The sequence below is a fragment of the Apodemus sylvaticus genome, chromosome 11 (assembly GCF_947179515.1).
Source record: "Apodemus sylvaticus chromosome 11, mApoSyl1.1, whole genome shotgun sequence".
NCBI classification, from domain to species: Eukaryota; Metazoa; Chordata; class Mammalia; order Rodentia; family Muridae; genus Apodemus; species Apodemus sylvaticus.
Genome location: NC_067482.1, coordinates 1,424,265 through 1,538,764, shown reverse-complemented (window position 1 = coordinate 1,538,764; position 114,500 = coordinate 1,424,265). Strand labels below are relative to the sequence as shown.

The window sequence follows — 114,500 nt, the reverse complement described above, 5'->3', positions numbered from 1 at the left end:
TTCTCACCAGAGACTATGAATGCTAGAAAATCCTGGGCAGATATTATACAGACCTTAAGAGAACACAAGTGCTAGTCCAGGCTACTATACCCAAGCAAAACTCTCAATTACCATAGATGGAGAAACCAAAATATTCCATGACAAAACCAAGTTTACACAATATTTTTCCACAAATCCAGTCCTACAAAGGATAATAGATGGAAAACTCCAACACAAGGAGGGAAACTACACCCTAGAAAAAGCAAGAAAGTAATTTTTCAGCAAACCTAAAAGAAGATAGTCACTCAAACATAAAAAATAACATCAAAAATAACAGGAAGCAACAATCACTATTCCTTAATATCTCTTAACATCAATGGACTCAATTCCCCAATAAAAAAGACATAGTCTAACAGACTGGGTACATAAACAGGACCCAGCATTTTGCTGCGTACAGGAAACGCACTTCAGTGTCAAAGACATACATTACCTCAAGAGTAAAGGGATGGAAAACAATTTACCAAGCAATTGGTCCCAGGAAACAAGCTGGAGTAACCATTATAATATTAGATAAAATCAACTTTCAACCAAAAGTTATTGAAAAAGATAATGAAAGATACTTCATACTCATCTCTCAATTCTGAATATCTAGGCTCCAAATGCAAGGGTACCCATATTCATAAAAGAAACGTTCCTAAAGCTCAAAGCACACATTGTACCTCACACAATAATAGTGGGAGACTTCAACACCCCACTCTCATCAATGGGCAGATCATGGAAATACAAACTAAACAGAGACACATTGAAACTAAGAGAAGTTAAGGACTTATTTAACTGTATTTAACAGATATCTATAGAACATTTCATCCTAAAAGAATATACCTTCTTCTCAGAACCTCATGGTACCTTCTCCAAAATTGACCATATAATCAGTCACAAAACAGGACTCAACAGATACAAGATGATTGAAATAATCCCATGCATCCTATCAGATTACCATGGAGCAAGGCTGGTCTTCAATAGCAACAAAAACAACAAAGAGCCCACATATATATGGAAGCTGAACAACATCCCACTCAAAACTTGGTCAAGGAAGAAATAAAGAAAGAAATTAAGGACTTTAGAACTTAATGAAAATGAAGGCACAACATACCCAGTTTTATGGGACACAATGAAAACAGTGCTAAAAGGAAACCTCATAGCTCTGAGTGCCTCCAAAGAGAAACTGGAGAGAGCATATATTAGGAGCTTAACAGCACACCTGAAAGCTCTGGACCAGAAAGAAGCTAATACACCCAAGAAGAGTAGACAGCAGGAAGTCATCAAACTCAGGGATGAAATCAACCAAGTAGAAACAAATAGAATTATACAAAAAAGCAACAAAACCAGGAGCTGGTTCTTTGAGAAAAATCAACAAGATAGATAAACCCTTAACCAGACTAACCAGAGGGCACAGAGACAGTATCCAAATTTACAAAATCAGAAATGAAAAGGGAAATATAATAGAAACTGAGGAAATTAAAAAAAAAATCATCAGATCCTACTACAAAAGCCTATACTCAACAACACTGGAAAATCAGTTACACTGCATATTCTCTCTTGGAGATGGACCGTTTTCTGTCTAATCAGGAACTTGTCACAATTTCCTTTCAGAGAGGATTTCATAAGAGATTTTTTTCCTTCTTTCATGTTTAATTAAATTTCTGTCATGTTTAATGTTCCAAACAGATTTTAAAAACTGGATGAGTGCATATTACTTTTAGCTTCAGAAGATATCAGCATATTTAAGAGGCATTTAACTATTATAAATTATTTTGATGACTTAAAATAATGTCAATACTCAATTGTATATTTTAAAAACAATTTTATAATTCAAAATAAACAAGTTACAATTCACTCAGCACAGGAAGCTCAAGGAGAAGGAGGACTTAAATGAGGGTGCTTTGGTTCCTCTGAGAAAGGGAACAAAATACTCACAGGAGCAATAAAGGAGACAAAGTGTGGAGCAGAGACTGAAGTAAAGGCCACCCAAAGACTACCCTACCTGGGGATTCATCTTATAAACAGTCACCAAACCCCGACACTAATATGGACAACAAGAAGTGTATAGCAAAAGGAGCATGCCATGGTTGTCTCCGGAGGGGCCCTGCCAGAGCCTTACAAATACAGAGACAGATACCTTGGTTAGGTAAAGGCTCAATAGATGCCCCAACAAAGGGAAATCGAGGGGGGGAGATGGGAGTGAGTCGGGTGGAGGGGCATATAGGTGGAGGCAGGGGGTGGAAGGAGGGGTTGAGGGTTCTTTGGGGAGGGGGGAAATTTGGAAAGGTTTTACCATTAGAAATGTAAATGAAGATATATTCAATAAATAATATTAAAAATAAATTTTATTAGTTTAATAAAAAGAAAACAAGCAACTGAGAAATCATAATAAGATAAATTAAAAGCAAACAAATTGGAATATGACAAAACAACCAAACAAGAAAAAGAGGCAAAGAAAAAGCACAAGAAATGAATATAGATGCAGAGACACATGTTTGCTCACTCAGGAATTCATAAAAAACAAAATAGGAAGTCATAATAAATATTTGAAAGATCACAAGATAGTAGAAAGAACCCCAACAACACTATGCAACAACAAAGAACTCCCAAAGATGTAGTTGAGTTCCTTTCGGTTCACCATCTACTTGTGGTAATGCAGCCTACTCTTAAGAATGGTTTGTTTACCCAGTGACACACCCTTGGGGAAAACACTAAAACTAATTTTTCATTTGTGAATGGCTATCGATTGGAGATAACTTCTTATCTCTCTCTTTTTTTTAAATTACTTTTATTTTTTTTTACAGTCTAGTGTTGCCCCCTTCCTAGTCTGCCTTCCCACAGTTCCTCTTTCCATTCCTCCTCCCAGCTGTCTTCAATAGGATGTCCCCATCCCCCCCCCACCTGCTAGGCCTCCCCACTCCCTGGAGCCTCAAGTCTTTTGAGGTTTAGGCTCCTCCCACTGAGGCCAGAACAAGCACTCCTCTGCTGTGTATGCAGTGGGGTGGGGAAAGGGGAGCACCCGGACCAGCTAGTGTATGCTGCCTGGTTGGTGGCCCCATGTCTGAGACATCTCAGGGGTCCGGGTTTGTTGAGAATGCTGGTCTTTCTATGGGGTCGCCATCCTCCTCAGCTTCTTCCAGCCTTTCCCTAATTCAACAACAGGGGGCCCTGACTTCAGTCCATTGGTTGGGTGTAAGTATCTGTGTTTGTCTAGATCAGCTGCTTGTTGGACCTCTCAAAAGGCAGCCGTGCTAGGCTCCTGTCTGAAAGCACACCATAGCATTAATAATAGTGTCAGGCCTTGGAGCCTCCCCTCAAGATGGATCCCAAGTTGGGTGGGTCACTATACTACCTTTCCCTCAGTCTCCAACCCCTAAGGTCGCATATTTCCATTCATTCTGCTGGCCCTCAGGGCCTCGCCCCTGTCTCCTGAACCCCACCCCTAATACCTGATCATGTTCCCCTTCTCCCTTTCCCCTTCCCTCTCCTACCCAAGTACTTCCCTCCCTCTGCCTCCCATGATTGTTTTCTTCTCTTGAGTGGGATTGAGGCATCCTTACTTGGGCTCTTCTGCTTGTTAACCTTCTTTATGTCTATGGATTGTATGCTGGGTATTCTGTACTTTTTTGACTAATATTCACTTATTAGTAAGTACATACTGATGTGTTTATAAAAAGATAGAGAGAAAATGTTCTATAGAGGAGTAGTTAGGTATGGGGGAAGGGAGTGTCTCAGTGGATCTACGAAAAGGCATCCCTTACCCCTGAGGGACGAGCCACATGATTATATAGTATAGAGGGTATGGGGAGGGGAACCAAGAGGGCAGTAGAGGCAGAGGGGGAAGGGAATGGAGAAGGGAGGGGGGAAGAGCCCAAGAGGGCAAGAGAAAAAGAGAAAGCAAGAGAACAAAAGAACAAGAGAGGGAGGAGGGGGCAAGAAGTCCCTTTTATACTGGGTTAGGCCTACCTGGCTGTTTCTAGGTAATTGTGGGAAGGAGCATACTTAGCTGATGCCAGGTAACTGTGGGGTGGAGCTTAGACAGAATGCTAACACATACCATGCCTGTCCTTTGTATCTGAGTTACTTCACTCAGGATGATAGTTTCTAGTTCCATCTATTTGCCTGCAAAACTCAGGATGTCCTCATTCTTAATAGCTGAATAGTATTCCACTGTGTACATGAACCACAATTTTGGATCCATTCTTCTGTTGTGGGACATATGGGTTGTTTCCAGCTTCTGGTTATCATAGATAAGGCCACTAATGAACATAGTGGAGTGCGTGCCTCTGTGGTATGGTGGAGCACCTTAAAGAAATCAAAGAAGACCTCGGAAAATGGAGAGATCTAACACATGCTAACACATACCATGCCTGTCCTTTGTATCTGAGTTACTTCACTCAGGATGATAGTTTCTAGTTCCATCTATTTGCCTGCAAAACTCAGGATGTCCTCATTCTTAATAGCTGAATAGTATTCCACTGTGTACATGAACCACAATTTTGGATCCATTCTTCTGTTGTGGGACATATGGGTTGTTTCCAGCTTCTGGTTATCATAGATAAGGCCACTAATGAACATAGTGGAGTGCGTGCCTCTGTGGTATGGTGGAGCACCTTAAAGAAATCAAAGAAGACCTCGGAAAATGGAGAGATCTCCACGCTCATGGATTGGTAGAATTAGAGTAGTAAAAATGGCCATCCTACCAAAAACAATCTACAGATTCAATGCAATCCCTATCAAAATTCCAACACAATTCTTTACAGACATGGAAAGAGCAATTCTCAATTTCATATGGAAAAACAAAACAAAAAAAATTCAGGAGAGCAAAAACAATTCTTTACAATAAAAGAACTTCTGGTGGAGAGCATCCCTGACCTCAAGCTGTACTATAGAGAAATAGTGATTTAAAAAAAAATTACATGGTACTCGTACAGAGACAGACAGGTTGATCAATGGAACAGAACTAAAGACCCAGAATAAACCCACACACTTATGGACAATTGATCTTTGACAAAGGAGTCAAAAATATACAATAAAGCATCTTCAATAAATGGTGCTTGTCTAACTGGCAGTCTGTATGTAGAAAAATGAAAATAGACCCATATTTGTCACCTTGCACAAAGCTCAAGTCCAAGTGGATCAAGGATCTCAACATAAAACCAAATACACTGAGTCTAATAGAAGAGAAAGTGGGAAAGAGCCTTGAACTCATTGGCACAGGGGGAAATTTCCTAAACAGAACTCCAGTAGTTCATGCTCTAAAATCAAGAATTGATACATGGGTCCTCATGAAACTGGAAAGGTTTCTGTAAGGCAAAGGACATAGTTAAATAGAACAAATCAGCAACCTATAGTTTGGGAAAAAAATCTTCACTAACCCCACATCTGATAGAGGGTTACTATCCAAAATATATAAAGAACTCAAGAAGCTAACCTCCAAAAAACCAAACAACCCAAACAAAAAATGGGGTATAGAGCTAAACAGAGAATTCCCTACAGAAGAATCCCGAATGACTGAGAAGCACTTGAAATGTTTGAAGTTCTTAGTCATCAGGGAAAGGCAAATCAAAATGGCCCCGAGATTCCACCTTACACCAATCAGAATGGCTAGGATCAAAAGCTGAGGCGATAACACATGTTGGAGAGGACATTGAGAGATGACTTCTGTGTTAGGGAATGGGATGTGTGGCCAAGGCTCCTTTCTGCTCTAGCACTCCATCTAGTGGAGACGTGGGCAGGTCCTGTGCATGCTGTCTCTGTAAATGGATATGTAAGTCATTTCTGCTGGGTTTCAAAGGCCTTGATTTCTTAGTGTTCTCTATCTCCTCTGGTTATTACACTCTTTCTTGACTCCTTTTCCAACAAGTTCCCTGATCCTTGGATAGAGGGATTTGATCTAGACATTGCTTTTAGTGCTGAATGTTCCAAGATCTTTTACTCTGTGCCTACTCTCTGTCTGTCTGTCTGTGGTCACTGTATTTGTTCCCATCTGCTTGCTGTAGGAGAAAGCTTTTCTGAGAATGATTGAGTTAGGAATATAAGTATAGCAAATCTACTAATATATCAGAATGATGTTAGGAGTCATTTTGTTGCTATATTCCTTTAGCAGAATATTTGGTCCCTGGACTATCTAGTCTCAGATTCTTGGCTACCCGAGTAGCATTATGTATGGGTTCTATCACCTGGACTGGGCCTAACTCAATCAGATATTAGTTGGTTACTCCCACAAACTTTGTGCCTGTATGGCACTGAGGTATCTTGTAAAGCAGGTCACATTTGTAGACTGAAGGGCTTGTAGCTGGCTTGGTGTTTACCTCTCCTCTGGAAGCATGAGTCTAGTAGCATGCAAAGGACCTTCCAGCACCATGAACACTAATCAGTTGGGGTGAAGGCTCTGGGTAGGCACCAACTTGACTTCATGTTCAATGAGTTGTGTAGGTGTTTTCTTCGGCAATAGGCCTTTGCCTTTAGTTTGTAAAAAGTCTTGGCAATAACCTTAAACCAAGCTGACTTTGAGTGCTAGAACTTATTACATCTGTGCAGCATCAACCCCAGCTGACAAAAGATTGGGTTTTTGTTTACATGTTTGTTTGTTTAAGACATGCTCTCAGATATACTACAATGTGTTCCACTTCACTGTGTACTTGATAATGAATTTGGACCCCCAATCCTTGCACTGTTTCTTATAAATACTAAGATTATAGCCCTGTGTCATCATGCCTAGCTGCAAATGCTTTAAATTTTTAAAATCTCTCTCTCTCTCTCTCTCTCTCTCTCTGTGTGTGTGTGTGTGTGTGTGTGTGTGTCTGTGTGTGTGTCTGTGTCTATGTCTGTGTGTCTGTACCTGTGTCTTCTATATAAAACAAATTAAGGTCAGAGGATAACTCTGGGAATCTTCTTCCACTATGGACTGAACTCAGTGTCAGGCTTTCTGATCTTACAAATGTTTTAAACAGCAGAACTGAATTAGACTCAAGATTCAAATAATTTAAAACATGTAACAACACATTTTAAATTTATCATTTATTATTTATCATCTCAAGTTGTTATTTTTTTTTTCAGACTTAGTTACAAAGTTGACACCTGGAAATGTAGCAGCCTCAGCTGAATTGATTAGAAACAGCTTCCAAATTCCAGGCCTCTTTTTTTGTTGTTGTTGCTGTTTGGTATTGTTCAAGACAAGATTTTGCTGTGACCCAGGCAGGTTTCCATACACATTGTAGCCCAAGGTAGTTTTAAATTGGGGTATAGGGTAGTGGAGTGTGTGTGTGTGTGTGTGTGTGTTCTTGTCTCAGCCTCCAAAGAGCTAGAATTATAGGTATATAATAGCACAAATGGTAATTTCCAGGTTTTTTTATTTGTTTGTTTTTGTTTTTGTTTCTGTTTCTTTGAGACAGGGTTTCTCTATGTAGTCTTGTCTACCCTGGAACTCACCCTGGACCAGGCTTCAAACTCCTGCCTCCCAAGTGCTAGAATTAAAGGCATGTACCACAATCATGCTGGGCCTTAACTTTAAAAATATTTTGAAACTATCTTTGGTATTTTATGTGTGTGAGTGTTTTGGAGGCATGTATGTGCACCAAACTTGTTTTTTTGTTTTTTTTTTTTTTTGTTTTTAAACTCCTGGTACTTTCTTTTTTTTTTTTTTTTTTTTTTTTTTTTTTTTTTTTTTGACAGGGTTTCTCTGTCCTGGAATTCACTGTAGACCAGGCTGGCCTCAAACTCAGAATCCACCTGCCTCTGCCTCCCAAGTGCTGGGATTAAAGGCATGTGCCACCACCACCTTTTCTTTTGTTTCTTGTCCTTATAGTTTGCAACTGTACTATGCTGTCCAGAGTCCATCTTTGAGCTACCAGTCCTCTTTCCTTACCGGTACTTCCCATGGCTGGCATTGCAGCTGGGTGCCACCATTTCTGACTCTCTACTAGTCTGATTTTCCAGCAATATTTCTCTGTACCATTTTCCTATGTGACTTCATTTACAATAGACCTTTAAATGTGTAAAATCTTTACTGATGTCTCCTTTATGTCTTTATACTTCTTTTCCATCCTTAAAGTCTTATAAACTTTTAAAGTTAAACATACTGTATTTCAAACCTGGAGTTGAGCTCCTCTGCGGTGGCTCAGGCCTTTAATCCCATCATTTGGAAGGTAGAGGCAGGAAGGTCTCTGTGAGTTTGAGGCCAGCCTGGTCTACAGAGTGAGTTCCAGGACAGCCAGGGCTACACAGAGAAACCCTGTCTCGACAAACAAAAATAAAACAAAACAATGAGAAGCTGGGGTTGCAGGTATAAACAATTCAGACAGTGGTTAGGGGGCACTTATAAGCACTCTACAGACATGCCTCCCATATGAGAGTTACCTTATAATATCGTTTTAGCAGCACAAAATGGCAGACTAGCTTACCTAGGCCTTAACATTCCCTCTACACTTTAATATTTTACCTAGGTCTTTAAACATCTGAACAAAATTTACTTATTTTGAAGAAGAAATTTGCTCTTTATAATGAAAGATTAAACTTACTAGCACTGATAATGAAGAATAGTTCACAGCAAGTATCTTGGAAAAAATGTTGAATGAAAAAATTACTCAAGGCTGGTGTTATAGCTCAGTACTGAAACTATGTGTAGTAAGGCAGGTCAGAGGGGATGGTTGACAATGATAGTCTCCTGGAAACCAAACATCTTAAAGTATTGCCAACCTCCAAGCTGCCAATCTATCAACAAAGAACAGAATGAGCTAAACTGTGCACGTGAATTCAAGTGGCTTAGTCCTTTCAAAAGTTCCAACATTCCACTTTTCATTAATGTGGCAGTATGAAGTTTTGTGTGTGTGTGTGTGTGTGTTTTCTTCTGTATTGCCCTGGCTGTCCTGGAACTTAACTTTCCTGTCTCGAGTGCTGGGATTACAGGCGTGAGGCACCATCGCCCAGCTGAGCTTTTCTTTTCTTTCTTTTTTATAATGTGTTTTCTGTGATGAATGTGGCACTAGTTATCAGTAATCACCTGAAAAGAGGCAAATATCGTACTCGCTTGAGATAAACCAACTTTTTTTTTTGTCTTCCTTACAAACGCCATTTCCACTACTAATGGATCAGACTACTAGTTCCTGATTTAGCCATCATGCTACCGAGGAGAGCCACTTCTTTGAAGGCTTCATTTCTTTCTCATAACGGGAGCTCTGATCTGAACGCTGTTAAGTAATTATAAAGGCTTTTCTTCACATGCTTTCCCACACCGTGTTCCTTTCACTCCGTTCCCTAATTCCGACAGCAAAGGAGATAGGAAAAGGAAGTTCTTCAGTAAAGACCAGGGCTCCTCTGCCACGTGGCCCTCCGCCGGCCCTTCAGCCCACACACACCTCCGCAGAGCAAGCCAGCTCCCCTAGGGCCAGACTAAGGAAACGCAGGGTCACAGTGCTTGGTGAGCGGCAGGCGGAAGCTGCGGGCGGCCAGGCCCCGGGGTTCCCGCCCGCCCGGGCGGGGTGAGGGCGGAGCGTGCATACGGAAATCCGTCGAAGAGGGCGGGTAGAACCTGGGGGTGATACTTCCGGTGGCGCAAAGCGTGTCGGGATCAGCTTGCGGCAAACCTCTTTCCCCGGGCCGTAGAGAGACCACCGTTAGCGCTGCTTTTGCTCCTACAGCCTGCTCTCGGCCAAACGCGCGGCCACCGCGGCCGCCGCTGCGGCTCCCGCAGTTTTCGGCCCCAACCCTTGGTTCCTAGGCAGCCGGCGTGCGTTCAGCTGCAGCTTCGGCAGACATGTTGTGAGGCGGCGGCACGGGTGCCCGAAGGATGGTTTGGCCGAGGAGGCTGCAACCGCTGCTGGTGGCGGCGGCCGCGGGGGCTCCGGCTCTGTAGAGCCGACCCTGCTGTGTCCGCCCGGTACTGCGTCCGGGCGGGTACTCCTCGGTCTTGCGTGCGCTCCCGTGCCGTTTAGGTTCGGTTAGACGACAGAGCCAGTCCGTTTGAGGCGGCACGCAGGGTGGTTCTCCAGCTCTGGGGGTGGTGTCCCTAGAGCCCTCAGCCCCCTGACCTTTCCTTCATATTCGCACTAAAATCTCTCACACAGTGGGTGTTCCCTGCCCTCGAGCCCGCTCCTTCCTGGTTTCTGCACTCTCTCCTCTGAGCTTCCCGGACCCCGACATCCCTCTCCAGGGACAGCCTGCTGAGAAATCTTCGTGGAGTGGTGGACCAGAGGCGAGGAACTTAAAAGTTGGGATTTGAAAGACAGGAAGGAACGATGGCTTCCTCGTCTGGCAATGATGATGATCTCACTATCCCCAGAGCTGCTATAAATAAGATGATCAAAGAGACTCTCCCTAATGTCCGGGTGGCCAACGATGCCCGAGAGCTGGTAGTGAACTGCTGCACTGAATTCATTCACCTTATATCTTCTGAAGCCAACGAGATTTGTAACAAGTCAGAAAAGAAAACAATTTCGCCAGAGCATGTCATACAAGGTAAGCAATTTCTGTGGGATTTGGTTTAAATGAAGGTCCAGAGGAACAGTCCAGCATTTAATAGAATAAGCACTTCGTGTCACAGAGCCTTCATTCCACTTCACTAGTAAATGCGGTTAATGAAAAAGTCAAACCGGTGTAGAGACAGCTTGTACCTTAAGGAAATACCTGTGTAGCATTAAGACTTTTTTTTTTTTTCATCCAGCTAATGCAAATAAGGAGTGCAAACATGGTCAACAAACATCCTCAACAGCTAACTAGTACAGTTTCCAATCAGGTCTTAAACAACAAGAATTGACTGCCTAGAGCTAAGCTTGGATAATAACAACTGAGTAAGGAACCTTAAAGTTCTCTCTTGGAAAGTTAAATTTTAGAACTTTAAGCATGAGTTGAGTCAGAGGGTACCACTTCCCTAAGTGTAGAGTAAAAGATTCATTTTTGAACACAGGTAGAAAAGGCCTCTTCGCCTGTGAATGGAGGTCAGTGGCGTATCATCTGCCTAGCATGCACAAGGGTCTTAGGACTGATTCCCAGCATTGAGTTAAAAAAAAAAAAAAAGTTGTCAACATGAGTGTGTTCAGCGTTCTAAGGTCAATTGCTTTCCAAAAAGGAAGTATGTCTTTGCTTTAAGAAATGCTAAGATGGTGGAACAGTCATCACTAGGTAACCAAAGCAAGTGCCACATTTTTTTCTTTTTGATCCTCCAACTATTGATTGTTCTTTGAAAATTATTTGTAAAAGCTGACTGGGGCAGGGCAGGGACAACAGTACTGGGGCTTGAACCTAGGGCCTGACACAAACTAGTCAGCATGCTGTTTGTCCCTCCTGCTGTTCCCATTTGGATGTGTCTGTATATTTGAGTCTTTATTGAAAAGCACACCTAAAAGGTGTAATAGTTTCTTCCTTATGCTGGAAAGGATTTGCAGTTGGGATTTGGGAGACTGTTTTTGATGGTTACAGGGAAAGGAGACAAAAGTGCTTTTGACAAATTTTGGGAAATACTTTCTGTGGCTTTTCATGAACTCTTATGAGAAAGTTGCATTCAGCTTCAGACAATCACTTCTGTTTTATAATCATTGGAAATGCAATTTCTTGGTTACTTTTAAAGTTAAGAGGAACAAATTTAATCATACTAGGCAGGTAGTTCTCTACAATTGCCTTTTTATAAATTTAGCTTTAAAAATTTTACTTTCCTGTAAATGTGTTCGACTAGAGAACACATCTGTTCATATGGAACAGACCCATTTTCTATTGTCACTATTGACAAGAAGATCAATTGATTAATTTTTGAGCCTTTATCCCGTGCTGATGTTAAAATGCACCCTGCTGTGATGATGATGTCTCTCAAGGCTGAGTACTTAGCATGGCAGAAGTCAATCCTAGTAGGTAGTGGAGCCATGATGGTGTATATATATGGGTATATGTATGTATATAAATAATCATATTACATATGCATATACTCTGCTATTTCAGCTCATAGTAGATAACTAAGAAAAAACGCAATCTATTCTTTTGGGGGCTAGGAAAGGCAAGATGATAACAGGATCCTACTGTGTTGCCTAGCCTGGCCTTAAATTAGAGCCTCTTCCTGCAGTCTCTTGAATACTGGGATTATGGACATGTAACCACCATTCCCTGATGCTTATTTGGTTCTTATGTGTGTACATGCTGATCTTAGGGCCTTATGTGCTAGGCAAGCACTGTACCTACAGAGCTATATTCTCAGCCAACATACTAAATTCCTTTATTTTATGTATATGAGTACACCATTGCTCTCTTTCAGACACACCAGAAGAGGGCATCATATCCCATTACAGATGGTTGTGAACTCAAGACCTCTGGAAGAGCAGTTGGTGCTCTTTTGGATTTTGCTTTCTTTCAAGACAGGGTTTCTCTGTATAGTCCTGGCTGTCCTGGAACTCACTCTGTAGACCAGACTGGCCTCGAACTCAGAAATCCGCCTGCCTCTGCCTCCCAGAGTGCTGGGATTACAGGTGTGCGCCACCACCGCCCGGCCCCGCAGTCGTGCTCTTAACTGCTGCTGAGCCATCTCTCCAGCCTGGACATACTTGATTCTTAAAACTAGGAGGCTTTTTTTTTTTCTGGTTTTTCAAGACAGGGTTTCTCTGTAGCCCTGGCTGTCCTGGAACTCACTCTGTAGACCAGGCTGGCCTTGAACTCAGAAATCCACCTGCCTCTGTCTCCCAAGTGCCGAGATTAAAGGCATGTGCCACCACTGCCCAGCTTGTTTGGTTTTCTGGGTGGTAAGAAAAATGGAAGAAAATTTTAAAACTTTTGAGTTTTTAAGTCTTTGAGAAGATATTTAGCAAATAGCTAACATTTCCTTTGACTCTTTCTGAAGGAATAGAAGAACCTTTGTCAAGCATCAACTTTTTAATGAAAACTGCAGATTTCGTTAGGATCTGCCTAAACATTTGTTTGTAACCACAGAAATAGTGATTGTTCCAAAAATCTAATAACACAATCTGTCTTCTTGGAAGAAAGTTCATTCTTTTCTAGGATTATATTTAGAGTTCTGATTGACATGATGATTGAAGTGCAGCTGTAGCAATAGTTCAACTTTGGAATATGCATGACTTAGAAAGTTACACCAAAAGGCAATTTTCCTTTGTGTGATGATGGATACTCCAACATTATAAAGAATGAATATTGAGGACTGTCCGGGTAGTCACCTGTCTTTGTCATTTCCTTAATTTTTGGAAGCTGAGTTCTTGAGCTTCCTGCATACTCTAGTAATATTGTTTCCTTCTCCGGTCTCTGAAAGGATTAAAGTTACCTTTAGATAGTTACAGTCTCAGGATTAAACTTGTTTGTTATTTAAAATATGTTCTAGGTTTTAAAATGTTTTTAGGATGGTAATAGAAGTTAAAATAAAAAATGGTTTAGATACAAAATTGTAAACTCATTAAGATAGATGTTAAAATAATACTTCAAGTTGCCAAATATAAATGGACCTTATAAATGTATATCATTCCTTGTAGCTTTCATTTCATAATTGTTATAATTGTATTCAACTTTTATTTAAAAGAGACTTTTATTGGACTAAAAAGGAGAAGTCTAGAGAGATCATTTTGTGTATTCTATGGATGCCTTACCTGTCAATTAGAAAGCCTATGGCCAATGCCTTAGGAGGAAATAGAGGCGGGATATTGAGAGGAGAAAGAATTCTGGGAGGGAAGGAGGGGAGGGAAAAGAGGTGAGGAGACATATGCCTGGTACCTAAAGAAACATAGGTAACCAGCCACGTGGCAAAATGTAGGTTAAGATAAATTATTTATCTTTAGTTATGATCTAGTTAGAGTAGAGCCTAGCTATATGGCCATGGTATTTGTAAATATAATCTGAGTCTTATTTCTGGGAGCATGGGGCTGGGAGACAGAACTGGGGATTAACTACAGCAGGCTTTAACCAGTCTGTAGTCAAGTATTAAGGAAGTAGATGAATATGGGACTGGAGAGATTGCTTAGAGGTTAAGAGCATGATGCAGCTCTTGCAGAAGGATTTGGGTTCCCACATATCCATTAGATGCTTCACAACTGCCTTTAACTCTAGCTCCTGGGGATCCTGTGCCCTCATCTGGCCTCTAAGTACTACCCTCACATGTGCAGATCTCCCTCCACTCCCTCATTTATACACACACAAATAAAACTTAATAATGGTTGATAAAAATATTTTGTCTTAGTCACCCAGACAATTGCAAAATAATTGAAATATGTAACATTAGAAAACAAGTCTTTGTCTCCCAAAGGGAAACTAACCCAAAAAATAAATGTTGCCTATGTGAGAGAAAGCTATATTTTCTTCATCTTTTCATACTTTGATTTCTGTAGCATTAGAAAGTTTGGGCTTTGGCTCTTACATCAGTGAAGTAAAAGAAGTCTTACAAGAATGCAAGACAGTAGCATTAAAAAGAAGAAAGGCCAGTTCTCGTTTGGAAAACCTTGGCATTCCTGAAGAAGAATTATTGAGACAGCAACAGGAATTATTTGCAAAAGTAAGTAATATGTTTTGAATTATATTTATTAGAAATCTACCAAAATCAGTGTTTTTTAAAAAATCACTTCTTAAGTCAACATACATATCTAGAGGACTCTTTCTCCAGCTCATTGCTTATTACAAAGTCAGATATTTAGAACTTGGCCGGTTTGACTCTGGTTTATCTAAATGGTTGCAACAACCAGTTTTTTGCAGAGAATAATTGCAAATATCTCTTGGATTTTATCTTTTTTCCCCCAGATAGAATGATCATTTAAAATCATGAAAATGCACTTAGACATCTTTATTATGAGTGGTATGCAGGGAAAACCTGTTTAACATTTTCTGTGTAGCAAGGTGTTGCTACAAACTGGTTTGGAATTTACAATCCTCTTGCCCACCAAGAACTAAAAGGAACTTACCACCAAACATCACTGTATTTGAATTAGGCACAAGATCCAAGTAGCATTTAATAAGGGGTAGAAAGAATTCTGGTTAAATATACGTACGACCTGAGTTTGGTTTCCAGCACTCACATTGGGAGACTCCAAGGAAATCCTCTGAGGGCACCAGTACTCATTGCACATAACTTCTAGAGACACATAAATGCACATACGTAATTAAAAGTAAGAGAAAAACATTTACAATATTTATTGAGTTCTGACCATTTGTTAATCACATTACCAAGCAATTTTTTATATATTTGCTCATTTAATCCTTATAAGAATCTGTAAGATGGGGGCTGGAGAGATGACTCAGCGATTAAGAACACTGACTGATCTTCCAGAGGTCCTAAGTTCGATTCCCAGCAACACATGGTGGCTCACAACCATCAGTAATGGGATCTGATGCTCTCTTCTGGTATGTCTGAAGACAGCTAAAGTGTACTCATACACATAAAATAAATAGTCTATAGGATGGGTTGGTGAGATGGCTCAGCAGGTAAAAGTGCTTGCTTGTTATTTCTGGAATTTTCCACTTAATATTTTGGTTGATTCCAGGTAAAAGAAATCATGAAAAGTGAAACTACATATGGGGAGACCACTGTACTGTTCAAGTACATCTGCTTTGCTATCTGAAATCCTCTTTAGATTCTACTACCAGTAGGGGCTAGTGTAAGTAAATGGGCCTTGCTTCTTTTCTTTACTCTTCCAGTTCCTTTCACCAATCCAGGAACAATTACTTATTTATTAGGTCTTTTGAGACAGTATTTCCCTTGTAGCCTAGCTGCCTCTGTCTTTCAATGTTGGGATTTTAAGAATATGCCATCACACCCAGTGTTCAAAAACATTTTTGTGCTGGCTGTACCAGTTTGTCCTGTAGTAGCAACAGAATCCAATCTGCATTTTTCTCTGTTCCAGAACCAGCCTGAACCTGTACCCTCTTGGGTGTGGGTCCCCACAGGTGGGTTTTCCGTGCTTTCATTCTTTAGTGAATACACCTGCTCTTTGGAGTCTGCATTCAGTTCCAAGTTCCTTCAAGCATAAGTTTTAAACGCTCCAGTCTCTTCTTGTTTCCAGCTTAGATTTGTGACTGCTGCTTATATTTGGCATCTCCCTCCTTTCTTTTGCTTTTTTAGCTACCTGTTACCAAGTTTATATTTGGTTAACATCTTTTTACTTGTTTAAATTGGTTCCCAGAACTGATGTTAATTTTCTTGACTGATTACACCTCGACATGTTGGGAAAGAGAAAACAATATTTCAGTTTTATTTGAAATAGATGAACAGTAAGTGAAATTTAGGAAATTTTAGGTAAAAAGAAGATAATGAAAATGCAAAACTATGGTATACACATTTGAGAAACGTTTTGTGTTCTAGGTTTCTTTTGAAGCATGAGGGTAGAAAATTATAATGAGAACTCAGAAGAAAATATCAGGGTAACTGTTGTATTCTCTATGGTATTTTGCTCTAACTGTACTGTAGACCTTTTAAGCCACCGAAATTATGTATATATGAAAATTATGACAGAAGGAACAGAAAAGAAATAAAGACAGAAAAAAGTGCCAAAGAGAGACTAGTGCTATTTATTTTTTCCTAATTAATCTTTTTTGTTTGTTTGGTTGGGTTTCAATCTGTAGACCAGGCTGGTTTCAAACTCAGATCTGTCTGCTGCTGTCTCCTAAAGCAGTGAATGACTATCACCCAGCTCTTGTCAACCTTTTCTTTATATTTTATTTCACGTGTGTGGGTGTTACTTACATGCAAGTTTATATACCACATGTGTACACTACTTGCAGAGGCCTGAAGAGGGTGTTGGATCCCTTGGAAATGGAGATAATAGAAAGTTGTGATCACCCATGTGGATGCTGGAAATCAGACCTGATCCTCTGTGAGAGAGCCCAGTACTCCTAACTGCTGGGCCAGACTCTCCAGCCTTTCTATTTTTCAATTTCTTCAGTTGAACTAAAAATATTAAATTATTGTTTTCTAGATATGTCATAATTACATAGTACTTGGAAAATATCTACATTTAATGAGTAAGTCTGTTAGTTGATTTAATTTATATTTTACTAGAATGTTTTTAATTCTTAGGCTAGACAGCAACAAGCAGAATTGGCCCAACAGGAATGGCTTCAAATGCAGCAAGCAGCCCAACAAGCCCAGCTTGCTGCAGCCTCAGCCAGTGCATCCAATCAGGCAGGATCTTCACAAGATGAAGATGATGATGATGATATCTGAAGCTCACCACCTGGGCTTCTGTTTCCTCTGTAAGAAAACAGTGAAAGAAATGCTTATCTGTAATTTTGTATGCATCTTGGTGGACTTACCATTGGTATTCTAGAGACATCTGCTGCCAGGTTTCAAGTACTGTGCTATACATGTGAAACTGTCTCTTCGAACTATTGAAAATTTAAGGTTAAGTATAATATCACCTTTGAATTTGGAATGGTGTTTTTGGAATCTTAGACCAGTGTGAACCCTTTATTTGGTCAATAAACAGTGTTACAGAAAACTTCAGGTTTATAAAAATACAGTGAAATTTATAGAGATCTCTTAATCTGTATTTGTATTTTCTCTGCCCTTTTAACTGAACTAAAATTGAGAATTTATATTGAGATGGGGCATGGTGTAATGCAGAATACATTGAATCAGGTTGGTGAAAAAGTTCAGTTCTATATAGTATCTAAATTTTTTGTCTTTTAAAGTGAGTATACATTCAGGCAACAATTATATATGCTCAGATAAATATACTTGTTTAGAAATCTCAAGACATTCAATAACTAGGAAGGAAATGTATTCACTAGTAGTTGTATAAATTTGGTGAGTTGTTTCTGATTTTGTTACTGTTTTGTGTAACAGTGAAGACTAGTTTTATTATAGTATAATTTATCTTGAACTACACTCTGCCATTTCAGAGACTGGCTAATCTTGAAGATTGTCACGATTCTTACTATTTCACTCCAGTTCAGTAATTGTTCATAGTTTTCGTTGCTTAGTCCATTTTTTGAGTATATAGGTGGGACTTGTGAGACAGTTGCTTGGGTTCTGTTGGTTTAACAGAGGTTCCTGGATATTCAAACCTTTGCTAGGGGAAATAAATGAAAGCTAATGAACATGTTTGCTATGAAAAAGGGCTTTAAATTCTTATTTAACATGTAGTTTACTTACTGTTTGGTTTTAGTGTAGCATTTACATTTTCTTGACTAGGTGGCTAAAGAATCCATTGCTAACTTTTCATAATGACATCATTGTCCCTGTCATCCTAATTTAGTGGTAGCTTTAAAAGTTTTGTGTTTGCTTAAAAAGTGTCATAACTGACCAGCCCTATATGAAGTGTTAACTTGCTTGCTAAAAGGGAGCAGCTTTAATTTGATTTCAGTGCATAAAGTGTGGTAGTGTTTGTGAGAGGGATCCAGTGTATTTGGTGAAATGGCATATTACTTATATTTTGGAAACAGAAAAATGCCACCGAAGATAATATAAGTCATTAAGTTCCTATGTCAGTTGCCAAGCCATTTAAATTTCTGTATTCACCAAGCCCCAGAACAGATTCTAGCTGCTAGGATTTCAATTTTGAGAGGTAAGAAATGTTTATAAGTATTAGATTTCTTAATATTCATATTTTTCAGTTTTAGAAGGGAAATTTATATGCATATTGTTATGCATTTACCAGATATTCTTCCCCCATATAACAAAAAGGGTAGTAATTTTGCTGAATGTTTTATGTTGAAGTTATTTCAAGGTATTTCATGGATATACCCATGATGTGTTTGGAAAAATTAGAAGGAATTTTTTTTTTTTTTTCCCAAAAGGTTAAGTACCAAAGGCCGGTAGTTTAGTCTACAGAAATAAGTTACTTTTGGCTTTTCTAATTTGTACTGTAACATTCTTTTATTTTGTTTTAAATATATGTTTCTCAAGTAAACAATTTGGGTAATTTTCCATACCTTTTTCTTTCTGATGCAGACTTCAGGTTAAATAATATTTTACTGCATCTGATGACGTATTATATGTTTGAAGCCTAGTGACTTTTAATTTTGATGTTCTTGTGATTTCATATGCTGTATTCTTCAAGCAATAAAATTCTGATGTGTTTTATAAATTGTTTCTATATTTAATTATTTTAGGGCGATTTCTGTTTCCATTTTCACTACTCTGGAGACTGGCATTGGTTGGTTAGTATGTAACATCCCCTATCTCATTAGTTCACTGCTATTTCAGAAAACAGTTTTGCTTGCTTTTGTAATATCCAGATACAGGAACAACAAAGCTTATTAAACAGTATCTTGTTATTAGCATTTAAAAGTCACCATTATTTGTTGCAGTAGTCATTAGAATGGTTTAGTTTTCGAGAAACAGAATCCATAGTTTTTGAGAAATAAAGTTATTTAGTAAATATTTTCCCATTTTAAATAGATTTTTTTCCCCAGCAGATGAGAAGATTGATATACTAACAGGTCTTTTTTTTTTTTTTTTTTTTTTAAAGACAGGATCTTGCTTGCTCAGCAAGCCCAATTGGCCTCATAGTAGTAGTCTCCTGCCTTAGCCTTCCAGGTGCTGGTGTTGTACATCTGTGCCACCACACATAGCCAAAAGGGGAACTGTTTTTAAAACTATGTATACTATATATGCAGACGAGGGCACAGATTAAAGTTTCACAAACTAAACATAGCCCTCAGATAAAAACACAAGTCATTGTAAGAAAACTCAAAGTCCTTGCTCCTGTCTTTTTAATATATCTGTATGGGTGTCTTCCATATAGGTGTATCTTTGTACCACATGTATGTTCAGGAGGAGATTCTTAGAACTGAATTACAACAGGTTGTGAGCTACCGTGTGGATGCTAGGAACCAAACCTAGGTCTTCTGGGAGAACAGCCAGTGAGTGCACTTAACTAAGGAGCCATCTTTCCGCCTCAGAACTTTATTTATTTATTTTTTATTTAGACATGGTCTCAGTATATAGCCCAGTATTGACCTACAAGAGAGCAGTTTGCATCTGCCTTACTACTGCTGTGATTAAGGGTGTGCACCATCCTGCCTGCCTGGTTTCTACCTGTTTTAAACAGTCCTTTCAAAAAAACAAAACAAAACAAAAAAAAACCCAGACCAAAAAAAAAAGTCCTTTCCTCTCAACGATAAATTATTTTTGCCTTGAAAAAAATTTTAGGTGAATGCAGCTATAGGTATTCTGCCCTTTTTATTTTTCATGTTTGTGAATGTTGCCTTTTACCTATAGCAAGTACTTAATGACTTAAAAAAAGTTTTATTACTTCAAAATCAAGTTACCAGCAGAACTGGTTCCTTCTACAGGTAGGTGATGGGAGTCTTTCAACTTCTAACTTCCTTATTCTTTACTAATGGCCCCTTCTCCGTATCCAAAGCCTGATTTTGTCTCCACTACAGGTTCTGTTTTTATAGTTAAATCTTCCTTTACCTCTTTATATACCAAGATGATTCTCCAGTCACAAGATTCTTTTTTTTTCCACAAGATTCTTAATTACATATGCAAAGTCTTTTCTCAGATAAAGTGATATTTACAAGTGATATCCTAATCTACAGATTAGAACCTGGGATATCCTTGGAAGCCATTGTTCAACCTCTCAGAGTTAAAATTCACCCATGTTGTCCTGTGTAGTTGTTTCATTCTCATTGTTATGTATTATTCCATCTGTATTTTTTAAAATAACTTCCAGAAGTTGTTACTGATATTACTGTTGATCGGCATTCGAGAATTTCCTAGTTCTGGACTATTATAAATAGTGCTTTGGACAACATTCTTGTCTCTTGGTGTATGTATGCATACACTTCTGTTGAATATATATCTAAGAATGAGAATGCTGAATAACAACTTGTACATATTTCAGATTAGTATGTATTGTCAGATAGTTTGCAGACTGCTTATAATTAGGCACCATTTTAATGAAGACCTTAATAATGAATTACCCTATCATGGTTTAGCAACCTGAAAATATATTTTGAAATACTTCAATTATAGTAAATAAATTCTACTTCTAAAGTAGGTCTTTGTTATTTAACATCCTATAAGAGAAAAAAAGCAAAAGTGTGAGTTGGAGTGATGACTCAGCAGTTAAGAGAACCTCACTTCATTCCCAGCATTCATAATGGTGGCTCACAACCATCCTTAACTCCTGTTCCAGGGAATGTGATACCTGACCTCCTTGGGCACCATGCATGCCTGCTGATATGCAATCCCTGGAACCAATGGAAAGGCGGAGAAAACCAACTTCTCTAAGGTGTCCTCTGATCTCCACATGTGTAACATATGCATACACATAGTAATAAAATTTTTTAAATTATTTAAGGCATTTGTTCTTACTAGCATAGCAGTATTAAGCACTCACTAGATTATTACTCTTCAAAAGAAATGCAAATCTTAGGTAATATTTTGAGTTGTAGGAAAATGTGAAATAATTTCTTAAATTTCTTATAACTATTTAAACATGGCTATTTCCTTATGTTGAACTCTAAATGGTCCAAATAACCAACCCAAATGACTGTCAAAAAGAATTACTCAATCTAGACAGCAAAGACACTTCTATTCCACCTTTACTCTTTGTCTCCTCTGTCTGTGGGCTCTAAGTCCTGTCCATCCCTTATCCTCCTTGCTCTGGCTCACAGACCAAGAATGGTTAAGGTGAAGAGAGATAGCCGAATAAATGGCCTTTTATCTCAGCCAGCATTGGCCCCTACCTGAATTCTTAAAGTAAAATGAGGTGTAAAAGTATTTTTTATTCTCTTGTAGCAATTGTTCTCTTAGAGGCTTATTGCCTCTGCAAACTTAGCCGTAGTCTTAGAAGCTTCTAGCCTTCATACAGTCAAGTCTAGGCTTACAGTGTTTTCAGCCTCAGAGACTTACTGCTGAATACACTCACCCTTTCTAGTTCTTTCTGTGCTCTGGCTGGCTGATCAACTCAGCGGTTCTGGCTTAAAACTTCTCTCCATGCTAGCTCTTTACCCTGATTCAATCTGTCCTCTTTCTCCCTCTCCCCTTCTTTCTCGCCCCTTCCTCTCCTCCTCTTCCTCTTCCACCTCTTCTTCATACTAAGTTTAATAATATGTTCTCATCTTCTGGCTCCTCATTTTCTGGCTTGTTCTGTCTTTACCCATGTCTAATTTGTTCTCTCTTCAACCTGTCTCTAAAGCTCTCTGGGTAAAACCACCTCTTCTTTCTTTTCCCCTCTCTGCACTGCTCTCTTAAGTAGCTTCCCTTTCCCCTTCTCATTAGAGTTGGGTGTGTACTACTCAGTCAAATCTTTCTCTGATTCATCACTTAGTCTGCCTCTCAGTTAGACATCACTTTCAAACATGGCTGCTTCCTTTTACAAACTAACTTTACCTTTATTACTTTGGATTAAAGGTGTGTACTAAGGGCATGTCTGTTTCACAACCAGAGAGATTAAAGATATGGCTAAGGGCTGAGCCACACAACTAGAAAAAAGGAATTTTTTTCAGTAAATAACAGAGTCTCGGGGTTCACATTGTGATCAAATATTCTGCAGCAGTGAGGTCTTATAACTCTGCATAAATTAATGATAATAATAATAATAAAGCAGCTCTAGAACAAGATTTTATCAGGTTCAGCATTAACATTTGGAACTTTTTTTGGGTGGGGGGCTGGGAGGCTGTCTTGTGTGTTATATTTTTCAATATTCTTAGCTTAGAGCTAATGGTTAACACCCCTTCTAGTATCACTTTCTCACTTTCACTGTGACAGCACCTATAAGCTGCTACACATGCCCCTATGGGAAGAAAGAAAGGGGATTCAGTTTACTTCTCTCTTCTACCCTTATAAGTGCTGAGATTACAGATGTGTGCCACCATTTTTGACTACTTTTTTCCTTAAAATGGAGGCCAATTGGGCCAGGAGGGTCAAATTTGGAATTCCACTTCCTGAGACTGATTGAGGCAGGAGGATCACTATGAGTTCAGGGCTAAACTGAACTACATAGTTGCAAGCCAACCCAGGCTACAGTGATACCAGTCTCATAAAAAGCCAAAAACTTTAAATCATAAGAACCCTGTTTTTCAATAAGCTTACGTTCAGGTAAGTGGAGAACATGATCTAGTCACTGTAGGTTCTTATTTATGACTATAATTGAGGATTACATTCTCAAGAGTACTATCTCCAGCTTTACTGTAGGAATTAGTGTACTGTATTCCATGTCTTTCAGGAATGTCATGAAGATAGGAAGTAAACAACTCAGAATTGCTTCCCGGCAATCCCTGAAACTGACCAGATTCACTAGGCCCCTCCCTCACCAAGCATATATAAGCAATACATATATGGCTGAGAGTCATTTCAGAACAGTTGAGCTGCTTAGGAGAGGCTCAGACAAGACAAGCATCCTGAAAAGAGCAGAGAGCAGCCAAAGTGTAGCAGCTGGTCTATACTAATGTAAAATTATTTGTCTTGTTGATGTTCTTTTGTCTAAAAGCAGATTCAGTAAATGACCCATTTATCCTATTATTCCTCTATCTCCTCTTATAGCATAGAAAACAAAAGGAATCTCCTCTTTGTATTCTTTCAGGAGCAATTTGTAATCCCTAACAAGGCAAAATTCTCTTTACTTCATTAAACATTTTTTTCTAAGAGTATCTCCATTTGAACCAGCCAGCAAAATATCATCCATATAATAGTAAATTATGGGCCAGGCGGTGGTGGCGCACACCTGTAATCCCAGAACTCGGGGAGGCAGAGGCAGGCGGATTTCTGAGTTTGAGGCCAGCCTGGTCTACAGAGTGAGCTCCAGGACAGCCAGGGCTATACAGAGAAACCCTGTCTCAAAAAAAAAAAAAAAAATCAAATCCAAAAAACAACAACAAAATAATAAATTATGGATTGAGGAAATTACTTAAAAATTAGTTAAAAAGGCTGTTGTACAAAATTCAGCATAAGGTAGAGCTATTCAACATCCCTGGTAGCAACACTTTCCAATAATATCTTTATTCAACAACCATTATTATATGTAGGTATCAAGGAAGCAAACTTTTCTCTATCTTGTTCTTGATAGAGAAACAATCTCTTAAATCAATCACTATAATAAGCCATGCCTTTTATGGGATTCCATGCTGTGAAGAGCCCATTGGCTAAATAATTCTACTGATTGTTCTCATATGTCAACATCATCCATTTGCTAGATTTCTTTTTAATGACAAATACAGAATTCCAAGGGCTGGTGGGCTCCAAGGGTGGTGTTGCATCTCCATTAGTTCTTGCATTAGCTATTTTAGTGCTGGCAATTGTTCTTCCTTATAGGCCATTGTTCTATCCAAACAGGTTGGTCAGTCAACTACCTTAGTGAAAGGGCTACTCTTGTTTTGTTAGCAGTGTCTCCTCCATTTACGGTTGAAGAGCCAGTCTCTGCTATGTCCTGTTTATGGACAACTTGGGCAGCTTGTGACTGTTCTTGATAATATTTGATATTTTTTTTGTTTTTTGTTTTTTTTTGTTTTTAGAGACAGGGTTTTTCTGTGTAGCACTGACTGTCCTGGAACTCACTCTGTAGACCAGGCTGGCCTTGAATTCAGAAATTCACCTGCCTCTGCCTCCCAAGTGCTGGGATTACAGGCGTGCTCCACCACCGCCCGACTGATATTTTTTTAACACCTTCCTCAGAAACAACTCTTAGAGCTTGTCTCTTAGGTTGAAGGAATGGTAATCTGCGCCTCTCATTGTTACAACAGATCTCTTTCTATAAAGTCACCGCTATATTAGTCATACATGGCATTAATTTTCCTATTGACCTTCATGCCTTATACATTTAAATCATTTTGTGCTTTTCTTTATCTTGGATAAACTTCCAACCCCTAGAAATTGTATATCTACCTTCTGAAGAGGCTAATTTTGAGGCCAAGGTTGTGGTGGTATTGTTATATCTGCTCCAGTGCCTACCAAATCTTCAGTTTCAGTATTATTTACAAACACCTTTAGTTTTGGCCTCTGATAATTTAGTTTGCCAACTTCTATTGTTTCTTTCTTTCTTTCTTTCTTTCTTTTTTTTTTTTTTTTGGATTTTCAAGATGGTTTTTCTGTGTAGCCCTGGCTGTCCTGGAACTCACTCTGTAGATCAGGCTGGCCTCGAACTCAGAAATCCCCTTGCCTCTGCCTCCCAAGTGTTGGGATTAAAGGCATGCACCGCCACCACCTGGCTCTAATTGTTTCTTGATCTCTCCTGAGTTTTATCGAATCTTCACTGACCTTGATATCTGGTTTAAAGTTTATATCCATAACAGCATACTTTAATTGTTGTGTGGATGAGTATCTCCACTGCTGACTTAAAATGACTGATCTGAATTTAATATTGAAGCCTATAAGAACCACCCACTTCTGGGAGTTTCCTGACAAGAGGTTACATTGTTTGTCCCTTGTTGGTCTACATTCATTAGTCCAGTGTTGGCCTTTGCCACTCCTTTTGCATATCCCAGAAGGATGAGGCCCTTCTTTTGGAACTATTCTGTCTCTGTTTACAACTCTTTTTTAAATGATCTTGCTTACCACTTGCTCTTTGTGTTTTTCCAAAACCTTTTTTGATCACTTATCCTAATAAAGTCATATCATATGAATGAGATCCAATGCCAACTGTATTTCTAATTCATTCTTCTATTGGTGCTGATCTTGTCTTAATGGGCCTGATCACCTATTTGCATTCAGAATTAGCATTTTCAAAAGCTAAAGATTCAATTAGTTCTTTCCTAACTATTGGATCGGATACATTTCTTTCTATAGCTAAAGTCAATCTTTGTAAAAAAAAAAATCAGTGAACATATCTTTTGGTTCTTGCATAATCTGAGTAAATGGTTCAAGTCCTTTTCCTGTTTCTTCACCCTGTCTCAAGCATTTAAAGTTGCTGTGTGACATAAGGCCAAGGCTGTTTCATTATATACAACTTGCATCTGGGCTTCTGCATATGATAGCTGATCTTGAGAAATATTAATACCTCTAGCCTTATTTCTCTGTTCTATCTCCCTAGCCTCTTCTCTCTACCATGAACACTGTAATTGTGTAACAGGCCCTAATATTGTTCTTTCAATGTCTAGGCTCTGCCCATTGAATACTTTAACTGCAAATAGCTGGACCCAGCTCCTCCAGACACAGGTAGCCAAGCTCCACCCTACGGAATAAAAAGCTCAAGTTTCAAGTTTCAGGATTTGCTAGGCAGTGGTGGCTCACGCCTTTAATCCCAATACTTGGGAGGCAGAGGCAGGTGGATTTCTGAGTTCGAGGCCAGCCTGGTTTACAGAGTGAGTTCCAGGACAGCCAGGGCTACACAGAGAAACCCTGTCTCAAAAAACCAAATAAATAAATAAATAAATAAATAAATAAATAAATAAATAAATAAATAAATAAATAAGGTAAATCTGAGAATAGGTCTTCCAGCAGTGCCAGAGATAAAAGCCTAGATAGCACCAGTGTCACCATTTCCGTGTTCTTATTCCCTTTATCCTCATTCATTATCTCATTGTTCTAGCTAAGACTTAAAGCACTGTGTTGAACAGAGTGGAGAGAGCCAGCATCTTTGTCATGTTCCTAATTCTGTTAAAAATGCTTCAAGCTTTTCTCCATGTAGCATGTAGCATGATGATGGCTGTATGTCAAGGATGTTAAAGACTAAATACATACATACATGGATACATACATACATATAAATATTCATATATATTGGATGATGGAACAAAGCTCCAACAGGCAAGCTCCAAGCATTTCACACAATTCTAAACTTTTGAATAAAAAGACAATCAGTCATTTCTACTGATAGATATATTAGCATAATATATTTATCAGCAAATTTTACTAAATCTTAACAGAAAGATGAGGGAAGAAATGAGAATAAGAAATCAATCATCCAGCACTGTGGTGGTGCACGCCTTTAATCCCAGCACTTGGGAGGCAGAGGCAGGCAGATTTCTGAGTTCTAGGCCAGCCTGGTGTACAAAGTGAGTTCCAGGACAGCCAGGGGTACACAGAGAAGCCCTGTCTCAAAAAAAAAAAAAAAAAAAAAAGAAAGAAAGAAAGAAAGAAAGAAAGAAAGAAAGAAAGAAAGAAAAAAAGAAAGAAAAGAAAAAAGAAATCAATCATCGTGAGTCCAGCCTCATTGAGAGTCTTGTCAGCCAGTGCTGCTGTTGTTCTTGTTCCCATAAAAAATCCCTAGCTTGCCGGGCGTGGTGGTGCACGCCTGTAATCCCAGCACTCTGGGAGGCAGAGGCAGGTGGCTTTCTGAGTTCGAGGCCAGCCTGCTCTACAGAGTGAGTTCCAGGACACTCAGGGCTATACAGAGAAACCCTGTCTCGAAAAAACCAAATCCAAAAAACACAAAAAATAAAAAATAAATAGATAAAAGAGTGTGCCTTTCTGAGCTTCAAATTGTTCCTTAAGATTTTTCTACATTAAAGCCAGTAGCAAAAGCATCTTAACTTAGTGTCACTAACAATTTTATTATTCCAAATGCTTTCTAAGTAAGGGTGGTTGGTGGTCATTGATGACCATCCATATTTCTAAGTTCTTTCCCAGAGTGGTGACTGAATCATTCATTCATCTGCTCCAGAAGGATTGCCTGAAAGCGATCAAGTACTATTATTGTGAGGGTCAGAGATGCTGCCCAGTGAGGGGCTGGAAGCTCCCTGCAGTTTTCACACAGCTCTTAGATTAAGAGGGAAGTGAGCTCAGCAAGCAGAGCAGAACTGCACTGCAGCATGAAGTCCTCAGGGCACTTACTCCTCAGAGCCATTCCTGTCTGAGACACCTCATCCAAAGGTTGGGCCACATTCCATGAATTCTAAAGCCGTTTGTCATTGCTCCTGCATAGCCCTTGGCAACTGTGGGCTTGTAATATATTGCCTTTGTTATGTTGAAGTAGGTCACCTGTATCCCTAAATTCTCCAGGACTTTTCTAGTGAAATGATTTGGGATTTTATCAAAGATTTTTCTTTATTCACAGAAATGATCAAGAGGTTTCTATGTCTATTTATGTGGTAGAGTACACGACTACATTCATTGATTTACCTATAATTAATGATCCATGGATCTCTGGATCAAGCTGATATGAACATGGTGAATGATCTTGTAGATGTGTTATTTGTTATGCTCAAGTTGCAGGTACCCAAAGACCACCCAGGAGCCAATGCTGATGTAAAATACATAAGAGTCTTTATTACAAGCTCTTAGCAAGATCTCTCAGACTCTTAACCACCACAGCAGGTCAGAGTTAGAGCACCATGTTTAGGAATGCAGGCTATGTGTTGTGGTTATAGCAAACTTGGGAAATTTCCATATGGGTCAGCAAGTTAATATTTTAAAACCTGCATTTCTGGTGTAATCTGCAGAAATCGAACAGGAGGACCAAAACACCTGACAAACCGGAGGACTTTCTAGTGGTTATCCCCAGTTGCCCCGCCCCACTGTTACTCTCCTCTTTTCAAATTCCTGACCCTCTCTCTACTTCTTCCCCATTTCCTCCCATATCTGACCTGGTCCTCCTTCCCCTCCCTTCTCTCCCTCTTCCCCTCTAGATTCCACGCCCCTCACACTCCCAGTCTGAGTAGGACTGTAGCATCCACACTTAGGTGTGGTCCTCTTTCTTCTTGGGTTTCACATGGTCTGTGAGTTATATCATGGGTATTCTGAGTGTGTGTGTGTGTAGATTTTAAATTACTGCTTCTATCTCAAAGTTCTAGATCTGTTTAAATTATGTATTTTAGGCAGGGCGGTGGTAGCGTATGCCTGTAATCCCAGCACTTGGTGAAAGGATAGAAAATAATACAGCCGAATTCTAATGACCCCAAGAAATTAGTAGTTTAAAATGCTATCTCGCTTTGTTAGAAACTAGGTAAAAGGTCACATTCCAGAGCCCGCCCTTTGTTTAAACCTAGCAGAAAGGCCTTGAATAGGTGATCCTGGCCCCATAGGGTAACTGGAAACGGGCTAAGCTTATCTTCTGTAAACTTACGCCATTACCCCTAAGCAGGAGTTCACGCAGCTGTAGACATTATAGGAAACTAATTGGTCCACTGAGCGCGGGCTCTGATAATTTAAACTGATTGGCCTAAAAACTATGGTGTGGTACAAATCAATTGGCTCGCATTTCGAGGGCTCTCCATGCTAAGAAATGATTGGCTTGTGATTCGCGGGCTCTGTCGTAAACTTATAAAAGCTGTCTCAATTCGGCACTCGTGGTCCATAGTCCTCTGACCCTGCATGGTGCATGGCTATGGAACCCAGAATTCTGGAATAAAGAAATCCTCATGCTATTGCATCGAGACCGTTTCTCTCGAGTGATTTGGGTGTCGCCTTCCAGGGTGTGGGGTGCTGGGGCACCCTCGGTTCTTGGGGTCTTACATTGGGAGGCAGAGGCAGGCTGATTTCTGAGTTTGAGGCCAGCCTGGTCTACAGAGTGAGTTCCAGGACAGTCAAGGCTATACAGAGAGACCTTGTCTTGAAAAAAATAAATTAAAAAAAGTTTAAAAAAATATGTATCTCTTAGTTATGGTAGAAAAAAGGAAGGAAAAAAAAAGAGAGAAAGTCACTCTAAGACCCGAAAAAAACCGAGGGCGCCCCAGCACCACATGCCTCAGAAGCGACACCCATATCACTCGTGAGAAACGGTCTTGATCTAATAACAAGAGGATTTTTATTCCAGAGACTCTGGGGTCCACAGTCTTACACCGCGCAGGGGTGGAAGACTGTGGGACCCTGAGTGCAGAATTGGGACAGCTTTTATAAGTTTACAACAAAGCCCACGAATCACAAACCAATCATTCCTTAGCATCAAGAGCCCGCATAGTGCGATCCAATCGATTTGTACCACTCCATAGTTTTTAGGCCAATCAGTTTAAATTATCGGAGCCCTCTGTGGACCAATTAGTTTCCTATTTTCTTTGAGGTCTATAGCTGTGTAAACTCCTGGGTGGGGGTAATGGCATAAGCAGTTTACAGAAGCAAGATAAGCAGATAATTAGCTCATTTCCAGTTACCTTACAGGGCCAGGATCTCCTAATTAAGGCCTTTTTGCCTAGCTCTTAACAAAGGGCAGTCTCTGGAATGCGACCTTTCACCTAGTTTCTAACAAAGAGCAGACTCTGGAATATGAAGTATTTGGGGCTCCTTAGAAGGCTGGAAGAGCTTCTTTGGAGTGAGAAAGCATTTTAAACTTCTGACTTCTTGGAGTCATTAGAGAGTTAGGCTGTATTTTCTATCCTTTCAACTCCAAAGAATAGAGCAGGCTTTTGAGCACATGTCTTTCCCAGATCACTACCCTATCCACTAATTTTGTATGTTTTCATTTTCAATAATTTCAATGAATTTACTGATGTCTTTTTAAAAAGATAGGGTCTCACATTCCTGACAGGAACAGTTTCCTAAATATATTTGTCCTATTATTTCTAAGATTGGCTCCTTGTGATTGGAGTACATACTGTACATTATTTTTCTCAGTTATTCTCATACATATTTTCTCATATATATTTATGTATATTCTGGTTTGTTTAATGGTGCAGCATAAAGATGTTAACAAAAAATTCCAATAAAGACAATACTTGCCTTAAAGAGTATTTTAAAGCTAAATTTGAATGACCAATGGCTTGGGAAAACATATTTGAGTTACTCCAAAATCCACATACCTATGTGTGTGTGTGTGTGTGTGTGTGTAAAACCTATTTTATTGGGTTCTAATATCTAAGACCATCCACACCTTATTTCACAAGGTAATATGACACAAGGTAATATGGCTATGGACTTGTATTCTGGTTGGTTATGTCAACTTGACTCAAACTAGAAATATCTGGGAAAAGGGAGCTAAACTGAGAAAATGGTTCCATCAAGATTGCCTGTAAGCAGTCTGTAGTACATTTAGTACATTTTTTAATTTATTATTATTATTATTATTATTATTATTGGTTTTTCGAGACAGGGTTTCTCTGTATAACCCTGGCTGTCCTGAAACTCACACTGTAGACCAGGCTGGCCTCAAACTCAGAAATCCGCCTGCCTCTGCCTCCCAAGTGCTGGGATTACAGGTGCGCGCCACCACCGCCCTGTATGTAGTACACCACCTGAAAATGAAGTACATTTTCTTGATTAATGATTGATATGGATGGTTCAGCCCACTGTGAGTGGGGCCATCTCTGGGTGTGTAAGAAATCAGAATTAGTGATCCAGAGAGAACAAGCCAGTAAACAGCATTCCTCCATGGCCTTTACTTCAGTTCTAGCCTCCAGATTCCTGCCCTGCTTGGGTTCTTGCCTTGAATTCCTTAAGAGATGAACTATTACCTAAAAGAGTAAAAAGAAACGAATCCTGTCTTCCCAAGTTGATTTTGATCATAGTGTTTGTAGTGGTTTGAATCAGATTGCTCCAGGGAGTGGCACTATTGGGAGATGTGGCCTTGTGGAAGTAAGTGTGTGGCCTTGTTGGAGGAAATGCATCAGTAAGTAGGCAGGCTTTGAGGGGGGCTTCTAGGACTCAAGCTCCACCCAGTACAGAGAAGCCAGTCTCCGTTTGACTGTCTTCAGAGAAAGTTGTAGAACTCTTGGCTCCTCCAGCGTAATTTCTGCCTGTATGCTGCCATACTTCCTGCCATGATGATAATTAATTGACTGACTCTCCGAAACTGTAAGCCAGTCCCAATTAAATGCTGTCTAAGGGTTGCTTTGGTCCATGGTTTCTCTTCACAGCAATAAAACCTAAGCTAAGACAGTGTTTTACCACAGCAGTAGAAACCCTAACTAAGAGAGAATTGATACCAGGGGTGGAGTATTACTATGACAGTTCTTCCATTTAGTTAGATTGGATTGTGAAAGATTTGGGAACTTTTGTTGAAAAAGTCATCAGGTATTCAAATCTTCACGGGCTATTTTGTGGGAACTTAAAAACAGACTGTTGAAGCACAGACCTTGTAGGCTTGGCTTGTGAAGTTTCAGAGGGAAACAAAGACTCTACCAGGGCTGTTTGTGTAATATTTTATACTGAGAATTTAACGTGTCTGGTCAGCTGGAACAGAATAATCAATCAGCTGTGATTAACAAGAGACAAGCACCACTGAAGTGAAACCTTTGCTTTACTGCTTTAATGGTAAAATTGATGAGGGTTAGCTAGAGCTGAAATATTAGTAGTGATTAAGAAGAGCCTGTATCTCTGAGGTAAAATCTTCCGGGATTATTTCCTCAGTTTCAGCACACAGAAGCTGTGATGCAAGGTGGCCAAAGCTGCATCTTGTTCTGGCAGCCAAACTTGGCAATGTGTAAGATTCAATTAGATGGTGTTGGTTTTGACAGCATGGAGAAGTCATGAAGAGCAGCTGAGGTTAGCACTGTGTGGCAGGGCTGAATGTCCTGAGGAAAGGCCACTGTTGAGGGTGGATCCTCAGTTGCAGTGGATAATCCAGCATATAAGAGATACTAGTACCAGCAAAGTGGTAGTGGCAAATGCCTTTAATCCCTGCACTCAAGAGGCAGAGGCAGGTGGATCTCTGAGTTTGAGGACAGCCTGGTCTACCAAGTCAATTGCAGGACAGCTAGGACACATTGAAAGCCTGTCTTGAAAAACCAAGAGATGGAGAGTGTGGGTCAAATGGACTGTGCCACCAGACAGAAGAACTGGTAAGGATGAGCATGCTTAAACCTTGTGAAACTCAGAATTGAGTACTGCAGGTGTGGGATGAGATTCCTGCTAAAACCTGCTCTGGAACACGTAACCCCACTGAGAAGACAACCAGCAGTCACTTAGGGAAAACACCGGAAGCCCTCCCCATGCTAACAGAGCATCACTACCACCTCAATCTGAACCAACAGGAAGCATCTACTGCTGGGCCCCACCCTACTCCTCAGTGTTTATAAAGTCCCTATCCGCATGAAATAACGTGCACAAGTTATTTCACTAAGAATAGTCTTGAGTGGCTGTTTTACTGAACTGTAACACTTTGAGGGAAGAGTTTTCCTTCCTGAAGCATTCATCGCTGGACCTTAGGCCCGCCTGGCAGGCTGGGCTCACACCCTTGCTGCCCCTGTAGCTACTGCTGCCCTTTCCACTGGCATTAGTCGTGCTACAGCAGCAGGTGAGACCTGGGACCCAGAGTACCTGCCCTATACAGGCTTCCCTTCTGAGAGCTGTTGGTTCAGGGAAAGATGGTGGAGGTGGTGTGTATATGTGTGTATGTGTGGGGGAACTACTATCACGAGACAACCGCGAAGAACAGAGGCAGGTGTAGAGCCAGCCTGAGTCTGCAATACATTCTGTGTGCTATGAATGGCAGTGATAGAGAAATGGAGCCCTATGGAGCTCAGAAAACTATGATGTCAAATTATGGTTTCTTTTCATTCTATTATGACTATTTCCTGATTCTTTCCTCTTGGAGTAAGAAAGTATACAACTTAATTTTGATTTTACAGGAGCACACAGTTGAGGGACTGAATATGTTTTGAGAGATGGAACCCTAAAACTGCATGAGTTTGGGGCTAAAGAGATGGCTCAGTGGTTAGGAGCAATGATTGCTCTTCTAGAAGTCCTGAGTTCAATTCCCAGCAACCATATGATAGCTCACAACTGATGCCCTCCTCTGATCTGTCTGAAGAGAGTGACAGTGTATTCACACACATAAAATAAATCTTAAAAATAAAAAACAAAAAAGACCCGAGTTTCAAAGTTATTTATGTCATATATTATAATATTAGTATTATATGACACCTTAGGGATAACAAATAAAGGAACAGGGTTGAATTATATGTATTTGTGTATCAAGTTGCCAAGGGTCAATTGTCCTGGCTGGGTGTTTTTTTCCTCAACTTGACACAAACTAGAGTTAGGGATCTGAGATGATAATGGATTAAACCTCTGAATGTAAGCCAGCCCCAATTAAATGTTTCCCTTTTATAAGTTTCGATCATGGTGTCTCTTCACAGCATTAGAACATTGACTAAGACAGACTGTAATCTAGGATACTTAAGTCAAACAAGCTTTTTGCTCCCAAAGATGTTTTGATCGTGGTGTTTTATAAGAGCAAAAGAAACCCTAAAACAACGTGTAACACTTTAAACTCTATTCAGTCTTTCAAGTTTTAATTTGTTAATCATTCTTGTAGGAAGTTAACTGTAAGGTGGTATTCAGGAACTTTTGTTCTCAGAAGTTCATGTTTATGTGAAATGAGAAATATGTATACACTGCAGTTGGGGGTCTAGTGGGACAACAGAGTTTGTGTCTTTTGTTTTTTTTCTCTTCTGCTTAGTTGTTCTGTCATTATTAACACTAGGATATTAAAGTGTCTACACATTGTTCTTATATTTTCTATCTCTATCTTCATTTGTCAGTATTTGCTACATATATTTTATGTACATATGCATGTATATTCCTGTGTTACTTTCTTTTGTGGTACTGATATTTTGATTTAATAAAACTGTGGTATTATCATAAAAACATAAATAAATAAGCTATGTCATTAATCACTGACAAATTCAAGAAGGATACACACACACACACACACACACACACACACACAATTTATTTCCCGAGACAGGGTTTTTCAATGTAGCCACTGTCCTGGACCTTGCCTCGAACTTACAGAGATCCAGGACATACTATTTTTAATACCACTCATGTTGGGAAAACATGCAGAAGAATGAAACTGGACCCTTCCTTTATACATTCAGAAATATCAAGTCAAAGTGAATTAGCCACCAAAATTGTGATTATGGCAAACTGGAAAACGTTCTGGAAAACAACCCATGAACTAGATGAAAATTTAGCTTACAAATCAAATATAAAGGTTGCTATCCAAGATATTAAGGAATTCATACAACTTAACAGCAGCAAAATCAGAAACAGGATTCTTATATTTAAGGTTGGAAGACACACCTCCATCTTGTTCCTGGCTTCCTAAAAAAACAGAGTTCGTGAGAAGGGGTTTGGGTCTTTTGACCTACAGAAGCAAGGTCCTCAAGGAGAACGACTGTGCACAAAGGAAGACAAGGCAAGTGTGGACTCTGTTCAAAGACTGGCTTGTGTCTCACTGCATGAGCCCAGGAAAATTACTGCATCAAGAGTGGAAAGACCTTGCCTTTTATACATGTGACCCCTACGGTTTAGTGGTTTCCTCCAGAGAACGGCAGCTTTCCAAAAAAGGGGAGCGCATTCACATCGCTAATCACATCAGGATCGCTTAATCTGCAGGGTTGCCCTAGACCCCAAAACGAGTCTTGACCTGTCACAAAACTGGGGTCATAATACCAGGAGGAAGCAGGTAGGACTAATAATACCTCTGCCTCACCAGAAACACCAGCAGCTAAAAACTGCACGGACAATGGGTAGCGCCAGATGCACCTGGCTCAAGGTGCTTGGGATGAAGGAGCTGAAATTTGGAATCCTGAGCGGGCGGGGCGGGTGCGGAGGACTCTCGTGGACCTTAGGGCTCCGTAGTAGGCAGGGTCTCCGGGAGGTTCTCCCCGGAGCCTGTCCGCGGGTTCCGTCATCACGGAGCGACCTCTGGCCTTGCCATCTCTGACGTATTTCCGGTGCGCTGGAGCTGGCGAGGCACGCTGGGAGGCAGATCTTGACAGTTCGGGTGTGGGCTCTAGGTGCAGGTTTGTGGCACCCGCTGTTGCACTAAGTTTCGGGTCACCCCGCCCGGCGGCTGGGCAGAATGCGGCTGGGCTCCGGGGCCTTCGCTGCCAGCTGCGTAGCGATTGAGGTGATCGGGGTCGCAATATTTATTCGGGGATTCTTCCCAGCTCCTGTTCGTTCCTCTGCCAGACCAGAGCACGGTGCAGAGACCCCAGCGCCCGAACCCGTAGCAGGTATAGCCCTCCCGTCCCGTCCCCTTCTCGATGGTTTCTGCTTTCATTCTGCCCCACCACCGAAACAATTTGTATTGTTTTAGCGTTGTTTGTGTATCATACACCTTTGAGACATTCGCAGCCTTCGGCCCCATGTCGACCTATGTGATAGAGTAAACCCAGAGTAACTCTGGCTTTGCATCTTGATTGCAGCTATTCAGTAATTTGTACCCCTTTTCCTAATAATACTTTCAGTCAATCCCAATTTAGGTTTCCAGTTTTTGACCCATAGGACATAACAGGTGATATTTCTTCAGACCCCCTCCAGTTTTCTACAACTCTCCCCGAGAAGACCTCCCGACCCTCAGTGGTTAGAGCCTCTCTGAATTAGGATCCTACTATCCTCATCAACACAGAAATAAACACCTGTTAACAACTCTGCTACTGTGAAACAGGTCCACATAATCACAGCCACTGGACATGTAAGCCCATAGGTTCAAAGCCTGCAAAACGAGGTTTTAAGCCAAGCTCAGGAAGGCAGAGGTCCCAACGGTATGTCTCTTAGATAGAGGCGTCTCTGTCCTGGACTCTTCACTGTGCTAAGAGTAGTTCACTATACATTCCTGGGATTCCTACTCATTGTTAACATACTGTCCAGCCTAGACAGGAAATGTCCTTCTTGGTAGTCACTTGCAGGCTGGTTACAACCCTTGAAGGAACCTTCACATTTGTCTTGTTTGGATTCTTAGAAAATTAACACAACATTGGTTATTAAAAATGGGCCTTCTTTCAGGCTGAAATAGATTTGATATGTGCTAGAAGAACAAACAAAAGTGACATTGAAGGTAATGGAGTACTAAATAGAGTTTAAATTTTAATTTCCCCTTTTCTAAACACTTCTAGGAGTCAGTTCAAATTGGACCAAGCTGCCACCACCTCTCTTCAATAAAGTGGTTATTCTGCTGATTGATGCTTTAAGAGATGATTTTGTGTTTGGGTCGAAAGGTGTGAAGTATATGCCCTACACAACGTATCTGGTAGAAAAAGGAGCATCTCATAGTTTTGTGGCTGAGGCAAAGCCACCCACAGTTACTATGCCTCGAATCAAGGTAAATTTAACTTGTTTAAATTTTATGAATCATGATTTGGCTCTTTTGAAAGTTTAGAGTGATTATTTAACCTATTTGGAGACCCTATTTTAATAACATGGAAAATATTTCAGTGTTGTCAGTGTTGCTGGGCAGTGGGCTGCTGAAGGAATCCCATAATATAATCATTTTTACCCCTTGCTAAATAGCTGAAGTTCATGGAAAGGAGGAAGTATTTAGAACTTGATTTTCCCGTCTACCATAGTCCAAGAGATATCTTCCTCTTTGTTGGGCTACTGTGTTCCTTCCTCATCAGACTTGAGGGAGCCTTTGGAGATATTCAGTCTAGTTCATCAATTGTATATACAAGAAAATAAACTTGGTCGAGTTAAATCATTTGTTGAAATTATATTATACAAAATGGTCAAACAAATATGAACTGGCCTGAAGAGCTGTTACTTCTACCACATAATTAGTTGTTCAGTCTGGTGAGGGTGGTTCTGAAGTGCATGGTGCTTTACCTAAGAATCATGGCTAAATTAAAAAATAATAATAATTTTAAAAAAAAGAGCTGGAGAGATGGCTCAGTGGTTAAGAGCACTGACTGCTCTTCTAGAGGTCCTGAGTTCAATGTCCAGCAACCACATGGTGGCTCACAATCATCTTTAATTGGATCTGATGCCCTCTTCTGGTGTGTCTGAAGACAGCTACAGTGTACTCATATAAATAAAATAAATTTAAAAAAAAAAGACTAGTTACTGAGCAAGTAATAGGTGTTGATACTGTAATGGATATACATTTGGGGGGAAACTGCTTTCATGGGGGCTTTTAGTCTCTATGGATGTACAAAGGCATTGGACAGAGAAGTATTCAAAGAAACATGTAGTTATGTTGTGATGAGTGCCTGAGGGAAAGAGCATCATATAATTCTGCTGGAGAGACAGAAATGCAGCTGAGGCCATGGAGCACTAAAAGCCTGTCTGAGGAAATGACACTCAAAAAGGCACTATTAGTAGGAGTAGGGGAATGTTGGCAGAAAGGACTGGAAGTGCTGAGATCTGTGTCTGCATTAAATACAACATTTATTTCATTTTATGAGTGTGAGTGTTTTGCCTGCATGCATGTAGGTGCACCACAGAGGGCAGAGAAGAGTATTGTATCCACTGGGACTGGAGTTACAGGCGATTGTGAGCTGAAGCAGGCTTGTCTACAAGAGTGTCAAGTACTTTTAATTACTGAGCAGTCTTTCAAGGCCCTAGAGTTTTTGTTTTTGTTTTTCTCCAAATTCTTTTTTTTAAAAAGATTTATTTATTTATGCATCCACCGTTACTCTCTTCAGATACACCAAAAGAGGGCACCAGACCCCATTGCAGATGGTTGTGAGCCAGCATGTGGTTGTTGGGAATTGAACTCAGGACCTCTAGAAGAGCAGTCAGTGCTCTTAACCACTGAGCCATCTCTCCAGTCCTTTTAAAAATTCTTTTATTTTTAAACCAGTTTTCCAGTGGGTTTCTCTGGTCCAGAATAGTTTAGGGTCAGACAATGATTAGCAAAAGTTCCATTGAGCCTGTCACCCGTTAAGGAATCTACCCAAGGCTCATGTGTGTTGGGGCAATTGACTGTCTAGGTAGTTTTCAAGTCTGACCTGCCTTTCACTGTAATCAGGAACTCCACCGCAGCCAGAAGAACTAGTAGTTTTGGTTATTTCTTAGTCTTTCCAGATTCCCAGAAATACATGCAGGCTTTAAAACTTGTCCATAGTTATGTTCCTTCCCAGAGCCCATTTTTAGATTTCAAGTTGGTTTTTTCACTTGTCACAGCCAACTGTAATGGAGTCATTATCAGGTCAAGTAGAGAAGAAGGAGATAGGAAAACCACAGGGACTGTGTTTCCTTGAGCATGCTTATACAACTTACTACATGATTTTGGTGACAGTTAAAGTTTCAAAGTAAGTACTTTTTAGTTTTTGTTGGTTTTCCATTGCTCTTGGGGTGCAGAGGGAGGTGGTGCCAAGCTCCTCAATTCTGTCCTTCTGGAAGTTTGGTTGATTTAAATTTACATTTTAAAAACTAGCCAGTGATAAGACTCAACATTAGAGCACTCATCTAGCATATGTTTAGCACTGAGTTCAAGTCCTCGAACCTTAAAAATGAAGTTTGCATTCATTTGCCACTGAAAGATTCTTACCAGAATTCTGTAGGCATTGCAAAGATTCCTGTTCTTTTCACCACAAACCTATGGATGTTGATATTTTAGGTGGTGATATAACTCCAAATTACGAAGATTCATTACTATTTCTGTGGCTTATAGGGTCTGTGGTAAAAGTGGGGGAGAATATTGACTCCACTCTATATCAGGAAGATAGGAGGATGTCTCACACCTATCATCTATTATGTGGTGCAATATTGTAGGTGTGATTTGATGTTCCTCTAACTTTCTTGGCCGAGTTCACTTTGAGAACTGTATACAAGTAGAGTTTCTTCTTTAAAAAAAAAACTTAGAGAAAGATATTAGATTTGTTGGATTGTTAGGGTTTGTTTGTTGTACAAGCAATATTTAAAGGGCAGTTTAAATATTATGTAAAACCTTGCCAAAGGGTCTGAATATACAGGTTCATGTTATCAATGTTTATACACATATGTTAGTATTAACTTTGTCAATAAGACATAGCTTCTGAGACTGGCACTGTGTCTATTATTGTCATCTTCTTCACTATCTTACCAATATAAGGATTCCCTGAACCATGTTCATTACATAATCAAATCTTCAATATCGAGTTTGATATATTGGTTCAAAGTCCGTGTCCTATCTTCCTCCCCTCAACTCCCTGCTTGCAGTCCTAGCTTTGACTCTAGTCTCTAGAACAGGGCCTGCTGTAGATTTGTATCCACCTGTTTGACCTCCAACTGATCTTCCTGTCTCTTGTGCTTCACTTTTGGATCTGCAATCTAAGTCTTGACATGTTTCTTTCTACAGGCATTGATGACAGGAAGTCTCCCTGGCTTTGTTGATATCATCAGGAATCTCAATTCTCCTGTGCTCCTAGAAGACAATGTGATAAAACAGGCAAAAGCTGCTGGGAAAAGAATAATCTTTTATGGAGATGAAACATGGGTTAAATTATTCCCAAAGCACTTTGTGGAATATGATGGGACAACATCGTTCTTTGTGTCAGATTATATAGAGGTCTGTCTCTCTCTCTCTCCCTTCCTTATACCCTCTCTCTCTTCCCCTTTCTCCAAACTCTCATGCTGCCTAGGTAAGGATGGAACTTGCTATGTAGCAGAGGCTGTTCTTGAACTCTTTTATACTCATGGCTCCTTTTCCAGAGTGTTGGGATTACAGCCATACACCTCCATGCCTCATTTCAGAGGTCAGTTTCTTAAAAAACAGAAGTATTACACCTTAGGTAGAGTCTGATACTACTACTTAGAAGTGATGCTATTTCCTGTGTGGTATTTTTAATTTATTGAATGGTATGGCAAGATTATAAAATCATTCATTCCTGTAATCAATTGTAAATGGTAGCATAAACCCAGTGCAGGAGCAAACCAAGGTATGCAGACCCAAAAATGCCTAATACTTGGACAGGCATTGAGGGCACAGGCGATCAGGGTGTCAAACAGAGGAAGCCAAGCCATGCATTGAATGGGTGAGGACTCATGGGCAGAAAGGAGGCAACAGAATAAATTTATAAGAGTCCAGTGCATACCCGTGATATGTGAGACAGCTATGCGAAGCCTGGGCCTGTGGCAGAGGAGATAATACATGTGTTATCTGTGTAGCACTACAGTAAGAATCTCAGTTTAATTTGGTGGCTGGGGCCAGTCTTTGAGTGTATGTAATCTGGTATCTTTTCTAGAGTGGTAAACCCTTTCTACAATTCACCAGAGCAGGCACAGTGTGAATTTTCAGCAGTGACAAGTTTTCTCACTGTGATATCAGATGGAAATACTTTTTTTTGTGGTACATGTTTTAGTGGGAAGAAAGTGGGCTTACTGAAGACTCAGGGCTAAGCAGGATACTAGAGCTCTATTAGGAACTATTTATCTGCTTACATTGCCATGATGTTTGCTTCAGAAATAGGAGATGTTATAAATGTTGTTCTATTCTTTACAAGAATAGCCTTTATGTAGGACTGCTACTTCTTTCTAACTATGCTGCATGGTCTTGGCTGGTTGCCTCCCACCTTTTATTCACCCCTTATTTCACCCTTTACCCTTCCTGGTGCTTGTTTAGTTTATTTATTCAGCTTTAGTTAAGACCATCAATGGTCTCTGCTAATTTAAATTATCTATATAATATGTTTGTTCACAAGCTAGAGACATTAAAAAGAATAGGCATAAGAATTTAGTCTAATACTAATATTCATATTTTTAAATCACTTTGAGATTTCTGTTTTAATTTGTTTTTTGTTTTTTCAATATCCATGAGTTACCTAAGATTAATTCCTGATGACCTAGGAAAAATTGGATGCACTGTTTTTATGTACTTCCTCCCTACCTTTGAAGGTGGATAATAATGTCACAAGACATTTGGACAAAGTATTAAAAAGAGGAGACTGGGATGTGTTAATCCTTCACTATCTAGGGCTGGATCACATTGGCCACATTTCTGGGCCCAACAGCCCCCTGATTGGTCATAAACTCAGCGAAATGGACAGTGTGCTGATGAAAATTCACACATCTCTGTTGTCAAAGGTAAGGCTTACTATGGTGCATTGCATGATGATGGAATTCCATGTGGCCAGTATTTCCTAGGACGGATAGAAATGACGGAGAGGGTCCCATGCTCATTATTAGCCAGGCACTCATGCTTTTGCCATGGGTACCTTCCATATCACTGTTCCAGGATGCTACTGTTGGTAGAGTTACATTCTGGCCAGGAAAGAAACATGAGAAATATAGTAAACAATATAAATGTGCCAAAAAGTAGTTGCTATTAAGGAAAAACATGGGCAGGAGGAGCCAGCACCCCTGTTTGGGGGAGGGGTACTATGGTTTTAAATAGTATATTCAGGACCATCTTTTTGGAAAAGTATTCCATGTGAATAGAGACTTGAAGAGAGGGAGTGACAGATACATACTATTTGTGTGGATGTGTGTCAGGTACAAAGCATTGAGGGTCAAGAACCTGCCCAGTACCACTGGAGCAGATATGGTCAAATGGCTGCAGCTCTGGGCAGAGAAGCCCGATGACCTGCCTAGTGCCCTTTCTGGATGGCGTGTGTTACCTTTAAACAGCCTTTAGTGTCTCACAAGACAGGAAACTGAGGCAGGAGGAGTCACGTACCCACAATTCAGAAATGACAGATAACCTGTTGTTAGTGGTCATAAACACAACCCTTGTGTACGCTGAGCTATGCACTGCTCTTGATTAGCTGTTGCATGCACCTATTACATGATTCACTTTGACTCTGTGATATGACTTTAGCTTCACTGAAAGAGATTTAAAGCTTTAAGGTGAAGGTCCTATTTATGGGCTAAAGTGAAGCTCTGCTCTGTTTCCTTTGCAGGACCATATATGTTCTTGTGAGACAAATACAGCTGACAGGTTCCTCTTTACCTTACAGGACCGAGAGACTCTCTTACCCAGTTTGCTGGTTCTCTGTGGTGACCATGGAATGTCTGAGACCGGGAGCCATGGGGCCTCTTCCACAGAGGAAGTGAGCACACCTCTGCTCCTAATCAGCTCTGCATTTGAAAGGAAACCTGGTGAGAATTAGGAATGATTAACATTTTAAACTATAACCTGGTATAAGTGATCACAGACAATGTAAGGTAAAAATTGAAGGGGTAATTGGCAGTCAGGACTTATAAACCCTGATTCTCAAAATTATAAATACTTTTCTGTAAGAATTCTGTTGCAGAACTATTACTAGATCGGTATGGAACTACTTAAAAATTGCCTTGGACTGGTGAGATGGACCAGTGGGTAGGGACACTTAGGGCCAAGTATGACTGCTTGAATTCTATCTCTGGGACCCCTGGTAGAAGGAGAGAAATCACTCTCTCAAGTTGTCCTCTGACCTGGATGGAATGCATGTGTCCATACATATGTACACATGTACAAAGCCCTGGCTGTCCTGGAACTCCCTCCATAGACTGTGCTGGCCTCGAACTCACAGAAATCTGCCTGCCTCTGCCTCCTGAATGCTGGGATTAAAGGCATGTGCCCTCTCTGCCAAGCTTTAATTTTTTTTAATGAAAAATTACCAGCAGCTAATATTTAAATATTTGTAAAAGTGTTCACTATTTAAAAGCCTATGTTGATAGCCAGAGTCAGGGTTTCAGAGAGAGCCATGGACTGACTAGCTGAGGCCCTCTTTCTCAGTCAAACGTAATCCTCTCTTCAACGGATTTACTGGCCTCGCTTATCCCCCTCACAGCTGCATGCCCTCTGCCTTCACAAGACTATTTGTGGGTTTAAGGATAAATATTTAGAATGCAATTAGGAATTATGCTGGTTTAGTAAAATGGAGGTGTTACATTCTCTTAAATCCATGGCCCCACTAACCCTGATTTCCATCTCATTGAATGAGCCTTAAGTCCAATTAGAAAGCTGTTGGTTACCACCAGGATATGAGTACTTTGTACTCTTAGGGCTATCCTGCATCTGGTTCTCATAGGTTGTCATAGTAGTTCATAGGCAGTGCAGTACAGCTGGATAGGACTATTGGCTGCTTTTTTTGGATTTGGTTTTTTCGAGACAGGGTTTCTCTGTATATCCCTGGCTGTCCTGGAACTCACTCTGTAGACCAGGCTGGCCTCGAACTCAGAAATCTGCCTGCCTCTGCCTCCCAGAGTGCTGGGATTACAGGTGTGCCCCGACACCGCCCGGCAATTGGCTGCTTCCTTATTTTGGCGCCCTTGTATATAACTGCCTCTTTGCTCTCACCAAGCCTAGAAGTTCCAGTCTTGACACTTTATTGTTTTTTGTTTCTGAGACAAAAACAGATGAGAAATGGCCTGTTTCCACATTGGAGTGGGTAGACACTCACTCCATCGTAGACAGGGCGAGTGATGGGGTTCCATTCTGGGCTGACACCCCTTAGAGTTGAAGTCTCCTGGAACTTGGAAGTGGAGTGGAGAAATTCATGTGCTATAGATTCTTAAAGTTCTTACAAAAGTTCAGTAGATTTTCATGAATGTGTTTCTTCATTTGATAGATAAACTTAGATAATTCCAAACAGTAAATGGTGGTTGTTGTTTTTTATGAAGTTTGGATTATTTGCTATGTGATTTCATAGACTGCCTTTCAACCTGCTGCTACCTGTCCTGAGTCCTTAGGCCCAGTGGGAACCATAGGTATGGGTCACTCCCAGGGCAAGGGAAGAAAAGTGTTCCTCCTGGACTTCCATGAGGGGAGAGCAGGTATGTTGCTTGGCTGACTCACCACTAAGTAGGACTTGGCCTGTTTCATAAACTTGTTGATCTGCCTTCCAAACCTAAAATGGTGCTTAACAGCATTTTCATCAATATTTGTTTATTAAAGACATAAAAGATTGCTGAAGTAGAGGTGCTGTAGGCCAAATGGAAATGTATGAGTAGTGGAAGAAGAACAGAGTAGTTCTCTGAAATACCTGTAGATGAAAGCCCTTTGTATCCTCTGTATACATTACAAAGCTATAATTATTAAAACAGTTTGTGCTGGCAAGACTGGTCAGGTTCATCAGTGGAGGAAAATAAAGAGGTTAAAAATAGATTCCAGCATACAAGATTTGTTGATAATAGTGGCTTCTCTTGTAAATGAGAAAAAGACAGGACACTCAGTGTATGATGTTAGTATAGTTAGTATGCCCAGATAACCTTCTGGTAAGCAGTGGAGCTGCCTACCGATCTCACTTTCTCACTAATACAGATCCCAGACCCAAGCATCTTAACCTCTTAAAATAATTCTTTATTGTGGAAAATTTCAGACCTATTAAACGTAACCAAACAGTCCCAGGCATAGCACTAGACTGCAGTAGTTATTATTCAGCTATAGCTTGTCTTTGGATTTGGTTTTTTTGAGACAGGGTTTCTCTGTATATCCCTGGCTGTCCTGGAACTCACTCTGTAGACCAGGCTGGCCTCGAACTCAGAAATCTGCCTGTCTCTGCCTCCCAGAGTGCTGGGATTACAGGCGTGCACCACCACTGCCCAGCAGCTATAGCTTGTCGTGTCCCATCTGTGCATACACTCATCTGCCTTGTTACCTAGAATCAGGCTTTTTTTTTTTTTAAAAATGTATTTATTTATTTTATGTATATGAGTAGATTGTAGCTGTCTTCAGACACACCAGAAGGTGGCATCAGATCCCATTACAGTTGTTTGGAAGCCACCATGTGGTTGCTGGGAATTGAACTCAGGTCCTCTGGAAGAGCAATCAGTGCTCTTAACCACTGAGCCATCCCTCCAGCCCCAGACTTTAGAATCACAATAGGCATTTTCTTCACATAATACTGGTTCTGTTACCACATTTCAAAAATGCCATGACTTAATATCATCCAATAATGTTCAGATTTCCAGTGTCTAGCTCTTTAGTTGTCTTTGTTTGTAAGGTGCAAGTAAGATCTATACACTGTGGTATGCCAGTGTGTTTCTTAGATCTCTTTTAACCTATAGGCTCCCAACTCTATTAATTTACCCATTTATTTTGCTGAAAAAAATTAAATTGTTTGTTGAGTCCCCTGTGATCTGGTCCTCCCAGTCTTGTCATGTAACATGCCTGGCCTCTGTGCTAACTCTCGGTCTTCCTGCCTCAGCCTCCTAGTGTTGCCAGTTTTTCTGTATGGTCAGCCTTTTCTATCAGCATATGAAGCTCCTCTAACCAAAACATTCAAGCAGACTCAGAGCACAGAATTCAATCTGGTTTGGTAAACCTGTTCTGATGCTTCTGGGTTGGGGTTGGATGGAGTTGAGGCATCATAGTCTTTATAGATGAGAGAGTTCTCCTAGGTTACTTTTTATCAAACAACCTTTTTAGCAAAGGTTGTTTTGTATACCAGGCCCCTGAACCTTGACTAACACAGCCATTCTTCTTCTAAGGAGCTGGTAGGGCAGATAGCTATGGAAGGCTTGAAGACATGTGGAAAATCAGAGTCTTATCCTTGTCCTAGTCAGTGGTCAGACCTGCCCAGCTGAACCCAGCCTCATACTGCTTTCCTAAGAAAAGATCCCACTATCACTCAGGAACCACTGCTAATACTAACTCATGTTGACTTGACATCACCTAAGTGGCCATCTCCTGACCTCTGTCTACCTACTTGTCATTTCCATGTCCAATGCTACAATCACAATAACTGTAATTTTTAAAATTAGACTCTCTGTCCAGTGTACTATAAGCCACTTAGGGGAAAGTGGCATTCAATACATTTATTGACATAAAAATGAAGGTGGTTTCTGTGTGAATCTACATTTAAGTGGCTTGAAATCATGGTAATTTGACTTAATATTAGCCGTTGTTGCTCAAATTCAAAGAATAATTACCATTTTCTATTTTGTGGAAATCTATTGCTTAAAATGTTTTGCTCTTTTCTAGGGGATATTCGACACCCAAAGCATGTCCAGCAGACTGACTTGGCTGCAACACTAGCAATAGGACTTGGCTTGCCAATTCCTAAAGACAGTGTAGGAAGCCTCTTAGTCCCAGTTATAGAGGGAAAACCGATGAGAGAACAGCTGAGATATTTACATTTAAACACATTACAACTTAGCAAACTATTGCAAGAAAACGTACCATCCTATGAAAAAGGTAAGGTAATTAATTAATAGGTCTAATTTCTATAAGGTCTTCATGATTCCATGTTTTCCAGATATTTGCTGGTGTGCAATTTGTAATGGAATACTTTTTAGTTGTCATTCTAATTATTAATATTATGTTCCAGTTTTCTAACCTCCTTTATTGTCATTATTAGCAACACCCATGAATATAATTAGGCTATTTGAAATCTTAAATATATATCTCGATTCAACAATTATTTACCAAGGTTTTGTTTATGAACAAGGGGTACAGGCTGGGCGTAGTGGTGGTGAGTGCCCTTAATCCCAGCACTCGTGAGGCAGAGGCAGACAGATCTCTGTGAATTCAAGGACAGCCAGAGATGTTGGACAGAGAAACCCTGTCTCAAAAAACCAAAAAACAACACTAACAACAACAGCAAGAACAACAAAAAAAAAACAAGTCAAAAATAATTGGAGATAAGGCATCAAGTAGCTACAGATCTCTATCCTCCCAGAATCTTTCAGGGTGAGGAGAACAAAAGTATTATGATAGATGCCAGAACCCTAGGGAAGATTGGATATAGAAGCATAGATGGGTTGATATACTAAGACAAGCCTGCTTTTAGAGTTAGGAGGGAGCTTTGTAGATTGAGGGGCAGAGGGCACAGGAGATGAGTTCAGACATATCATCAAAGGACTTTTAGGCATCGCATGGGCTTCCAGTTTTGTCTAGGTAACGGAAAACACAGCCGAGTTTCCTGCATTTTTCAAGGCTCTCCCAAGTTCCCTCTGGAATTCTGCCTTATACTGTAGCAGAACAGGCAAGAAGCAGCTAAAGTGTTTTGGTGTGAGGTAAGACAGCGTGTACTCAGCATGGGTGTAAAAATTAGAAAATAGATGTATTTTGTAGTATTTGCTGGCTTCGTGGGATATAAGGCACAAGAAGTCTCAAGAAACAGCTCCAGGTTTAGAGCTAAGTAGTAAAGGAATTGTGGCTGTGCAGTAAGGTAGGCAGGAACTATTACAAGGCAGGCATCTTAGTTATTTTTCTATTTCTGTGGTAAGACATCATGACCAAGGCAGTTTATATAAGAACGAGTTTATTTGGCACTTATAGTTTCCAGAAGCTGAGAATCCATAACCATCATGGCAGGGGACCTGGCTACAGGCAGGTCCTCAATCAGGAGGTCAGGTATGGTGCTAGAGTAGTAACTGAGAGTTTCTACCATGATCTATAAGCCTGAGGCAAAGAGAGCTACCTGGGGATGGCTGGGCTGCTGAAACTTCAGAGCCACCCCCAGTGATGTCCCCTCCAACAAGGCCACACCCCCTAATAATTTCCAAACAATTCTACCAACTAGGGACCAAGTATTCAAATAAATGACCCTGGAGGACCAGGCTCATCCAACCAGTAGGGTAATGAGAGATGGGGGTGAGGAACAGGAAGCTATGAAAAGAGAAGCTCAATAAGGAGAAAGTCAGCCACTCTGTTGGTGCCGTAATTGAGAGCTGTTGGGTCTGAGTGTACAGTCATTAGGGATGGCTGGAGCAGCTCCTGTGTAGTGCTGGGAGACAGCCTGGTTAGACGAGGAACAGGAAAGGGCAACAGAGGATCAGAAAGGGGGACTGCAGTATAAGCAAGTGGTTTTGTCTTCAAGCTGAAGATAGTAGGGGCTATGTCTGTGACAACAGGAATGATTCAGAAGAGTGAACCTCTGTGGAACCCTGTAAAGATCACTTGAGTCACATTTTCTTTCTTCTTTTTTTCTTTCTTTCTTTCTTTTTTTTTTCTTTTTTGGTTTTTCAAGACAGGGTTTCTCTGTATAGCCCTGGCTGTCCTGGAACTCACTCTGTAGACCAGGCTGGCTTTGAACTCAGAAATCCGCCTGCCTCTGCCTCCCAAATGCTGGGATTAAAGGCCTGTGCCACCACTGCCCAGCTTGAATTACATTTTCAACTGATCTGCTCTGGTATGTCACAGACTAACACATCTGACACTGATACTCCTTCACAAGTCTAGAGATGGTGCTGTGTTTGAGGTAGTATTTCACATGATACTGACAAAATTTTTTTAAGTTACTATATACATGTAGTAGGGTGAGTATCATGAGTGTTAGCTGTGGAAGACTAGACCCTGCCTGCTCGCTGGAAATGACTGGGAACCATATGCAGCAAGGGACAGGAGGACTTTCTGAGTGGGTGCTCAGTCCAGTAGTCCAGGGGAGAGGCTTTGTTAGAGGTGAGGTCTGACTTCAACGTGCACTTTAGTCTAGTCTAGATTATTTGTAACGGTAATTCTTGTTTCTTGTTTTGCTTTTTTCTTTTGTTTATTTTGGGGGGTAGGTGGGGTTTGGGTTTTTCCAGACAGGGTTTCTCTGTGTAGCCCTGGCTGTCCTAGAACTCACTCTGTAGACCAGGCTGGCCTTGAACTCAGAAATCCGCCTGCCTCTGCCTCCCAGAGTGCTGGGATTACAGGCGTGCGCCACCACCACCCTGCGTTTTGTTTTTTCTAAAGTAAGTTATTGGCTTGTAAGGGTTTTTGAGGAGGAGGGAAGGTGTTAGTTGGTTTAGTTTGGGCTTTTTGTTGTTTTAAGTTTGGTGATGTTTTATTTTGGTGTATGTGTCGTGGGCATTTTGGGTGGTTTTTTTCTTTGTTCATTTGGACTTATTTATTTGTTTGTTTGTTTATTTATTTGGTTATAGTAGTAGTTGGTTTCATAGTACTGGGAATTGCCTATGCTAGGCAAGTACTCTATCACTAAACTATATCTCCAGGCCTCTTTTAGTTTTATTTTGAAATAGTTTCACTGTTATACAGATTGGTTTTGAATTCTGTAACCCAGGCTGTCCTTCAAGTTGTGATCTTCCTGACTCAGTCTCTTGAATAGCATTAGCCACTAGGCCAGCCATTGCTTCGTTGTTTTATATATATTGTTGCTAGCAAAATTCTAGCCTAGCAAATTGCCAACAAAAACCAGCTGCTAAGCATTTTGATGTTCCAGAAATATTAGGATAGAAAAACATTAGGAGCCATGTTAAATGGAAAGCAAATAAACCTACAAAGATTAGCAGACATTGTCGTGGGTCCTTCACTTCTAGGAGGCCTACCTATATCCACACCATCTGTACATGTTCTACTCTCCAAACGCCACAACAAGGCCAACAGAATCTAGCCAAATCTGATCTTGCACTCTGTTTTTCGTTCTGTTAGGAATAGCTCCTTCCTGTTCCCCACCTGCACTCCACAGGAACTTTGAATAAGATGTCCATAGTGACTGATGTTCTTTTCCAGTACCTCATCCTTTACAGTCAGCTTGTCAGACTGTCCTTGCCTATTATATTTCATTTCCAATCTAAAATCAATTATTCCCCTTTACCAGAAATGTCTCCTATAGCCGGGCGGTGGTGGCGCACGCCTTTAATCCCAGCACTTGGGAGGCAGAGGCAGACGGATTTCTGAGTTCGAGGCTGGCCTGGTCTACAGAGTGAGTTCCAGGGCAGCCAGGGCTACACAGAGAAACCCTGTCTCGAAAAACAAAAAACAAAAACCAAACAAAAAGGAAATGTCTCCTATCATTTGGTTTTCCTTCATAGCATTCTTTGTGATTAAATTTTTTTCTTTTTATGTATATGGGTGTTTTGCCTGCATGCATGCCTATGCATCATGTGTCTTCAGTGCAGAGACCAAAAATAAAATAAAATAAATTAAAATAAAATGTGGCTTCCATTCTTCACACTTGGTTATCACATATGTCCATGCCTACAACATAACGTTTTGTTTGCATTTGTATTTGTGAACACTTCTAAATCCAAGTATATGCAGAGAGGAATTGTACTAGTTTATTCACCATTGCATTTCTCTTTCTTTTTTAAATTTAAAATCCTTTGTTTTTATTATTCAAGATTCAGTGTCTAGGACACAGTCGGTGCTTAGAAAGTATTCATTTGGCTGCAGGAACAGGAACCCCAGGTTTCTGTGACTCCTTTTTAGAGGCTGTAAGATGTAACACAAATATCTTGTGTCTCTATGGTTCATTTGTAGAGATGTATAAGATGTATAAGAGATGTATACACAAAGATAGACCAGATCTTTGTACTTACTTATGGAGGCTGTGGGATATAGACACAGGTACCCTGTGCCTCTGTGACTTTGTTGTGGGGCCTACAGGATGCCATCAGGCTTCTATACTTCACAGTGAGTATAGAGGCAGTGGGGTATAGGCATAGCTGGCCCGAGTCTCTGGCATGGATTATGAATGCAGATCATTGTGGGGGCTTAGGGTATAGACACAGATACTCCTATTTTGGAGTGGTGTGGCAGTGAGGGCACCAGCTGTATACTTATTGTCAGTAGTAAGGACATGTGCAACCTGAAGTGTTCAGATTCACATTATGGTTGTGTCATTGAATCCTTGTCCTCAGCATTACAGTGCCTACATGGTTCTGCTGCTGCTGCTACAATGGCAAAGCATGAGTTGTGCTCACTCTGTGCAGCACTGTTGGGAGTGATAAAGGGATCTGTGGTCCTGATGAAGTACAAGGTGCATTTTAAAGAACAGAGCATCTCAGGAAGAAAAGTCTTGTTTTTAGACCTATTTAGTCACAAGCAAGCGCAACACAGTAAAGAATAATAGACCATATCTGGGAAGCAGACTGTCTGTTCCTTGCCTTCAGTAGCATTCCCTGTAGATCTAAAGGCAAAACACAGCCATGCCTCTGGGCCACACCCAGAAGCCAGGCATTCCGCCAATAACGTGGCCTGTGTAGTTGCTGGGGGAGCAAAGGCTACTTAAACCTTTGCGCAGTGGGTGAGTACAGGCTTTCAATGGACATCATTGGCCAGGGCCACTGGAAATGCCTCAGTAGCATAGGAGGAATTATTCCAGACGTGCACTTATAAGGTGAGAGGAAGTTTAACTTGGCTACTGGGCTATGTAACCTCCTGATGGGATAGTGGGGTGGATACCTGTGCTAGGATGTGCAGGCCTGGGGCAACAGGGGAGTGATCCTACTCCTGACAATCTCAGGATGAGATTTCTGGGGTTTAGACATGCCTGGACCCAACTCTTGCTCCCAACCAGTGCCCCCACCCAGCCCACACCCACCCCACACTCAGGCTCTGACTGTGTTGGCAGTAGATGGATATACATCATCAGCTGTTACAGTATTACTGTGGTGTTGTTAACCCTTCTGGCCTAGATTAGGTTCTGGCTTAGATTGCCTTCATTAGGTATCAGTTCTAAAAAAAGTGAATGTGCTAAAATTATAAGTATGTATAATCTTTTTTATCTGATAGATCCTGGATTTGAACAGTTTAAAATGGCAGAAAGATTGCATGGAAACTGGGTCAAACTGCACTTGGAAGAAAACCATTCAGATATTCTGCTTGGCCTGGGGACCAAAGTACTCAGGCAGTACCTGGGTGCCCTGAAGACCCTCAGTCTGTCCCTGAGCACACAAGTGGCTCACTATGACATCTACTCAATGGCAGTGGGGATGCTCATAGTTTTGGAGGTACACATGCTTGTATTATCATGGTTTAGGTGTTAAATTGATTATGCAACTCAACCAAAACAAAATAGTTTTGAATTTATATATCATTACTGCTGGGCATGATGTTATATGTCTTATTCCCAAATTCAGTCTACTAAGATGGGAGAATGGCTACATCATGCCAGCCTGGGCTACAAGACCCTGTGTCTGAAAAGAAGAATATTGGTGTAACACAGAAAATAGGAATGTTCTTTTTTTTTTTTTTTTGTATATCCAGATTTAAGAAATTACATGAAGTATTTGCATGTGGCAAATGGCTTCATTCAGCATTGCTATAAAAGATAAAAATATAAATCAAGTATGCAGTTTTGGCAAACAACTAAAGCTAATTTTCCCATGGGTCATTTTGTTTTGTTGTAGTTCTTGTATGAGCAGCAGGTTAGGATGGGTTGGACTCAATTGATTGGACTTTCCTGTACCTGGGTTTCCATATTCACCCTTGATGTTCTTTTTCAGGTTCTCACTCTGTTTCTTCTTAGCACTCCACATGTGCTGTGCAGAAAGGCTGAGCTGGATGTTCCTCTGTTGTCTCCTGTGTTTTCTCTGCTCTTTTACTTGATATTTTTGGTTCTTTCGGCAATTCATGTCCTGGTGTGCACCTCGTCTGAGAGCTCCTGCTACCTCTGCAGCCTCCCGTGGCTGGCCGCAGGGGCTGTGGTGGTACTGGTTTCTGCACTGTTCTGTGCAATTTTGTCTGTTCTTATCAGGATGGTCATTGATGGCACTCTGCTGAAGAAGGTATGGCTAGTCCCTGGGTGTATAATGTGGTCCTTGTGGGTGGGCTCTTGTTTTATTTTGCTAGCCAATCTTTCATTAATATAAACTGGTTGAAAATCTTGTGTGTGCTGGGCAGTGGTGGTGCATGCCTTTAATCCCAGCACTTGGGAGGCAGAGGCAGGCGGATTTCTGAGTTCGAGGCCAGCCTGGTCTTCAGAGTGAGTTCCAGGACAGCCATGGCTATATAGAGAAACCTTGTCTCGAAAAACCAAAAAAAAAAAAAAAGAAAGAAAGAAAAAGAAAGAAAGAAAAGGAAAGGAAGGGAGGGAAGGAGGGAGAAAGAAAATCTTGTGTGTACCAGCATTGCAGTGCTGCCATGCTTGGAGACTACACATCAGATAGACCACAGGAGAAAGACCTAAGTGTATCCTCCCAGGCTTCTGGGCATCTTTGTCTGTAATATTCTGTTGTGTGGTCAGGTCATATGCTTTTACTCTCAGCTGGAAAGAGCTGGACTGGAACAAAGGTGATAATGGGGCTTCTGAATGTGGAAGACAGAGAACATGTGCACCTCAGTCTCAGAATCTCTGGGCTTCAAATGATGGACAGTGGACAGGTGGCTACTCAGGAGGTGCCTAGGGAAGCTTAATCCCCTATTGGTCTGTTGTGCCTTATGAAGCTTTCTTTTCAAGGCTTACATTTTTCTATGAAATTCTTGGTCTCTGGCAACCTTTGTTTATTAGGTAGGTGATGGTGGAGTAGTGTGAAGGAGGTGTGTGGTTGTATTAGAGGCCACAGTGTCTGGACCCTAGGATTGAGACAGCCTGACCACTGGCTCTAGCTCCCACCCAGAATAACTTGTCCCTCTGTCCCCTTTCCTATCACAGGGCCTTTCAAGATCCCCTTCTGTGTGTCTGGGTCTAGACACAGTCTGTCTATCTGTCTCTTTAGGAACTTTCTGGGTTCATAGTCTCTCTGTATACATTGCTACACATAGTTAACAGTTACCAGAATGATAAGTGGCAAGAACTTCTTCATATTGAACTTGTGTGTGTGTGTTGTGTGTGTTGTGTGTATGTGTGTGTGTTGTGTGTGTGTTTGTATACCCCACAGTGCACATGCAAAGGTCAAAGGACAACTTAATGAGACTCAGTTCTCTTCTTCAATCTTATGAGTCCTGAGAGTTCTCAGATCATCAAGCTTGGCAGCCAGTGCCTATGCTACCAAGCCATCTCATCAGCCCTTGAGCTGTTTTTTAATCGGAGCTGGCTTACAGGTTCAGAGGGTCAGTCCACTATCATCAGAGCGGGAGTAGAGCAGCATCCAGGTAGGCATGACGTAGGCAGAGCTGAAAGTTCTACATGTGCATCAAATCATTTGTGTGACTCCTTCAGTCTGGGGGTGTGACAACTGAGGCTGCACCTTCACCAGTAGCCTTCCATGACCTCTCATAGTGCGAGGCCTCAGCTGCTTTTCGTCATCATGCCTTCATAACCAGTACCACATGGGTAACTCTTACACATTACCAAGTACATCTGCTGCAGGAGGTATAACCTTGGCTATCTCTGGAACACAGCCTCTGTGCTCTCAGAAAACACTTCCCAGCAGATTTCACCTCAGTGATGCTGGTCTCTCTCTCTCTCTCTCTCTTTCTCTCTCTCTCTCTCTCTCTGGATTTTTGGATTTGGGTTTTTTTTTCAAGACAGGGTTTCTCTGTGTAGCCCTGGCTGTCCTGGGACTCACTCTGTAGACCAGGCTGGCCTCAAACTCAGAAATCCGCCTGCCTCTGCCTCCCAAGTGCTGGGATTAAAGGCGTGCGCCACCACCGCCTGGCTCCTTGAGCTGTTTTTAAGTTACTAATTTGTGTTGCTCATTTCTTCATCACTGTGACAAAATATCTGATATCAATAATTTAAGGGAGAAAAGATTTACTTTAGCTCACAGTTTTAAAAGTGTCAGTCCAAGTCTGGTTGGTTCCGTCACTATGGGCCTGTGTCAAAGCAGAAACATCTCAGTGGAAAAAAGGCTTAGCTGATGAAAGCTGCTAACCCATCCAGCTAAAAAGCAGTGAGAGGAAAAAGGAGAGAACGGGAGAGTTGCACCTTCCTATTCTAATAACCTTTCAGTAGTAGGGGTCAACCTCATAACATATGGATTTTTTCCCCTTTGTGAGAGAAGTATTTCATATCTAAATCATAAGGTGATTTAAGAGACAGTATTCTGTTGCCAACATTTTGTAGTGGCAGTTGTGTAGTCCTGGAGAAATTGATGTCATTCTGGGGGTGTGACAGTTGGGCAGGATGTCCTGGGTAATTTGTTGGGCTCAATCACTGCATTGAGGATCTGTTTTCAGCTTCTGACACTGAGCTTGGGACTTAGATTTCTGGGTGAGGACACCTGACTGACATGTTCTGTCCATGTTCTCCTGGTTAGTGTAAGAGCACCTTGACCTCCTCTACACTGCATTGCAGTGAGAGGGCCACGCTGCCAAAGCAAGCTGTCTAGGAAGTTTTGGTTAGATGGGAAGATGGCAAGTGTCTATCACGAGGCCTTTTCACTGTGAGCAAAGGGTGTCATACATGTAGGGTGATGTACATACTTTTCAGGTTATCACTCACATACTGCATTTCCTTCTAACAGAATGCAGCTGATGCCTGCTCAGGGTGGTCAGAGGTGAACCTCCTTCTACTTCTGGGCACAGTGGGCCATGTTCTGAGCCTGGGAGCCAGCAGCTTCGTGGAGGAAGAGCACCAGACGTGGTATTTCCTTATTAATACTCTGTGCCTGGCTCTGAGCCAGGAAACCTGTAGGACTTACTTTCTGAGAGATGAATGTGAACCCCAGCGTCACTTCCATGTGGAACAAAAACGTGTGAATGTCCTTGCCTGTACTCTGCAGGACAGCACAAGCTGCAATACCCCTGAGTCTGACACAGCAGGTACACGGGTCTCCCTATTGGAAGCACAAGGAAGCTGCAAATGGTGGACAGTGCTGGCAAGTCCATGGCTGGTGCTAATCTGCTGTCGGCTCCTGCGGTCCTTAAACCAGACAGGGGTGCAGGGAGCCCATCGCCCTGATTTTAGCCACTGGCTTACCAGGTGAGCATGGCCCATGGGCTGGAACCCTTTGCAACTGAATAGTTACATAGTCTTTTTTTTCCTACATTTTGTCCTTTTAAAAATATATATTAAGACTAAGATAATACTTGAGATCTAAAAAGAAATAGAAAATATACTCCATAAAGGTGAATAGAGACTAACTGAATATATTTGATTTATTAATGCTGATTCAGACTAAAAACCTATGAGTTTTAAAATGATCACTGTAAAGATGTAACTCTGGGATCAAGTCCATGATGGGTCTTCGTACACTGCTGCCCAGAGACAAGAGGACAAGGTCAGAAGGCAAAAGGGTCTCGTCTCTCGAGCACCTTTGCCTTCTGATTCTCCTTTCTTTTTAGGCGTGTCTCTCTCCATCCTTAGAGGGCAAAATGCATAGCAGATCTCTCAACATTTCCTGAGCCTTCTACCGAGTTTACAGAACCAGAAAGAGATGTAGATGGGGGTAGATGGAGAGGACTTGAAAAGGGGCTTGAAGTAAATGGGGGAAAGTCTGACAAAGTCAAGACCAGGCTGTTTTAGCTGTCTGACAGCAAAGACTAAAGCTAAAGTAAACAGCAAACTAAGACTGTTCAGAGGAACAGACAGTTGCAGAGGGTGAGAAGGACCCCTGCTAGTGCTTGGGAAAATTCAGGTTGATAGTGTGTTGTGAATTTATACCTGTACCGTGGAGAAACAAAACCAAATGATATTGCCCAGACCTTACAAGTGTGCAGACCTGGAAGTGGGCATCGAAGAAAGAGTCTGGTTTCTCTAACCAAGAGGGTCTTGTGGAGAATTCCACCAGGTATTAATTACCTTATTAAACTTTCATAATCCCACAATTACAACCAGCATCTGGAGGTTTCTGCCATGTGCTTGCACAGAAGCTCTGGGAAAACATCTCTATATGCTCCCCACTTTGGAGTTGAGGAAACAAAGAGGGAACCGGGCTTGCTGATAAACCATATCTCCTCAGCCCAGGCATATGAAGTGTTTGATATGTTAAGGAGTTCCAGGTCCTAGAAAAACATAGTAGGCACTTGTTACTTCTCTGAAAATTTGAAGCATTTGGTGCCTGTGTGTCTGGATGCTTTCTCAAATGTGCTGCCTCCTAATTTCTTCTTGAATTGCTGGGGCATTCCTATCAGCTATAAAAGGCCAGTTTATAACTCCTATTAGTCGCCTACTCCAAAGCTGTCTTAGTTAAATATCACTTCTCTGTGGTGGTATACACACTCCAGAGGGACGCCTAGGATGTGAAGCATAGAAGAGACTTTCAGTGTGACCCTGATAGTTTTAAATAAAATCACCCCTTTCCATCCTGATACTGTCATATCTGTCTTTGGGTTTTGTATGTGTGTGAGTTCTCTCTCTCTCTCTCTCTCTCTCTCTCTCTCTCTCTCTCTCTCTCTCTCTCTGTGTGTGTGTGTGTGTGTGTGTGTGTGTGTGTGTGTGTGCACGCGTGCTTTGAGACAAGGTCTTGCTCTGTATTCTAGGCTGACCTCAAACTTGCGATCTTATACCTAAGCCTTCTGTTTGTCAAGATTACAGATATATATCACCATGACCAGCTTCACTCACATTTTCTGAAGTCTTTTTCAATTTTAATGTATATCTTTCTGGAATACATATTTAAAATTATTATCTAAGCTTTTTGAGCATGGACTTTGTAAATAATAAAAGGGAGCTGACCTTGCCAAAGTTCTTGTGTATTTAGCAGTGCCTTTGCACTTATCCTAGCAGGACAGCCACCTGTCAAGAGAGTTGAGCTATATGAGACAGCAGCAGAGCTGGGGGAGAACGAAGTCAGTCAGGGGTGCTGGACGGCAGACTGTACCTAACACCAGCATTTGAGACTGCTTTAAGAGTAAGATGTGAATGAGATCTCAGCACGGTAGTCTTTGTGACATTTTTAAGATCCTTGTGTTTTGTTTTGCTTTTTGTCTTTCTAGGAAAAATCATTTGATTTTTATACAATTCTTTTAAAACCCTTCAATATAATTGAAAATCATCAATTCCATTTTGTAGTAATTTGGGCATTTTCTATCTTATTTCAGCTCTGACCACAAAGTTCAGCTTTCAGGCCTGGCTGCCCTCTCCCTGGCTGTAATCTTCATGTTAGTTCAAAGGAGGTGCTCCCTTGTATCCAAGGTGGCCCTAGCACTGGGGCTGCTGGGTGTCTTCTGCTACAGGGCAGCCATTGGGATTGTGCAGTTCCCATGGCAACCAAACAACAAAGGCATTTCAAAGTAAGTGAATTAGTGATATGAAGGCTTACATTTATGTGTCTCAGTGTTTTCTGTACTAAAAATGCCATGTCAGTCCTTACAGTCCTTGGATTTAGTTTTCATGCATGGTGATTTACTTTATAGCTGTTATATCCGGGTCAAGAAAACCTTAATGAGCCACTTCGTTGCACTCTTTTGGGAGATAAATAACACAGAAGTAAGGTCATTGTTTGTATTTTTTTAAATTAATAAATAATTTAAAAATGAGTTAAGAGAAACCTGCATTTACCCGGGCTTGGTTTTGCTAAGTTAAGAAGTGACTTTAAAAACAAGGATGCTCCCAAGGACACAATGGTAAGTGGATACTGCCAGCAGTTAGGAAAGGAAGTGAGCTTCCCTATGCTAAGCTTGTAAGGCCCAAGAATTCCTGTCGTGCAAATCAAGAGGGCTCAACCCCGAGTCTGGTATTTGTAACAGAATTGCTGGGGTGCCTGCTCAGGGCTGCAAAGGGTGGCTAGCCTTCTCAAAAGCACCTCAAGAATACAGACAGGCACTTTCATGTCCTTTAAAACATCATTTACAGTTAAAAAGAATAGATAATTTGTTGTTGTTCATCAGTAGTGAGACAACCCTCACAGATATGTTATATCTCCGTTTTCATAGAACACAGAAAGGTTCTATGAAGAAATAAACTGTAAAACTCTTACATGATGCCAACTTACCAAACACATTTTTTATATGACTTAACTTGATAAATATTAATCATACATAGATTGAGGCCTTCTTACTCATTTGGGTACCTTATACAGATAACTAGATTTAACAAACTTTAAAAGCCAGGGGCTCTATCCAGAGGCTTAGGGATTACATCTACTGGTAGGCATGGGGTGGTACTAGGTTTCTGTATCTGGTAACAGCAGGGTAGTTGCCTTCACCTGAGGCAAGAAGCCAGAGGAAACATGAAGATGGCGATTGAGACTGGGGACATTTTGAAGGGACAAAGGCTCTCTTGGCTTTGGAGTCTGGAACTTTGGGAAGATAGCAAGGTTAGATGTTACATATGAGGTTTTTGTTTAATCCCCATGTGCAGTGTGTGAATGCATTTCTTGTTTTCACCGAGATCTAGGCACTTGATTTCTGCATTATTAATCTCAAGACTATGATCCCCTTGCTTTGCCTTCTCTGCTGATAAGCATCTTGTCCTCTGTAGATGTCCAAAAGATAGCCAGTGTGCCTTTTCTCTAAGCATTCTTCCTGTAGAATCCAACCCTTCCTCACCTTGTCTCTTTTTTTTTTTTTTTGGTTTTTTTGGGGGGGGGGATTTTGTCTCTCCCCCTGCCCCCCCTGCTCCCCTACCCCTGAGACAGGGTTTCTCTGTATAGCCCTGGCTGTCCTGGAGCTCACTCTCTAGACCAGGATGGCCTCGAACTCAGAAATCTGCCTGCCTCTGCCTCCCAGAGTGCTAGGATTACAGGCGTGCACCACCACCGCCCGGCTTCACCTTGTCTATCTTGATTTTTAAAACTGTACTGGTTCTAGACTCACCTGGCTTCAAAGGTGCCTAAATTCTGAACTCATCCTAATCTGTCTGGTTCTGCATCCACTGTGATTCTATATTCACCAAGTATTCCAGATCATTAACCTTTCCTTTCTCCTATACTCAGAAATCCAAGCATGTCTAGGATTGAAAGTCATATAGTAGCCCTAGGAATGAGAAGTAGTGAGATCAGTGCAGGGAACCTGCCCAGATGGTTTTCTTACTTCCTTTTCTATGTAGTGGCCCTGCTATTTTCTACTCGGACAAGCTTCTTCCTTGAAATACTCCGATGGCTTTCACATATGCTGGATTCTGCTTTACTGGAATCCACTTGGACCTGTCTTTAGCTTTTATGTTAGAACATGTATGGTCTAAGATGTGCTTGGTATTTGACTCCAACTCCTCAGCCAGGGCCACCCTCGTCCACATGTAACCCACAGTATCAACACTGAATTAAAATAGTCATACTAAGTGAGTAGGGCTTCTGCCTCTACCTCTCTAGTGCTGGGATTAAAAGTGTATACTACTCCACTCCACCATTAAGTGACAATCATAAAGTATATAAATACCTCATTTATAAACTCTACTTAAAATACCATATTTTAGGAAAATATATTTTAAAAATGAAATTATTAGGCATGTCGCATAACTACTGTGTGCAAATGCTTTGTGTCTATTTTTATATAATTCCTAGGATAACCATGTGATGGGTAGAAACCACATTCTGTTTTTAACTTAATGAAGTTGATTGTCAGAGTGTTAATTAAATTGTCCAAACAGAGCTAGTGAGCAGCAGAGCCCAGACTTGTTTGGACCACTGCACGCTGACATTGTTCTAGATATGTCAACATTCAAGTTCCTGTTAACTCCACTTGACTATGAATATGCTCAATTGCAGTTAGCATTCTTGAACTTAAGAAGTTTCAAATATTCAGGTCTTCAACTAGCACAAACATTTTTGACTTAACTGTGCAAAGTGTTGCAAGATCATAGCTCTGGTCTTGCTATCAAATAATCCTTGGATCACATAAGCAAGTTTTCCATAAAGTCAGCTCCATCAGGACCGCACATTCCAGCATGTGCTCTTGGCCTTCCTGCCTGCTCCTCAAGGGCACATGTGTCAAAGCAGACATGCCTTTTTTTTAAATTAGTTACAGCTTGTTTAGCTATACTGTGACATTTAGGCATTCTCTAATTAGATTCATGTTTTAAATGGGAAAATATTTACTTGAATTTTTCTAGATGGTATAAATGAATGTAACATGTATTGCTTTTTTTTTTTAGGGGAATTATTGAGGCTCGTTTTGTTTATGTCTTTGTCCTTGGCATTCTGTTCACCGGTACCAAAGATTTACTTAAAGCACAAGTCATTGCAACAGACTTCAAAACTAAGACTGTAGGTTTGTGGGAAATGCATAGTGGATTAGTTCTTCTGGCAGCTTTGCTCTTAAGACCGCACAATCTTCCAGTGTTAGCATTTAGTCTCTTGATTCAGACTGTAATGACTAAGTTCATCTGGAAGCCCCTGAGACACGATGCAGCTGAGATCACTGTAATGCATTATTGGTTCGGTCAAGCATTCTTCTACTTTCAGGTAGGTTTTCATTGTTATCATGGATAAAGAGCTGGTGTGATGCTTTGTATATGTTTGGCCCAAGGAGTGGCACTATAAGAAGGAGGTGTGGCCTTATTGGAGTAGGTGTGCCTCTGTGGACTTGGGCTTTAAGACCCTTGTCCTAGCTGTCTAGAAGTCAGATTTCTCCTAGCAGCCTCAAGATGAAGTTGTAGAACACTCAGCTCCTCCTACACTATGCCTGCCTGGATGCTGCCATGCTCCCGCCATGATGATAATATACTGAACCTCTGAACCTGTAAGCCAGCCCCAATTAAATGTTGTCCTTGTAAGAGATGCCTTGGTCATAGTATCTGTTCACAGCAACCCTAACCCAGATAGCTAGTAACTTTTTATGTCACCTATCTTTTAGTTTTTCTTTGCAAAAATGTTGTAAGATGAAAGGTTATATGTGTTCAGTGAAAGAACTTATAATGCATGGAAAATTATACTTAACTCTTATGTGGATTTTATTAGATAAATTACAGTTTGTCACTTTTTTTTAAAGATTTATTTATTATATGTAAGTAGTCTGCAGCTGTCTTCAGACACTCCAGAAGAGGGTGTCATATCTCATTATGGATGGTTGTGAGCCACCATGTGGTTGCTGGGATTTGAACTCAGGACCTTCAGAAGAGCAGTCAGTGCACTTATCTGCTGACCCATCTCTCCAGCCCCCACAGTTTGTCAGTTTTAAAAGGTAGGCTTGACCAGGTTTAGTGGTGCATGCCTTTACTCCTAGTCCTGGAGAGGCAGAGGCAGAGGCAGGTGGATCTCTGTAAGTAGTAGGCCAAACTGGTCTACACAGTGAGTTCCAGGCCATACAGAGGTACATAATGAGACCCTATGTGAAAAAATAAAGCCATTCTTACTGTAGATACTAGATACCAATAAGACAACAGGTTGTTGCTTTGCAGGAGGGATTAGGTAGGAACTGATTTATTACAAACTGTAAAGAAAACACATTAAGTTTTTTTATGTGTTTTGTTTTTAGGAATGTAGTAATTATACTTCCATGTACCTTTGCCCCTTGTATTGAGGCTGTCCATGCTGGTAACTATTAGGTGTCTCTAAAATTATTAGTCTCTTAAGGTCTAGAGGGTCGTAGGACTTTTTCCTAGTATTTAAAGAGCCAAACTGCCTTAGTTTTGGTGTGTAGAAGGATGCCTGGACAGGTAGTGGACCTTAGAAGGATCTAGTTCTTCCCAGCAATCTGAAGGAGGGTGTATATTACCATAGATTCCCTCACAGTTCTACTGCACCTCTTCTGTGTGGGCTAGCCTCTCCTCTTTATAGGTCAGACTCTTCCCCGTGCTCTTTTGTTCTGGGTTTCATGTCTCCCAGACTCACCCATGAAGCAACTCAAGGTTATCTGTTTATCCCAAAGGCCAAGAGTAATTGGATTAAATTATAAGAATCTATAATTCCTTAAGTACTGTGACCAGACTAAGACCAGCCTTGGGCTCAGTTTGCTGTGGTGTTCTGACTCTTCTGAATCTTTCTACCCTGGTCTCCCCATAGACCAGCAAAGCTCTCCAATAATAGGTCCAAGACCTATGAATAGCTTGGGTATATGCATATGACTAATAGAATGTAGGGAGCCACCAGTTTGTATACTATGTGTGTATCCTCATGTCCCATGTGCATTTCAGCAGTGCTAGGCTATAATTATCCTCTTAGCTGCAGTAGAGAATTTGGTATGCAATCTGACAGCAACCAGGAAGTGTGTTCTATGATGTGGGCCTCCTAGGACCGCATGTATCATCCTCAAGTGGACGTCTTCAAGGAAAGGTCTGTGCACTTGTCTTGAACAGCTGTTGTGTCTGAGGGAAGGTGTGAAATTGCTGTGTTCAGTGAGAAGACTGAAGCATGCAAAATTCTTCAAAGACTCATAAGTATTTTTCTACCACTTCCTGGTCTGGAGTAAGGTGGCACAGAGAAATATGATCCATCCAGAACTAGCTCAGTGACTAAGGAGCAGCCAGGGCCTGACTGCTCAATGCCCCTTGCACCTCTGATTATCTGTCAATGCTGGCATGCAGAAAGAGCAACCTTGTTTTTTTTTTTCTATGTTCCAGGGCAATTCCAACAACATTGCTACCATCGACATTTCAGCAGGCTTTGTGGGCTTAGACACCTACATGGAAGTTCCAGCCACACTCCTCACAGTATTTGGAACATATGTTGGGCCTGTGCTCTGGGCCAGCCACCTCGTGTACTTCCTGAGCTCAGAAGGAAACAAGTAAGGCGCTTACTTTGTCTTTCAGAATAAATGTGATTGCAGTTTGTCTGTTTTTAAGAGTAATAACATTATTGTCTTAGTCAGGGTTTCTATTCCTGCACAAACATCATGACCAAGAAGCAAGTTGGGGTGGAAAGGGTTTATTCAGCTTACACTTCCATGTTGCAGTTCATCACTAAAGGAAGTCAGGACTGAAACTCAAGCAGGTCAGGAAGCAGGAGCTGATGCAGAGGCCATGGAGGAATGTTTCTTACTGGCTTGCTCAGCCTGCTCTCTTATAGAACCCAAGAGCACCAGCCCAAAGGTGGTACCACCCCCAAGGGATCCTCCCCACTTGATCACTAATTGAGAAAATGCCCCACAGCTGGATCTCATGGAGGCACTTCCCCAACTGAAGCTCCTTTCTCTGTGATAACTCCAGCCTGTGTCAAGTTGACACACAAAACCAGCCAGTACAATTGACCCCTTGTCAACTTGACATACAAACACATCACTATTAAGCCTCAACCCTTTCTTTCTTATTCATCCCCAAGATCTAAATTACTTTAAATATTAAAGTAATATTAAAGTCTTTACATATTAAAAGTTCAATCACCTTAAAATGTCCAATATCTTTAAAATTCAAAGTCTTTTAAAAATTCAGTCTCTCAACTGTGGGCTCCACTAAAATACTTTCTTCCTTCAAGAGGGAAACATATCAGGGCATAGTCACAACCAAAAGCAAAAGTCAAACTCCAATGGTTCAATGTCTGGGATCCAACTCACGATCTTCTGGGCTCCTCCAAGGGCTTGGGTCACTTCTCCAGCTCTGCCCTTTGTAGCACACAGCTTGTCTTCTAGGCTCCAGCTGCCTGTACTCCACTGCTGCTGCTGTTCTTGGTGGTCATCGCATGGTACTGGCATCTCCAAAACGCTGCTATCTTCCACTGTAATTAGGCTTCACCAATAGCCTCTCATAGGCTCTCATCAGCGTGACAAGCCTCTGCTCCTATGCATGACCCCTTCAAGTCCTGGGCCATCAATTGCAACTGAGGCTGCACCTTCACCAATGGCCTTCCGTGGCCTCTCACTGTGCCAAGAGCCTCAGCTGCTCTTCATGACCCCTTCATGCCTTCAAAACCAGTACCATCTGGGTGACTGTTAAACAGTACCAAGTCCAGCCACAGCACAAAATACAACTGTGGCTATCTCTGGAACATGCTTTCTGTGCTCTCAGAAAACACTTCCAAGAAGATTTCATCTCAATGATGCTGGTCTCTTTTTAATCACCGCTAATTTCTTAGCTCCAGCTAATCAGCATCAATAGTCCCAGTAACACAAAGGTTTGCTTTAGTGGTTCTGGTATCTTGTTACTCACAGCTGATTCTTCAGCCCCAGCTAACCAAAACCACAGAATCTTCACAATCAAAACACGGCCACTGTAAGAGTCTTTATCTTCCCTCTGAAATTTCCCAAGCCAGGCCTCCATCTTTTGCACTGTTCTTAACATTGTCTTCCAAGCTCCTACAGAACTTTCCACCGAGCTCTTAATATTCTAATGACTTTTTTAGCTCAAAGTTCCAAAGTCCTTCCACAGTCCTCCCCAAAACATGGTCAAGTTGTCACAGGAATACCTCACTACACTGGTACCAATTTGTCTTAGTCAGGGTTTCTATTCCTGCACAAACATCATGACCAAGAAGCAAGTTGGGGAGGAAAGGGTTTATTCGGCTTATACTTCCACGTTGCAGTTCATCACTAAAGGAAGTCAGGACTGGAACTCAAGCAGGTCAGGAAACAGGAGCTGATGCAGAAGCCATGGAGGGATGTTTCTTTTTATTCATTCATTCATTCATTCATTCATTCATTCATTTATTTATTTTTGGTTTTTTGGATTTGGGTTTTTCGAGACAGGGTTTCTCTGTATAGCCCTGGCTGTCCTGGAACTCACTCTGTAGACCAGGCTGGCCTCGAACTCAGAAATCTGCCTGCCTCTGCCTCCCAAATGCTGGAATTACAGGTGTGCGCCACCACCGCCCAGCGAGGGATGTTTCTTATTCCTTGCTTCCCCTGGCTTGCTCAGCCTGCTCTCTTATAGAACCCAAGAGCACCAGCCCAAAGGTGGTACCACCCACAAGGGGCCCTCCCCACTTGATCACTAATTGAGAAAATGCCCCACAGCTGGATCTCATGGAGGCACTTCCCCAACTGAAGCTCCTTTCTCTGTGATAACTGCAGCCTCAGCCAGTACAATTATTTTATATATGTTTATATGTATTTTATATAACTCCAGAAGTTAGAGAATCTTTTTATTTATTTTCTTTAATAGATCAAAGGCCTGAGTCAGGTCTGAGGGACTCTGTTGACAAGGTTTAGGTTTTTCTGTTCAAACAACAGAACAAGAAAAAAACCCATAATGAAAGCCATGTGGCAAAACCAAAGGAGAAACAGAGCCAGCCACCAACTGGCAAAGGCAAGAATGTACAGTCTTGAGGTCATTGGGGTCAGCAGAGGAAACCTGGAGATATCCCACAGCAAGAGACACTCTTCTGATCTCAGTCAAGAAATGGGAGTGGGGACTGGGAAACTTCAAGCTCAGCTCCGAGCCACTTCATGTTTGTCTGCCAGTTCTTTTCTGAGGGCAAGGAGACCAAAGACATGGGCTCTGGCCCTCCAGAAACCCCTTGGAATGTGTTAGAGGAGCTGCTGACTGAACAGATTCTGAGTCAGTGAACAGCTAAGAGTGCTCAAATTCAGGTACAGGGGAATGTCACTCTTTCCTAAGCCAGTCTAGGCTCTTGTGCCCCCTACTGGCATGGAGTCACTTCCCAGGGTCTAGCTTGCTCAAGGTTCCCACTGTTGGGGTGTGCATAGCTCTCTGGGCTTGATCAGACATTCTGATCTGTTTCTGCCTATTTTCTCTATAGTATTCCTCTATCTCATTTTTGTTTCTAGTTTTGATTTATGTATTGTTCTTCTCTGAAAGAAGGCTCCATGAGAGGTTTAGAGTTATCCAGAAGTTCACTACCACTGCTACTAGCCATATATTCTTGGACCCAGCTGTGCCTGTTTACTTAATGTACCTGAATCATAGAACGCTACCCTCCTTCTGTGACACTGGACCTGCCTCTCATACAGCTCTATCAGCACAGAACCTTTTCAAGTCCCATATCGGAGGCATACATGTGAATCTGGGGCTTCCCAGTTCCCACCTCTCTGCCTGTCTGTGATTAGAAGAGTGGTTCTTGCTGCAGTGACTGTTGGGGTTAACTGCTCCTGAGATGTCTGCAGGCTTCTGCTGACCACAGAGACCTGCAGACTGCATACCCTTGTTCCTGCCAGTGTCACTGTGTCTCTGGCTTTATGTTTTAGCTTCTTTCATGGATTGTTCTGTCGTTCATGTCTATGGCATGGAGTCTCTTCTTAGCTCCAGACTCAATATCTAACCTCCTATTGGTATCTTCATAGAGGGACCAAGATAGCATTGAACCCAGCAAGCCCAAGACTAGAGTGACATCCTAATTCACTGGTTCTGCATTTTCCTCAGGTACAGATGCTCAGGCATTAACTACAGAAATCTCTCAAACTAGACAAGAAACTGTAGTGGCTTCAGCCAGAAAGAAAAGCATCCTCCTTGGTAAACCACATTTGAATTGTAGAGAGAAACAGATAACTTCCCACAGCGTGATACTTTGCTATTCAGGGGAGGAAACATTTTTTTAGTAAGGCTGTAAGCCTGACAACAGGAATGCTTGAACTTTACCTGCCTGTAGATGTTCCATGCCTGTACTTTGAGGCAGTCAGTAGACAGTCCCTCTTAAATTATACAACCTAAATGTGATTTATCAATATAATATACATTTCATGAGGTTGTTGGGGACAGAATTTGGAAGTTGTGGTTGATGTGAGCTGTCTGCTTGCAACAATGCAAAAGTCCTTTGCTGATATTATAGGAGCAATATGCACAATATTTTACATGGATAATGCTAAAAACTGTCCCACAAGTCAGTGTAGAAACCCAGTACTGTGTGCTGTCAGATAAGAAAAAAACTCCATTTGGTAAGTCATTGGCTCAGCACAAATGTCCAATTTATGCTCACTGGAGAGGGCAGCCAAGGCTCTTTACCCACAAGGCTTGTACTGAGAACTTACTTTTTGGAACACTGGTGTACTGTTCTCGAGGCAGTGGCATTCTCATGGGCTATGGGAAGATAACCCTTCCCCTTGGGCCAGGTACCAAGTAGGGACTAGCAGTTCAAGTACAAGGAGTGAAACAGCACAAGTACTGGAACCATCTGCGGAAGGGGTCAAGTGTGATCTAACAGTTGGAGAACTAAACAGGAGAAAATGTGTCAAGACCAAGATGGGAAGCCAGTGAAGACTGAGGTGGTGTTATGGAAGAGAGGTTAGCTAAAACAGTCCACCAGTGACACCAGTTGAAAAAATAGGGGGGCCTGGTGCTCAGAACTGTCTTGTCTTTTGGCTACTGAGTAGTTGGTGGTGCCCAACATTGGATAATGAGCATAGAGATAAGAAATGTTTGGGGGATGTCCTAAGATAGTAGAGTTGCCCAATCAACAGGACAACATGCCTTATAGACCGTGCTTACCCAGATGCACACAATGCACAAACAGCCATGTACACACACACTTGTCACTCTGCCTCTGAGTGCATACCCTAACAAGGCATGTGCTGCACTCAGGCATACCATTCCTACCATACAAACCTTTCCTTTTGCTTTTAAACCATCAATACAAGCATTACATAAAAAACATCTTAAGCCAGGTGGTGGTGGCTCACGCCTGTAATTCCAGCACTTGGGAGGCAGAGGCAGGTGGATTTCTGAGTTCAAGGCCAGCTTGGTCTACAGAGTGAGTTCCAAGACAGCCAGGGCTACACAGAGAAACCCTGTCTTGAAAAAACCAAAATAAATAAATAAATAAATAAATAAATAAATAAATAAATAAATAAATAAATAAATAAAATAAAATAAAATACATCTTATTCTTACAAGTCTGCAATAATCCTAGATTTGTAAGTTCCATAACCCTAGCTTATAGATCCTACACATATCCTCTGATCATTCTGAAAGGTCTTGTATGCATCCTACAAATCCTCAAAGGCCAGGCTTCTGGACCCTGCCACACACTCCAGTTTTGCTGCCTCCTACAACCCTATGTTGACCTGTAGCATATCTGTGGCCTTTTAGGCATGTTCATTCCACATTGTTCAGTCCACATTACTGCTTCGTTTCTATGAAGCATGGTCTCCACTGGTCACAGGCAACTTTCACTGATGATCAAAGATGGAGATGAGAGCTTCTGACATAACACAATAGCTTTTTGTAACTAGCATAGCTCCACAGGAAATGGAGCTCCCATGGTTCACAAGCATTTGGATCCAATTGTAAGAGCTCAAGGGGCAGATGCTGCCCTTCTCATGACATTTACTATGTTTTGTTCTTGGATTTTATGAATTTATGAGGTTTTTACCTCTCCTTTATAAAGGAATAATTTCTAGTCTTAAATTTTTATTACATTTATTTATTTGGTGTGTGTATGTGTGTATGTGTGTGTTATGTGACACACATATAGGTTAGAAGACAACTTATAAGAGTCAATGTTCTTTTACCATATGGGTCCTAGGAATTGAACTTTGTCAGGCTTAGCAGCAAGTGCAGCAAGTGCCTTTCTTCGCACTGACCCATCTTATCACCCTAGTTTTGACTTTCCTTGTACACCTGCAGGACAGTTATCATCATGTGCAGTGACCCAACAGGTACCCAGAAGAGCAATCGTGATGCCCTCTAGTCCAGAAGCAAGTGTCCATTGTTATTTTTAAAATAGAGGTATGGATGTGGTATTCTTGTGACATGCTCTGACATGTGTTTTCTATTTTGTTAATAGTGGTTCAGCACTGAGCCGTGCTTGCTTCTGCTATGCACTGATTTGTTCTGTTCCTGTTGCCACATACATTGTTCTGGTGACATCTCTGCGCTATCACTTATTCATATGGAGTGTATTTTCCCCAAAGCTTCTCTATGAAGGAATGCATCTGCTCATCACGGCTGCCATTTGTGCAGTATTCACTGCCACAAACCAGACTCGCCACATGAGGGCTTAGGTGGAGACAGATGTCTGGAGCTGATATACTCTTCAGTTATTGTTTGCATCATGGATTTGAATATTGAACTCCTTACATGCAAGATTATTCTGAGGTGGAAAGAAAAGAATGTGAAGCCTGTGAAATGAGTGGATAACTTAATTTTAGATTTAAATTAAATAGCAGATTAAGATCACTTTAAATACTTATGTATTAAAATTTCCCTATTGATAATCACTCTGAACTTTCAGAAATTTTAATTTCCTCTGAGTGGGTTGTGACTATATGTGCTTAAAGTGATGGAAGAAAAAGTTCTGAACTTTATCATTTTGTTTATCTCAAGAGCCCAGGAGCCCTGTAGGAGGAGGTGTGTGCGCTACAGGGACTACATCAAAGACCCAACAATCCTACAAACTCTTAAAACCAGAGTTAATAGATTTTGACATGAAAACTAAATCATCTCAAAACATTATTCATTTAAAAAATAATGTGTTTGTGGACAAGGTAGAACACACTTGCATAATACTCAAGAAGTCAGAACCCAGAATATTATGATTTCCAGACTACTTAGGCTGCATAGGATGACTATGTCTCAACAACCCTCAATAAAACTACTGTATATTAATATAACAAAATAATTATATTTTTCAAAACAAACATTTAATGAGAAAATAATATTTTTATGTTTTTTACAAATATCTTAAATGAATCACCCAATTGAAGATAGTTGGAATCCACATTTCATCTACTGTAATTTATGCTTGAAAAATAAGAAATCCAGCTCACTCAAATCTGTGGTTAGAAAAGTGTGAAGTATCTTAATACCACCTCTTCTCTGTCAGCTTGAATATTGTGCTTTGATACCAAAATAAAAATTGGCAAGTAGTATATAGGTTTTAGTGTTGTTGAGACAAGATCTCTCAATTTTTTTTTTATCTTGCTTCAGTTGCCCAAGTGTTAGGATTACAGGTATGCATCACCATGCCTAGTTTCAGGTGTTAGTTAGCTCTTCCAAGTTAGTTGGAATGAAACGGGGGAGGGAGGTAGAATGTGTACAGGTTAAACTAGTGATCTGCTTAGGGTCTTTTTCACGGTTTAAACATATTTCAGTCTTGTCATATTAAAAAGGCCTGTCCTTGATCCAGTAGAATGTGTCTACATCTTCATAGACTCTGCTGACAAAACCGATCTGCCAGGCAGGATGTACCCCTGATAAAGTAGTGGCACAAATGTCATGGTCGTAACTAGCCATTTTATGGTTGGATTTGAAGCCTCATCTACATCATGCTGTGAACCTGGTCAAAAGCTCATGGCCAGAGAGGTCATAGGCTCTAAGAGAAAACCTACTAGTATTTTTCAAAATGGATATGTTGTCACACTGTCTTTGAAATGTTTATGTTTACTGTCCACAGATTAGGGCTGCTCTCAACCTTGGTCAGAAAAGCTGACAGTGGTTAATGAAAAGACTTATAACTCATCAGTGTGTGGAGAATAATCGACTGAACCATCTGTCTCTCTATTTCTATCTCTCTGTCTCTCTGTCTCTCTGACTCTCTGTCTCTGCCTGTCTCTGTCTGTCTCTCTCTGTCTCTGTCTCTCTGTCTCTGTTTCTCTCTCTCTCTCTCTCTCTCTCTCTCACACACACACACATACACATACACACACACCAAGAATCAAGTAACATCATAGAAGAATAAACAGAAAGAATGCAGGGGCTGGAGAATGAGGAGAGGTTTTGGTAAAATCTGTGGTTACCTAAGATCTGCACAGAATTTAGCTCCTTGACATTTTAACATGAGTAAGGAAGGGGTACCTGGGTTACCATCCTTAGCTGAAGAGCTATTGTTAGATAATGGTTGCTGGAGGAGTCTTTTATCTTCACATAGACACTAAAAAGTTGCCTATGGCCTAGTAAATAACCACATGCACATCTAAGTAACCCTAATTAAATTCTGTTACTAGGGGCAGAAGGCATGAAAGGAGGAGGAAAGAGTTCTAGTGGGAGTAGGAGGGGTACAAGAGAGGAGGATGGGTTTAAAAATTATCAAAATGCATGATATAGATGTATAAAATTATCAAAGATTAAATAAGGGTTAGGGCTATGTGTATATAGGGCTTGTGAGTTTAAAGAGGGAAAGAAAAATCCACAATGTATTTGGTTTCATAAAAATTTATAGTTTTATTATCTATCTTATTTTCTAAAGAAAATTAATATGATTTCCTTGTTGTTTAGACATTTAAATTTCTTAGATCCTTCAATAAACAAGCTGTATTACCCCATGACATTAACTTTTGTCTGTTTTCTTTTGGCAAATGCTAGGGGTCACCTTGGCCATGCTGGGTGAGCAGCCTCCAGGAACAGTAGGGTAACTGAGAAATTGGAGAAGGCTTGGGTGCCTCAGTCAAGCATGGGTATTCTGACATGCTCCGTGTGTCAACCCACTTCTTATTTGTCAGGAACATCAAGATCAACCGTCCTAAAAGATTTATATATTCAGCCAATTTCACATTTTTCTATACGCTGGTGTTTCAGCAAGGACAGAGCATGGGCATCTCTTCCTACAGCTAATGGACTTCCTTCTCTCCCTTTCCTAGTCAGGCTGGCTTCCTCCTCCTCCTCCTCCTTTCATGCTTTGCAGTGTTGCACTTCCCTCACATTTCTGCTTCTTTCTTCATCACTTTTACCTAACACAAGACTTTTGAAGATAGGAAGTTCATTTTTACATATAAAAGGAGAACAAATTCTAGTAGGAAGAAAAGGTAGGTGAAAAAGCACCAATAGCTTTGTTTTGTTCCTGATTCTTTCGGTATGTGAAAATGAAGCATACACACACGTCTCGATTGTCCTTTCACACCCGCACAGATGTACTCTGCATGTTTATCCTTGTGAGCAGTGGTGCGTAAGATGATGGGAAAGCACACCGGTGTGTGCTGGGTGTGTGAAAGACTGGACTACAATAACCAGAGTTTCTTTGATTTTAAAGACATTTTATTTTTATTATTTTTAAAATTATTTGTAGCTGTGTATACCTGCATGGAAGCTTGTGCAGGTTCCTGTGGAGACCAGACAGTGTTGGGTCCCTTGGAGCTGGACTTAAAGAAGTTTGTGAGCTACCTGATATGGGTACTGAGAATTGAACTCAGGTCCTTTGACTCATCTTTTTAACCCTGATCAAAAGTTCCTTTTTTTCTTGAGGCAAGGTCTTGCTATGTGGCCTTGGTTCATGTGTAGATCAGGCTAGACCCAAAACGATACAGATCCTCATCAGAAGCTCTTCATTGCCTTCACAACTCCTGGAGACCAGCTGTCATTAATAGTTTGTGGTAAGGAGAGGTGGTGGCAGCTGGGATGGGGTGGAGAAGGAATCAGAATTGTTAGGTCCCTTGTCACAAAATTTGCTATAAAACTGAGCTAAAGGTAAATCTAAACAGATAAAATACAAAATTTAGAGAAAATTCAGTATTTTATCTTTGCTTTCATAATACAGTTTATTTTTAATTACTTTCTTAGCATATAAAATGGTTTGCATTTTGGCATTTCTATAAATGTCAAAATGTGCTTCCTTCATAGCCATCTCTGCTGCTTTTCTTTGCTCTTCTCCCCTCTCCTGTTGGTCCATTTCCTTACCCCAAGATCCTTTCTTCTTTCGTGTCAACCAAAATAACTTAAAAATAAAGGCCTTAACAAATGGGGCTCCACAGACCGACCTCCCCTAACATAGCAGGCTATTGCCATTGCTTTAGTTTGTCCTTCAGAACTTGACAATAAGATCCCATCACTGATGAGACCACATACTTGAGGCATAAACATGGCACAATCAAGTGTTCAGTGACCTGGGAGCTTCATCCCTGCTGGCTAGCTTCCACAGTGCTGGAAGATGCTATGCATGTTACTAAAGGACCAGAGTAGTCATCACTCTCGCCTAGCTACAAACCCTAAAAGCTATAACAATGACTGGTTTGGCCCCCTGGTGCAATAGTGGTGTGAACATTATAGGAGTAACCAACCATTTTCTGACTACATCTAAGGTCTGCTCCACAAGATGGAATCCATACCCAGCACAATTGATGAGGCAAAGAACTGTGGCTAGACAGGTCTTTGTCCTTAAGGGAGAATTTACTATAGTCATTTTGTTAAATGGACTTAGTGTTAAAACAATCCCTGGTAACTTATGCTATTGCCATTGATCAGTATATCTCCCAACACTCAGCAGAGATACTGCTTGTGGTAGATGGCAGTTAATGCAGAAACCCATACCTGGTCAGCACGTAGAGAACAAGACTGCAGAGTGCTCAGCCCTAAGTGAAACACTAGCAGCATACCTCTCCCCAGAAGTCAGGGATCTTCATGAAATAGGGGCTGGGAGGCCTTTGTAGCTCAAGCCAGATGAAATGCATGGAGGACTGAAGGTGGGCCCAAAATCCCACAGCGTTGAGGGGCTGTTGGTATTTGATAACTGCTAGAAGAGGGAGAGTCAACTTACTTTAATGGTGTCACCTTGGTTCAGTCATACTCCAAAGCAGACACTCTCCCAAGAACAGCTAGGCAATATAAATTAGACTGAGGGAGTTTTTAAAAGAAAGTGGGGAGAGAACAAACAAAAACATGAAGTTGGGTGGGAAGGGGGAAGGTATGGATCTAGGAGGAGCAGGAGTGACTGTAATGAAAATACTGGAGTGGAATCTGGGGGGCTGGAAAGATTGCTCAGTGGTTAAGAGCATTGGCTGCTCTTCCAGAAGACCCAAGTTTACCCACATGGAAGTTTACAGCTGTCTGTTACTTCCTTTTTAGAATATCTAACACTCTCTTCTGGCCTTGGTGAGGACAGCACGCATGTGGTGCACAGACATATTTGCAGGCAAAATGTTCATGTACATAAAATAAAAAATAAGGAAATTTGCAAAGACTTAAAATATTACTTTTAAAAAATCAGGCCTTAGACAATTTTCTCATGAATGTCATCACTAGAGACTAAAATGTGTGTTTCATTATTCTGTTATTATAAATATAAAAATAACATCCAAATTCATTAAATAAATGAGTGGAGGGATGGCTAAGTCAGTAAAGTGCTCGCCCTGCAAGCATGAGGCCCTGAGTTTGACTCTCACAATCCATGTGAAGGCACCAGGCATGGTAGCACACATGTGTACCCCACTGATGCGGGGTAAGCAGGGTCTCTGTGGCTTGCCAGCTAGTCAGTCTAGCCCGATTGATGAGCTTAGGCCAATGTGAGACGTCTGAAAGGGTGTGGGAAGCCTACCTGAGGATGACATCCAGGATTGATCTTTGTCTCACATGTGTGTATACATGTGCATATGCACGTGAACCACAGGAACATACACACACAAACACCACTGAGCTGGACACTGGTGGTGCAAGAAGGCAGTTCTCTGTGAGGCCAGCCTGGTCTACAGAGTAAGTTCTAGGACAGCCAGGACTACGCATTGAAACTCCGTCTCAAAAAAACAAAACAAGGACAAACAAAACAAAATGAAAAAAAATTGATAGAACTCAAAGTCAGTTCCTTTTTCTGATTAGCAATAATTGTGATAAAACTCAGCAGGCTAAAGTCAGAAGAAACATCCTTAATTTGTCTTAAAGTGCCTACTGAGAATCCCAGGAAATCTATCATGATCGTTATCTTCAGAGACCTTGGGCCTGCATCCCCTTACCCTCTCCACTCAGATGGGTGTAGATTTAGCAAGTCTGGTAAGACCAGAAATACACTGAGGGTTTGGAAGGCAAGAAACAACTATCACTACTCATTAGGTGATAGGGAAATAGATTATTAAGAAGAAATGTCAACCCAGCAAGGACATGGTGGCTTACAACTATCCATAATGAGATCTGACGCCCTTTTCTGGGGTGTCAGAAGACAGCTACAGTGTACTTACATACAATAATAAAAAGAAATTTCAGTGAGGCTGCTTATGAAATCAGAACGTAGTCTTCAAACCAGCAATAAGGAGACATAAAATGTAAACAGTGACTTAAATAACTGCAAACAGATCCATGGGGAGATGGAGAATGTTGACTGTCCAGGTGTTCTACCCATCATAACTTAAGGCCCACTCAGCTCCAGGTTGTCCAGGCAGAGGGCCATGAAGTAAAGGCCATCTCATCTATGTAGGGATGTACCAGGAGCTCTAAGAACACTTGAAAGTAGAATAAACTGGATTTCATTAGCAAAAAGCAAAGTAGAAAATGGCTCAGACACGGACAGTGGTGCTACAAATAGCTTAGAAATGGTTTTATATTTGTTTATTTTGACTTTTCAAGATAGGGTTTCTCTGCCCTGGCTGTCCTGGCCTTAGAGTCAGAGATCTGCCTGCCTCTGCCTCTTAAGTGCTGGGATAAAAGTCATGCACCACTATTGTCTGACTGAAATATTTCTTATTTATGTATGAGTGCACTGACCAGAAGAGAGCACCAAAAACCACCACAGAGGACTGTAAGCCACTGTGCGGCTGCCAGGTATTGAACTCAGGACCTTTGGTAGAGCAGTCAGTGCTATAAACTGCTGAGTCATCTCTCCAAGACTGAAATAATATTTCTTAATAAAGATAAGGTCGCAGGGCTGAACAGATGGCTCAGCAGTTAAGAGCACTGACTGCTCTTCTGAAGGTCCTGAGTTCAAGTCCCAGCAACCACATGGTGGCTCACAACCATCCATAATGAGATCTGACACCCTCTTCTGGTGTGTATGAAGACAGCTACAGTGTACTTACATATAATAATAAATAAATCTTAAAAAAAAGATACGGTCACAAATGATGCACATATTTATACCCACAGATACACATGTAGCATATAATAGTGAAGGATAAAATGGGAGGTGTGCTTACATTATAAACAAAAATAAATACCTTAAATGGATTAAAGGCATAGGCAAACAGACAAAACAACAACAAAAAAACAACTGAGTTTCACAAGAAAGGAAACTTCAGGATCAAGAATCAAGAGGATTTCCTAAGAATGAAACAGGAAGCATGGTCTTTAAAGGAAAGGTTAACAAATATGACTCATTTTTTTGTCAAATAAAAAGAGCTGCACTTGAGAGAAAGAATCTGCAAACCTTAGGCTAATGCTGGGTATCGCAGTGCAGACCTGTTGGAGAATGGGATGTTGGCAGGAGATAAGGGCATGAGGGCTAATCCTAACTGTAAGACGTCATTACAGGGGTGCGTGAATTATTGTTGAGATGGATTATAACAGCATGGGTTAGTTATGTCAGATGGGCTAGTTATGGCACAGGTGAGTTAATTGGCATAAGGTGTGGGTTTTATTTACAATAGGATGTGAGTTAATTATTACAGAACATGGATTATTATTATAGTGTTGGTTAGTTGTTATGGTGTGGGTTACTCATTACAGGAATGAGTTCCTGATAACAGCAAGTTGGCCTTTTGCTGGCTTGCCTTTCTTCTTTCTACCATGGATTGAAGGCCCGCTTCAGTAGCTGACACCTTGATCTGGGATTTTCTTGTCTCCAGAGCCAATTGAACTATTGTTTATAAAGCACCCACCCCAAGTATTCTATCAAAGTCACAGGAAATAGACTAAGACAAGTGGTTTGTAGAATGGACATATCAACCTGTGGTGGTTTGGATGATAAATACCCTCATGGGCTCATGTATTTAAACACGTGGAAGGCTGTGGAACCTTCAGAAGGTGGAGCCTTTCTAGAGGAATCATGTCACTGAAGGCAGGCTTTGAGGGTCTCTCTCTCTCTCTCTCTCTCCTCCCTCCCTCTCCCCCCCCTCTCCCTTGCCTTCTACCCTCTCTTCTTCCTGTATACACAATACAATGTGATCAGCCCGCTGTGTACTCTTGCTACCACAACATGCCTCCCTTTCATTATGCACTCTAGTGCTCTGGTACTGTAAGCCCAAATGAAAATGAACTCTTGCCGGGCGGTGGTGGTGCACGCCTATAATGCCAGCACTCTGGGAGGCAGAGGCAGGCGGATTTCTGAGTTCAAGGCTAGCCTGGTATACCGAGTGAGTTCCAGGACAGCCAGCGCTATACAGAGAAACCCTGTCTCGAAAAAACCAAATTAAAAAAAAAGAAAGAAAGAAAGAAAGAAAGAGGAAAGAAAGAAAGAAAGAAAGAAAGAAAGAAAAAAAGAAAGAAAGAAAGAAAGAAAGAAAGAAAAGAAAAGAAAATGAACTCTTCCTTAAGCTGTTTTTTTTGGGGGGGGGTTGTTTTTTATTTATTTTTTGGTCGTGATACTTTTTTTAATCACTGCAGGAAAAAAGATAGGCAAGTTCTATAACTAATACAGAAGTCTTATTTTTCAAGTGGAAAGAGAAACAGTTTTTAGAAAGCTAGGAAAAGAGCATAAATTATACCAAATGCTCAATAAAGGCATTTCCAATGCTTCTAACAAGACTCCATTTCACAGCACCCAAAAAAATAGCAAAGTTGCTAAAACCAGGAACACCAACTTCTGAGAGAGGTAGGAAATATCCTTTCCCGTATGCTATGTACAAAGTTTCACTGTGCATAGCAATCCTGCAGTATCTGCTGGAGCCAAACCATACACATCCTAACCTTCAACTCATTTGTGACTCAGAAGAAAGCTCGACTGTAAGCAAGACCATGAACAGGTGTCTTAGTGTTTCCTGTTGCTTTGACAAAATACCTAAGACTTGATATTTTGTGCAGAAAAAATGGTTTATTTGCTCACAGTTTTGCAGACCCAGGATCATGATACTAACGTCATCTGATAAGGACTTCATGACTGCATCACAATGTGGCAGATGAGTGAGTAGGGATACAAAACGAAGAGGTCCCATGGCAAAGCAAAGAGAAGTCTTGATAGATCACTATGCAAGACTAACATTAATCCCTTCCAATCGTAAGGCAGCTCCTAATAATTGTACACTAGCCTCACCTCTTAAAAGTCACACCCCAAGAACCTCACTTCTAATGCATAAAACTGCAAGAGACACTAACCACATCCAAATCAGTGATTATCTACAACATCTTTTATACCTTCTTTTTGAGTTTTTTAAGATTATTTTAAATGCCCTTTGAAGCAATTTGATAAATTTCCATTTAATTGGCATTAGTTACCCAAGAATTAGTGCATTCATTTCAAGAGTCTGCCTGTATTCTGTTAAGAATTTTTGCAAGATCCTGCTATACCACTCCTGGGCATATACCCAGAGGATTCCCCACCATGTAATAAGGATACATGCTCTACTATGTTCATAGCAGCCCTATTTATAATTGCCAGATTCTGGAAAGAACCCAGGTATCCCTCAACAGAAGAGTGGATGCAAAAAATGTGGTATATCTACACAATGGAGTACTATTCAGCCATTAGAAGCAATGAATTCATGAAATTCTTAGGCAAATGGATGGAGCTAGAGAACATCATACTAAGTGAGGTAACCCAGACTCAAAAGGTGAATCATGGTATGCACTCACTAATAAGTGGATATTAACCTAGAAAACTGGAATACCCAAAACATAATCCACACATCAAATGAGATACAAGAAGAAAGGAGGAGTGGCCCTTGGTTCTGGAAAGAGTCAGTGAAGCAGTATTCGGCAAAACCAGAACAGGGAAGTGGGAAGGGGTGGGCGGGAGGACAGGGGAAGAGAAGGGGGCTTACGGGACTTTCGGGGAATGGGGGACTAGAAAAGGGGAAATCATTTGAAATGTAAATAAATTATATCGAATAAAAAAAAAGAAAAGAAAAAAAAGAATTTTTGCATTGGGATTATGAAGATGGCTCAGTGGGAAAAACTATTGCCAAATAAAATAAAATAAAAAGCAAGAGAACCAGAGTTCAGATCCTAGGACCCATGTAAATGCCAGGTGGGCATGGCAGTCTGCCTGCAATTTCATCCTTGTAAAGAGGCAAGAAATCTCTAAAGCAAACTGTTTTGCAAGACCCTACCTCAAAGAAGAAGGTAGAGTGATTGAAGATTCCCAGCATCAACTTCAGACTTCCACGTGTGTGCCCACACATGAACACATACATGCATATGCACACATACATCACACAAATATACATATAAAAAGAAAAGAATTTTTGTGTTTATGAGTTATACAGGTGTAGTTTTTCTTTCTTGTGATGTATTTATCATGCCTTGCTATGCAGATAGTGCTAGCCTCAACGAGCATGTTAGGTTGTGTTCTCCATTCTGAGATGCAGAAGGAAATCAAACTTGGTTTCTCTCATAATGCACAATGTTTCTGTGAGCCCCAGCTGTATAGATTATTTTACCTACACCCCCAAGCAAGCAATCACTTGTGCAGCAGACATCAGCAGAGTGTCCTCTGGTTCAGCTCAACTGACACTACTTAGAGACAGTCAGATCCCACAGGTTGGCAGCTCAGTCCCAAACATTATCCCACTTCTGGTACAAATGCCAAGCCCCAGTCTATTTTACCAGGGTTTCTGACAGACCATCTGTAAGGCAAGTGTATTAGTCTATTTTCAGCTGCTATGACAAAGTGCCAGGCCTCAAGAGATGACTCAGTAGGTAAGAACATTTACAGCTCTTATAAGGAACTATGTTCAACTCCTAACACCCACATTAGTGGGTTCACAGCTGCCTATAACTCAATTCCAGGAAATCTAACACCCTCTTCTGGATTCCACAGGCACTAGCATGCATGCGGTTTATGCAGGCACACATACACACACACAATTTAAAACCCTGAGCCTAAGCAGTTTACAAAGAAAAGGGGTTTATTTAGCCTTGTCGTGGAAGTTCAGGGGCATGGTACCAGCTTCTCATCTCTTGTGAGGCTCCTTGCAGATGGCCTTAAAATAGCGGGAGTGCAGAGACTGAGACAGGGAGCAGCACAGAGGAACCACTTTTGCTCTTTAATGATACCTCACTCTTGTGAGAACTAATTCATTCTTCAAGACCAGCATTAATCCTTTCCAAGGGCAAATTCCATTGACCTCTTTATCCTGCAATAAACCTGCCTCTTAAAAAGTTTCACCAGCATTTTAATGCTGCTATTTTGGGAACAAAGCTTCTAACATAGGAACTTTCAGAGGATGCACTCAAGCTATAGCCAAACAGCAGCAGCAGGTGAAAGAGCTTTCCCTACACCACTGACTCTAATAGTGAAAAGAGAGATATAAACACTTCAGTGGAGGAATCATAGTGGGCTATTGCTTACCTATACAATGGAATAGAATGTCAGGGTAAATGAGCCAGGTTTAATATTGTCAGATGTGAATCTCAGAAATATGATTAAAAAAAAGCATATTCATAAAAACTAAATACAGTTTATGTAAAGCTTTTTGGGTTTGGGGGGGGTGGGGTGTTGGGTTTTGTTTTTGTTTTTGTTTTTGTTTTTTTTTGTAAAGACAGGGTTTCTCTGTATAGCTGTACTGGAACTCACTCTGTAGACCAGGCTAGCTTCAAACTCAGAAATCTGCCTACCTCTGCCTCTGCGTCCCAAGTGTTGGGATTAAAGGCATGTGCCACCACTACCCGTCTATGTAAAAACTTTTAAATGTGCAAAAGAATACAGCATACTGCATATGGAACATGTTCAAGTTTGTACTACCCAAAAGCATGCTTAATCACTGTTCTATTATTGCTGCGAAGAGACACTATGAAGCAACTCTTATAAAAGGAAGCATTTAATTGGGGACTGGCTTAGAGTTTTGGAGGATTAGCCCTATATTATGGCAGGGAGCATGGCAGCAGTCATGATAGGCACGATACTGGAGACATAGCTGAGAGCCACATCCTGATCTGCAGGCAGAGCAAGAACCTGGTCCTGGTATGGGCTTTTGAAACCTATCAAAGGGTTCTACTTCCTGGTAACTAAGCATTCAAATATATGAACCCAGGAGGGCCATTCTTAGTCAAATCACTACAATGGTAGGCTCATGTGTTTGAATACTTTGTTACCAGTTGATGGAAATATTTGGGAAGGATTAGGAGGTGTGACCTTGTTGGAGGAGGTGCCCTGTTAGCTTCACACTTGCAGATGTGGTGTGAGCTCTCAGCTACTGCTCCAGTGCTGTGACTCCCTGCCTGCATACTCTCATGCTCCCCATCATGATGGTTATGGACTCACCCTCTGAGACTGTAAAGCCCTCTACTGGGCTTTCTAATACACTTTCTTTAAGTTGCCTTGGCCATACTGTATCTTCACAGCAATAAAAAGGTAACTAAGACAGGGATGACCCACCAGGTTCCGGTAATCGGTATCTCAAAGGATCAGAAGAATTACAAAAGAGCTCTAGATATTACTGTAAGTTTATGTAGGAATAAAAGAAATAAATAAAAGAAAGGTGTACTGAGATGAAGGAACTAATTTAAAACCAAAATTTAACTTTTTCTTCTTCATTTTTTGTTTTGTTTCTTTTGAGAGGTTTTATTATGTTTAATATTACACGATTTTAAACTAGACATCTGAATATATATGTTTACCATAACTCTCTTACATAGCTGTAAAATCATCACTACCAGCTCTTTCCCATCAATATGAGAATTTCTTTAGAGAATTCATATTTATTTTTTTATTTACATTTCAAGTGTTATCCCCTTACCTGGTTCTTCCGATCCTGGAAACCCCCATCCCATACCCCCTCCCCCTGCTTCTATGAGGGTGTTCCTCCACCCACCCACCCACTCCTGCTTCCCCACCCTTGATTTTCCTACACTGGGGCATCTATCGAACTTTCATAGGACCAAGGACCTCTCCTCCCATTGATACCTGACAAGGCCATCCTCTGCTACATATGTAGCCAGAGCCATGTGTACTCCTTGGTAGATGACTTAGTCCCTGGGAGCTCTGGGGGGTGGGGTGGGGGGGTCTGGTTGGTTGATATTGTTGTTCTTTCTATGGGGTTGCAAACCCCTTCAGCTCCTTCAGTCCTTTCTTTAACTCCTCCATTGGAGACCCCACACACAGTGCAATAGTTGGCTGTGAGCATCCAACTCTATATTTGTAAGGCTCTGGCAGGGCCTCTCAGGAGACAGCTATATCAGGTGGACTCCAAATATATAGGCAGAGGAAAACCCTTCCCCCAAAGGCTGGAAACTTCTCCACAGAACCGGTTTGGTTGCTCCACAGGTGGCTAGTGTATCTCAGGAAACTGCAGGTTCTTCAAGGATGAAGGGCTTCACCTTGGTCTGAGTGCTCCACCCTAGGTGGAGAGGATGATGGCTAACACAGGAGTTCCTGCTCAAAGGTTGGGAGAGGAACTTCACCTTGGTCGAAGTCAAGTTCCTGCCAGGTGGCATGGCACCCCAATAAGGCTCTCGACAATTTTGTTCCCCTTTCTAAAAAGGACTGAAGTACCCACAATTTGGTCTTCCTTCTTCCATTTTTTTTTTTAGTTTAAAATTTTTGTGCAGTAATTTTTATGACTATGTAAATAGGACTCAATAGGTATTTATAGTATAATATGCTCCAAATTTGTCCTAATTTTCAATGCAAGATGTAGAAAGAGTTTGTTCTAGTCTCAGAGACTGACTATCAACACTATCCAGGCCTCAATGGTCTGTCCAGACTGAGCTGTGAGCTGATGACAGCTGTTGGTGACAGTCAGAAGTGTGCAACAAGAGGATCAAGCTTCCCAGAAAGGGATTTGGGGTTGGTGAGCCCCTCATTGGAAAAGGGTAGGTATGTAATTTGAGAGAAGGGTACATTTGGAGGCTTGAGGGACCTTAAACAAGTGCCGAGCAGACAGCTGGACATCTGTCTTCTATCTGACCTACTATCTACCTGTAATCTGGGCTTAAAACTCCTACACATGCCATACAAAGACAAGCTTGAGTCAGGCCCCAGGAAGACCTGACTCCCCATTGTGTTTCTGGAGGGAGCAGACAGCTCTAATCTGAGTTCAGACATCTTCTCAGGCTCTTCTTCCCACCTGAAAGTGGCTGTTTTTAGGATGAAGACTTGTTCAGACACCCCTACCACCTATATATGTCTTTAAGACCAATTAGCCTTGACCTGATACAAGGCCCCCTACTAGATCTACACCTTGATCAGGTGATAAGTAACAAAGGCATGACCATTTCAGCCCAGACATGCTTTTATCTCCAGAGAACCTTGGGGTGGTTCAAGGTGGGAGCACAAGAGCTCTGAGCTTGCCGCCATCCTGCAGCATCGTGAGTAGGCGGCTGCACAGTGGCAGCTGAGCTTCAGTGTGGGAGAGGCAAAGTCACGCATTTAAGGAAAAAATAACCTGAATTACACTTTAAAAAGCAGGAGGGGCTGTCATGGGTAGGCCCCCGCAGACCCTCCTCCAGGGTAGTTCCTGTTCGTATGGAAGGATGGGTTGTGGGGTGCAGTGTGGGGAGTGCTGCTGCAAAGGGAAACTGAGGATGTGGGAATTCAAAGACGACCTCTGCTGGGCAGAGACGGGGTAAGCAGGAGGGAAGACCTTCCAAAATCCTAGGAAAAACAGTTTGGAAGGCAGTGTTCTGAAGATCCTGATAGAGCAAGCAGAGAGAGCTAAGGAATTTATATATCACCTCTTCCATAGATGCTCTAGGACCCCCTGGCCTGTGGCTACTGGGAACGAGTCTCTTATCCAGACGAGGCCCCCTGAAGGCTGTGTAGGACAGCCCCTCTAGAAAGAGTGATAAGCGCCAGCACGAGCTGTAAAGTACTCAGTTATTTGTGGCTGTCTTACACAAAATTGCAAGTAAGACAAGTGTAAGAAGTTTTCAGAAAACCTTCCTCCTTCTACAATTGCTTTTACCATTTCATCTTTCTCTTCAGGCTGTTCACGTGGCATGACTTTTCAGATCTGTGAGCACACATGACCTATTGGGTGCTTGGCCTTGTTGCTCAAGGCTGGGACAATTTCCTTCCTGTCTGTACCTGAGATCTCAGAATCTGGCTGGTTCTGCTACTGGAGGCAAGAATGCTTCCTATGGAGGCACTTGGCCCATTTCCACAGGGATGAAACCAGATGTCTGTTTCCTGTCCTGACCTTAGTCATCCCAACACTCCCATACCAACACTGAATCTGCACACAGTAAGTACCCCACAAGTGCCGTCCATGAAGGAATAAAAGTGGATGCTGCCAGCAATGAAAATCTCCAAGTCCATTAAACACTTGAGAGCATCAGGAAGTCCATTCCTTGTCAGTGTTTGTCCACTAACTCCACCCACTAACCCACTCATTCCTCCAACACCTACATCCTACTGCATATTCTACCTCCTAGATGCTATTATAGGCATGCTATTGTGTGGAATCTGCCGTATGCCACTTACTGGGAATATTCTAGATACACAGCCAGTTCTGCTCATGCAGAGCAGAGGAGGCCAGGCCTACCTCTGGTTCAGGACTGGTCAAATATCAGGCAAGGGCCTCCGTCATTATTGCCTATGAGGTGCTAACTGCTGTGACCACTCTAGGCTGGGGTGCAGGTGAACATGAGGACATAGACAGCTCTCTAGGGTCTGCTTAGGCCGACTTTGAGCAAAATGTTCATGTTTCCTAGATGAAGAACATGAAAAGGTACTCTGAGTTGAAGAAGGGGCAATGGAGGAGGAGCTGGACACAGATGGCTTGCATTCCTGGCTATAGGAATGTGACTTAGGTAAGGAAGCCAAGGAAGCCTGGGTCATGGTGGTCCTGCTGTAACAGGTAGACTTACGATAGGGACCTCATTTCTGCTTCCTTCAGGGGGAGGGGTTCTAGGGTCCCTAAGTTCCTCTGTCTTCTTTCTACAAACCAGATGTTAACAGTATCAGGCCTCAAAGGACATGTGGTATAAATGGTCTGAAACACCAGAAGCAGCGTGGTCAGTACACTGCTATACTACTGCATAATTCACAAAGCCCTTCCTTCCTCCTATCCACATTTCTGCTCTCACCATGTCATCTTCCCTCCTCCCTTAAACACATGCCCCCCCCATAGAGAAAAGTAAAAATGGACCTCTTGAAATGCCATCAGGGCTCAGCCTCATCCTTAGCAACAACCCACTATCTCTATCCATTCCTCAGCCCCCAGATGCCCACATATAATAACAGACACGGCCTTCTCTCATATATGCTATATGCCCTTTATTTTCCAGGAATGTCATTGTAGGTACTCACAGCTATTGAGTCACTGGATCCCCCATTGAAAAACCTGCATCAGCTCTTCCCTACCCCTGGGCAAACCACAGTCAAGATGTTCCTTTCCTTCTGCACCTTTTATGAGTAAAGCAACACAACATAACAAAGTTTCAGGAAGATGTTGCATCAAGAGTAGAGATGAATGCTGGCAGTTGGTGGTACACATCTTTAATCTCAGCTCTTGGGGGGCAGAGCCAAGCTGGTTTCTGTGAGTTTAAAACCAACCTCTGTTATACAGAGCAAGCTCCAGGACAGCCAAAGCTACACAGAGAAGTTATGTCTCAAAACACCAGAAAGCAAAAGAAAAGAAAAGAAAAAAACAATGATGGAAGAGGTTCCCTAGGTAACTCAGAAACTACTTCAAAGGAAAAGTTCAGCCTGGATGGGCCTCAGCAGGAACAGAATTATCACAGAGGTTTCCTGGAACCTGGAGGCTTGAAGAACAGGAGGCCTGCCTGCCCTGCTTTTTGCTGTAAAAAGGCCCAGTGAAGGCCCAGAAGAGCCTGTCTGTGACCTTCTGCCTCCTTATCTGATTCCTTTCCTCACCATAGTTGGCCATGAACAAGAAAGTGGCCAAAAAGTATAAATTTTGTGAAGTATCCTGTGTTTTAAAAGAGATTTTATTGATCCAACAGTGACATTCCATTGAGGATCAATGACAGATAAAGTGAAATATTACAAGATCAGAAATTCTCTGAGAGAAAACCACAAGTATAAAATATAAAGCACAGAGACTAAGAATACCGTGTTGAGCATATCTGCCATAGGACTACTGTCCTTGACTTTCCTCCTAGCCAAAGAACCTGCACCTTTGGGAGTTTGTTGACTCTGCCTTAACTGCACATGTGTGACTATGGGAACACAGGCATACCCGCTGAGTCAACACTTTACAATGGGGGTGGGGGTGGGGGATGAGGGGAGGATGGGAGAGGGAGGATGGTTGCTTTTGGTGGGGAGCACCATACCTTTCACCTATGTTTTATAAGCTCAATAAACTCTGGTTCCTCAAAGTGAGCCCTAGTAAATCAAAGCTCAGTTTGTTGTTGGGGCCTTAGGAGGAGGGGGAGACATTGGGTTAAGTCTCCCTCTGGGAAGGAAGTTTAATAACAGAATCACCAGGCTTCTCCTCTTTATCCCAGGAGTTGCTCAGAATGCAATTTTGAGAAAATAAGGATAATTGTTTGCTGTTCTCCTAAATTCATTTCTTTCTCCCTTTTGGGACTTCCCCCTTTGATTATGCAGTACACCAAGCAGGGATACTGGGCCCTTGGAAATTGTACCTGTTGACATGAGGCTGCAGCAGACTCTTGGGTGGAACAGGTACATAAGCTCCTAGTTCTTAACTATACATGCTTATTGTTCATAAGTCTGCCATTTACTACTCTTCTCTGAGATTGTAGTGAGAAGAAATAGTTGGGTGATGATGAGTTTTGGGGATACTGTAGGATGAGGCCATCTTCACAAGGAGGTGCCAAGTGGCCATCACTGAAGTTGCATGCAGAAGGCTTTGAGGCTGGGAATTCAGCCCAGGACTCAGAACATCCCACCATGAACCCATTGAGATGCCTGGACCCTGGAGATGGTCTTCTCTGTTTGCCTATTCCCACTTAGCTATGGCCTCAGGGTTCCTGCATGTTCATCCTATGACATAATACTGCAGCAGAGAGAAATACAAGACCAGGGGCCCACAGCCAGCCCACAAAGCCAAGAATGGATTCCACTCTGTCTCTGATACCCCAGACTTCACTTATTTGGTCTGGCCCTCAAACATGGAAGAGGCTATATGTGCATGTTCATGCAGATATGCATGTTCATGCAGATATGCACATGTGCATGTGCATTCCCTAGTGAGCATAAACACTTATGTGCATGTTACTGTATGCAAAGTTACTCGTGGTCTGTTGTATGGTATGTACATCCTGGTGTATACATGCACATACATATGCACATGTACATATGGATACCAAGTTTCCTCCTTTACTGCCTCAGGTTCTCAGGCATCAGCACTTTGAAATTCACAACCAATCATTTGGCTGGTTAAATGTTTTTGTTTTTTCGAGATAGGGTTTCTCTGTGTAATCCTGGCTGTCTTGGAACTCACTCTGTAGACCAGGGTGGCCTCGAACTCAGAAATCTGCCTGCCTCTGCCTCCCAAGTGCTGGGATTACAGGCGTGCGCCACCACCACCCAGCTGGTTAAATGGTTGTTAAATGATTGTTTAACTGAATTTTCACCCAAAGGCTCAGCTGTGTAGTGTTACTTCATGTCACCCAAACAGAACATCCTTCTGAGGCAATGTATTAAAAACCCAGGCACCAGTGTCACTGATTCTGTAATAAAACATGGCTTGTTTGACATTGGCTCAAGTCCATGCCATGTCTTAGCCTCTTAAAATTAAACCCCCAGCCCTAAGGACAGTGAGCTTCTCCTGCTGCACAATGCCTTACAGCTAATACTTAGCATGTAAAAACACTAAGATATGTTTGTGTCTAATTTGGAAGAAAGGCCAAGAAGGGGCTTATTTTCCAAGTAGCACAAAGAATTAGCTTTGGACAACGAATTAAAACTTCATTAAAGAAGAGATAAATAGACATAAAGAGATAAAGAAGACATTGATAAAACTGTTGTGAGTTGGAATGCAAAGTGAGGTGGTAACAGCCTCAGACCCTCTCTCCACACCAGGTTCCCTAAGGATCGCTCTTTACAGGAAACTGGCTTCTAACAGTAACAGTAACAGTAACAGTCCTTTTCTCCAGTAAACTTTGGAAGTGAAACTTTGCTACCCTACATATCTCACATCCACCTTGGAAAAGTGGAGCTATCGATATTTATATACTTGGAAGTTAGGAACAACAAATCTTGAAACATTGATCTAATCCATTTGTCTTGAGAGACTTACCTGCCCAAGTCTAGGGGAAGCCCTCACCTCCCACACCCCACTAACCCTGGTTCCTTGTTGCCTTGGTCTGACAGTATACACAAATGTCACAATGCCTGCCTTCCCTGGTATCTGGGTTTGCCCACCCACGTCCTCTCTACAAAACTTCTGACCCTCCCCTACCCCAAATCCAAAATGTAGAGAGGCTACTGTCCTTAATACACAATTTAAAAGACTCATGAAGCATCTAAGATTTAGAGCTATGTGAAATGTGCATGACTAAATGTCTGGGGTGGGGAACAAAGAACCAATTTGGACCTCGGTGCATCTATGCAGCCCATAGACCCCCTCTATCTAGGCTGCTTGTGCTCATCCACAAGGTTTTTGAGTGGACCCAGGACAATGGCCAGGAGCCGCCTGTGAGGCCTCTGCTCTCAGCTGTAAATGTCCATTGGTATCACATGTTTGGATTTGGGTATATAAGAGAAATCATCTTAAGTCAGTTTGCAACATTCCTGCTTAAGCAGGAGAGCTGGACCGAACAGACAACAGCAGGAGATTTAGCCTTGTCCCTCTCCATGCCCCAATAGATCAAAGGTCTGATACAGGTAAGAACTGGAAAGAGCTAACCATGAGTGATGGCTTCCTTTTGAGTGGCTTTAAATACAGCTGCTAGGACTGAACTTGTTGACACTTTGATCAGATCCTCAGGTTTCAAAGGAAATGTCTAAGCAGAGGTAAGACCAGTCTTCACCACCATAGCTTGGCCCATGACTGATGTCAGACCTCACTGATCTTCATGGAAATGGGATTGGGCACTCTCCTCCTCTACTGTCCTAGTTGTAGCAGGACACTAGCCAGGTTATAACTGGGGTAGGATGTTTACAGTCACTAGGGATACAGGGGAGCTCTGGGCAGGACATTTGGGAATTAAGGCCTTATCACACAGCCTGTGGCTGGGAACTGTGCCTCCTCTTCACAGAAGTAGCCTTTTGCACACTGAATACACTACTCAGGATTTCCATTACTCCTTTAGCCTGTAGTGCTTGATACATGGGTATTTTCGCATGCAGAGGTACCGTTGCCCCTTCTCCATATAAAAGGAGTGCCTTTGGGTCAGAGCTGTGCTCCCAGCTAGTCTGTAAGTCACTACCTGCCTGGTCTCACGTCCAGGCACATGGAGGTCAGATCACCTTTTCCCAAAGCCTACTTGGCTCCCAGCCAGCCCACCAGAAGGATGGAGACACTTCAGTCATATAGAACTCATTTCATATTGTGTGTAAATGGTTACACGCATATTATACTCACTTAAAGGTATGTCCTTCACATTCATTAAGGCTATTAGAGTGGTGTATTTAAATGAAATGCTATATAAGTTAAAATCACCAGATTATTAACAGGAAAATTATTTTTTGCAGAAAAACTAAGACTTTGATTTTTTTTTTAAAATAGGATTAAACTGTTCATATGTATTAACCAAAAATAAAGCCTACTGCTTTGCAGTAGAAACCACACAACCAGTTTCCAAAAACTGAAATGCAGGGGTCTGGCATCAGTGTCTCTCCACACAGCTGTTAGCTCAGAGACAGGTTGGACCTAGTCAACCAGCTAGCAGAACACAGCTGTTCTAACTCAGCGTTTGTCTGTCCCAATTCAGCCACTCTCCCCCATGCTGATTTGCATGTAGACATCCTCCAATTCCAAGCTGATGGACATTCTCCAATAACATAGCAATCAATTTAATAAAGGAACTCACCAATGTCAAATTGCAATAAATTTACCAAACATTTTCACTGTTTATGGAGAGCTTTACAGTAAGAAAGTGTCGACAGAAGCAGGCACATCCGGGTACAAAGTGTTGCTGTTGGTTGTTCTTTACTTCTGTTCCTACAGTTCCAACTGCTTTGCACTCTCAGCAGAGGTCCTCTACCCGAAATCACCTTTGCTAGGCGTTCTGTTCTTGCCCATTCGACCCAGGACCTCCAAGCACAGTCCTGGGGTATGGACTTGCCTAAGAGAAGTGTGATCGGCGAGCCCACCCCAAACATTTATTGTAAACTTTAAATGGAGTCCGGATATGAATGACACAGAAGGGAGACACCTCCTCACACAGAAAGGAGAATACCATTTAGTGTCCTAGAGTCTGGCAGATATCACAAGGCCGAGCCAGAATAAGTGCCAAGCCCCACGCAGGCACAACATCAAGCAAAGCCTGACTGCTGCCCTCTTGGGTGTCTTGTGGGGGATCCGGCCTGAACTCAGCAGGCTCGGCTAGGCTCCCAAGGGCGCGCCATCTCACAGGGCGGCCGGCAGCAATAGGGGTAGGAGGCATTGAGGTCGGGGTCCGAGGGCGCATACCCTGGCAGTTCCACCGATGGGTGCCCGCCACAGCACACCTCCACGCCCGCCTCGTCAAACGCGTGGAAGACGCCCACGTTGATATAGGACACAGCGTGGTGCGCTGCGAAGCTCGCGCAATCTCCTGGGGTGGTGAAGTCTGACTCCTCCGGGGATAGGATGGAGGCCTCGCTGGGCCGTGGCTGCAGCCGCCGCCCCCTTTTGCCCCGGCGGCCGCGCCGGGTCCGGGAGGCTAGCGGCTGAGCGCGGAGCCCGGGTCCGCCCCGCGGTCGCGCCAAAGAACGGCTTGCCCTCCGCCGGCCCCGGCGGCCACGCCGGGCCTGCGACGACTTGTAGTTCTTGACCAGCAGGAGGCTGAGCAGGCCCAGCAGGCACTCGAGCGAGTTGAAAACAGTGGAGAGCACCAGGCCGCGCTGGTAGTCCTTCAACTGGCGGCATTTGGCGGTCGTGTTGCTGTCCAGGTTGCTGCGGGAGCGCTGCGTGCTAGTGCCTGGGGCTACAGAGCCAGTGGCCTGGCCAGGGCCAGCGGCCGGCGTGCGCGGAGGCAGGCAATAGTGGGAGTACTTGCGTTCCACCAGGGACACTGTGTCGCCGTCGATCACTGCTCCCGCAAAGGCGCTGAGAACCCCGAGCATGAAGACCAGGACGCCTAGGAGCAGCAGGTTTTGGCTGTTCACCGGTCCCGAGGGCCCGGCAGCCGCCTGCGTTTCTCCAGGAGAGGGCTCCGGAGCGCCGGCTGGAGATGCGGGGACCCTGAGTCCTGGGCCCGGCCCGGCCCCTGACCCGGCGAGGGGTGCCTCCCGGGGCCCGCAGCACAGCAGGGCGGCGCCGAGCAGAGAGAGGCCGGCTGCCAACAGCAACCCCGAGTAAAAGGCTCCGGCGGCTGCCCCTAGCCGGAACGGCTCCCCGCGCAGCTCAGAGCCCAGTGAGAAGCACTTGAGGCCGACGGCGGCGGCGCTGAGCGCGCAGGCGAGCAGCAGGCAGGAGGAAAGCGCGGCGCAGGCCCCGCGGACGCTCCACTTCATCCTCCGCGCCGGAGCCGGCCCGCACCCGGCGCGCCCGCCGCCGCCCGCCGCCGCCCCCGCCGCCTGCGCCTCCTCCCGGCGCCGCGCGGCCGGACCGCCGGCCTCCTCTTCATCCTCCCGCGTCCTCCCGGGCTCGCGCCGCTGTCACTGGAGCCCGCATCCTCCGCCTCCCGCCGCCGCCGCGACCCCGCACCGGGAAACAAGCCGGCGCGGAAAACCGCAAGGTGCGCGCGCCCCCTCCCCAGACCGCGGCGCCGATCCCCGGACGCGCGGCCCCCCCCACCCGCGGCCCCGCGCGCCTCTCCCTGACACCACCCTCCGCGGCCCCCTCCCGACCCTCTGGCCCCCAGGACGCCCCTCCGGCCCTCCCCTAGGAGAGGGGGCCCTCGCTAAGTCTCCGCCTTCTTGCCCTCCCCCTGGCAAAGCCGCTGTCCGGAGCTCGCCTTCTTAAGAACGCCACTCTTCCGAGGCCTCCTTCTCCTGGGACCCCCTGGGCCCCACCCCCAGGACCTCCCACCTCTGCGTGCCCGGAGTTTGCTTTTCCCAATCCATCGGGCAGCTTGTCTCCACGCCCACCTGACTGGACCGGGAAAACCGAAGAAGTTAGTGGGGGTTCAGCAATAAATAGGTATGAGGGAGAACCCGGAGGAAGAATTGGGGAAGGGGGATATGTTCAGAAAGAACGGAGAAGAGTGAGCAGGGTATTCGGGGACGGAGGACGAAGTGTGTTTCTTTGGGAAGTGCTGGCATGTAGGGGTGTGTGTTGTGTGCACGTATGAAGGGTATGTGTAGAATGTATGTGGATAGTATGGGGTATGTGAGGGTGGTGTGCACGTATGTGTTTTGTGGCAGGGAGCGGTGGGCATTCCGAGATGTGCTTAGGGTGAACAGAGTGTATATGCAATGTCCAGGCGTGGTGTGTGTGTGTGTGTGTGTGTGTGTGTGTGTGTGTGAGTGAGTGATTTGGTGAATGTGCAGGAAAAGGTGTTGCCTTGAGGTGTGGGTAGAGTATTGTAGGTGCTCAGGAACTGGCCTGAGATTTCTCTCAGAGGACCAGCTATGGAGCAAGGCCAGGATGAAGTAAATCTTGGGGAGAACCTCAGGTGAGTTCTGCTTTGAATCCAGTTCCGTTTTCAGATCTGGCAGAAAAATTCCTCACACTCAAGTGAATAAATTCGGCCTGTGCTAGAGTGCGCGAGAAGGGAGGATGCTGTAGTAGCCCAAATCTGGACTTGGACCCCTGGAGGCCTCCCTCCAGCAACCTCGCCCTGGCCCGCAGTCCTGGGTGTGGGTGATTCAGGCCGCCTGCGCAGCAGCTTCTGAACCGCGGGTTGCCGTGGCTGCGCCTCAAGCTGGGGCTGGGAGAAGCCGGGTGCGAGCGCTGGGAAGAGGGAGCAGTGGAGAGAACGCGCCTGCGCACCGGCTTTTCCCACAGCGTGTTCAAGTCAGGAAAAGACCTAGGGACTTTAATATATATATATTTGCTCCTTAAGGTCAGAGACCCTCCCAAAACCAAGCGCTGTATTGCCTGGGGAAGCCTCGCCCATGTGCCCGAGGCAGCTCGGGGGCTCTTGCCCACCCTTCCGGGAAGCCACTCGCTAGTGGGTGTTTGGAGGCCTTCCAAAGACTCCTGGACGTTTGCGTGGGTTTCACTTCGGGCCATAGCTTCAGAAAGAGCGAGCCTGCCTCTCTGTATTTTTAGCAGGAGGAGCAGAATTTGAAACAGCAGCATACCGATCCTGCGCCTGGTGAAGGATGACTCGCCAGAAAGCAAAGGCGCAGCCCTACCTCCGCGAGCTTGGCGCGTGGCCCAGGAGGCTCCGCGAGCCCTTGTACGTAAGGATCGTGGCGCCCACGCTTGAGAGCAGAGCTCAGTGCAAACTTCCAACAGTTCTTCCAGTTTCCAGGGAAACGAGATTTGCAGAGCTGCCTCTCTGCTCCACACATGGGACCCCTGTGGCTGGCTGGTCTTGGGGAGGAAGAAATTGAAGCTACCTCATTGGTCCGATGAAGAGGTCCGATCTTAAGATGGAAGAATTGAACAGGGCTATGGGGATATGCTCTACCCTTAGAGCACTCGTACAAGTGCTGTTCTGGCTTGCTTCTCCTCTAGATGGGCACTCTCACCCCCTAACAATCTTTCCATTTCTGTACTCACCACAGGGCCCGTGAACCCAACGTTTCCCCTTTTAGGGTATACTCGCACTCCATAATGATCCTCACCTGACATTGCCTCCTTATTTCTCAGATTTTATTATCTTATTTCTTAATTGCCTCGGTTTTGTCTGAAGCCTGTCTGATCGATGCATTCAGTACTGAAAGCTTTCAGGAACTTTCTTTTACTCACTTCTCAGGACAACTGGTGAGGTAGGTCCCCTGTAATCACCAGTAGGACTTTCCATTAGTAAATCAGTGACTGGAATTGAGACAGAAACCCAGGCTTTGTGTGCAGGCTACCTTCCTGATTCCAACCCCTGCAGAAGATCCCCACGGTGCAGGATTTCCCTATAATACAAATATATCTTTCTTATCAGGTGGGACTAGAAATGGCAGGCTAAGGACAGTTCCAACTATTTCTGGGGATGGCTGAGCTTATACATGTGTCTGTGATGCAACAAACATCTATCTAGTTCTTTGGGGAGCATGGGGGCATGAGCCCGCAAAAGCGGGTGGGGGGGGCTGTCTCTTCAGTGTTAGGGATAAGGGAAGGAGCTCAGAGAGAGCTCACTTGGGCAGTAACAGGGAGAGGGGAATTCACTCAGAAGGGTCTTTAAGCTGAACCAATTCAATTTTCTTCTGAGGGCAGGAACACAGAGATTTCAGAAGAGCATCCTGGTGCATAATGAGAGGGAGCTCTGCTGCTTCAAATCTAGGGGAGCTAGAGGAGCTCCCTCCCTGCTTGTAGTGTAAAATCACAGGTACTGGGATTCACCCTGCAGCTTACACTCTGCAGTCTTTCTAAAAACGACTAGGAGCCAGCAGAAGGGGGGAGGGGCAATCTGAGGTCCCATGACAACCAGGGATGACATTGAGACTAACCGGTGTAGGATTTTAGAGCAGATTGAATTGCTTTATTTCAGAATCCTTTCACCAAGTTCTGCTGTGAGCCCTCCTCTGCTTCCTCTTGCAGAGCCAAGAAGGAGACCAAGGGTAGCTGCAAATCCATCTGCAGTCAGGTGACCTGGGAGCGGCCAGAGGCAGGGAGGATAGTAACTCCAGAAAAACCACACCGGTGAGGAATAACTTTGCTACTTTTCCAGGAAAAGTAGCATCATCAGCTACTGACCAAGTTCCTACAGAGCCTGGGCAGGTCTGGCCGCCTTCTGGGGCAGATCTCACTCTCCCACACTAAAAATAAGGAATAAGCTCTAAACCCAGAAAAGACGTGGCAGAAATGCAACAGCAATTATGGATTAGGGAATACTTTCACTTTCAAGTCTTATTTTAATATTTACATGTTTACTAACATTCAAAACTGTATCTCCTAGAATATTGATTCAATTAACTGAGCTTTTAATTTTTTCTACTCCATCACTTTTTAAAGTATTTTTGTTCTTTATTTTGTAACATATGTCTTAGACTACCTTCTTTTACTTTAACTGAATACCGTAACATTTATGAAGAACAAGGGTTTATTTAGCTCGCACTTCAGAAGTGCTTGCAAGTGTGAAGTCCTTGTGCTGTATATGGTATGGTATAGGGTATCACATGGCAAGACAGAGCAACCAAAGAATTCCTTCCATGACAAAACCACTCAACTAATTATATCCCAGAGGTCCCACCAAACACCATGAGCATATGATTTTAGGGGTCACATTTCTAGCCCATGAATTCATATATCATAAATGGCCAAATCGTTGAAATTTTCATTGTTAATCCTCACCCCAGTTTTTCCAGGAACAGCCATATTAATCTGTCACTTCACACAAGCATCTCTGCAAAACACCCAACTGTGAGTCTTCAAAAAAAATTCATGAAACTATGGCTATGAGTTCTCAGAGACACAACAGTGTTTCTTATTATGTTAAATGTTTTTGTCTTATAGAACATAATCACAGAAAATATTAAATATACGTGTGATGTCTTCATAACATAGAAATAAGCATTTGTCTGTCTTCTTGAAGATGGAAGTACCTGAGGCCGCAGCCCAGAACCTGCCAGTCCACCAGAGCTGTCTCCTGCACTTGCGTAGATATTTATTAGAAGGAATCCATTCCTAGCGCTTTAGTTGGCTTGGTCTGTTTTGCTTTGTTTGTTTGTCCATTTGTCGAGTGATGACTCTCCATGCCTGGCCTCTTTCATTCCGTATATGTTTGTGAACTGTGTCCATGCTGCTGCATACAGCTATAGCTCACTCGTCGCTGGTAATTGAGCCCTGCAGCTTACCCATTTCACTGCAGTAAACAACATATTGCTTCTTGTTTGTGTGTCCTGAGTCATGGAAAGGTGCGACTGAGTAACTTGGGGATGAAACTGCCCTGTCTGATTAATGCCATCTTTACTTTTATTTGCCTGTCTCGCATTGAGGTGCATTTTATGTACAGTAAGAACCATTGATTTTTAACTGCAGAATTCCATGAGTTTGGACAGTCGCGTGCATTTATACAAATGACCACCTCATGACTCACTGCTGTTCCAGCTTCTGCAAATGCTAAACTCAGCTTTTCCCCCATACTAGGTCCCTGTGCTATAGTTTTTATTACAGCATTTTTTATGCATGGATGCATGTAGTTGGACAGTCTTTTCTGCCTGGTTTCAGTGCCTTTCAGATTTGTCTAAACTCTTGCATGAATCAATCATTTGTACTTATTGTTGAATAGAATTGTAGTAAAAAGTGTTTATCCATTCGAGACATGATGGACATTCCAGCTTTTTCTACAGGCTGACTGAGCTACTATTCAAACGTGGTATCATGCAGGCTTAAGTCTTTATGAGTGTGTTTCCAACTCCTTAGCTGTGTGCTAGGAATGGGATTGCTGGGCTGCACAACACATTTACATTTATCTTTCAAGAACACAGAAGATTGTTAACTGGAATCATGTATACACTCCTGGGTTGTGATCTTAGCAATACAGGGTACTGTCAGCTTCCCTTGTGTGTTGGCCAGCCTGGCATCCATAGATGGCTTCTCACTGTAGCTTTAGTTTGCATTGCCCAGTTATGAATGCTATCAACACTTTCACTTATCTTCAGTAAAGCATACACACACACACACACACACACACACACACACATCCTTGGTTAGCTTTTTAAAAAAAATCATGTGGTCTCTAATTATCATTTTATCAACAGTGAATTGAAGCATGACTAGAAATTTGGCATACGTTGGCCTTGTGGATCCTCCTGTAATAGCCGAAGCACATATTATACTTTATACAGCCTGATCCTTTGAAAAGTCATCACTGTTCAACCTCTAAGTTCAGCTAGACAACCCAGACTTCTCCAGTGTGGGTCTAGATTTGTGCTACAGAAGAGCCTTATAGTCTCACAGGACAGCACGACTCTAATAAAAATCTGCATTGTAGTGGTTCTGGGCACTCTATTGTGGGATTTGGAACTCACCTTCTAGCTTGTTTGAAGCAGATAGTCTGACTCAGCAGTGTCCCCTTGAAGGAGTCTTTAGAGGTTGAAGTCTTGTTGAAGCTAGCCATGCCCAGGTAAAAATAAATGATATAAACCTACAATTAAATATATCAAAATATGAATAGCAAATACTTGAAGCAATCATTTTTTATTTCTTTTTGTTTTGTTTTGCTTTGTTTTTTTTGTTTTCTGTTTGTTTGTTTTGTTTTGTTTTTTGAGACAAGGTTTCTCTGTGTAGCCCTGGCTGTCCTGGAACTCACTCTGTAGACCAGGCTGGTCTTGAACTCAGAAATCTGCCTGCCTCTGCCTCCCAAGTGATGGGATTAAAGACATGTGCCACCACTGCCCAGCAAATGTGTAGTCCAGGCTAATCTCGAACTCCAGACCCTCCTGCCTCTGCCTCCTTCAGCAAATCCTACCAGCCTGCACTACCAGAGCCGGCCATTTTTTATCTTTACCATACTTTTCTCTTACCTGTTTTCTGAAAATGCATTGACTTAAGCAAAAATGTATATTCTGTCTCTCCCAACCCCTTACTCAGTGGCTCTGGGTGATGGCTTGTGATTTGCATAGCAGGAGAATTTATACCACAGAAATGAGCAAATGATGCAAATCTGGCTGGGGTTGCTTATTTAGCTTACTTATAAAGTGAAGGCAATATGAGTGATGCAGACTGGCTGGACACAAGACTGTGGCTCTAGCCATCAATTTAAATTCCAAATGTATTTCTTCTCATGTTTTGGGAGCCATCACCTGTGCAGTAATAGTATGCATATTGTACATCTCTAATGAAAGGCATTTTAACATGATTCCCTCTTGTCCTCCCTGGAACTCATCAACTTATGTGAAAACAGCACACAACATCCAGATCAGAGCAGTACCCTCTTGTCAGCGATGGGAGCAAGCATTCTGCTGAGTCAGATGTAATCAGGGTTTATTCATGTCCTAATTTTGCAATACTGTTGTCAGTGATAGAGTTACAAAAACAGTGGATTTTGCAAGAAATAGCAAGTCACATTGAAGTTATAAAATAAAAAGCAGATAAGTGCTCTCGCTTAAAATGTTATTTCCAAACTTGTCTAAGAAAATGCTAATGAAATATTTTCAATTTTTAAAATTGCATTTATTTGCTCATTGTGCTGTGCATCTGCGTGTGGGGATGTAAACGTAGTGGGGAAGCTGTAGAGGTCAGAGGACGACTAAGAGCACTTGATTCCCTCCTTCCACCTTGTGGGTCCAAGGGACCAAATTAAGGTCATCAGTGCCTTTGCCTGCTGAGCCATTTCACCGGCTCATTAAATTGCTAATAAAAACTTTCTGTTAGCTCAAGTAATGGCATGGATTTAATAAGGTTGTAGAACCGTCTTTCATATTTTGTTCCACCAAAACAATACTTTCTCGCATTGTTCTATATGTGAGACAAGTGAAAACAGATACAGGAAAGAATCTTGTGACCTCTGGTCCTGTGGCTGCTCATTTAGCAGACCACCAAGGCGTTCCGAGTATCTGGGAAGAGTTATCAGGATGGCTCCTGCTTCTTGAATCAGTTTTGGAGGAGAGAAAAACATCCTCAGGTATCTAAGGAAATGCCTCACTACAGGCTAAGGTCTGACACAACAAACGTGGGTGTGTGGAAAGGGATGTTGCCTTAAATGGGGCCAAGAAGATGCTGACAAGGCTCAGCCTTGACCCTCCTCCTCTGTCACCCAGCTTCCTAGTTGTAAGAAACAAGCTACTTACTGATAGCTCCCACACTTCCTGTTCACATCAAGCCTTCCCCTGGAAACCCATGTTAGATTCCAGCCTTCTGTCTTCATCAACTATACCAAGGCCACATTTTAGCACATTGAGATTCTCTCTGTGTCTCATCTTCAAAGACTCGTCCCGACCCTTGCACTCAGTTGACAGAAACTTATTCTTGCATCTGCTTTGCTAAAACTGTAGAGCCGTCCTCATTGTCCACACCCAGGCCCTATCCAACTGCAGGCTGATGGGAAGCGACTGCCCAGGAGCCACTGGCACCTACATTTCCTCTCTGTGCCTAACGCTATCTGTCCAGCCCTCAGGGAACAGCCAGCCTTTGAAGTGAGAGTCACTTACAGCAGCTGCTACTCAAAATGTTTTTGGTCTCCTTCAGAGTGAACAAAAGAACGTTTGTGTGGTTACTCACTTCTCGCCCGTACGCCTTGGCTTCTACCTATGTTCAGGGTACCTGCAGGGACCTAAGCTTCCTGTCTTTTCTTAAATCTGTTTTCTCATAAAAAGTTGGTTTTAATAAATGAGACAGGGTCTATCAATAGCCTGGAACTCACCAGTAAACTTAGCTATTTAACCATTGAGTCTCAGGGATCCAAAAACAGGGACCTGTTTGTTCATTTATTGTTCTCAGTGCCAAGAACAGTATCTGGCACATGGTAGATGGTCTGTGAATATTTGTGTAGCTAGTTTTTATATTTTACTCAATTAATGAATGTAAACTATGAATTGATCACCATAATGGTCTATAGTTGTGGTTTTCAACCTGTGTGTTACGACCCCTTTGGAAGTCACCTATCATATTCTGCATATGAAATATTTATATTATAATTCATTACAGTTGCAAATTTACAGTTATAAAGTAGCAATGAAATAATTTTACAGTGGGGGGGGGTTGCTGCATCCCGAGGAACTGAATTAAAGGGTCACAGCATTAGGAAGGTTGAGAACCACTGGGCTACAGCTTGGAATGTTCTCAGGAGATTCGCTATACTAGAGTCTGGGGCTACTGTGATAGATTTCCTTCCCAAAGTGTCAGAGAATGGTATTGGAAAATTATGTGACCAGATATGTCACCTTAGAAAAAGTTCCTCCTTGTAGAGTGATAAAGTCTGTGGTGAAAGCTGCCCAGGGTTTGTTTCTAAGACTTTTAGGAGTTCACACCACAAATATTCCCTCATGGCCTATCTTAGTCACTGTTCTGTTGCTGTGAAGGGACACCATAACATTGGCAACTCTTATAAAGAAAAGTATTTACCTGGGTGCTTGCTTAGAGTTTCAGAGCATAATCCATTGTCATCATAGCAGGGAGCATTGTGGTATGCAGGGAGACATGGTATTAGAGATGTGGGGGGAGGAGAGAAAAAGGTGGGGAGGGAGAGAAACTGGGCCTGGCTTGGGCTTTTGGAACCTTAAAGTCCACACCCAGTGATATATTTCCTCCAACAATGCCATACCTACTCTAACAAGGCCATGCCTCCTAATCCTTCACAAACATTCCCTGATGACTAAAGCATTCAGAAATATGAACCTGTGGGGGGGGGGCATTCTTATCCAAAGCACCACATGGCACCTGCCTGGGTCCCTAGGGTATTCTTGGTCTGATCTCAGACTAGCTAGTGAATCACCTCTGCCCTCCCAAAAATCCTCCAACAACATCTTTTGGGGCTTAGTTCTTTTAGCTTGTGGGAGTTGAATGCTGGAATTTAAGATGGACATACCAGTGCCACCAGAGGCTTTCCAGTAGTGTCTCAGAGAATGAGCCCCTACAGTCTAGTCAGCTAAGTATACCCAGAGACCCTTCCCACCAGAGGACTGTCTCCAGAGGCCACATGCGCAGGAACCCTCCAAAACCTCCTTAGCTTGTTACTTCCCATCCTTGAGCTCCAGTAGCTCCACCTTGCCAAGAGCTACTTTGGCAAGAGTCCAACACACTGTGATGGACTCTGCAGGGGGCTGCTCGGCTGGCTGTAGGTCCTGCCTACCACAGACAGATTCATGGTTACCCTTTGAAGGTTTCCACTTAGACCAGTCAGTTGTCCTGCCTAAACCCACCAGAATGGTCTCCCAGAGTCATGCAAATGCAGGCATAGCCATCTGTTGGCTGTCCTAAGCCAACAGGATGGCAGATCAGGATCCTCAGGGCAAAGGTGTCTGTTGTGCTTAAACTCTTACAGACCACTATCTTTCTGCCTCCTGATCCAGGCTTCTCCCTGAAAGGTAGTCATGTTTACCACACCTGCTTAACTAAACACTCATTCCCCAAGGTGGAGTCATAGGACACATGAGTCTGTCCTGGTACTGACTCTCAACCCTGTATACGAGAGAGACCAGTACAGTAACCTTTGGGGGTCACTGCTTTGCCAAGTACAGGTGGAATTTGGGGAACAAAATATGTGTCCAGCCAGTGTTGTTGCTAATTCAGGGACAGACACAGAGACCTGTACAGCTTTGGATGCTATCCTAGGCCCAGACTCAGGCAACAAGTCAGTAGAATGAATCACACTATTTAGGAGCAATGCCAACATGGAAGGAGAAATTGTCCTGAGAAGCATGAGAGACCTCTCTTGAGTGGACCTCAAAGACTGTCCACATGTCTTTCAGGGTCTCCTTTGGAGTCTAGCACTTAATGGGAATCTGCCTAAGTCTCCTCTGACTTCTGTTTATGCTAGTGAAGAGCCCAGGTCAGCCATGTCAGGGGTAGACAGTGCTGCCAGCTGTCCATGTCTTAGTGAGATCCAGAATCAGTGGGGCACATCTCCCAGGAGAGAATTGCCATTCTGCATCTCTGACATGAGGACACTGCTGGATTACCTCTGCAGGAGCTTGCATTGATGCTATGCTATAAAGAGCAAAGACCCTTCTCTGCTTTGGTTGCCGTCAGAAATGGTCCTGGCAGCTGGGCGGTGGTGGCACACTCCTGTAATCCCAGCACTCTGGGAGGCAGAGGCAGGCGGATTTCTGAGATCGAGGCCAGCCTGGTCTACAGAGTAAGTTCCAGGACAGCCAGGGCTACACAGAGAAACCCTGTCTCAAAAAAAAACCAAAATCCAAAAAAGAAAAAGAACAAAAAAAAAAAAAAAAAAAAGAAAGAAAGAAAGAAAAAGAAAAAAAAAAAAGAAAGAAATGGTCCTGGCTCTATCTCCCATATAATCCAGCCTCCCACCACCACAACTGGAGTGGACTTTCCTCCTGCCAGTGGAACACACCAGAGTTCTTGTGTTCCCTGTGTTCATTTCCTCATTTGAAATCATGCTGTTGCTGCTGCTGTCTACCACACTATCTCCTTGTATTCCTAGACTTCCAAAACCAGAGCTGCACAGTCCAGGTGGAGCCTTTCTTCCTTAGCAGACATAAGTAGACATCTACCATCCTGTAGAGTGAACAAGAGTGAGGTGGCTGGACAATCACTGAAGATTTTCAAATACACCCTCAGAGAGAGGCTCAGGGAAGCTCATTGAAGTTTCATCTGAGGCAGGAAATCACGAGCAAGCAGAGAACGATTATTGTTGCAATGGAAAGAAGGACTCCTGCCAAAACCATATAAGAGCAAAGGTGGCAGGGTCTCCCTTCCCTTGAAATAACTCAAATGCTGGACAGTGGACAGCCAGCATGGTTTTCAAATGCTAGTCATGAGACATTGCAAGACATTGACTGAGAATCAAATAAAGCCTCCAATACCTCATGTGGCAGCTTAAGAGTTGCCATCAGTGGTTTCTAGTGGAGGAGCCCAGGCAGAATCAGACTTCCCTGGGTTTGAGGGATGTGGTTGTACTCAGGGGATCAAGTTAAATGTATACAGGTTTGATTTTGCCAATTATGCTTCAATATAACTGTAAAAATCGTGATAGAAGCACACTGTAAAATATTAACTATCAATCAGAAGTAACACAGCTGTATCTAATAAATATCTCTAAGTGAATAAAGAAGAAATATTCTTCAACCACAAATATGTGCTTACTCATATACAGGTGAATAAATTGATAATGAAGGATAGATAGATGGATGGAGGAGTAAGTAGATGATTGCTTAGATAGCTGGTAGATAGATTAATAGCTGATAATTGATAATTTATAGACTGGTAGATTGATAGCTGGTAGAAGGATAGCTGATAGATAGATAGATAGATAGATAGATAGATAGATAGATAGATAAATGATAGATAGATAGATAAAATTAGATATAAAAGGGGCCCTAGCCGGGCAGTGGTGGCGCACGCCTTTAATCCCAGCACTTGGGAGGCAGAGGCAGGCGGATTTCTGAGTTCGAGGCCATCCTGGTTTACAGAGTGAGTTCCAGGACAGCCAGGGCTACACAGAGAAACCCTGTCTTGAAAAAAACAAAAAAAAGGGGGGGGGGCTAGGCCAAAAATTGATACTATCAGAAGAACTAGAATAGAATTGGAAGTTAATAGTTTGCCTTGTGCAGAGGTTGCAATGTCAAATGAATTTGGCTTATAGGAAACATTATTCTGTCTCCCTTTGGTTTTCTTTACATTTTGTAATTATAGGATGGCTGTGATATATCATTTTTCATTCTGGAACCACATGTGGAAAAAATCCTTTTGCAGATGTAATATCTCTGTGTACAGGAATAAGGGTAAGGTGGCCCCATGCCGCCTTACGATAATTTAGATGATGCTTCTTGGCTTCCCCTAAATTCTTGTAACAATGCCACAGGTCAGTAGCTTAAGGACAATTACAGGGTAGAAGTGACTCCTTACTGAAATGTCAGCACTGCTTCAAACACACCTTAGACACCAACATGGCCCTCTGCTGAAGCATAGGCCACTGATACTTTTATAGTTCTTGGTGGTAGCACAGGCTAAAGACATCAATGTGGCCTCCAGGGCCACACGGGCCACAGACACCAACACAGCCCAGAAAATAGACACCAACATGGCTTCAAACAGCAACACAGATGGACTGCAGCCATCATTATGGCCCCATATGGTTGCACAGGTCACCCACATCAACATGGTCCCATGTGACAGCATAGCCCACAGACAACAAAATGGCTTCAGGTGTCAGCACAGACCACAGACATCTGCATGGCCTTAGGTGGTAACACAGGCCATGGGCATTAACATGGCCCCAGCTACATCAGGACCACCATGAACCCAGACAGGGCCTTTGAAGGCAGAGTGGACCACAGATAATAATGTGGCCTTAGGCAGTGAAACAGACCACAGACAACTGCATGGCCTCTGTAGCAGCATGGACCTCAGATGTCAACACAATCCCTGGTTACAGCATAGATCATGGACATCCATGTGTCCTTTGGGCATCATCACAGCCTGCAGCCTCTGTACCTGGAGGAGGAAACTCTGGCTACCTTCCTTTAATGCTTCACCCAGACCCTGTATGAGCATATACTGTGGAGTTCTAACATAACCCACCAGTTTTGTTCAAAGGATAGGCTTTGCCCTCAAAGCCAGGGAGGCTCCCAACCTTCAACCTTGGAGACAACAGAGGCCCCAGGCACATTGGCCACAGTTCTTTGGAAACAGGCTGTGTGGAGTTGAACCTGCACTGACCTGGAGCCATATTCTGCTTTCCTGCTGAACAAGCTGTAGGCATCCATCTACTTCCAGATCCTCACAGTAACAACCTGTCTCTGAGCAATGTTTTCTCACCAAGAGACAGATGCCAGACTCATGTTCACCCTGAGAAAGGAAATGAGCTGACGGCTTTGAGGTCATTTTGGGGTGGGTTCATAGCCAAAGTCGGCTACCAAGTCACATGTGACCCATATGAATCCCTGCTCAGAGCATCAGAGAGTTGCCTAGTACCAACCAGATTTCCTGCTGGTGGTAAATGATGGTAGCAGGACTACAAAAACACTATATATCATGCATTTGCAGTCTACATGCCAACTACCTGAGGCTGAGCCCACTGAGTATGCCTTAGCTAGGGTTTTACTGCTGTGAACAGACACCATGGCCAAGGCAAGTCTTGGACAACATTTAATTGGGACTGATTTACAGGTTCAGGTTCAGTTCATTATCATCAAAGCAGGAACATCGCAGTGTCCAGGCAGGCATGGTTCAGGAGGAGCTGAGACTACTACATCTTCATCTGAAGGCTGCTAGGAGAAGATTGGCTCCCATATGACTAGGAGGAGGATCTCTTAAAGCCCATGCTCAGGCCCTCAGTGACACACTTCCTCCAACAAGGCCACATGTACTCCAACAAGATCACACCTCCTAACAGCACCACTCCCTGGGCCAAACATATTGAAACCACCACAGAGTGGCTCATCTTGAGGGATTAGATACCATCCAGGGACACAGGCTCAGGAAGAAATGGCTACTTCTAAATAAAACAAGGTGTCACTCACCTGGCTATGGAGAGGAGGTAAGTATATAGACTTATACATCACAGGATCAGTGTACCATTTAATTTCAATTCTCAGCTTGTCATAACATGAGCTCATCTGTGAAGGGAATCTCAATCGAGGGATTGTCTAGATTGGCCCATGAGCATGTCTGTGGAGGGTTATCTTGACTTTAACTGATATATAATAACCAGTCCACTGTGGACAGCATCAATCTCTAGGCTGGGCCCTGAATTATATAAGACTTGAGAAAGCTACCAAACAGGCTGTGTGTATATTTATTTTCTCTATCTTAACTGTGGATGTGATATGACTAGCTTCTCCAGTTCTTGTCTTGATTTTCCCCAAATGATGGACCTAACTTGGAATTGTAAGCTAAAATAAGCCATTTCTCTCCTAAGTTTTTGTCAATATATTTCATCACAACAACCAAAATAAAACTAGGATAGTCAGCAAGATACTTGTTCCCACTCAGGAACTTGGTAGAAGCTGATCACAGCTATTTGCAAAGGCCTCTCTGTCTCACAGCAGTGCAACTGGAAAAGCTGAAGGACCCACCAAAACCACTAGAGCTTCCTTCAAGAGCAGCTCTGACCCACAGCAAGTCAGTCCTGGTTTCAGCTGATTGACATCAGCACCTCCCCCCCCATTTCTCCTGTCTTCGCTTCTGTCCATTGTGGCTTTTGCCTAGCCATCCTACTGGCCACTCAAGGACTTTATTGAGTCTATAGCCCTTTCTTTGTGGATCATTGCCTAAATTACTTCTCTATTGCTGTGACAAGGCAACATGACCAACATATAAAATTTATAAAGGCAATTTATAAAAGAAAGCATTCAATTTGAGGACTTATGGTTCCAGAGGATTAGAAGCCATGATCATCATGGTGGAAAGCGTGGCAGTAGACAGGCATGGCACTAGAGCAGTAACTGAGAAATATACACTTTATTCATAAGCATGGGTAGACAGAGCTAACTGGTAAAGGGTGAGCTTTTGAAATGTCAAAACAGCCAACACACCTTCTCCAACAACAAACAGGTCCACCTTCCCAAACAGGTCCACCAACTGGTGACCAAATGTTCAAATACAGGAGCTTATGAGGGCCATTCTCATTTAAACCACCACAGTCATTGACACAACAGATTACTCAGATGTGCTATCTCAAGTCAGTGTTTCGAGAGGCATCCAGTTCCTGGACATAGCATAGCTCTTACATCTCTCATCGGATGTTACTGTCACACACATGAACACACACAGGCACACACATGGGGATGTTGTGCCTGAGGACTCCTCTGCTCTGTTCTGTGTTGTTGCCTTGATAGACCTACTAGACCAAAGACATTAAGCATGTACATTCTATAGTAATAGCTTCCTACCTTCTTTCTTTTGTTTCATTAACTCTGATCTTCCCAGGTCAATATTCTCCCCAATTTGATGTTAACTACTGGGATCCCAGTACTTGGATCCTTTTTTCTTTTTCTTTTTTGTTTTTTGCTTGTTTCTTTGTTTGAGATTCCAGCACTAATCTTAAAGTTTGCCAGTTCTCCCAATTTAACGGAATATAAATCTTGTCAAAATGATGGAGGGAAATACTCTCTTACATCGGCAGAAAAGGAATACAATTCTGTGTTGATAAACAGTTCCTACAGCTCTTCAAGGGCATATCTGTGAACATAAGTTCATTTGGAAGTGTTCACAGAAGCTTCACAGTGTGGAGGCAGTCCAAATATCTGTTGAAGGATAAAAGAAGGGGCAAAGTGTGGCCCATCTGTATCATGGATTATTACTCTGTCTCGAAACAGAATGAGATTCTGATACATACTACACAGCATGCACGGGAGGATATAATGCAGTGTGAACTAAGCAAATATTTTAAGGTGTGTTTTAGTTAGGGTTTTACTGCTGTGAACAGACACCATGACCAATTCAGGTTTTATAAAAGACAACATTTAATTGGGTCTGGCTTACAGGTTCAGAGGTTCAGTTCATTGTCATCAAGGCAGAAACATGGCAGCATCCAGGCAGATATAGTGCAGGAGTAGCTGAGAGTTCTACATCTTCATCTGAAGGCTGCTAGTAGAAGACTGACTCCCAGGCAACTAGGGTGAGGGTCTTAAGCCCACACTCACAGTGACACACCTACTCCAACAAGGCCACACCTCCTAATAGGGTCACTCCCTGGGTCAATCATATCTGAACCATCACATTTCACTCCCTGGCCCCCATAGACTTGTTCAAACATGAGTCTATGTGGAACATACTTAAACATAGCTTAATGCAAAATACACTTAGTCCAACTTCAAAAGTCCCTGTAGTCTATACCAGTCTCAACAGTGTTAAAAGTCCAAAGTTCAAGGTCTCTTTTGAGATTCATTCAATCACTTAACTGTAATCCCCCAAGCAAGACAGGAAACCAGCTGGGTAAAGTCCAAACTCTGCATTTCCATGTCTGATAGCAAAGCAGTCTTCAGATCTCCAACTCCTTTTTAATCTTTGTGGACCTCAACAAGGTTCTTTTTCCTGGGTTTGTTCCACTCCCTGTTAGCAGCTTTCCTTGGCAGGCATCCTGTGGCTCTGGCATCTTTAACATCTTGGGGTCCCCAAGTCAATTTCAGCTTAATAGCTTCTTGTTCCAATGTCTGAGATCCACACATGATCTTCTGTGCATCTCTAAAAACCTGGTGTCACTTCTCCTGCTCTGCCCTCTGTAGCACTCTAAATTCAGGTTGAACCACTCTGCTGCCACTGCTGTTCTTGGTGGTCATCCCATGGTACTGGCATCTCCAATATGCTGGGGTCTTCCACTGCAACTATGCTTCACCAAAGCCTTTCATAGGCTCTCTTCACGGTACCAAGCCTCAACTCCTTTGCATGATCCCTTCAGTCCTGGGCTGTCAACTACAACTGAGGGTGTACTTTCACCAATGGCCTTCCATGGCCTCTCACAGTGCCAAACCTCAGCTGTTCATGATGCCTTCATGCCTTCAAAACCAGTACCACCTGGATGGTTCTTACACATTACCAAGTACAGCTGCAGCATGAGGTACAACCTTGGCTATCTCTGGAAAACAGCTTCTTTGTGCTCTCAGAAAACACTTCCCAGAAGATTTCACCTCAGTGATGCTGGTCTTTTCTTAATCACCACTAATTTCTTAGCTCCTGCTAACCAGCATCAATTGTCCCAGTAGTCTTCTCTCCTCTTGAATATAAAGCCAGAGACACATGGCCGAAGCTGCTGAGTTCTTCTGCTTGCAGGAGCTGGAACATTCCTCCCCCCCCCTTGCTCTATTATGTTATCACTAGCTTCCTTTTGCCCAGCTCCTTCACTGCCTAAGTTGGCAGTCCTGAATCTTGGTCCATAGACTAACTTTGAACTCAAGAGATCTGCATGCCTGTCTCCTAAACACTGGGATTAACGGTGTGGTCCACAAAGTCTGGATTTAAGTTTTTCTTCACCTAGAATTTGCTCTGTTCTAGGCTGGCCTTGAACTCAGAGATCTGCTTATCTTTGCCTCCTGGGATTAAAGGCTTGTACTACCGGGCCTGGACCTAAATTTAGCAGGGTGGAATCTTGCCCCAAGGTCACCACTCCCTTAATGCAATTTAATATCCTTGAATTCAGCTCCATTTCACTTCCTGGAATCCCTTTAACTATATATTTTGTACTTTCCCTTTCTCAGCTTGCTATGTTTGTTCAAAATTCTCTTCATTAGACTTAACCAGAGAACAAAGTCTTTGTTGGGCTTTTTTGAGACTTCCTTTGCAGATGCAATTAATATAAATCTCTTTACCTTAGCCCTAGGCAGTCTCTTCAGACAATGGCAAAAAGCAGCCATATTTTTCACCAAAACATCACAAAAATAGTCTCTCAGCCACATATTTAAGTTTCTTCACTGAACCCTCTTGGGCCATCCGGCCTACACAGTTCAAATGATCCTCAGCACCACTGTCCTCCATATTCCCACTAGGCTGGCCCATTAAGCCCCACTTAAAGCATTTCATGGCTTTCCAAATCCAAAGTCCCAAAATCCATTCTTCCAAACAAAAGCATGGTCATGCCTATCACAGCAATACCCCACTCCTGGTACCAACTTCTGTCTTAGTTAGGGTTTTACTGTTGTGAACAGACACCATGACCAATTCAGGTTTTATAAAAGACAACATTTAATTGGGGCAGGCTTACAGGTTCAGAGGTTCAGTTCATTGTCATCAAGGCAGAAACATGGCAGCATCCAGGCAGATATAGTGTAGGAGTAGCTGAGAGTTCTACATCTTCATCTGAAGGCTGCTAGTAGAAGACTGACTCCCAGGCAACTAGGGTGAATGTCTTAAGCCTACCTCTACTCTAACAAGGCCACACCTCCTAATAGGGTCACTCCCTGAGCCAATCATATGTGAACCATCACAAGGTGCTACTGAAATGAAGGACCTAGAGTTATGAAAATCATGGAGACAACAGTAAGGCGTTGTCTGGGACAGGATGGGACTTAGTGTTTAATGGGAGCTGAGTTTCAGTCTGGAAGGTGAGGTACTGCTGCAGATAGATGGTAGCAATAGCCCACAATACTCTTAACCATGCCCCACAGGAGACTCCACTTAAGATGAACAAATTATACTCTGTGCTCATTTGTAAATTCACACTACAAAGGAGCTCTAGACAGCAGTTTGCATCACAGCAGCCGGAGGTTTGTTTTCTCAAATGCCAAGCTCATTAACAGTTTTTGACATTTGAAATGGGCTTATTTTTGGATTCAAGTTTAAATGACCATGTATCTTCTTTAAAAACCAAAAAGCAAAACAACAACAACAACAACAGCAAAAATCCAACAGTATTCAAAGCCTCTGAATGTATAGTGAATGTTGTAACTGCAAAACCTCCTAATTGCAAAATTGAAACAGCTTCTGTTGTTCATTTCCATGTTCCTCTGGATGCTGGTGCCGCAGGGCCTCGTTCCAGCACACATGGGATCCAGAACTGTATGTGAGCTTGAAGCCTCCCATCTATCCCCAGGCATTGGCCCCAACCTTCCAAACTGTGCTTAGTGGCATATGTCACCAACTGCACAGATCACAGCATTGAGGTCTTTTGGTTCCTGGAGCTTCTGTTTCTTGTTCTGTGCCCATTCAAATTGAGGCCTTCATTTTGACCTACCTGTCTCTCCTGCTTACTGCAGTCATGAATCCATGCCTTGGGGAACCTGTGGGTGTCCTTCTAAGGCCTCCTGTGTTCTCAGGGCATCGCTGCTGAGCTCAGAGTCCTTTCTGTATTTTCAAGGTCTCCACTATTGAAAGTTATGCTCCATATCCCAGGATGAAACCTCTGTGGCACGTGTGAGGAGCCCTGGTGGCTGTACAGGTCTCATCCATGCTGTCCAGTCCATAAGGAGAATCCATAAGCCCCTGAAATATTTACAAAGATCCCCCAAAATCTCAATCCACCAAAAAAGGAAGAGATATGAGTATTTGGGGACTTTCTTCTGGAACTCTGTGAACAGGTGGGGCATAGCCTAGCATTTCAGATGCAACCTCTTCTCCATTGAGAACTAGTCAGTGCTGTACTTGATACCAAGACTGAGACCAAACAGATTGCTCTACAAAACATTGGCTCAAAATCCAAGAAGCCACAAAGCCAGATAAACTCGCAGATGACCCATGACTATGCAGGGTCAGCAACATTATTTATTACTTATGTGAGGATCAACTCTACCACTCACTTTCAGCCCCACCTTACCAGCCTTAGTATCTATACCTCCTCTCTAGGCAATTAAGAACCATAGGAGAGCCACCTATCCTTATGGGTGATGCTTTGTGCTCTCCTTATACCTCTAGGACTTCTATCGTTCAGAATAGAATGAAATCTCATGAGCCACCCACCAGGCATCTCCATTCTACCTTAGCTATTGGCTTAGCGATCAGTTCTGAATACATCTGTGGAATTCTATAACACACATATGTTGACCCATTAGATAAATAGGTCAACATCAGACCAGGGGCAGTGTGTGAAAGTTAAGTAGGAAATCCTAACACCTTGGCTCAGAGCTTTAGATAAAACAAACAAATGAAGGGTTCCCACTGGGGAAACACTGAGAAGCTCTCTAAGGGGGAAAATGTATAAATGTATGTGTACAGAGAAACTTCCATATGCTGGCGTGGACTCATACTGTCAGATGCTAAGGACCCCCACATGGCTCCTAAGCTCCCCTCCCTTGTTCCTTGGGTGGACAAAAGACCCAAGACTAGCAGTAAACGTGCATTATGTTTCTCACCTTGTGTGATGCCTCCTTACTAGCAAGCACATCCTGGCCAGGCTCAGGTGGGAGATTCATCAGAGGGACCTTCCTAGGGCCACCACCCTGTTCAGAGCCCTAGAGACATGTCTGGATAGCAACATCCAGGGCTGGCCTTCTGTGCCACCAGTAGAAGTATGAAGTTGATCATGGGTCCCCTCCTCTCAAGAGGCAGAACTATGGCTTGGCACTGCACTTGGGCAGCTAAGGAGCTTTAGGGCACTGTTACCAAACCTGTTTGTTAGGGAAGTGCCTCCTACAGATCCATCCCAGATCTCTGATAGTGACCTGTGTTCATTGGTACCTGTGGTCTTTCTCACCTCATTCCCAGGATCTCATCCTGAGATGTATCTATCTGTTCCTCTGCTCACAGACATGATTGGATCCTGGTTGTGAGCTCTAAATTCTCCCCACTTCTATCTCTTGCCATTTTTTTTTCTGACTGGTTAATTTTAATTCCAGAACATACTGCTCCTTGTCTAATTGTATACTTTCCACAATTCGGTACAAGAAGCCAGATTCTCTTCCTGTAACAGCTGGTGATGACACATCCCTGTTCTAAATGACTCCCAGGATGTGTGACTCATTTTAAAATTCCACATTATGATGAGGCAGAATTAATAGGAGACTGGTAAAGGGAGCAGTCCTGCTTCTCCTTAAGCATCCTCCAGTTGCATCTGTAGAGAAGTCATCTGGCAAGTCCAATGGTCCCTTGAGCATGCCTATGTCTTACGGGTGCAGCTCACAGGTGTACCTCAGGGGATGCCCCATGGGTATGCACCACAGAGATGGCTTACAGGTGTGGCTCACAGGTGTGCCCCATGGATGTATGTTTACGATTTTGCTGAGTCCATCCCAATCAGAGACCCCAAGGCAAGAATAGTAGAGAAGAAAGTGAGGTGGGGATGGACAATCAGTACAGTGTCATTACCTTGTGACATTTATCCTATCAACATGGGCCTAGGGTGTCTCAGGGGATTATTGAGCTTCTAACAACCCCTAAACCAGCATGCCTACAGGCTCCATGGCAACACCACAGGTGGATGTTGGATGGGTTAGAGTAAGTGAACTCCAAGCTAAATTTACTCAGTAATTATTTATCCTTCTCTGTGCCTGAGGTTTCTTCCATGGTTCCCAAGAACTGTACAGTTTTCCTGTGGTACTGGAGTAGAATGGTGGCTCTCAAAGTGAACAAGGCATTTCCCCTCCTCCAACAGAGATAACACACCAGGCCTGTTCCAAGCCATTCCAGGACTGAATGTCAAGCCAGTGGCCTGCTGCTCTGAGCCTAAACCCCAGCACTGCAGTGTCTGCCCACACACCCACCCCTGTCTCAAAGTCCCTTCCCTGATTCCCCAGTCAGGATTTACTACTTTTAGGAAAAGAAAGAGACCTCCAAGCAGGTTCCTGAAAGGAAGGTGTATGTGACTCAACAGAGACAAGAATTTATGGGTGTAAGGCCCTTTCACACTCAGCTAGGCCCAATTTACACACGTAGCTGTGCAATTAGTCAACCTCTCCTGCCTGGAAACTTGCAGGTACCCGCATAAAGACAGAGAGAAATAGTTTTATGTTGAGAAGTCACTAAACATGTGTGCACCAGACATACACCTTGCCAGCTAATGCAGAAAAGCCAAAATTATATCCAAATACTAGACCCCAATAGAAAGTATACACGGAAGAGGCAAATGAGGAAGTGCCTAGGTAGTCCCTGGAGGTCCATGGTTTGATTTCTGGTCTCACCTGGAGAGAGGCCTAGAAATCCTTCCGATTGATGCATGTGCTCTCCTCTCTGAGGTCAGGCTGGGTGCCCTGTACCAGTTCACACAACAGACAGACTTCTTTATCCTCAGGTTTTCCTTTGTCCATCAGTACTGACATGTTCTGACACTTAGTCAAGCACACCTGTGTAATGCGCCCACAGACTCTGCAATCTCTTTAGTGTTTAGTGCACAGTGGCTACCACAGAATATCCAGACACCAGAAATTAATCTGAACCATACTTCTTCCTACCACCACATCACGACTGCCATAGAAACCAACACCATGCCACCTACTGTCATCTAGATGCACAAATTCTCACCTAACAAACAAGTTTACATGTCTGTAAAACAGTGGTCACCTGTGGATGGACACAGGGCAAGAGTCTAGCAACACGAATAAATGCGCCTGAGTAAGTGTCTAAATTCAAGAAAGTAAAAACCACTTCCACACATCTGGCTCACACGACACTGTGTAACTCTGCTGTGCCATATGAACTTTATAAATCCTGAGGGAGGGTCTAATCTGAGAGAGAGAGAAAGAGAGAGAGAAAGAACATGTGGACCCAGGGGCTGGTGGCATGAAAAGGGGAAACCCTGAATCTATAGCAGGCAACTGTTCAGCTTGAGCCCCTCCTGCCATTGACAGCTGCGTGGCTGCCGAGGGCTGGCACTCCAGACCTATGCCCCCCTAAACAAGTAAAGATCAAGAAGAAAGTGAGAAGCAACTTCTACCCACAAATTCTTGGGACAGTCTGCCTAAAATCTTCATATTTGTTTTTTCTTCCGGGCAGGGATTCCTTCACGCATTCCCTGCCTCAGAAGTCAACTGCAGCACTGCAAGGCCAGTGCCCACCACCTTCCCAGGGTGCCTGAGCCAAGGAAGAGCA

At 42.6% G+C, this 114,500-nt stretch overlaps 3 protein-coding genes across 10 annotated transcripts; 2 read left to right on the top strand and 1 right to left on the bottom strand.

The window, feature by feature from the left end:
- The first annotated feature begins 9,559 nt into the window (after positions 1-9,559).
- Dr1 (down-regulator of transcription 1) lies at positions 9,560-18,721 on the top strand. Of its 3 annotated transcripts, none has more exons than XM_052198773.1 (4): positions 9,560-10,479; positions 14,331-14,494; positions 15,477-15,590; positions 17,009-17,106. In XM_052198773.1, the coding sequence occupies exons 1-3, from the start codon at positions 10,260-10,262 to the stop codon at positions 15,552-15,554; spliced, it is 462 nt and encodes a 153-aa protein (XP_052054733.1). In that variant the 5' UTR covers positions 9,560-10,259; the 3' UTR covers positions 15,555-15,590; positions 17,009-17,106. The 3 variants fall into 3 exon arrangements, with proteins under 3 accessions (XP_052054733.1, XP_052054734.1, XP_052054732.1); XM_052198774.1 differs by lacking the exon at positions 15,477-15,590 and adding an exon at positions 15,837-15,879 and having other exon boundaries at positions 17,009-17,105; XM_052198772.1 differs by lacking the exon at positions 15,477-15,590 and having other exon boundaries at positions 9,561-10,479; positions 17,009-18,721.
- Positions 18,722-35,444: 16,723 nt separating this feature from the next.
- Pigg (phosphatidylinositol glycan anchor biosynthesis class G) lies at positions 35,445-86,522 on the top strand. 6 transcript variants are annotated; one of them, XR_007980145.1, is made up of 15 exons: positions 35,445-35,715; positions 36,598-36,803; positions 39,759-39,968; positions 41,294-41,482; positions 42,355-42,496; positions 46,305-46,517; positions 51,783-52,000; positions 52,496-52,777; positions 55,397-55,854; positions 57,915-58,106; positions 60,907-61,216; positions 63,313-63,476; positions 84,284-84,542; positions 85,012-85,110; positions 85,588-86,522. XR_007980145.1 is itself a non-coding variant. In XM_052198281.1 (14 exons), the coding sequence occupies exons 1-13, from the start codon at positions 35,562-35,564 to the stop codon at positions 66,967-66,969; spliced, it is 2,784 nt and encodes a 927-aa protein (XP_052054241.1). In that variant the 5' UTR covers positions 35,445-35,561; the 3' UTR covers positions 66,970-67,002; positions 69,362-69,449. The 6 variants fall into 6 exon arrangements, 5 of the variants coding, with proteins under 5 accessions (XP_052054241.1, XP_052054239.1, XP_052054240.1 ...); XM_052198281.1 differs by lacking the exons at positions 84,284-84,542; positions 85,012-85,110; positions 85,588-86,522 and adding exons at positions 66,924-67,002; positions 69,362-69,449; XM_052198279.1 differs by lacking the exons at positions 84,284-84,542; positions 85,012-85,110; positions 85,588-86,522 and adding an exon at positions 69,362-71,846.
- Positions 86,523-90,223: 3,701 nt separating this feature from the next.
- Tmem271 (transmembrane protein 271) lies at positions 90,224-92,104 on the bottom strand. Its single transcript, XM_052198589.1, has one exon. It carries the CDS (start codon positions 91,889-91,891, stop codon positions 90,767-90,769), a length of 1,125 nt encoding a protein of 374 aa, XP_052054549.1. The 5' UTR covers positions 91,892-92,104; the 3' UTR covers positions 90,224-90,766.
- Between the last annotated feature and the right edge of the window lie 22,396 nt (positions 92,105-114,500).

Bases quoted from the DNA above. Each gene is read 5' to 3' on its own strand.
- Dr1 (XM_052198772.1), top strand. From the start codon at position 10,260: ATGGCTTCCTCGTCTGGCAATGATGATGATCTCACTATCCCCAGAGCT. The intron at 10,480-14,330 runs GTAAGCAATTTC...TGATTTCTGTAG, and splicing joins GCCAGAGCATGTCATACAAG to CATTAGAAAGTTTGGGCTTT. The intron at 14,495-17,008 runs GTAAGTAATATG...TTTAATTCTTAG, and splicing joins AACAGGAATTATTTGCAAAA to GCTAGACAGCAACAAGCAGA.
- Pigg (XM_052198279.1), top strand. From the start codon at position 35,562: ATGCGGCTGGGCTCCGGGGCCTTCGCTGCCAGCTGCGTAGCGATTGAG. The intron at 35,716-36,597 runs GTATAGCCCTCC...AAACACTTCTAG, and splicing joins AGCGCCCGAACCCGTAGCAG to GAGTCAGTTCAAATTGGACC. The intron at 42,497-46,304 runs GTGAGAATTAGG...GCTCTTTTCTAG, and splicing joins TGCATTTGAAAGGAAACCTG to GGGATATTCGACACCCAAAG.
- Tmem271 (XM_052198589.1), bottom strand. From the start codon at position 91,891: ATGAAGTGGAGCGTCCGCGGGGCCTGCGCCGCGCTTTCCTCCTGCCTG.